At 38.2% G+C, this 141,940-nt stretch overlaps 13 protein-coding genes and 1 long non-coding RNA gene across 16 annotated transcripts; 9 read left to right on the top strand and 5 right to left on the bottom strand.

Annotated features, from left to right (window-relative positions):
• Positions 1-712: 712 nt before the first annotated feature.
• Positions 713-6,963, top strand: LOC144657533 (uncharacterized). Of its 2 annotated transcripts, none has more exons than XM_078517897.1 (5): positions 713-872; positions 4,706-4,733; positions 4,892-5,035; positions 5,683-5,922; positions 6,713-6,963. In XM_078517897.1, the coding sequence occupies exons 1-5, from the start codon at positions 840-842 to the stop codon at positions 6,739-6,741; spliced, it is 474 nt and encodes a 157-aa protein (XP_078374023.1). In that variant the 5' UTR covers positions 713-839; the 3' UTR covers positions 6,742-6,963. The 2 variants fall into 2 exon arrangements, with proteins under 2 accessions (XP_078374023.1, XP_078374024.1); XM_078517898.1 differs by lacking the exon at positions 713-872 and adding an exon at positions 2,833-2,988.
• Positions 6,964-8,412: 1,449 nt separating this feature from the next.
• LOC144657535 (calmodulin-like) lies at positions 8,413-14,571 on the top strand. The gene is made up of 6 exons (XM_078517900.1): positions 8,413-8,537; positions 10,640-10,670; positions 11,256-11,399; positions 12,138-12,283; positions 13,183-13,279; positions 14,448-14,571. The coding sequence occupies exons 1-6, from the start codon at positions 8,535-8,537 to the stop codon at positions 14,480-14,482; spliced, it is 456 nt and encodes a 151-aa protein (XP_078374026.1). The 5' UTR covers positions 8,413-8,534; the 3' UTR covers positions 14,483-14,571.
• Positions 14,572-16,217: 1,646 nt separating this feature from the next.
• Positions 16,218-26,574, bottom strand: LOC144657908 (uncharacterized). Its single transcript, XM_078518252.1, has 10 exons — positions 26,449-26,574; positions 24,421-24,451; positions 23,867-24,010; positions 22,540-22,782; positions 22,016-22,040; positions 20,964-21,045; positions 19,065-19,095; positions 18,732-18,875; positions 18,047-18,289; positions 16,218-17,252 (listed from the first exon to the last, which is right to left on the bottom strand). Exons 1-10 carry the CDS (start codon positions 26,449-26,451, stop codon positions 17,224-17,226), a joined length of 975 nt encoding a protein of 324 aa, XP_078374378.1. The 5' UTR covers positions 26,452-26,574; the 3' UTR covers positions 16,218-17,223.
• A 1,003-nt stretch (positions 26,575-27,577) lies between these two features.
• On the top strand, positions 27,578-32,451 carry LOC144657537 (calmodulin-like). Its single transcript, XM_078517902.1, has 5 exons — positions 27,578-27,703; positions 28,828-28,858; positions 29,152-29,295; positions 30,664-30,906; positions 32,260-32,451. Exons 1-5 carry the CDS (start codon positions 27,701-27,703, stop codon positions 32,286-32,288), a joined length of 450 nt encoding a protein of 149 aa, XP_078374028.1. The 5' UTR covers positions 27,578-27,700; the 3' UTR covers positions 32,289-32,451.
• A 1,704-nt stretch (positions 32,452-34,155) lies between these two features.
• Positions 34,156-38,229, top strand: LOC144657536 (calmodulin). The gene is made up of 5 exons (XM_078517901.1): positions 34,156-34,285; positions 36,007-36,037; positions 36,178-36,321; positions 36,774-37,016; positions 37,907-38,229. Exons 1-5 carry the CDS (start codon positions 34,283-34,285, stop codon positions 37,933-37,935), a joined length of 450 nt encoding a protein of 149 aa, XP_078374027.1. The 5' UTR covers positions 34,156-34,282; the 3' UTR covers positions 37,936-38,229.
• A 1,582-nt stretch (positions 38,230-39,811) lies between these two features.
• Positions 39,812-53,540, top strand: LOC144657513 (peroxisome biogenesis factor 10-like). The gene is made up of 9 exons (XM_078517876.1): positions 39,812-40,056; positions 42,559-42,639; positions 46,088-46,164; positions 48,248-48,353; positions 49,147-49,212; positions 49,872-49,954; positions 51,643-51,753; positions 52,317-52,499; positions 53,032-53,540. Exons 1-9 carry the CDS (start codon positions 39,948-39,950, stop codon positions 53,104-53,106), a joined length of 891 nt encoding a protein of 296 aa, XP_078374002.1. The 5' UTR covers positions 39,812-39,947; the 3' UTR covers positions 53,107-53,540.
• A 131-nt stretch (positions 53,541-53,671) lies between these two features.
• LOC144657509 (uncharacterized) lies at positions 53,672-61,127 on the bottom strand. The gene is made up of 5 exons (XM_078517870.1): positions 59,387-61,127; positions 58,279-58,538; positions 57,748-57,862; positions 57,343-57,656; positions 53,672-54,352 (listed from the first exon to the last, which is right to left on the bottom strand). Exons 1-5 carry the CDS (start codon positions 59,487-59,489, stop codon positions 54,179-54,181), a joined length of 966 nt encoding a protein of 321 aa, XP_078373996.1. The 5' UTR covers positions 59,490-61,127; the 3' UTR covers positions 53,672-54,178.
• A 59-nt stretch (positions 61,128-61,186) lies between these two features.
• LOC144657510 (uncharacterized) lies at positions 61,187-65,477 on the bottom strand. The gene is made up of 5 exons (XM_078517871.1): positions 65,297-65,477; positions 63,908-64,164; positions 63,383-63,494; positions 62,513-62,829; positions 61,187-62,043 (listed from the first exon to the last, which is right to left on the bottom strand). Exons 1-5 carry the CDS (start codon positions 65,388-65,390, stop codon positions 61,870-61,872), a joined length of 954 nt encoding a protein of 317 aa, XP_078373997.1. The 5' UTR covers positions 65,391-65,477; the 3' UTR covers positions 61,187-61,869.
• Positions 65,478-87,428: 21,951 nt separating this feature from the next.
• On the top strand, positions 87,429-89,990 carry LOC144657479 (uncharacterized). Its single transcript, XM_078517821.1, has one exon. The coding sequence runs from the start codon at positions 87,475-87,477 to the stop codon at positions 89,209-89,211; it is 1,737 nt and encodes a 578-aa protein (XP_078373947.1). The 5' UTR covers positions 87,429-87,474; the 3' UTR covers positions 89,212-89,990.
• A 179-nt stretch (positions 89,991-90,169) lies between these two features.
• Positions 90,170-100,699, bottom strand: LOC144657511 (uncharacterized). Its single transcript, XM_078517872.1, has 5 exons — positions 100,506-100,699; positions 93,887-94,137; positions 93,270-93,384; positions 92,078-92,391; positions 90,170-91,046 (listed from the first exon to the last, which is right to left on the bottom strand). Exons 1-5 carry the CDS (start codon positions 100,588-100,590, stop codon positions 90,873-90,875), a joined length of 939 nt encoding a protein of 312 aa, XP_078373998.1. The 5' UTR covers positions 100,591-100,699; the 3' UTR covers positions 90,170-90,872.
• A 2,133-nt stretch (positions 100,700-102,832) lies between these two features.
• Positions 102,833-104,865, top strand: LOC144657545 (uncharacterized). The gene is made up of 2 exons (XR_013571546.1): positions 102,833-104,706; positions 104,752-104,865. It is a non-coding gene; the product is annotated as an uncharacterized LOC144657545 (long non-coding RNA).
• LOC144657516 (COP9 signalosome complex subunit 7b-like) lies at positions 104,773-116,312 on the bottom strand. The gene is made up of 11 exons (XM_078517879.1): positions 116,160-116,312; positions 115,643-115,850; positions 114,205-114,394; positions 112,652-112,727; positions 111,711-111,799; positions 111,496-111,555; positions 110,754-110,819; positions 109,291-109,367; positions 108,278-108,383; positions 106,503-106,636; positions 104,773-105,786 (listed from the first exon to the last, which is right to left on the bottom strand). Exons 3-11 carry the CDS (start codon positions 114,373-114,375, stop codon positions 105,741-105,743), a joined length of 825 nt encoding a protein of 274 aa, XP_078374005.1. The 5' UTR covers positions 114,376-114,394; positions 115,643-115,850; positions 116,160-116,312; the 3' UTR covers positions 104,773-105,740.
• A 130-nt stretch (positions 116,313-116,442) lies between these two features.
• On the top strand, positions 116,443-128,598 carry LOC144657524 (ubiquitin-conjugating enzyme E2 J2-like). Of its 2 annotated transcripts, XR_013571541.1 has the most exons (8): positions 116,443-116,668; positions 116,791-116,831; positions 118,350-118,452; positions 121,095-121,185; positions 123,515-123,562; positions 124,804-124,884; positions 126,756-127,920; positions 128,184-128,598. XR_013571541.1 is itself a non-coding variant. In XM_078517886.1 (7 exons), exons 1-7 carry the CDS (start codon positions 116,544-116,546, stop codon positions 126,972-126,974), a joined length of 708 nt encoding a protein of 235 aa, XP_078374012.1. In that variant the 5' UTR covers positions 116,443-116,543; the 3' UTR covers positions 126,975-128,598. The 2 variants fall into 2 exon arrangements, 1 of the variants encoding a protein (XP_078374012.1); XM_078517886.1 differs by having other exon boundaries at positions 126,756-128,598.
• A 5,677-nt stretch (positions 128,599-134,275) lies between these two features.
• LOC144657655 (steroid 17-alpha-hydroxylase/17,20 lyase-like) lies at positions 134,276-139,058 on the top strand. The gene is made up of 3 exons (XM_078518009.1): positions 134,276-134,487; positions 136,710-136,867; positions 137,717-139,058. The coding sequence occupies exons 1-3, from the start codon at positions 134,279-134,281 to the stop codon at positions 138,919-138,921; spliced, it is 1,572 nt and encodes a 523-aa protein (XP_078374135.1). The 5' UTR covers positions 134,276-134,278; the 3' UTR covers positions 138,922-139,058.
• Positions 139,059-141,940: the final 2,882 nt, after the last annotated feature.

A 141,940-nucleotide genomic window follows, 5' to 3' on the forward strand; every position in this document is an offset into this window, starting at 1 on the left:
TTTAATTTGCCAAAATTAAATTTCCTTTGTGAAAGCCAATGAAATCAAATGTCCAAAGAGCCACTTGTTTCTCGTGTGGGGCTTCCCACAAGTTGCTCGGCAGTTTTTTGGCACCATTTTATATTTCGTTAAATTAACTTTTTCCCATTAAAGCAGCTTTTTTTTTTTTTCGAACAACTTGTTGCATTTGAACAATTTCTAGACCGAAGATTTCCAAAGGTTGTCCTAGTGTTGTCCGAAGGCCATAAAGAACGTTTCCAAAAATTTACGAGGTTTGGCGAGGATTTCGTGGAACATCCGAGGACGTTTCGACTTTCGAATCATTCCCCATTAAAACATTACAAAATTAGTTAGCAAACTTGACGTCATCGATATCTTCACGATTTTTCTAAGTGAAAGAAATCCTTGTAATTCAACAAATTTTTGCCTTAAATAAAATGTCGGAGAAATTTTCTTGATAAAAGCAGCGTTGTGGTATTTGGGGGGCACCTTTAGAGAAACTTTTTTTAACGAAAGCGACTTTTTTGGATTTCTGGATCAAATTTCGAGCACCTTTAATTTTTCATAAATTTCGAGCAACTTTTTGAATAATTTTGAGCAGCTTGTGCCCCAGCAGGCGCTAGGCACTGCCGGCTAAGAGCGACAAGTGGCTCTGGGGACGAGAATGGGTAACGTCACGCAAACTTTTTTCAGTCTGTCCCTAGGCCCCTCTCTTCCGCGCCGCCCTTATTGTTTGTAGTTTTGCGTTGTGTTGTCGAGTCATGTCACAGGCTCTACACACCGAGTGATTCCCCAGCAGTAAGTTTGCGATCACAGCAAGGAAACTTGTCCGGAGAAACATGGCAGCCCTTTCGGTTCAAGACGACTTACTGGTAAGCATAAAATCCAATTGCTTTCTTTTATATTTGTACAAATACCTGTGTCGCAAAATCTTGCTGTAATATAAACACTCCTTAAAACGGTTCAGTTTCACTTAGCAGCTTGAAGTTGCAATAGACGGAACCGTTTAATTTTTAATGCACTTTTAACGGTTTCTACTGCACTGTAAAGATGTCTCACCGAAGCATCAACCGGTTAAACATGTTGAATAATATTTTGAAAATGTTGTAAAATGGCTCATTCGAAGTTGCCGTGACAGTTATTATAGCGAATATTCGAAAATATATTTTTAAGGCGCAGCTGTGACGTAATAAACTGGATTGCTGCTTTACGGTTTCAGAGGCCATCGCACGTACTTTCTTAGTTTCACGTTTAAGACTGCTTACGGCTACTGTATTTCCTCGAATAGTTGCAGATTGTGGTAAATCTTTATTTCCCAATATAGCGAGACATTTGAGGGCTACTACAGTAGTTGAATTGATTGATACGCGAATTCCGTGAATGCATAGGAGACGGTCTAAGTTTAAAATGCCTCACTTTGGTAGCTACTATTTAGTTGCTAAGGACGGTTTATGTGTCTTCTTATTCGTGCTATAGTTATCTTGTATTGCATTTTATACCCTTACATTTTTTTGTCCAGTTATTTAGATGAGTCTATTTTGATCGATAGAGTAAAATTTTGATCATAAACCTTGTACTGGGTTTATTTGTTGATAGGCTTATTGACAAGTAGGGCTTATTTTCTTCGGAAGAAATTTTTGATTTTCAAAGAGAATGGACCAGAATGGTCGGGCTTTTATTGGAAGGCATTCTGTGTCTGAGAATGATTCGTGCACACGTAAATACTGTTAGGGAAAACTCTCTGAAACGCCATGAAACAAGCTGTACAGAGGAATATATAACCATCAAGTCTTCGACCCCGAGTGCGTGACTGGGTCAATATCATCCTCACGTCTCAAAACTATCTTTTGACGGATAACTGAGCTACATGGAGTCAGTCACACACCGAAACGTGAACTGAACAGTTTATCATTCCGTCATAACACAGCTATTCAGAGGACATTTAAGGAAAGACAATTTATCCGGGGAGGTTCATCGCTGGTTAAATTAAAAAGCGAGAAAATTTCTTTGTTATTAGTTTCTTAGCCTACGTGTAGCACGTGGGCTAAAATCCCTGTGGTTAACTGATTTAGTGTCACATCGCCTGAATAGCAGAAAAGACAGGGTAACCAACAAGAGCATTTCAGGAAAAACTCGAAAAGTCATTTTTTTTTTCTCGGTATCGTTTTGGGTGTTTTGATGAAATATTTTAAACTGCCTCGTTCTTTAGCTGAATATTGACTATTATTTTTTGGCAGAACGGAACCCATTAATACCCGCATATTATTTTAGCTGCTGGATATGCATTTTTATCTCTTCGAAAACATCAGACGACATCTAGATGACATTTCGCGAGCTCGAGCCACCTTAAATTTATGTAAAAAATACATAGCTCTGAACCCTGCCAACAATTTTTTTCAAAATTTCCAAAAAAGTTTCTCATCCTGATAAGACAAAATGGTCAATATACGGTACCTTTGGCGTTGCCGTGACAACGAATTTAGATGTCAAAGCAACCTTATTTCGATTTATTTTTGGTGCTAAACGTTATTTCTAAACATTACTGGTGTAGTTGCAATAGAATGCCGAAGATTTACGAGCCACCTTAAATGATGTATCACACTAAAAAGCGGTGTATGTTTGATGATTTTCAATTTTGCCTTGTAAAATTACTGTTTGTTCTACTGTGCAGTTATATCTCGCCCCAAGCCTTGATACCATGTTCGCCTTTAGCTAAAACAATATTCTTAAATCAAACACTACCGGGCGTTGTTCACATTTCTCGGTGCTGCACTTTCTTGATCTGATTTAAATACGAAAGATTACGTCACAATTGTGACCCAATTGTCACGAAAGTGTAAGGTAGCTATTCTGCATTGCAAATATATTTTCGAGTGGCGTTAAAATTATTATTCGCGGACTGACGCTTTAGTTGCAAGCTTGCGATCACAGAGAGTAAACCACTTGTTACAAGAAACGACAGCCCTTGTCATTCCTGAAGGCGAAATGGTGAGCATAGATTCATCGAAATCATTTCTTTTATGTGTTAAAAAGTGGTGTTTAGTGACATTTTGCTGTTAGAAATACATGTAGCATTTATACCTAAAAGATCCGACATCGACTGAGTACGAACAAATTGAAATTTTCCGTCAAATGTTTGCTGTCGTTTTAGCGTGTTAGATTATTGAGCTATTCATCTGAAATAACGATCAAAAATATTATTTTTGAAAGCGTTTTTCGACGTTCTTCGCGTCTTTCGTCGCAGAAATGTTGCCTTCTTGCAACGCTCCAGTGATGCTAAAATTTTAACAAATATGGAAGCTACATGCAAGCATATCATAAGGCGACAGTTTTTTCTTCGTCCACGAATTTTGTTCCATGAGATATCTGTTAGAGTGTGGAAATATGAAATATTGGAATTTTCTCGTGATATTTGTACGTTTCCATTTCTACCGCAAGCGAAATGTTTCGTTCGAAAATTCGAGAGAAAAGGGCGTACTGATGCAAAGCCACCGAAAACAACATTCTAAAATTATTACTGCACTGGCATTTCTGATACTTCGTTTGCTCGTCTTTTGGATCAGTTCTAACCGTTTATTAGCTTTGCAGAGTAAGCAAAAATAAATATGAGAATTAATATTTAACAAACTAATAGTTTATTTTGCGGAAAGTTAGTTCGTGTAATAAACACTTAGCGATGAATATTTATGCTAACTCGTTGGCGTCTGTCACGCAACAGCGCTTTTCAATGACTTTTTAAAACCAAGCCAAGCTCATTGAGGCTTTGTTTTTCTAGAACAATGCTAGCAAAAACTACGCTCCGTTAAATCTGTTTTTGTGTTTGTTGAATACTGGGCAGCAAGGTCCTCTGCATACCTTATCTCAAAATTTTTCTTTTTTAATATGTCTCAAGTTCTGAAAATTTGGTGGTTCATAAAAACATAGCGCTACTTGATCGTTTCCTTGGTTCTTTTCGCCCATTTGCTTGTAGCTTGCTTGTCACTGATTTATAATTTGACTTTTAAAAGAGAAATTAGTTGTTGATCTGTGCGGATGGGAACAAAAAATGTAGAGAAAAGTTCCCAAACAAAGGCACGCAAAGTGTACAAAATCAGATAAAGAGACAACTGTTTAGCTATGCAATCACATGAAGAAACAAGTGTTTAGCTCGTTAATTTCTATTTATCCAAACCACATATTTTTTTTCTGAATAACTTCCAAACGAGATTCGAATTCAAAGAATTCTGCTGTGATATGTGAAAGTTTTCTAAAATTGAAATCATTACAATTTAAAGCTTATATATATAGCATTGTGACCTGCATTAGATGAAAGCTGATTAGGGAGGAAAAATACAACTGCATTTTACTGTCAGCATTTTCAGCTGAATAGAACAAAACATTTTTCACCCTTACAATATTTAAATTAATAAATTTTATTGTTGTAAAGATTATTTAGTACACCTTTTAATTTAATTTAAAACGTTGCTTGATTTAATTTCCTAAAACAGAAAATGTGTTTGTAGTGACAAAATAGATACGATTTGCAACGTTTCGCCTCATCAAAAGTTTGTTTAGGCAAGATATATTTCAAGCTAGCAAAAAGGGACTCCTCCTAGCCTACAGGCGAAGAATTTACGAGAGTTTTCCTTATTCTATAGCTGTTACTCTTGCTACAAAAATCTTGATGCAGAAAAGACTGACTTATTATATTTTGTCTATGTTTTAGTCACACTTCTCAGAGAGGGAAAAGAAACGTGAGTATAAATTGAATACAAGAGAAAAACTTCAATAATAGATATATTATTTCTTATCTTAGCTGGTCATACAGCAATTTACTTTTTTAACTATTCTGAACCAGATTACATGCTGATTTAACGTTCTTACTTTTTGTCATATTCAACTTTCAAACCAGATTTTCGCGAGGCTTTCGAACTCTTTGATCATGACGGAAGCGGTTTCATCACCACTGACGAGATCGGAGTCGTTATGAGGAGACTGGGGCAGAATCCGTCCCCTTCAGAGCTGGAGGGCATGATCAGAGATGTTGACGCTGATGGTGAGTAATCTAACTAATGCACTCCAACCTTTTGCAGTCAAACGTACGAAAGTTCGAGTCAGTAATATAAACCTCGGTAACCAACGATTATATGCGCAAGATATTTTTGTACCTTGGATGATTACACAGTTTTTGACAATGTTTGTTGTGCTGTGAACAATTTTAAACCATATTTGACTGTTAGACAAGTATAAATTTATATAAAAACGTGCTACTTGTATGAAACAAAGAGAAGTTGAAAATTCTATAAGTATTCTTAGCTTTACAAGTAGATTAACTTCGAGACGTCTTCGTCTTCGAACAATTTTAACACCCTATTACATAACTGTAATACGGAATTTTCAAAACGTAGAAAAGCTTTTTAAACCTATAGTAGCTGATAGTGATGAAGCGGCTGGAAATATTGCTGCTCCCCTAGATGGGATGCTAGTCTATTGCAGGTTACTTCCCAGCATTCTCTCAGGTTGTAGGGACAATTCTCTAATGCCCATTTATACTCCTGGATGGAGAAAGCACTATGGATATAAGGTGTCAGAGCTAGCTCGAACCCGATCGCTCGATCCGGAGTCCGACGCACTCCGCTTTAGGGCACTGAGCCTCACGAAATTTGTTAAAAGTGATTTAATTTTCATTTCATTTCATGTTAGGGAGTGGTCACATTGACTTCAATGAGTTCCTGGTTATGATGTCCAATACAAAGGAGAAGGGTCAACAGGCAGAGATGCGCCAGGCATTCAGGCTGTTTGATTCAGATGGTGATGGCTTTGTAACATTTGAGGATTTGAAGAGGGTAATGCGAAACAGTGGAGAGAACCTGTCTGAAGGCGAGCTGAAGAACATGTTCACCAAGGCAGATATGAACAGGGATAATCTTGTTGACCTGAAAGGTAAACAAAGTAAAACAGTATTATAACACGAGCTCCACTCGCGAGGAACGCGCACGGGAAACATGAGCAATAACGCCACGCGCGCTAGTGTTTCTCGCGCACCCGCCTTGAATTGCGACTCTCGCGTTCAGTTGAGCAAGAGTCACGTGCACAATGCAATCGATCAGGACCAATGCCCGGACTCTGGCCAAGGTGTGGGCAAATGCAGACTGCAGCCGACTTGCGAACGTCCATACAAGTACCGGTTAGCCTGAATTATAACACTCCGGTTAGCCAAAATAGCACTCAGGTTAGCTCACCGTCCTGTTGGCCTAAAACACTTCGGATAGCCTTTTTACGGTTAGTTCTCAATAATAGTCATGGTAACACGATATATACTTTAAGAAAAATTCTACAAGTCTGCAGTCTGAATTTGTCACACACCGCTCTGGCCTATGACGATTTGAAAGTCCGTGATTCACGTTCGGACTTGCGATCGTTCTGCCCAGACTCAGAGTTTATTCCGCTCAAATTTCTCAATTCCGTTATTTTACTTGTCACATGAAAATGATGTCAGGATGACTTCGAAACGTTGTGTATTCCTGTCGCTTATTTTTATTGTCAAATGTTTATCAAAGCTGATTGGCTGGGAATCTATAATGAGCGCTCTGCTCATGCTCAAAAAGTCGAACTCAGCCAGAGCCCGCGTTCTTGGTGCTGACCAGAACTCTGGGAACGAGATTGGAGTTATGTGGAGTATAGAATATAAACTCACTGCTAATATTTTATATTTCTTTCTTTTTTCCCACAGAGTTTACAAGGATTGTGAGCAGCGAGTAGATGGACGTCCATCCTATACAATTTCGAATGAGCGTGTATAAATTTGTCGCAGTTTTTCTTAACAACCTGCAGCGCTCAAATTGATGTATATCATTGAATTAAATGCATGCATACTTTTTTTCCTGTAATATTAGAATTTGTAATTAGACATTAAGGGTTACCTCTTTGCAATGACTTTGCACAAGAGTTTTGTCAAATAATAATAAAATATTTAGTTTGTGAGTTTTTCAGTAGCTTTCTCACTTTCAAGGTGATTCTAACTTTTAACTCCGTGCGTTTTTAATACTTTTTCCCCCTTTTTTTCAATGATCATATCGTATATCAAATCCGGCTGCAAATTGTGCGGTGATCTTTTATTTTCACACTCTACTATTTTTTTTAGTGCTCTGTTCATGCAATCGCCTCCAGTTGATTATCAAAGCTTGAACACTGTTTGCTCTCTTTTGTGTTTAGAATGCTTTCAAAACATGTTTCCAAAACGTTTAGTACTCGTTTCTTAATTTGATTCGCAAACAGTCTTTTTTAGCCTGTGAGCAGGCTCTCTATTCGCGGGGCAACGTGAATCTCTCTTCGAGCCTCGCGGGCTCATCGTTCGCCAAAACTCGCACCTTGATCGCGCCTTCCGCGGCGCTCGAAGAAAAATTCACGTTGCTTCCGAATAGAGAGCCTGCTTGCTGGCTAGCCTGTATTAAAATTGCAGAATAATTATTTGCCCTTCTGAGCAGGTGGGCGAATAAGACTATGCTATACGATCAGCAAAATTTACTTCCATTTGAGAACTGTTCTCTTCCCTCGACAAAAAAGGGGGAATGTATATTTAACAAAAAGATGGACACCTAAAACGGACTGGACATTATGTCCTAAAAAAGCTTTCTTATAATTTCGATGTTATGCTGTCCTTTAATTAGGTGGTTTGCATTACCTTGTCGCTCTGTGTTTATTCTGATTTTATCTCGTTTAAAAAAAAATTAATATATTTAAAAAATCCGCCTTCAACTTCCCCTTTATGTGGCTCAGATTTAACTTGGAGCCTGAATTGTATGGCCAGGAAAAGAGATATGTACGGCTGCAAACACTTTTGGGGACTGGATCGAGCCCTAAGTATACGTCCTTTACACAGGGTCCTCTCATTATATTTTCTCTTGCACACAGTTTGTGACATCGCAAAGAGCAAGAGGATCTGTTTGCGGTTTAGTAAAATTTCGAGTTGAAAGATAACAAACCTAAAGAGCGTTGCTTTAATTTCCTGATGCCGTTTACGTTCGTTCACGCTTGCCTTGGCCCGTTGCCTGTTATGCCAACGATACCAGCAAATTTGGCAAATAAATTCAATTAACAAAATGTTAACATCCTCATTTGAAAATATAATACTCTCTTAGTTCCTTGCCCCCTGGTGGGGGATAGGGCCGGGAAAATATAATACATTTCCACGCAAACTTCAAAAAGGTTTTCTTTATTATTTTGTCATTTTTTGTGTGCTGGCTGTTATTGTCCCAGTTAATAACTTTTACAAATGGCACAAATTTGCTTTAGATTGGTTAATTTCATTTCCTTGAATTATAGCAGGGTTACCACCCCCAGAAAAACACGGAGGTTTTAATTTTGTCGTGTCGCTTATCATTAAAACAGACATTTGTCATTTATTTATTAATTTATTTATAATGCCACTCTTTTGTGACAATCATTAAGGAAGGATCTCGGCTCAATTTCCATTTCGGCATCTACGCCCAAACGGTGCTAGTGCGATCTGCTTCACAGAAGCTCGCTTTTCTGATAACTTAACCGGAACGAACATGGTAAGTCAGTTCATCTACTTTCCGGATTTGATTTATCACTTAGATATAATACCCTGAAATTCAAGCAAGAAAAACAGGGATGTTTGCGTGTTCATTCTGTCGCTTCTATTTCCCCTTCTTGTGTTTTTGTTGACATCGCTAGCGGCTACAGAATTTAATCAGTGTGCTTTCAAAACTTGAAGCGTTGCATATGTTGGCTTAATAGGGTATGTTTGTTTTCCGCACTGCGAAACAACGATTGCATCCTTTTTGCTTTTATATTTGTACTTTGTTTCACCAAAACAACGTCTACATGTAATAAATAAAGGTATTTTTTTCAGCGATGTATCCCGCGTTGACAGAGAAAACAGAAGGACTGTTATCAGACACGTTACAAAAAACTTACCCGAATTAAAATATTGTTATAAACAATGAAATGTCTGTGACTAGTTCCAAGTTATGTCAGGTGCCTTGAACGCTTAAAACTTGCTGTAACCATTGAATATTTTTCACTTTGTTTGTGCCAAAGTTCTATTTCAGGATTACTGCTGGCAGAAAAAAGCTTCTAAGTGTTTAAGTGGATACTCGTAGGTTAAATTGCCCTTACCCTAACATTGCACTACAATTAAAAAACACACGACCTTTAAAACTGAGACGTGCCTGTTTTCGCATAATTTTGCGCTGCTACAGACTTCAGTAAAGAAGGTGCTTCTTGTTTGCAAAATATCCATATTTTATATTTCTGACAACTGCTCAAGCTTTTCAAATAATTTTTTTTTCTGGAAAATGTCCATATTACCAAGTGTTTTACCTAAAATATGCAATGTTTATCTTTTGCAATCAATCGTGTTTTTATAGTCTGTACTCGGCGTGATGTCGAGAAAATTCTTTGCTCTTTTTCTGGTTGCGAGTAAGGCATAAAAACTCGTCAGGAGAAAATTTCAAAAGGACCTAAATGAATTAGTTTGTCGCTGAGAGTACGTAGCTCACATTTTGCAATCCTTCAAATGCCTTGCAGGCACTCACTAAAAGTTGAAATAATCCGTCACAAAATCAGGCGCTCTTTTTGCAGATTGTGCGTCAAATTTCAGTCCGGTTCTGTGCACGTCGACAGTTGATGTTTCAGATTACATGCAATACTTCGATCGGCTCCATTTTAGGGGCTGTGTGTAAAAATAACATTTAAAGTTTAAAATTCTAATTAGTATGCATGTAATTAGACAGTTCAGTGAAGAAAAGATTTCTTAGGGCCCAAAGGCGGCTAAAAGTTGTTTTGTGTTAATGACATCACCAGTTAGAGCACAGGGAGCAAAGAAGCCAAATTCGACCTTTGTAAATATTAAAATGTTCGATCTGTTTCGTAGCGCTTGTCATACGTTATCCGATCTTTTTGTTTACGCGACGGTTAAGCCAGCGAAAAACTCGTTCAATAGTCTGTTGTGTAATAGATCGAACATTTTAATATTTACAAAGGTCGAATTTGGTTCCTCTGCTCCCTGTGGTTAGAGTAGTTGGAAGGGAGGTGGTGGGGGAGGAGGGGGGGGGGGGTTGATAGGGATTTCGCGCTGTTAGCTTTCTCGATCAGAGATGTTCAAGAATCTTTGGAGATCGCGCAACGACATCTCAGAGTTGTGGAAAAGGCTCTAGTTCTGGGAGGTCATATATAAAGATAATGGAGGAATCTTCACGATAGAGGTTGACAAAGTTTGTAAGACGTTTTGGGTAATTTCCTTCATAGTCTGTCGCCTTTTTATTTTTCTGGTCTGAACACTAACTTATTCTATGGCTTAACAAATTATTTTTGAAAAATTGTCAGTCAATTCAACTAAACTAAAAAACGGCATCGATAGAATGGAACTAGGAAAAGGCTCGGTTTTCTGGCACAAGCAGTTTCTAGAATGGAAATCATAGTTACTGAGGGGTTCCGCTAGTTACTCTAAACAGGTCTTTTCTGTACCAAGTGGTTGAAAAATCAAGAAAAAAAAGAAGCAAAAGAGAAATATGGCGTCTGCCACATGTACTTTTCTTTACCTAACTATATTTTTCCTTTCCGCTCTGTTCTTTCTGTTCTTCATTTATTTTTTTTATCTTTTATTTTTTTTGTTATCGCTTGTTGTCAACAGGCCGACAAATTCACAGATGAAGAAGTTCAAGGTGAATGGTTATTTTTTTCGTATTAAAATTCTGGTACCGATTAAGTTTGCAGCGTTCTCTTCTTGTCTACCACGAATGACATAAACCAAAGCCCTACCTTCACTTTATACCCTTTTTAAGCAAGAAAACTGGCATCTTCACTTTAGCTATAAAGTATTCAATAACACGTACACATCATCATTATTATCATCATTTATAATAATAATAAAATAATAATAAAACTTTATTTAAACTCGAATTTAGAGTAGCTTGACAAGCTAATATTTCCGAGAACGAAAAATAAATAACAAAAAATAAAAATAAAAATTACTATTTACATATTTAAAATTGACTTATATTGACTAATTATAAAAATTGTCATTTATATGCTTCATGAATTGGCTTTGCAGATGTGCCTTTTAAAGTCAGATAAGTTACATAGCCTTATAAAATTAGGTAGAGAATTCCATATCCTAATCATAAATCGGTCTTTCTAAGAGTCGTGCCAAATTACAATCCGTACTTCGCAGCTTGTCAAATCCATCTTCTACGCACACCTCTTTATGAACTTAACCGACTCCGTTTTCTCTCTCTCGCTCTAATTAGAATACAGGGAAGCCTTTCAGCTGTTTGACAAAGATGGCGGAGGTACCATCAGCACTAAGGAGCTAAAGCAAGTGTTTGAGGCGCTGGGTCAGCATCCCACTGAAGAGGAGGTATACAGCATGATATCTGAGGTCGACCAAGACGGTAGGTATATTTCAATACCCAGTGCGAGGAAATTATTCTGTGGGGATGACCGTGCAAGTGTCTTCGGAAAGCGCATCTCTTCTTCGAGAATTGAAGCGCTCCCTTTTTTATCGGAAAATGTTACGCACTGTAAAATCTATGATGTAAGACTCTGGGCTTATCCAACTTTGTAAGAGGTTTGGGTGGAGTTAACATGGGTATTATAAGTAAAAAATTCGGAATGAGCACATTAGAAACAAGCTGAGGCTAAATTTAAATGCAGAATTATTATACAGTTCATTAGAATACCCCGAACACAAAGCTGTGCATATTTTCATGTACTGACACAATATCATAAATAAGTCTAAAGTGATGTAAACTGTGAATAACCATTGTTTATTAGGTAAAAAGATAAAGCCTCGAGCCTGGTGGCCCATTCTTTCCGGAGCTTATCCCAGTTTCTGTATTAAGCGGCTAGGAGTACAGTGTATTTCTACTCCCCCCTGGATGGGATGCTAGCCCATCGCAAGGTTACCCCCAGCATTAAATTCGACGGTACCCATTTATACACCTGGGTGGAGAGAGACATGATGAGAGTTTAGTATCTTGCCCAAGAGCACAACACAGTGACCCCGGCCAGGGCTCAAAATCGGACCGTTCGATCCAGAGTCCAGCGCGCTAAACACCTCCCATTGTTTTATAGACCGGGGATGACCGGGGATCAAATAATTAACACACCATTTCTTTCCGAGGACACAGGAAGTGGTGAAATTGACTTCGACGAGTTCCTTCAGTTGATGGCAGCCAAGCAAGCCAATATGACAATGGAAGACGAGCTTAGAGGTGCTTTTAATGTCTTTGATAAGGATGGCAGTGGCTACATATCCTCACAGGAGCTCAAACAGGTTAGAGCACATGCACAGCTGCTAGGGCCTCATTTTGCCGTTTATATAGTCACTCTTGGACCCTCTTGTGCTCTTAATAAATCAAATTTGATTTCAGTTGAGCTATAGGTACAAGAATCCGAATCCGAGAGTATGGCGCATAATGGGACACGGTCACATTAAAGAGGGTTTCAATGGGGTTAACCGTTAGCCGTAAAACGGCCAAAAAGTTAGCCGTTAGGCGTAAAAAATGGAAAAATTTAACTGTTAGCCGTAAAATATGTTAACCGTAAAAAATCGGTCAGTAATTATTAATAAGCCAAGCTAGTTCACTTCATCGTCCCAGAATGGCCCTGAGACCTAAAATATGTTTTTCATTAATGGAAATTAATTTTTAACTTGTTAAAACAATGAAAATTAACTTTTTACTTCTGTTAACCGTTATGGAAATAAATTAACCGTTAGCCGTAAAAAAGCCAAAATTTTAACCGTTAACCGTAAAAGCCACCACCCCATTGAGACCCTCATTAAAAATTTTGGTCTTTGGCAAGCTGGTGAAGTAATGTAGGGAAAAGCGATACCAGAATTAAACAGTCTAATCAGTTGAACCTTTCACTTATAATTACGTTTTGACTGAAAATAAGAGGCCCATCGTTTAAGGCGTGTTTTTTTTTTATTTTTCATGATTTTCACGTTACCAACGTACAGGGGCCTAACGGGGAATCAGTCCATTTCTTTTGAACAAAGCCCTACCTTCACTTTATACCCTTTTTAAGCTAGAAAACTGGCATCTTCACTTTGCGTTCGCTACGCACCCCTAGCCCTCCTTCAGCATTTATGTGACTATTGTCTACCGCAGTTATTGATTCGCTTTCGATTTGCAAGTAGCGTTCAATTATAACTCGCACCATCGATTTTAGGTGTTGGAAAATCTGGGTGAATCGCTGACTGACGAAGAAGTTGATGAAATGATGAAGGAAGCCGATCTTGACTCCGACGGCCAAGTCAGTTTTGACGGTAAGCTATGATAGTTGACCAGAAAGAGCCCGTAGCCATATTCCAAATTACAGTTGAATCTCGAACCCTCAATAACTCGACCCTCCCGCTAACTCAAACCTTTCCGGTTCCCCTTGAAGGTTCGAGCATATGGTTCGAGTTATCGCGATCGGGATTTAACTGTAAAAGGTTGTCAAAAAAGTGTAAGATCTGCATGTATCACAGCAGTGAAGTCCGTTAGATATCCAGCGAACACATTTGCCATATTTCCAATTGTCGATCGCTGCTTTAATAAATTGTTTTACATTTGAGGGCATGCATTTGTTAACTCTTGTAATTACAGTTGAATCTCGATAACTCGAACCTTCAAGGGAATCGCAAAAACTTCGAGATATCGGGAGTTCGAGTTATCGAGAGTAAAATAAGTAAGAAAATGACCTGGAGGAGAATCGGAAAAGGTTCGAGTTATTGAGATTCCACTGTATACTATTAAGTGCAGCTACAAACCCAATTAAATCCAGATGGGGTGCAACAATTTGTGAGAGCTACATGTACCATCTCAATTCACACAAGGAAGTGTCATAGCCTAATAATTAGTGTGCTGGAGTTTTGATCGAGCGCGCTGGGTTCGAGCTTTGGGTGGCCGGGTTCGTTGTGCATGTGGACAGGTCAACTGGTCGTGCATGTGGTGTTCGGGGCGCGCGGGAAGGAATTGGATTTTTCACGTGCCCTAGCTGTCCGTGGACACCAGCAAACTGTTGGACAGCATATCTGCGGGTCCTGGGATGGACTAGCATCTCATCCAGGGAGGGTACCCGTACTCCTTATAACTTCACTGTACGGAATTAAAAGTGGAAAAAGTGATAGTGGGTCTTCTTGGCTTGAGGGCAAGCTTCAGTTTACCGTTATACCGTCCGAAATAGGGAGGCGCGGTGGCCTATGGCAAGACACTTTAATCTCATAGTGCCTTTCTCCACCCAGATGTATAAATGTGTACCGGCGAATTAATGCTGGGGTTACCCCTGTAATGGACTAGCATCCCGTCTGGGTCAGGAGGGTCGGATCACTTCTAGTCGCTCCATGCAACGGAAAACGGGATAAGCTCCGGTCTGATGGGCCACTAGGCTCGAACGCAAAAAATCACGCACTTCTATACGTCATTAACCATTTCTGTACAATTCTATTTCAGAGTTTGTCAAGATGATGACCAACATCAACAAATAAAACGAACGATTATCTCTTAGCTTAGATTTGTATTCTCTTTTGTTTTACTTTAGCTATGGTTTGAAACATTAAAATTTAACTTATAATCAGTCAGTAGTAGTCTTATGATATGGTGATGTGGCAGGTACAAGCTAATACCGGCGCAAATTAACGACCAACTTTTTTGGAGAAAGTCTTCACTTCTTTTTTTTTTTGCAACTTTAAAACTTCGGCCTTTAGCTGCTGCTAAAGACACTGCTAAAGACACAGTCTCCCCGGGGGAAGGGGGACTCCCATATGATAGGGACACAGTCTCCCCGGGGGAAGGGGGACTCCCATATGATAGGGACAGCGATGCTCTATGGGAAATTTGAATTCAACCGCTAAGGGAGTCCAGCCTGGCCGTGGCTTGAGCTGTTTTGGACCCCTAAAAGATACCATTTTTCATGGCTTATCGGCCTTGACCGCCAACGATGTATTAAGACGGCGATTGTTCAATGTCTTCACGTGCAACCATAAACGAGACCTCGAAGGCTTAAAATATTGCCATTCTGTCTTGAATACACAACAGATCCGTTATTTGGGTCGTTACACATATGGATAGGAAAGGGAGTGTGTAGTCAAGTATAGGGTAAGGGTTTCAAAATCGTCATAGCTGCATAGCCACTTCAAAGGTGTTTTGGTGTACTGCAGCTAATAAGTCTTTTCGAATCGAAGTCCTAAGAAAACGCGCTACCACCATGCCAGAAAAGGTCCAATTCAAGCTCTCTATACATGCTCCTTCTATTCGGGGTAACTGGTCATTAGAATGCTTCACGTTAGCTAGACTGTCACCGATTCAAGCAGAAGCGAAGGCCTTATGAAGAAGGTTTTATACAACCGGCTTTACCTCAAATTTCGAGGCCATATTTTGTTGACTCAGTTTTTGTGTTACTGGCGAAATTTTCAGTCTCTGGTTACGGGGAAACTGCCTCTCGCTCTTGTTGGGGCGGTTACTGGGAAACTGGCAACTAGAATTTTCGCTTGTATACTTCGGGGGTACTTATACAACGGAAACGTGTACCCGCGCAAAATTTCCTCGCAGCCTGGGAACAAATATGCCAAATAGAAAAGTTTGAAGTTCATCAAGCGACATCCACTAATGATAGATGGCTCTTTTCTTTGAGTAAGATGTAGTCCAACGAATCTTAATGAGGTAGATGATTAATGATTACACTACATGGCGGGCGGTTTACAAACAAGTCAGTTTTGTTATTCTAATTTGACATCCAGTGTTAATCTGTTAACCTCCATTTTTTTCGCATTTTGGGGGGTGTGGGGGCCCCCACCCCCCCCCCCGCCAATTTTATTGTTCTGAGCCTGCAGGTTTGATTAAATCAAAGATAATATCTTTGCTTATAATTTATGGCACTTTTAAACAGAAGTCTCCCAGACCATAAAAATTGACCAGAATTAACTCAAGCTCCCTTGTGGTTTCTGACTTCAAAGTTTGCAATGATGTCGTTACTGTGGTTGATTTGTAGATTTGCACATTCATGACTGCATAAGCAAACATCTCAACCTTGTACCTTTAAAAGCCTTTATAATTGTCAATGTTAGCTTAATAACTACAATTTCTCTTCTGATTAGGAACTGTCTTCAGTGTTACAGGTTACGTCACATTCCTGGTCTTCCCTCGCATCAACCACTTGACTAACGAGTGTGTGACAAACCCCCAGTTACCACCGAAGACAAACAAACAACACTTCAAGCAAGATTTCATGATTACAATTCAATGTGCTTGTTTTATTTGCTCCAACATCCTTACAGCTTTTGCCAATGAAATAAGCTTAAGCTTAACTACAGTCAAATCCCGACAACCCAAGCCTTCAAGGGAAATAAAAAAAAAAAGGTTTGAGATATTGTAGCCTGTGTACAGCCGTCTCGCTCCACTGAGTGGGACAGTTGTACAATAGACTAAAGATATTGGGGTTTCAAGTTATTGAAGATAAAATTACTGAAAAAATGACCTGGAAGGGAATCAAGAAAGGTTGGGGTTATTGAGGATTTGAGTTACCGAGATTCAACTGTCTGTATTGCTGCATGTGCTTTGTATTAAACATCTACCACAACTCTGACGTTTACAATTTTCGTGGTTAACTAGCAAACAGCAACATTATAACCTCAAACCACATCGAATATGTACCTATTCCGATTAATGCTGAAGAGAAGTTATTGGTATTTATATCCGCCAATGTTTGTTCTGAGTCAAGAGAACAAGATTTTAATACTTGGGTTGTTAGGACTTTGAAGTAATCCAAAGACAAACCTTAAGATTTTCTGAGAAGCAAAGATTTCCAAAGATGGAAAATCTTCCAGGATAGCTTCTTAGCTAAATGAGAGATAATTTGAAAAACTGAAAAGTTGAGAGCTACAGTCATGCAAAAGATTGTGTTAGAAAATTGTCAGGTATAGATGTCAGGCCAAATGGGTTAAAAATAAAACTAAATTGTGATGTTGTATATATTATATTTAATTTATAATTTACCAACAAAAATTTTAGCAAAAACAAAACAAAAGCTAAGAACAACAGTTTCATAGCTTACTAGATCCTAACTATAAGTGGGATAATCAAAATTTTCAATTAAATTACACATAAATATCTCCCTTACATTTTGGGGGAATAATTTAAAACTATGGAAATGTGAGCAAATTGCAGTTATAAACTGCCGTCAGACCATCAACTCTCATCAACATGGATTAGGAGGTCGCAGATCATGCAGTTACTTGCTGGTCATCATCTTGACAAACTCTGTTGAAAATAACCAAAGAAAAGACACATTTTAAAAATTAACTTGTATGTAATCATAAATTCTTAGAAATCTGATACTACCAGCTTTTATTGAACCAAATTATCATCTTGTCAGGATTGAACCTTAATTATTTATAAGCACTCACTATTCAGATGAATATTTTGTTTTTGCCTCAGTCCATTTACCTTAGAGGTGGTGGCGTGGTGGTGCCAAAAATGAATGCCAGGGCCAACTTAAATTGGTCCTGTTTCCAGAGGTTTTCTCTATTCTATATTATTTTCTCAATTAATTTTGGACTAAAGCGGTGAAAATGAGTCCTCTCACTCGCTTTGACCATCAGCAAAAGGAAAGGGGAAAGAAAACCTCTGACATTTTGTTATACCGTAAAGCATTAAGTAATTCCGTATTTATTCGATTATTAAGCGCCCTGGGCGCTTATTAAATTTTTGGATCTTGAGAATGGGCCCTATTCGAGGCTGGGCGCTTATTAAATTTCGCCATTCTCGCAAGTGGTAAGTTTATTTTACAACAAAAAATGAATAATAATAAAACGTAAAGATGTACGCAAATTTTACTGTTCATTGAAATTTTGTTAAATACTAAGAAAACTCGGTCTTCGGGGAAGCCCAGTAGTACTTAGTCAATTTCAATCCACAATAATAATCAAAGTATGGTACTCCCCTTGTGCACTTCAGTATTTTTTGAAGGGGGTAGGCACTTAATCGAATAAATACGGTAATAATGCTTTGCAAAAGAGGAATAATAAGAGAACAATGAAACCACATTTAATTACCTTCATAGTTAACTTGCCCATCACCATCAATGTCTGCTTCTCGAATCATTTCATCAACTTCTTCATCTGTAAGTTTCTCTCCCAGGTTTGTCATTACATGTCGCAGTTCAGCCGCACTGATGAAACCATTGCCGTCCTTGTCAAACACTCGGAACGCCTCCCTGATTTCTTCCTCACTGTCAGTGTCTTTCATTTTTCTAGCCATCATGGTCAGAAATTCAGGGAAGTCAATTGTCCCATTACCTGTTTACAAATTGAAGTATGAGCTGATGCAGATATAATATACTTTCAACTGGATTCTCGAACAGAAGGCAATTTTCAAAGCAAATAAATTTACGAGAAAGAATGCTATAGTTCTCGTGACTGAGGCTATATAATTAAAAAAAAAACATGCATTCCAACCACTTCTAGATCTTAAGGGGTGTCGAATGGTAAATGCGAGACTTTGCAACACAGCGAGACTGATATCTTTTCTGAGAGCCCGAGACCTTTTTAGCCTTGCAAAAGAAATTGAGACTCCGAGAAGGCGTCAAAGAAAAAATTTGAGACGACGGGACCCCTGAAATTTCTCTAAAATTTTGTGAGACACAAAATTTTGAAGGACCATTCACCATCCCTAACATATCATTACAACCTGAAACAATGTTTTTTTTTTACGGGACTAGATATTTTGTACTTGTCTTACCGTCCGCATCCACTTCATTGATCATGTCCTGAAGTTCTGCTTCTGTTGGGTTTTGTCCAAGGGATCTCATCACTGTTCCCAGTTCCTTTGTGGTGATTGTGCCATCTCCGTCCTTGTCAAACAGCGAGAAGGCTTCTTTGAATTCTGTTTGAACACAGAAATAAAATGAGTTTTGAAGATCCAATGTGAATATTTTAGTGAAATCTGGGCATTGCTTGTAATTCATGCCTTTTTCAATTCAGTAGTTATTTCTTTTTGTTTCTCAGTTAAAATCTTACTTTTTGTTGTTTGTTACTAGCTGTATCAATTGATAGTTTTTAATGAGAACCGTACCTGCAATTTGTTCTTCTGTGAGTTGGTCAGCCTTGAAAAAAAGGGGAAAAAAGATTTGTGTAAGATGAGTATGTTAACACCTGTGACCAGTTGCCAGATACAGATATGTAATTTTTTACATTATTTAATGATGTAAAAAAATATATCAAGTGCTTTAATTGCACTGCAACTTTATATTTAGTCTTAGCTTCCTTTTCCAATTTATAAGCCCCTATAAGAGAGCTTGTTTTGTAATTTACATTGTTAAGCGGCCTTCACACGACAAACTATTGGCCAACTTGTGTTGGCAAACTCAAGTTGGTGTGTGTGAATGATGCAACAACGGCAAACAAGTTAATTGGCCAGTTGTTGGCGACAAAATAGAACTTGTCTCTATTTTCACCAACAGTTTGCCAACTGTTTTGTGTTGTTCACACACACCAACTTGAGTTTGCCATTAACTTTTATTTAGTTTGTCGTGTGAACGCAACTTTAGAGAGACCTGTAACTTTCTTAATAACATCTGACTGTTTTCACACAAGAAATTTTTTTTTAATTTCTCTGCTTGACAAGTGCATCAAGGACACATTTGATCACTGTTGCAAATCAAAGAATAAAAATTACTTTCAACTGAACCATTTGAATAGCCATGAGTGGCCGATAGACCCACAGGTGTCAAAAGTGTTACAAACATAATCATCTACATAGAGTACTGATGAAATACTTAATTCTCAGAACATTTATTAAAAGAAAAGTATGGTTATATGTCAGGAGAATTTGAAATTTTATCTTTGAATTAATATTTCATAACTGTGAGACTGAGGGATTGCACCAGCTCTGTGACAATTGCGAATACTTCATAATGACCCAAGTCCAGTATTGGCTACTGAATATTGTCAATAAATATTTCATATTTTAGATTTTCCCGTCACCTTTTGTCTCTAACTTGTTTTTGTTTGTGGCACAAATTGGTGGAAAGGTTGATATTCTTACGTACTCCATCAAAAAAAAAAAAAATAAAAAAACGAAAAATTTAGAATGCCGTTTTCTATTATAAAATTCGATAGTATTTATGCCTGCGGCAAAGATTGAAAAGCTATCATAATTATCCAAAAAGTAAAGCACTTTAATTGATGTTGACCACGAGTCTGCGTGTGTTCGATGTTGAAGCATTCTGCTAAACGAAAACTTTAAGGATATTTTGATCAAAATTAATGCACGTTTTAGATAATCCGGTATCTGAGACGCCATATTAAATGGGACCTTTTGCGAAAGAAATTCCGCTTCGCCGAAATAAACCGGACGAAACAACACTCCTTTTTAATGCAAGAAGTGAAAGATAGCTTGCAAAACACATTCATGAATATTTACAAGTTACTAAATAATACATTACTTTAACAACAATTGTAGTTTATCCAAGGTTTTCAGTATTTTTTTCATGCTCAACTATCTTCGCCAACAGAACGATTTTTCGTCGAACAAAGCTAAGATTAGATATCTAGATATAGCCTTTAATGACTTTTTAACGCCCGCAAAAAACGCATGAAGGTGTCTGTTCCGACGCCAAATGACAATAAAACCCCGTAACGTGCGAAAAAGTTTTAGCTGTGGGCGTTTTTCTGTCGTGGTTGCAATTAGCTTACTTTAGTTCTCTACCAACACTCAAAACCTACCAAAGCTCTCTAGAAAAAATAATCGAACAGTATTCTAGCTTAGAGCGGCGAAAGATGTAAAATCGAATCATAAATCGGAAAGAAACTTACCATGTCTGAGCGTAGTTTTCTAGCTGTCAAATGATTAACTACAAAGACGAATGGGTTTCGAAATTAGAAAACAGTAATTTCTAGCGCCAATTAGTCAAATTTGTCACCCTATTCGTCTTTTGCAAACAATAGACTTCCATATTAGGACGAACATTACAAAAAGTGCGTCGCCTTGCGGCTGATGCGGCAAGTTAATTGTTTGTTTTTCTTTTCCTGAGACTGAAATTTTTCCATTTCCCCTTAGATTAGGAACCGAAATGTATGCAACATTAATTGTTGAGTCGTTCTTTAATTGGCTGCTTCATAAAGCAAAGAAATATGTGTTTCTATTCAAAGTATTTATAGCTCAAGCATTGTTACATCGCGTGTCAAAGATATAAATGGAAACAATGACAACAGCCTGTGCACACAAAGCTCGCGTGACTTAAGTTAGTGCACGTGCGCGCGAATCAGTCCGTCACGCAACCGTTTGGGGGTCGGAAGATAAGCCGTCGTATCTTATCTTGCCTATCTTTAATAGGCGCCACAGGTAAGGGTATGGGTGGCGATTGGGCAAAAGAGAAGCGATGCCGGCGCGCCAAAGCGATCGATCGAACGTTGAAGGTCATTGAAAGGATAAAACCTACCCTGGGTACCAGAGGATTTTTCTTGCGCGCGGCGGATTACTCTTCGGCGGCCGAAGAACGGCGAAGCCGCAAGAAAAAACAGGTTTTTCTTCGCGCGGGTCACAATAGAGACATGGCCGATACCGGAAGCCGAGCAAGAAAATCCTCTGGCACCCAGGGTAATAAAAACCTGACTAGTCGCATACAATCAAAGAAAGTACAGGAACCCTATTTGCAACATTTGCATGGTTATTTACTGCATGTCTTCTGTTTGAATTGTGTATTTTTTTAAACGGTTTTTTACCGTTTGCACCTGCAGGAAATTCAAGTTGGGGATCCAAAGTTTATGCCCCGCCTCCCTCTCCTACCAATTCTGGATGCCCAACACAACTAACTATAACAAGGCATCCAGATAGTTATTATTCTTTATTTAATGCTCTAACAGATAAAAGTAAATACAAATCATAAATAAAAGTCTTGTAAACATTATTGTGTCCAAACTGTTTTGTAAAATCATTCCTGGTGGTGCACTTCCGGTTGAATGCACTGCATGAAATATAATACACCTTAGTGGGTGAGTTGTGCAGGCGAAGTAATCATTCACTTTGAGGTCATCATCTTCACAAATTCTACAAGGAACAAGATGAGACAAAATTCATTGTTATAAGGAACATTCTTTGCTGTCATCACAATCTGCCCCAGGTAATGACCATAGACATGCATGCTAAGTTGAGCTGAGTTCAACTTTAAAAGCATGCCAGTGGTTGTCGGTGTTAAGTAAATATCATTGCAGCATTATTGGTGGTAGCCAGCAATTCAGTAAAATACAACGTATATGATGCTCAGTAACACTTTTTTAACCCAATTCCTTGCAACCTAACTAGATTTTTGCCACAATTCGCACCTATTGAAGTACATGTTGACAAGGCATCGTAGATATGCCAGTCTTTGATCGGAATAGATTGTCATATGCTAGTGGCAACTAATGTCTCAGATAAATATACCAATGCCATTTAGCAGAATTGCAAATCAGCCTTTTAAGAGGTGCAAAAGTGCTGTTAAAACCAGTGGCATATTTTGGCTGTTAAAAACAGTACTCTATCGATGCACCAATACACATCCCCTTACCATCATAATTAACTTGCCCATCACCATCAATGTCTGCTTCTCGAATCATTTCATCAACTTCTTCATCTGTAAGTTTCTCTCCTAGGTTTGTCATTACATGTCGCAGTTCAGCCGCACTGATGAAACCATTGCCGTCCTTGTCAAACACTCGAAAGGCTTCCCTGATTTCTTCTTCAGTATCACTCTCTTTCATTTTCTTTGCCATCATGGTGAGAAATTCAGGAAAATCGATTGTTCCATTACCTGATTACAAAAAATAGAAGGTAAGCGAGAACAATATGTTAAAAACCACCTGGTTTTTGAGGTTATATTAATATAGGAAAGATGGGGGAACAAGGGTGCCCAAACCTCCCACTTCCGATACTCTTACTCCTGCTTCCTGAGCATTTTCCTCCCACTTCTCAACACTTTTCATAGTGGTTTCCCCCTCTTTTGTCCCATTTTGTTTGCAAAAATATAACAAAATATTGTAACTGAATTTTTCAATATCTCCCGGTTTCAGCCAGCTTAGGAATCCTGCTTCCTGCCTTCTCTTCTTCTGCCTCTCGCCCTTTTTCTCCCAAGCTCCAGCCCTCCTGCCCCCCTTCACACTAAAGCCCACACTCTGACACTGAATGGATAGTTTTTTGTGTTTAATAATATTGTTTTCGATGATGGAGAATGCTGTGAAAACAAGACTTGTTACAATATCAGATTGACATGCAGTGCTTTTAATTGCTCCAGCAGCAGATTAAAGGCATTGGCTACTTTACTTTACTCAACTCAGAGAAGCCAGCTACTTTGTTCCCCTAAAAAATTAATTGAAATACAGTCGAAGCTCTCGTAAGCGGACCCCTCGGGCGGAAAATGGGGGGGGAAGGGGGGGGAGGGGAAAAAAAAAAAAAAAAAAGGGGGGGGGGGGGAAAAAAAAAAAAAAAAGGGAAAAAAAAAAGGGGGGAGAAAAAAAAAAAAAAAAAATATTTAAGAAAAGATTCTTTCAAACAGTCTGTTACCCTTTTCAAACCAGCTGCCTACTTCACCCCCCCCCCTCCCCCCGACCTTGTTCAGTAAATCACATACAGCATTGCCTAATCAGTCACAGTTAAGCTGTGACTATTGACTAGCCGAGTAGAGGTCTTGGCTAAAATATTAGCGACCTTCAGATTGGACTACGAGTACGAGTTGGGGGGTTTATTGTGTCCCTCTTTTTTTTTTGGGGGGGTTGGGGGGGGCCCTATTAACAACGACAATTATACATGAAACAGCCAGGATGCAGAACAGGATCCAAACCTGCCCACTTCACCCACCGGCCTAAATAATTATACTGTTATTAGAGAACTTCACTTACCATCAGCATCCACTTCATTGATCATATCCTGAAGTTCTGCTTCTGTTGGGTTTTGTCCAAGAGATCTCATCACTGTTCCCAGTTCCTTTGTGGTGATTGTGCCATCTCCATCTTTATCGAACAGCGAGAACGCTTCTTTGAATTCTACAAGTGAGAACATTGGCAAAATGAAATACTGTCAGTATCTGGTTATATTGTGTCATACACTTAACAACAAGGTCTAGCCGGGTAAATTAAAATAGATCAATCTACATCAAAACCATAATTAAAAGGTAAAATGTCGATTAAGGTTATTTTTGGCAAATAATTTTCAGACTTATAAAATTCTCATAATTTCCAACAGAATTTTCAGATGTGTAAAAGATGGTACACTTGTACACAATAAATTATTTCAGACAGGTTTATTCCTCACCAGATGCTGTTTGAAATTGTATTGTATTAAAGGATTTTTATGTTACTATTTTTAATTTAATTATTATAATTATTATTACCGTATATATTATTAATTATTATTTTTAATTATTATAAGGCTGTGATATTTAAGTCCTTCTCACCTGCAATCTGTTCCTCTGTTAGTGAATCAGCCTGCAAAAAATGTCGCAAACAAAACAGGTAAGGAAAAAAAAATCTGTGTTTGGGCCAAAGTTGACCATCAGACATGCTACAGCAAGCTTATCCCAGTTTCTGTGATGTGAAGTGACTAGAGATAGTGTGTGGTTCCAGAAAATATCAATATCCACCCCACAGTTCAAAATTCCAAAGGGCCTGGAGGGAGGGAGAAGGAAGGAGGGGGGAGGGGATCTCAAAAACCAAATATGAAGCTAAACTGTAACTTCTGGAGGGGTGTGGGTGGGTGTTTCAAACCTGGATATAATTAGCATAGATGTATCTGGTAAATTAAAAAAAAAAGGAAAATTGTTCCAGCTGCTAGCCAGGGTGACAAGACCTAACTGCGATTATTTATCTATCACCAATATTTAATCACGTAATTAGCTGAGAGCATACAGCCTTATGCGCCTACTGGCGCGACGAGACATGATAATAAGATGATGATACAGCTGATTCTTGAAGTCAGTATGACTGTGCAATAACTCATAACTTAGGCCATAGCAACAGATAGTAGGCAAATTATAGACCTCAGGGTGTTTGTATCATGCAAAATTTTGTAGTCAAATTCCTAACCTTTTTAAACGTTCATGCCAGCTTATTGATTAATTTTTCTTTGCACAACGTTATTGCACAGGCATGAAAATGTCATATGCATATTTTGCATTGGGGAAAAAAGAGAAAAACCACAAAGAATATTTGGATAACTTTTCATTTGTTAAATTTATGTGATTAAAATTAATGATTTATAGTTAAAAAAAAATTTGACCTTTACGCTTGAGTGAACATGTAGGAAACCTTAGTTGCATGGTTGAGTTGTCAAATTCAGTGCAACTTTGTGAGATTATTCAGTGAAGTTGAAAAGTTTTCAAGTGGTGACAAGTGAGAGTGAAGGCCTTTAATTATTAATGAACAGATGATTATTTGGCTTGGTAGGAGAAAATGAACTAAAAAAATGTAATCAATCCATAAAGTTCACCAAGTCAACGAAGGAAAAAAATGAGCAAAAATCAATATCTTGAGATTTTCGTGATCAAATCATGATGTTTTTTGGTCATAAATGTATGCCAGCAACTTTGTGCTTTATATTACAAAATTATGCATAATATAATAAAACAACAATTTTAGATTTGCACACTATTCTAACATCCCGAATAATCAACTGAAGGTAGAGGTTAAGTGACCTTGATTATTCTGGATATCAGAAAAAACCTCAACCAATAAATATTGACTATTGTAATGCCAGAAATTGATTGTGTAATAAGCTTAGTTACTGCTAAACATTTACTGAGTTTCATCCCACCTGGGGCATTTGGCACTTGCCCCTTCCAAAAATTAATATTTTCTTATTTCAAATTAAATTATCAAGGCATCTTATGACCGAGAGAAGATTTTATTCAATTGATTTTAAGGTTCGGAACCCTTAAAGAAACGGCACAAAAAAGGAAAATAGAAAAAAGAAACCCTTCCGTGACTTTTCAATATATTAAACCCCTTTGGGAACAAGTGACATTTTAAACCCCCTTGAATGCGAGAATATTTGCAAGGTCTCAAAACACTGAACGGTGCAGCCGATGAATACTTTTTATAGAAACGGTATGTTGTTTTTGTTAACAATTTTCAGCCTCCAAAGAATCAGCACTTTTTTTCTTAATCGAAGACCTTTCGATGAAATCAGTGGAAATGTTATTAGAAACGGTGTAAACTGCTCCAATGTGCCTTTATAAAATTTCATTGAATCGAGAGATCTAAAAAAAGGCTATAAGCAGCGGAAATATAGCAACGGAAAAAAATAATCAGGCCAAAAATATAGGCTTAATTATTTTTCCGATTTGTTGCTTGGGTGATATAAACCTAAGCTTACGTTTTCCGCAAATATTCAGAGTGATGTTGGAAAATTTAAAACATAAACTGCTTAAACTTGCCTACATTGCGCCAATTAACGTAATAAGATTAGATATTTAATGTAATCTTACCATTTTTTGTTTCTTGTGAGATAAAATTCTGGATGTCGAAAATATCAATTTTTTTTCCACTAAAAACACGAACTGTTCTCGAAGCGGCTTCCAAAATGTTTTGAAGAGCGCGTGAAATAGAAGGCGGTTTGTGATTGGCCAATGCAATATTCCAAATTTGGATTGCCACCCAGGGGAGTGCGTCGCCTGCGGTTGTATCTAGCCAGGTAGTTGGCGTTCTGCCTCGGGGGGGCGAATGCGCGCGGGAGGGGGGGGGGGGGAAAGAAAAAATAATTGGGGGGGGTTCCCCCCCCCCCCGCCCGCCCCCCTTGTATGCAAAATACTTGAATCAATTTTTGACATTTTTATCAAAAGAGAAAAAGCTAAAAACCAATCAGTATCATAGCGAAATCCTTTTATTTCTTCCCCTTTCCAAACCGTGACGAGCGAAATTTTGGGGGCGAGAGGAAAAGAGAAAAGTGTTGTTGAACTTGAAAGGTCAAGGGGAAGGCGGGAAGGTCTCTGTCACCCCGTCACGCAACATTTGATCGCAGTCCGGATAGAAAAATCAGTGGAAATAGATATTTTTCTATGGTCTCCAGGTTTTATGGGTTTCCATACTCCTGTTTGAAACAAAAAATGAGAAATATATCAAGGGTATATGCGAATAATGGTCAATAATTAAGTCGTATATCAGACATGTACGTAGCTACATGTACGTCATAGCCGTTTACGGAATCGACTCCCCCGCATCCAAAATAGAGCAGAAACACAAAAAGAAATCAATGAGCACAGGATGCGAAGGGGGTTTGGCCGCCGTATCCGTAAAACGGCCCATGTCAGACATCGACAAACTCAAAAATATTTTGGGGCGGCACTGATGTACACACCCTGACCCTCCCCCAGAGGTTCAGTTTGTCATGGGTATGGATGGGACCACCTTGGCTATTCGGACGGCGATTCGAAAGCGTGGGAAACAATTTTACACTCTGAGTTGACTTTGTTTTAACAGAAATTGCTCAAGAAAAATCGAAAAAAAATTTGAGAAAATTTCTATTGACTTGAATTATTAAAATAACCCCAGAGCCGCGCCGCAGACGACGCATTTCTCTGGAGCACGATCCAAATTTGGAATGATCCGTTAGCCAATCACAAACCGTCCTGAAATTTTACGCGCCCCTCCAAAATTAAAACATCCTGAAGCTGCTTCGAAGAAAGTTTTAAAGAAGAAAAGTTTTCTACTCCTCGGATTTCACCGGACAGTATTCAAAAAATGGTAAGGTTTTCTTTGTGGAGTGATCTGGATACGTCAATCGGCACAATAAGCAGTCGGGTTTGATCGAATTATTTCTCTCTTTCGGTTTCGGAACATATTAGCTTTCACGTTCTTGGATGTTCGATTTCTCGTTATTGAATTTGGAGGGCAAGATGCTCTTTTGAAAATTGTAGATTTCTGTTGTCGTTGTAAAAGTTGATCATGCCTTCGAACGATATAATGGATTTGATTTGTTGAAAAATAAGCTTATAAACTGTACCGGTACAGTTCTTTAGTCGCGCAGTAGTCGCTCAGCATGCCGTTATAGTGGCTGTGATTTGATCATGCGTGACTGATCATGACTTCGAATATTCTAAACGTGATCACAATATTCCATTTCATGCTGTATGTAGCTTCAATATTCAAGCAAAATATCCATTTATAGCGAAACCTCAGCGGTATCAATGCAGCTTTTCCTGAATTGAGTTTTCTTTTTCTGTCCAAAAACGTCTCCATCATCCTAAATGGTCACGCTTGAAATCTTTGCGTGCCGGTTTGTTGCTATCGCGACGCACTCAACTGGTTTCCCAAAAACAGATCTGTTTTACAACATCTAGTCTTTGAAGGATTCTGGAAAGATTTCTGAAAAGCCCCATACTTAATTATGCATACAAATTCTTCCGTTTAATCCTTCAAATATTAATGGCAGTCATGAATAGAACAAGAGATTTAAAATTGGATGCATAATTAATTAAATATGGGGTCAGGTAGAAATCTTGCCAGGTCTTGGTTAATTTTAAGGCTAAGCTTCAAATTGAAATTATGTTTTAATGCTAACATCATTCGCTTGTCAGTGCTGTACCTAGAACTTAGTTCCTGTGTATTTTATTGTTTTATTGATGAAGACTAAATTTGATTTCATAAAGACTGTGTGTGCTATTAAACACCTGCGGCTTTACTGTTGATTCATGTTGTTTGTCAAAATATCAGTCAACAATCAACAGACGTATTCAATCAAACTGAAAACCTTTAGCTGTCCTTCAAAAATTTACCTATACCTTTTTGAGATCTTGCAAAGTGAGTATTTCTTGAAAAAAAAAATAGTTGCAGCACACTGATATGATTTTTTTTTGCTTGTTTTTTAGGCTGATCAACTGACAGAAGAACAGATTGCTGGTGAGTACTGAAATCCCCCCCCCCCCTAAAAAAAACTTCATAAATTCTGTACTTTTGATATTATGCCATGCTGTAGTTTTGCACCATTAGCCACATATGTAAGTATAGGTAAACCAGTAATTAAATCCAACAACTCATCAGGGAAGGAATGAATGAGGAGAAAGAAGTGACCGAGAATGAAAGACTGACAAAAAAGACAGGCCTGAAATAGCGGAGAATCACGAGAGAAGGAGAACCCGATCTCCGATGCCTAATGAACACCCTGCTCTATCGGCCAATGTTCTCACTTGCAGAATTTAAAGAAGCGTTCTCGCTGTTCGATAAAGATGGAGATGGTACAATCACCACAAAGGAACTGGGAACAGTGATGAGATCTCTTGGACAAAACCCAACAGAAGCAGAACTTCAGGACATGATCAATGAAGTGGATGCTGATGGTAAGTTAAGTCATTAATTCCCAAGAATTGTTGCATTCTAATTTCTCCTTTCATTGCAAGACACCCGGGGGGCCCCCCGTATATTTTTTGGGGGGGGCCCCAACACCCCCCCCCCCCCCCCCCCCCCCCCCCCCCCCCCCCCCCCCCCCCCCCCCCCCCCCCCCCCCCCCCCCCCCCCCCCCCCCTGCCCCCCCCCCCCCCCCCCCCCGTCAAGACAATGCCATGCAGACAGGCAGGGCTGCAAATAATTTTTTTCACTTGAAAGGACAATCATCTTGGTGGAAAAAAACAAAATTGTGGTCCGACAGATTTTTATTCACTGTTGCCGTAAAATGATTTATGATAAAAAAAACACAGCACACTTGGGATTTCATCGGACATTAGCAAATTTTGGTTGGCAAATGTCCAATGACCAACTGTTATTTGCAGCCCTGGACAGGTGAAAAGTGAAGTCTAGTTTCAGGGTCTACAGGCCCATCAGGCCAGAGCTTGTGCTAGTTTCTGTAGCATTTAACAGTAAGGACGGAATGCTATTTCAGGGCACCGGCGAGCGGGACGAGGCGGGAGACAGGGCGCCGAGAGCCCACGGAGAGAGGCACGGGCAGAGAGAGGAGGGGTATGCTAATCCCTCATAAGGTTACCCCCACAGGGTTCAAAATAAAATTACAACTTTTAGCCTGAATTTGTTGGCTTTTTTTTTTCAAGGCCCAATTTTTCCTGGCTGTTAACAATCCTAGGCATACATGCCACATTAATTGGCAACTCCAAAAGTTTTAGAAAGAAATTTGGTCATGTAGCGACCAGTGAAATGCACTTTTAAGCTCTGTGGCTGCTTTATTGCCTGATACGAAATGTTTACTTTAAAATTACAGCAACTTTGATTTCAGTTGGCCAGTCAAGGCATGATATTTTCTCTTTTTCTTCAGTGAAAAGTGGATAGCAAGTGTTATCAAAGTGCCAGCTACTGCCAGCAGCGAGCTGCTATTTGAACCCTGCCCCAACATTAAATTTGCTCACATTCATTGATATATTTTGATTGAGAAGAGCACTGTGAGAGTTAAGTGTCTTGTCTAAAAACACAATGCAGTGACCCTGGCTATTGGTTGAACCTGGGCCACTCTTTTCGGTGTCCAGCATGCTAACCGTTATATACTCTAGCCATAATAGACTGGTGATATTAGAATAGAGAAAGATTAGAAAAAATGGAGAATAAAAAGGAGATACATTTATACTGTACCATGTGGACCTGCAAGTGAATGTGTCTTGATGTACCACCAAGTTTATTTCATTATTTTTAAAGAAGAATTATTTCAAGCTTAAAAAAAGGGTTAGCCCTTTTGCTAACTTGTCTTCTATTATTGTAAACAGGTAATGGAACCATCGACTTTCCCGAGTTTCTCACCATGATGGCAAGAAAAATGAAAGATACTGACAGTGAAGAGGAGATCAAGGAGGCTTTCCGAGTGTTTGACAAGGACGGCAATGGTTTCATCAGTGCAGCTGAACTGCGACATGTAATGACAAACCTGGGAGAGAAACTTACAGATGAAGAAGTTGATGAGATGATCCGGGAAGCTGATACCGATGGTGACGGACAAGTCAATTACGAGGGTAAGGACAAAAGTTGTACGTTGTAAAATATGGGTACCAGCACGCGATGATCCCATGGTGAATTCCCACGCACTCACGAAACGAGAGGCGGATCACCGAATACGCCGCCCACAGCACTCACGAGAGAGGGGACATGATGATGTCGACCGTGGGACGCGAGCCAGTGCGACGGAGAGGCGACGGCAAGGGCGCGGAGGCGAGCGGGACAGGGGGGGGCGGCGGGAGCGATGAGACGAGAGCGAGAGAGAAGAGCGGGGGGGAAGACAAGAGAGAGGAGGGACCGAGGAGACGGACCCCAGCGAGCCGAGGAACAGAGCGGGACCTGTGACGCCGGAGGAACGAGGGGGAGGGCGCACGCCCCGCGAGAGCGAACAACGAGCCGACGGGAGGAAACAAAAGACGGGAACTATTCGAACGTCGTCTGGGGTAAAACAGTTAGTTGGCTTTGGCAAAAATTAAATGGGTTCCAGTATAATTATGGGAGCTAAGTTTAGATTCCCTAAATTTCCAGAAAGGAATATGTTAAGTGGGTTTCAGCAGTTGTTAGCGAGAAAAGTCTTTCTGCAGTCTATTGAAACAGTCTTCCTCCCTGTAGAATCATTCTCTTGTTTTCATACAGTATGTACATTTGTAAAGCAAACTTTCAAGATTTTTTTTGGTATTTTTAAACAATTTTTTTTGTCTTAAGTTTTATAGCTGGTGTGATGCTGTTTTATTTTACAAGCTTATTAAAGTGTAGATGTTGCGTAGCAACCCATAAAAGCACTGTAAATGACCTATCACATTTAGGTTAATTTAATAGTTACATGTTTTACTGGTATATATATACTATATTATGTCAACAAGAAAAAAATGTACAATCCATTTTTTTTCCCTTAGCCTATTTACTCAATTAAGCGCCGCCCCCGAGCGCCACCCTCGAATAAGTGCCGCATTTAGGACAAAAAAAGTTAATAAGCGCCGCCCCCAAAGAATTCCGTTACACTAAAAACATCGTCCATAAGTTTTTCTATCCAACATTCTTACAATATGTACCGGTAGTTCTGTAAATGTTGTGAAGGCCACACACTTTTCCAGGACAGCTAGCGCTACTTCTCTCTCCAGCAAGAGACGAAGACTGAAAATCAAAAGACGCTATTTTCAATTACTGTAAAAGATAAGATTCTTTGTGACATCCAAATTTTAAATAAGCGCCGCCCTAATAAGTGCCGCACTTGAGGTGCGGAAAATTTAATTAGCGCCACGGCGCTTATTTGAGTAAATACGGTAATTCCTTTCTTTGTGCAGAGGAATGTGTTGTGCCTTTTTTGCTAAGACCATGATGTAATTTTTATTTTATTTTTTGTCTTGTAGAATTTGTGAAGATGATGACCTCAAAGTAAATTATTACATCCTGAGTCACCTGGAACATCTCACCCTGCCATACCCACTCTTGTGTAATATACTTCATGTAACATACAACCAAGAGTACAACACCTGCTTTTAATGACAGTGTCTATAGATGGCAAATAACTGTGAAAAAAAAAAAAAAAAACTAGAGAAAAATTTTAGTAAACAAACATCTGCTACACCTAAATTATCTTTTTGCACGCATTGTGATGTATTTTTCAATACATTTTAAGACTTGTGTATTTTTTGTTGATATTGTTGGATCATTAAAAAGCTGTTGAGAATTACAGACTGTGTTATGGCAAAGTTATAGAACACCCGGTAGTCTAACCTCTACTTTAATACTGACCAGTGGTGAATCCAGACCTTTAGGTAAGTGGGGGACCCGATCATCCAGACACTGAAATATAAAGAAGGGGGGCCCACTCTTAAAAATGATTTTTCTTGGCCCCTTGGGCCTTAGATTGGCCTTATAATAAGGTGGGGCCCTGGGCCCCTCCCCTAGATACTTCCTGTAGATGTGTACCAATATAATGTCTTCAAGCAGACTCTCAGGTCTGTTTCCAGCAACACAAGTGCTGCATTATTCTCCCATAAGTGAATATTTTTCCTAAAAAGAGAGACACTTCATTGTCATTGTCACTTCAGTGTCATTGTCAGTGACACAAGTGTGTCACTGATGCAAAAGTTTGACTGTTTTAAAAATTTTGATCTGGGCAGTTTCACTTTTTTTTTTACCATCTCAAAAGAGAGGCAAACATAACACAGAATACAGTGCTTGTTTGATAATGTAGTGTTGACCAATTTCAGCAAGCTGAATCATAAAACGCTGCAACTTCCTTTAAGGAAGCGAAAGGCTTATCTGCTCAAACAGCTTTTTGGCCTACTTAACTTTTAATTTTAGGCCCACTAAACTTTCATTTAGAAAGGAGGAAAGTTTGCTTTTGATGGAAAACAAATGGACTAGTGGTTGGGGTAACTTTAGTCTCCCTTGCAGCTATTTTTATTCACGTCACGCGACGCTCCTCCTTGTTTGGAGGAGCGTTGTGTGACGACACTAAAAACGGCTGCGAGGGAGACTAGGGTAACTTGTGATCCACAAAGTCATCTAGTCCTCTGTACGCTTTACGGACCTATGATGGGAGAAAATTGTTTGTCTCTCCGCACGTATTTCGGGCCAATGATCCATGGAGCGCGTGTTGGAGAGGGGGAAGGAGGAGCCAGAACAACAGGCCCCCACCCCCCCCCGAAAAACGCGAACGCCCCCCCCCCCCCAAAAAAACAGTGGAAGGGCACCCCCAGGAAAAGGATCCAAGCAACAAGTTAAGTGCGAGTAGAGTATTGTTATTAAAAACTCCCTGGGCTGAAATTTTGAAGCAGGAAAGGACCCATTCCGCCTAGCCTGCGTAAAAAGGCGGAGGGAAAGAAGGGGGAGTGCCTTCTCCTTCCCTATTTTTTTCTTCCCCCTCACAGTCCCCCTCCCCTTACGCCTGCTACGCAGAAAAGGAGCAGAAAAGTTGATTGACGCAGTACAGTTGACGCAGTCAGACGCAGTCGACGCAGTGGACGCAGTGGACTCGCTTGACTGATATCATGTGACGTCACTCAATGCGGCAAGTTGCTGCAGCGTTGAATTTGTCGCCGGCGACAGCTGCTTTTTTTTTGCTCATAAACTGCAAAAATACACTATCGGGGAGCTAAGTGATATTTATCCAACAAACTGCCATGTACTCAAATAAAATCGATGTGGTAATTGTGTCATCAGACAACAAATGGGAGGATTTTTTTATCGCGAAACCACAGCAAGCTGCAGGCGACGCATTATGTTCGACATCAATCCATATTTGGAATGACAATTTTATTTGAATGCGCCAATGAGATGCCTTGTATTTCCATGCGTCCCGGGATGTGCTTCGAACGTTTTTACATGTGATAAATTCATAAACTTCACGAAAGTAGGATTTCTATATCGGACAACAGGCGAAAAATGGTAAGATTTCATGTGACATTCGATATCTTAAATGATAACTGAAGTACAGCGACGTCGATGATGGGTAGCGAATATAAATATCTTTCGTTTTGGTCAATTATAACCTTTCGCCTTGTTGTTCTGAAATTTTTAATTTGTCTCGGGTTTAGACGATTTGATCGCTCTCTTCGGCATGATTGTTCGATGTGTCTGACAGTTAGACATCCTCATTAAGTCCGGCAACGATAATGACAATAGCGAATATCATAAATTTACAAAGGGTCGCCATGTATTATCATTGCATGTCAGTTATTCAATAAGCTTGTTGTCGATTTCTTTGACAGTAAGCTTATTATTTGTCGTAGAGCTTAGGGTATGGCATATTGGTCACCATTTTGATACAAATTAAATTAAACTATTTAGCTTGCAGTGTTATATATTTATTTCTTTTTTTAACAAACTAAGTTTCTGTGATATTATTAAAAATAAGAATTTTTTCTGGTCTGTTTTGAAATAACACATAATGGCATAAAACATCTTGATTTCATTTAGAGCTATGAATATTAATTTTATTATGGTTGAATAATCCAATACACTCTGTAACTAGGAGTGATAAGCATAATCAGACAGAATAACCAGGTGAAGCCCTGTCAGTGCCGATTTAGGTGGTACGACTAAGTTATGTGCGACTTTTATAGTGAGCCTTGCTAGCAGCATGCAAAAAAGCATACAACTTTTAAGGCTGGTTTTCACTTGCGAGTCTCAAATCAGAGTCGTAAGAGCGCTTGTGACCAAGTATTAAATTGAAAAGCGGAGTCATAAGCTCGACGGAATCGATGCAGAAGAATTAGAATGTTTCCATTTTCTTCTGATTCTGCTTACGATTCCGTCATTTATAATCCAGCAGGGTTGAAACAAGTCAGGAAATGGCCAGGGAAAAACAAAATTCTTGAAGGTCGGAAAAGTCAAAGAAATTTATTTTAAGAAAATTGATATTTTTGAAGAAAAGTCAGGGAAAATTGAAATTATAATGCCTCTGATTTAGTACAACTGATGGTTAGAAGAAATGTTTTAGGTCGGTGTGATCTCAGCAATGCTTTTCTTTTGGAAGCAGAGGCTATACCAACATATTGCATTTATTTGGTCAGGGAAATTTTTATTTTTAGCGAGGGGAAAACGGGGAACTTTGAAAACTTTACACGCATATAGATCTGTGGCAACCATGCATGCTTGTATAAATTGAAATGGACACATCATAAAGCATGTACAGTTAAATCCTGATAACTCGAACCCTCAATAACTCGAACCTCCCGCTAACTCGAACCTGTTGCGATTCCCCCTCCATGTTGTTTTCTTACTAATTTTACCCTCGATAACTCGAACTCCGGATATCTCAAACCTTTTTAGATTTCCCTTGAAGGTTCGAGTTATCGAGATTCAACTGTATGTCAGGTATCACCAAACACTGGTCATTTGAGAACACAAGCAAATGTACAAAACACTCACCTTTGGCTTGTGTTCTCATATTAAATGCCTTAGTAACATATACGTAGACCTGGAATAAAATGAAAAAAAAAAAAATTGGTTGGAATCACACCACGACACTGTTATAAATTGGTTCATTTTGGTTGGTGGATTTTAAACAGTTATGTTTGCCGCTGTTTTCCAGCCGAGGTCTCTTTAACTTAGATTGTTACTGGCTGGCATAAAAATCTTATCTTAATTTTTGTCATTTTCTTTAGGCTGACCAACTTACAGAGGAACAGATTGCTGGTGAGGACTAAAATACTGTAACCCTCTTTTTATCCCTGCATGGGCTTAATAATTTTTTTAAAAGGTTTAAATCTAGCATAATATGTGGTAATGTATTCTTTGATCACGTTGTAACTTTCTCAATCAACTATGGCTTGCAGAATTCAAAGAAGCGTTCTCGCTGTTCGATAAAGATGGAGATGGCACAATCACCACAAAGGAACTGGGAACAGTGATGAGATCTCTTGGACAAAACCCAACAGAAGCAGAACTTCAGGACATGATCAATGAAGTGGATGCAGATGGTAAAATAAATAGACCTCATCACGGTTTTCAACGCCATCTTGAGGAGTAGGCAAAACGGGTAGAAATTACAGTGTTTGTATGGGAATACGACTGAATGTGTCTGTATTTTTTCCGCATGATTGACGCCCTTTGTGAGAAAAATTACAAACAAATGTCTGGGAAATTAAAAACGTAACTGAACGCTTCCTAGCCCAGCTACATCCTTCAAACTCGAGGAATAAAAACTTTTGCCTAGTATCTTAACTTAACAATTCATAAAAGGTCCAGAATTCGATTTTTGTAAAAGACATTTGCCGTCAGATTCCCATACAAACACGGTAATTTCTACCCGCTTTGCCTACTCGTCAAGATGGCGTCGAAAACTGTGATAAGGCCTATTATAATGGTGCGAACTTCTTTATAATCTGTCTACCCCCTTGTTACTTTATTTACCTTCTGTTTTTATAAACAGGTAATGGAACAATTGACTTTCCAGAGTTTCTCACCATGATGGCAAGAAAAATGAAAGATACTGATAGTGAAGAGGAGATCAAGGAGGCTTTTCGAGTGTTTGACAAGGACGGCAATGGTTTCATCAGTGCAGCTGAACTGCGACATGTAATGACAAACCTAGGCGAGAAACTCACAGATGAAGAAGTTGATGAGATGATCCGCGAGGCAGACATTGATGGCGATGGACAAGTTAATTATGAGGGTAAAGGATTTCGTTGCTGTTGTTTTGAGAAAACATTTTTATGGACAGGGCCAGGTTGCTTGAAAGCCATTTAAAACTAACCCAGGATTAAAAGCTCATCATGGGTTCAATTTCTCTTTTATAAAAGTGTTTTTATGAGTAATGTTTTGTGGAATTTGAGAGAAATTGACGTCAAAGCTGGAGGACAGAAGATATAAACTGTGAACCTCACTGAAAAGTAAAAAAAAAAAAAAATGAATATTGCTTAAAGAAGCAAAGGAAAAGAGTGCCAGGATATCTTTAAGAAGGGGATGGGAAGCAGAAAATGTAGACTTCTTGTCCCTCCTCACCATGTAGTGCCTCTAAATGGTCTTACTCTGTTGGTGATAATTTGTTGATCATGAGTAACAATCTGCCACAGACCCTGAACAGATTATGCAGGGCTGCAAATAACAGTTGCATCAGACATGGCGACAAAAATGGGCTGACGAAACCGGAGCGATGTCAGACGACCACGAGAGCGCACCCGCCCAGCGCGGGGGCAGGGGAGGGGGACGGAAACACGAGACCGCGGCCCACTGGGCAGGCCACAACGGAACGAGGAGACCGAGACGAGATGGCAGCCCGACGGGGACACACCCCGGGACCAGATGGCCCCACCCCAGCGAAACCGAACGCCCCCGCCCGCGCCCCGGCGGCGCGGGCGGGAGGCGAGGGAGCGGAGACCGGGGGGGGCCCAGACACGGACCCAGAGGGGGGGGGCGGACGAGGGGAGGGACGGGGACAGAGGAGGACAGGCCAAGGAAAAATTGCAGCCCGTTATGCTTTACCATACATTCAGTTTAGTGTTTTTTGCTTGAATCTCAGACTTGCCATTCTGACATACAATTTGCTTTGTCTTCTTCTTTCAGAATTTGTGAAAATGATGACATCAAAGTAAATATTTAAACTTCGATCAGATTAGTTAACCTCTAGAACCTACAGTACTTTGGTGTATTTATACGTCATGTAACATTCAACCAAGGGTGCCAGTCACCACCTCTGTACTATAATGACTACATGTATATGTACATGTGTATATAGCACAGAACAACTTCAAAAGTGAAGAATTAAATATTTGTGGGAGACTCTCCTCTTGTGTTGTACTATATTGCCAGTCATTTAAAAACATTTTGTGTTTATAATTTATTATGTCAGACTTATTTTGTTGGAGCATTAAAGGCCAGTATAAAAATATTGATGCGGGTTGTGTATCATATTTAACAAATAAAGAAGTTTAAACCATCCTACAAAATAGAATATGGTTAATGTGAAAACATAATGATGATGAGGAGTATCTCCCTGCATTCGTTTTTAGTGTCATCACGCAACGCTCCTGAGGACACTAAAAATGGCTGCGAGGGAGACTAGAGGTCTAGAAAAGCTGCTAGTGGATGCCTGAGCTGTTAGGAGAGAACATTCAGCTGAATTTCTAGACCTCAGAAGTCGGGCATTATTATAGGACAGGAAAACCATCTTCCATTTGGCTCTATAGCAATAAACAAATCAACCACACTTTTACATGGTTTATAAAAAAAATAATGCCAGCTCAAATTCCATCGTGCATACAACAGTGGCTATACATTAGAACCCTGGTAACTCGAACTCGGATAATTCAACACCCTGCTACTGAACTAACTTCCATTTCCCTTGGATTTGACCCCACTTTTAAGTCACTTTTACTTGGTTTACTTGAACTCCGATAACTCAAAAACCCTGCTAACTCGAACTAAATTTCTCAAATTTACCCCGATAACTTCGAATTCTGGTTCTTGCAACTCGCCATGGTTGCCAGTTGAATAGAGCAACAAACAACATATTATTTGACAGCCATTTACCACTCTTACCTTTAATAGAGCTTAATGTATGGTCGTCAGTAAGAGTGCAGCGAGTGTATATTGAAGTACTGAGAAATCAGTTAACTGTCAGTTATTAAATTGGCATATTGAATATTCAATCGACCCCGATAACTTTTCGAAACCTAACATTGTTAACTCAAACTGTTTTTCGTTTCCCCTCAGAGTTCGCGTTACCGGGGTCCTACTGTATTCTAAACTGTCATAATAAACAACAGGCATTTGAAAAGATGAGGAGATGGAGCCACAGGAGGTCATCAGCCCCCCTGACCAAAGAGGAGAGAGGAAGGAATGGGGGGAAGGGCCGGGAAAACGATGGAAGACCACCCTCGGGGGAGAAGAACTGGGACCACGAGAGGAGGGAGAGGAAAGGAAAGCAACAGAACGAGACAGGGAGTGGAGAGGAGGGAGAGGAGGCCACGGGGGAGGAGGAGGGGAACCCGGCCAACAGGGACGGCGCGAAGGGAGGACCCGGCCCGAAAGCGCCCCACAACAGGGGAGGGAAGGAAGGAGAGACTGCGCCATGAAGTCGCCGCAGCTGGGGAGGTGCGCCAAGCGACACGCGACGGGACGCCACAGCGAAAGGAGCCCGCAAGGGCAAAGGGGGGCCACCAGGGGGAGCAGCAAACAGGGCAGGGCAAACCCCAGCGGCACCCACCAAAGTACCCACCCCGGGTCACCACGAGGAACCGAAATTCATTTCATTTTACGCGCAAATTATGTTGAAACAGGCAAAACGATGACATTTTTGGTGCTAAAATTTTTGGCTACAGTTCAACGTTGTGTTTATATTTCAGAGTAAAAAAAAATCAGCCTTAAAAAGAAACAAAAAACTTTCAACTAGCAAGCCCGGCCCAACTTCCAGACTTAGCCTCGACTTGAGTTCAATTCTCGCGAGAGCCTGAGAATGAGTGGTTTTAATAAGCGCCAGTCTTCCTCGACATAATCACAAAATGGCGGAAATTTGTTGTCAGTCCAAGATGTGACAATAACTTCTATCTAAGAGATCCCACACGATGATTTTTCGCGAATAACAACTACCAACAAGCGCCTACAAATGTTTTCCCGTGCAGGCCAGCCAGAACTTGTTCGATCGAACCAAAAGGATGTGTACTATCTTGGTTTCCTGAGGGAGGGAGTTGGGCAAATTTACAGGAATTTCCGAGGTTTGTGCGATCAATTTCTTAAACTAAGTACTGTAAGCAAGCTTATGCTCTTGAAAATGCCCTTGGTTCATTGAAAGTTGTAATAAGATTGCTTAGGAACACTTTGCGTTCGTTAGTACTTCACTTTTTGCGCTTTTCAACAGTTATCTGGTAAGAAATGTTGAGTTGTATGCGGAGGGATTTTGGGATCACTTCTTGGGGAGGCTGATTTGGTAGCGAGCCTCCCCACAATGTAACCTGTACAGACAACAGCGATCACAGAAATCCCCTGAAACCTGAGAGAAGATGTGGAAAGTAGCGAAATGGCAGACGAAAATCGAACCGAACAATCGCATGCTGACACAACACCCCACGACACAAAGAAGAGAAATCCCCACCCACAGATGACGAACTGTGGGCCCGGGGAGAGCCCAGGAAGGACAGTGGGGGATGGGGGACCGGGGGGAGGGGGAGAAGATGAAGCGACGCGAAGACGCGAACAGAATGGGAGAAGAGAACATCCGTGGAGGCTGAATGCCACTGGGCGAGCAGTGGAGAAAGCGAAGGACGAGGGAAGACAAAAGGAACGCGACACACTCTGAACCAGAAGAGGGAAAGAAAGACAGGAGGAGAGGCGGCACAAATAAGCCGGTTCCAAGCTCCCAAGAAAGTGATCCCAAAAAAATTTTTGCTTGCGGAGGAGAGGGGAATGGGATATAGTGTACATGTATTTAGATTTTTGATAGTGGATCCATCAAATATCTTTGATCTTTCCAATATTTCTGAAGGGGTTAGGGAAAAAGTTGGCTTTTTTCTAATGGGTTAAGAAAACTCAGGTTATTTCTGAGAGGGCATATGTTGCACTTTGATTTTTTTCCTTACTAGATGGAAATTTTGACTTACCTTGCCAGCGGGGTGGGGCGGGGAGGGGGGGATATAAAATAGAAATGGCCCTAAATCAATATACTGGTATTATAATTTTTAAGAAGGGAAATTGAATGCATGTGTTTTCATAGTTGAACTGCATCCAAGTGGCCGCAAACTTGGCACAAGGCTTTCTACTCGGGTCTGAAGGCAGCTGAACCATGTTCATACATCCTGCAATTTTTTGCCTCCATTTTGGTGGCTGTTTTAAACTGATGCCATTCTTTGGTTTCGAGTATCACTGGATAAATGTTTTGACATTTTGACAGACACTGAATGCGTTGGGTCATTCAGATTGGGTTCACTTACATGCACTCCTCGATTCTTTGCAGGATTGCAAGTTCTCAACACTTTACTCCACTTTTCAAGTGTATGCACTTAGAGTGAACAAATATACGGCCTTGTAAAGTGTAAAGAATCTGATCATAGAGAAAGGAGTTCTTCATTAAAAAACTTAGATTCACTACAACCTCAAACAAGTTGCCTGTCTTCATGTTTTTAAAATGCTTAGCGTAAAATAATTAATGTTTTGATCTGTCACTGCAAAACCTTGCTGAAGTTAATTTGCATAAATTATTTCTGGTAATCCTCAATAACAGCCAATCAGAGTTAACTCTTATAATGTTATCTGTCAAGCAACCAATTAGTCGAGTGCAATTCCCCAGCAGGATACTTGAGCATGATTAGAAACAGCATTAAGCAGACATGATTTTTCTGTGTGAGGTAAAAGGGAATAGCTGCACGTGGCGGGCTATGATAAAAAAGTTTCAACTTGGATTTTACAGATTGAGTTAAGTATATATTGAGATTGGATTCCCATACTACATAGTTACATATTTTTCTAATCTGTGCTTACACTTTTGACAGCCAAAACTATGTTATATTCTTTTTTACAGAAAAAGAAAAAAAAACTAGTCTATTCCTTCTAATTTTAAATAATTTATATAGTAAAATTAAATTTTATTATTTTTTATAATTTGTACATCGTAAGTTTTAATTCATTGTAATATATACGAGTGTCTATAATTAGCTGTAATAAACAAAATACCTCCCCTGACACTTTAATAAAGACGTTAGTTATCATTATAATCGTATCTATAACTAAATTCTCGATTTTGATTGGTTCTGCACGCGCCTATTTGTCGCGTAATCAGCACGCGATCACGTGGGTGTCCAATTACAGGTATCCAATTTGAGCAACTTCAAATTGGATACCTGTAATTGGACACCTACGCCATTTGCGGGTCAATCATGCACATGTAAATGGGTTCTTTCTTGCTGTTTTCCTGCTTTTCGCACAACCAATTGAGTTTATCTTTGACTTTTTCACACAAAAAAAGGTTCTCCAAGACATCCTAACCTCGAATTTTGTTATTGATACGATTAATTAGTAATTGGACCTCGTGTCGTACAATCCAGAGAGTAATCGTGATCGTAATTTTAAATCGGCCTCGCGCTGCGCGCTCTGCTGATTTTGAAATTACTCGCCCGATTACTCCCTGAATTGTACTCCACTAAGTCCAATTACCATTACTTATCATCATAATCATCATCATCATTACATAAAAATAATTTGCTGACGGAAGTTTAAATCTTTAGGTCCTTTCTCTTGGATCAAATGGAAGGCTGAGCTGGAGCTACTGGCTGACATCTGTTATTTTGGTCTCACTACAATAAGTGGTAAGTTTGTAGAATGGCTCTCATCACTGATCAGTGCTGAATTTGCATAATTAGCCTTAACAGAGGATATTAAAATGGTGGTGAGAAGATATGAATTTTATGTTTGGGTGGCAAAACAATTTCCCACGGGTAAGCGCAGCGAGTGAGTGAGATATTGTTTTTGCCATAAGAACATAAAACTCATATCTTTAAGCCAATGTGTAATGTTCTTTTTATTATGTAGACAAAAATTATAGAAGTGTTGAAAGCACAAACCTTTAATGCATAAACTCTTGCACTTTGGTGACTGAAATTTCTAAAAAATCTCTCCTTTGGTCTAGTCTGCAAGAAACTCCTTGAATTGTTTTGAGGCATGTGAAGTTCCCTTCTTTATGTTTGTATTTTCCTGCTCCTTAGTGAATGACTTTAAGTCCCTCCAGGGAACTAAACTTCTCTATCTACTACTTCTCTATTCTCTATCACTCGCGGTATCTTTCCACCGGCGTTGGCAAAGTTTGGCAGCCATGCAATGTTACGAAATTATGGCATCTTGTATGAGTTTTATCAGTAATGTTGTCTATTTTCCAGTAAAACACTTGTCTATATAATTTAAATAGTGGATAATACATGGTGGGGCGGAGATACGAAATTTATTTTTGAGTGTGAAAATCAATATTTCTTGAGTGAGCGCACCGAACGAGTGATATACCGACCATTTTCCAAAGATTTCCAAGGTTTTCAAAATGTTGTCCAAAGGTCGTATGAATGTTTCCGACCATTTTCCAAACTTTCCCGAAAATTTCGGAAGAATTTCAAAGTTTACCAAAGATTCCCGAAAAAGATCTGAAGATGTTTCTTAATATGTGCGTAGAGTTGATTGGTCAAAAATGATATCACACGTGTGGATATCATTTTTATCCACACATGTGTGATACCATTTTTATCGCTTTCCTTCCACTCGCTATACCACTGCAGTTCATATAATAAATAAATATGGTATATCATGGATCATCACTGCCGGCATTTATGGTTCTGTAGAACAAAGCTCTTAGGAACATTGTATTGAAAGCAGCCATGGAAGGGATGATTATTTTTGTATGGAAAAATTTACTGGAGAGCAAGAACTTCTCTCAGCAAATGTCACAACAGTCAAATCCACAAAATTCAGACGCACCACCAAAATATATGCGAGGGGCCAAACGATGTGGCCAACAAAATGAAGAGGGGAGAAAGAGCCACGGACTATTGGCTAATTCGAACATTATCGAAACAGCTCCAAATTGCGCATGCAGGTTTGTTTACATGTACGTGTGCTTAACACTGCCCTCTGTTTCATTTGGCTGGTCTTTCGGTCGTTTTTGAAAAATTACACATGCAAAAAAAGGCATTTTGCAAGCTTACATTCTCCCAGTCAGCTAGCAGTCTGAGTTTTCCAACGCATCGTGTGTACATCTTTCCCTGCAGGGTTTTCTAAGCGTCTACGGAAGGCGTGAAACCATTTTACAAGCATGTGCTCGACTCGCTGCCGCCATGTTTCTTGTTGATTTGAGTAGATAATATAATAATAATAATAATAATAATAATAATAATAATAATAATTTCTATAGCGCTATTTAGCTAGTCTTTCATAGCGCTTTACAATCACTATGCTAAAATATAAAAATAAAATATAAAAATACCTAACTAAATTAATCTGGACCTAAAGAAAGACAAAACCACACCACCACACAAGGACACAACACGCCTGAGTCGAGGAATGACTGCGACGCACACGCACAGAGGGGAGGGAAGAAGCGAGCACGACGAAGACACGAAGACCAAGGAGACGAGGAGGAAAGGAGAACAGAAGGAAAGGAGAAGGAGAAGAGAAGGGAAACCAGAAGGGCCCAGGGAGAAGGGGGACGAACACGAGAGAGCGACAGGCCGGAAGGAAGGGGAGAAGAGGAGCGCGCAGGGGGACCGAGGGAGGCCCAGACGCCCAAAGATGACGACCGACAACAAAATGAAAAGGAGCCCCGGAAGCAAATAGGGCAAATGTAAATTAATCTATTGAGCTAAAATAGTAGAGTAGGACTGGGTACTGCATTGTGACGTAAGGTCACATGTTAGAGGCGGAAGGGATTGAATTGAGCGAAATGGCGCATTTGAAAGTAAAATGAAGAAGTTTATAGTTTTAGCTCAAGTGCGGCTGCCAGGTGGTTGAAGGACATCATTAAGTCTGAATACCGCATCGCTCGAAGAACTGAGTGATGTTTCTGCCTTTGTTTTGTACAACAGCGCTGTTTAGCGCTTCGGAAAAAACGTTGCACAAACCAAAGTAGTTTTGAGCCCTGCCGCATAAAAAGCCTAAAACAAGAGGTTTCTTGCTGGGAACTTCGTCAACGCGAGTTTTGCAGGATCCGCTTGGGTGCTGCCGCGACAAAGTTGCCGAGAAGTGACCTGGTTTTAGACTTTAAAAAATTCTTTATAGGTTTGGCAGGGGACCTTCCCTCGCAAAATTTTTTTCTGTGCCTCATTAAATACTCATCAATCAATAAATCAATCAGTCGATTCGTGCCTTAGTTTATCTTGTTTTCGCGGGATTTTGTAGATGTGTGACGATGTAAGGAGTGGAGATAGAAGTGAGAGCAAGCCGGCGGCACTTAACTGAAAGCAAAACTAGTATAATGTAACAACACGAGCAAACGTATTCAATCAACAATCAGTCTTTATTTCACTTTCACCTCAAAATTACAGCTAAGGATAACAGATTACAATAGTCTTGCCCGAAACAACAAAAAGCAGCTAACCGCAAGCAGACTGCAGTGAAAGCTAGCCGCTTGAAACACTAATGCTAACCCAAACCCTTAAACTCGGGTTTAGCTTTTTAATCCTAAAATTAATTTGAAATGAAACCCTAGCGTCAGACCCTAACCCTAACCCTTGGGGTTTAGGGTTAAGCTTTTTCGCTAGGGTTAAGCTTAGGGGTTAGGGCTAGGCCTGTAATCCCAAAACTTTAGCTGGTTTCATTGTTTTGCGGAACAAAAGGTTTCCTTTGTTTATCGTTTGTAAAAGAAAAGTCAAAAAGACGCCGCGCCTGCAAAAACCTTGTCTTTTTGCATGTGTAATTTTTCAAAAACGAGCGAAAGACCAGCCAAATGAAACAAAGAGCATTGTTAAGCACACGTAAACAAACCTGCATGCGCAATTTGGAGCTGTTTCGATAATGTTCGAATTAGCCAAAAAGCCCAGTGGCCGTTCTTTCTCCCACATCTTCATTTTTTATGCACATTGAACTCCATGATCTCCTTCTCCTAATGATGATAGTTCATGTGTACTGATGCAATTACATGTAAATGTTTAAAACAAAATAATGTACATGTGCAGCACTGTTTCATCAAATTTAAAATCATGGTGGGAAGCCAAGTGATTTAAGACCATGAGGTCCAGGGAAACATTGATCAACACATTAAAATATTATTTTTTATAGGTTTTCAAACTCTTGGTGAAGAGTACTGCAATATTGTGCAAGTTGACAGAAGTAAAACAAGGGTTCCTTCAAAGCTGGTATGTTAATGATATTAATAATGGAGGATTTTATTAATTAACGAATACCGTATTTACTCGAATAAGTGCCGCGGTGCTTATTAAATTTCTCGCGCTTTAACTGTGGCTAGTGCGGCGCTTAATTAAAATTTGGCCGCCCAATAGAATCTCATATTTTACAGTAATTGAAAATAGCATCTTTTGGTTGTCAGTATTCGTCTCTTGTTTGCTTGCTGAAGAGAGAAGTGGTGCTAAGTGTCCTGGCAAAGTTTGCGGCCTTCACAGCATTTACGGAACTACGTATTGTAAGAATGTTGGAAAGAAAAACTAATGGGTTGAGTGGTAAAACAATCACTTTGAACTGCAAAAAACCGCTTTTGCTGGAAAGACATGTCAAAGTATATTTTAGAGTTGCTTTGTAGGACTTTTAAGGTAAACGGAATTTATCAAATAAGCACTGCATCGGGACTGTGCGCAGCGCTTATTTAGGGGCGGCGCTTATTAACTTTTTTGGCCCAAATGTGGCGCTTACTGTATTCGAGGTTGGCGCTTATTTGGGGGCGGCACTTATTTGAATAAATACGGTACATATTTATAAATCTTATTAACAGACATTTTATTGTGTAAGTATTGCTTTATTTTTTTTTTTACAAGTCTTGCAGTATTTTGACAAGCTCAAAGGGCAAGTCAAAATAAAAACGATAAGTCAAATTGTACAGTGATACTACACACTAAAATGTCTAATAAGAGATCAATTGTCAAGTGTTTTCTTTTCTTAAAATTGCTGATTTTCTAGCTTTTGAATTTTTCATTTAGTCAGAAGGAATAAGAGGACTACAGTACCGCTCAGAAATAAGCGTCCATCGTATACGCACCTTATACGCACATACGCACATACGCAGACGCATATGTTGGTGATCTGAATACGAGCCGACAGAATAATGTGGAGGAGGGAAAAAAATAGTGGACCCACGCACGGGAGTGGAAAGGGGAGAAGAGGGGGAGAAGGGGAGAAAGAAAAATGATAGAGGGGAGGGGGAAAGAGGAAGAGGGGAGGAGAAGGATGGGGGGGGGGGAAGAACAAGGGAGGGGAGCACCAAAAAACAGAAAAAAAAAAACAGAGAAAAAAACAACAGAAAAAAAAAAAAGAGATCAAAAATTAACTGCAACACATATACGCACATACGCAGACGCGCGTATGCAATGAAGCGTAAGCACATACGCAGTTCTTTGTTATTCATTGCTCTTGGTTCTCATTGTGTTGTATTGTTAGAGAAAACAAATGAAATATCTTTGCGAGAAAATTATAAAACAGCGTTGGTCGATCGAGTAATGCGAAAGTTATCGTATTTCAAATCTAACTTCCATTGGCGATTTCTATACTTTGAGAAGCAACTAAAACGTTCAAACTATCGACTGTCTTACTAAACTTGAACGTTTGATCAAAACATTCACCTTGTGAACTCATTCTAAAGGATGAAAATCTTTGCCAAGTAAGCTTAAAAACAGAACCTGTTAAACCAGTCTTGTGTAGTACAAATATCATAAAAGATATTTGTACTTGTTTTACCTGTTATTTGTACTCCATGAAGCAGAGTTGAAAAATAAAATACCAGTTCTCCAAACCTACATACATGTACATGTACACGTTTACATAAAATATTCTGACTTACATGTATACTCTTAATATTAATACTAATAAGATTGATAAGGATTCTGATAATTTGGTGGCAATAAACAGTCACGGCAAAGTATACTCTTTATATTAATTACTAATAAGATTGATATATAAGGATTCTGATAATTTGGTGCAATAAACAGTCACGGCAAAGTCTGAACAAGATTACCACATTGTATTGATTGCTACTGACAATGGTTTTCACACCTTATTATGGCTTGTCATCCCTTATTTCAATGGATTATTTTCAAACATATGCCAAATCTTTAAACACAAAAAGCCTTGAAAAAGATTTTACTAAGCAAAATTGGAATAATTACATAGATTTGCTGGATAGAGAGCAAATCACATGTTCTGTTTTGTTTAACTGTAAATTAATCCCTAAATTGAAACGGGTGTCGCTCATGGAATGATTATTTTTGACAGCGAAGAGGGAGTCTGGTTTTACTTTATGCAGTTGGTCCTTATGTGATTGACAAAGCTTTGGCAAAGCTTGAACTTTGGCTACAAACTCAAGAAAATTGGCCTAATGGTGAGAATGAACATTCTATAAGTTCTTTAATTTAGTTAGTCAGTATTGAACTTATAGTCACTATCATGTTACCTTATTGCCACGTAATAGTTAGTGCACTGGACTTCAGGTCAAGCAGATTTGAGCACTGACCTCGGCTATAGTCTGCTTTGTACCCAAGCCTAAAGCGCCATTTTTTCTTTCAATGGAACCTCAACTCTTATGTCAAGTTGTTGAATTGTTTGAAATAATGCATAAATTCCAAATTTACAGGACAAGGGAGAAACAACATTTAAACACTATATTAAATTGAAAAGATTATGGCTTTTAAATTTCCCGCACCCTGCCATTTTGGACTTTATGACACGTAATGTTTGCCCAATTGTTTCACACAAAAGATCCTCTGCTGGGCAACCATTATACGCCATAAATCCAAAATGGCAGCTCAAAAAAGCAGTGCTTATTACCATGTAAACAACCAGGTCTTTGGGCGATCCTTTGTTCCGCACTTTTTGGCAAATCATAATTCTTTGGAACGTTTTGGCATTTTGTGCTCATTTTTATTCATGATGTCCTAAAAATTTTCAGGCAGATCTAGAGGCAGGCCTAATTTAATTATCTCTAGTGAAACCTTTCTCAATTAAAGTTTATGTATTTGTTTTAAACTGAAACAAGTCATAAAGTTTTAACTTGACTAGGTGCTGAAAACAGTTTATACCTTAAGTCTGGATTCCAGAACTTTGAGAATGATTTTAGTAGCTGGTTTAATACAACAATTACTAATAATTATATAATTTATTTTAATTTATCGCAGGACTTAATACAAGAATAAGAGAACTGCTGTTCACTTTCATTCCCCTCCTTAGAACCGTGGTTCTATGTAAGTATCTAGTGTCAGTTTTTGTGTTGCCACTCAACAGCAAAAAAGTGAGAAAAAACTGGTGTGGTCAGTGAATACCTTGCTTAAAATATAAATAACCACCTGAAAAAAATAGCAACAACAATGACGACAGTGAAACTCATCGATAAAACCAGTGTAAATATTTCCACCTAATTATTTTTAAATACACGGCTTAAAATACTGCCTTAGGGTGGGGTGGGTGGGTGAGCGAGGGGAGCAGGGGGGTGGGGTTCTATTGTTAATAGCCAGCTCCAGGCATTCGGTGTGTTATAACTGGCTTACACTAACATAGAAATCAACAGAATCCAAGTCGAAGCCAGAGTCGGAATAGGATGGTAGTCATGATCTAGTAAAAATCTACACACAACGTAAGCTGTGGCGGAAGCGAAAGCCTCGCTTTCATTAACTTAAAAACTTGGTAAAGGAGTGTTATTGTGTTTTTTGATTAACTAATACCGTTCACCTTGTGAAGAACGGCGAGTGAAAAAAATGAAGGTTTCAAACGCCTAGAAAAAGCTAAAATGAAATAGGCGATTTGTAATTACACTGTACTAAGACATTTACATCTAGGCAACCTATGACTTCACAAAATGAAAGTGGCAAGACCCCTTTATTAACGATGTACTTTTATTTTTCAGATGTCCACAGAGCACACCTTGCACTGTTTTATTTGACTGGCATTTTCTATCACATCGCGAAAAGGCTTACTGGAGTCCAATATGTAAGTAATGATGCACAATGCTCTGTCTGGGAAGAAAAGTACCGATTGAGGGCGAAATATGTACCCTTGCTAAGAAACTGACTTTATAACCCATGGGAGGTGCTTTGGCCTAATGGTTTGTGCTTTGGACTTAAGTAGTTCGAACGGTCCAGGTTTTAGCCCTGGCTGGGTTCAATGCTTCAAGTTCTTAGACAGGACACTTTTACTGTCACAGTGTCTTTCTCTGCCCAGTAGTAAAAAAGGTGCCGGCATATTGTTGGGGCTCAACCTGACACAAAGTGGTCACCTGAGATTGATTAGCATCTCATTCAGGGAGTAAAATATACACACTATGACTGTGCGCAACAGCGCACCGGCATGAGCAAACACACATGGCGCGCGCCCAAGAGCGAACCACCGCACAGACGCAGGCGAAGACCCACCAGAACGAACCGCCCGGAAAGCCGCCCGCCCGGTGGGAGCCCCCAGAGGAAAATGCGAACGAACAAAATGGGCGCGCGCGCCGGCGAGAAGAGAGGACAGAGGGCAAGAGAGACACCGCGGCCCCCAGCGACAGACCGGAGCGCCCGAACACGCGCACCAGCAGACCCAGAGGGAACCCCACCACGCGAGACCAAGCCACAGGTGGACCCGCCACTGCCCCAGGAACCAGCACACGAGGAGAGGGAGGACGGGACAAGCAGAGACGCCCGACCCGAGAGAACAGAGACCCCCCCCCCCGAAAGAATAATTGTAGTTGCATAATGCTACTTTTAAATCATTCTCTCCCCGGCCACTCCCGCCAGCAGAGTCTGGCGAGAAAAAGTGGCGAGAAAAGGAAGCGAAAGGAACAGAAAAATGAACACCGCCGAGAGAAACGGAGAGACAGACCCAGATGAGAAACAAGCCCCCGACGCCCGCGAGGGAGCGGCGGGGAGAGAAAGGAAAGGAAGACAGACCCTGACTGGGGAACAGAACTGAACTGAAGCACAGGACCCGCGCAAAAGGAGGAAAAGGCCAGGGAAGGTTTTAATGTAGTCTTGTTTTTCTAGGATTCTTTAGAATCTTCGCTTTGGGGAAGAAAAGGCCTTTGATTAGTCAAGTAACTTGTAAGCACCAACGCGTGAAATTTTCCTGGCCGCGTCATAAGTCAGGAACACTTTCAAAAACACGTTACGCAGCAAAGTGATTTGATCGACTCCCTGGAAGCCATATTATGTACGAGCGCAGCTTTATCATTACCCTTGGTTACCAGAGGTTTGACTTTCCGAGTTTCCGGCCTCCGAAGTCAGCTCTATTTGTGACCCGTAGGGTCTTGCCCCTACGACCAGACAAAGCTCGGCCTCAGGGCGTTTCCTGAAGTATTCCGTCGCGCGTGAGAATATAGCGACCTTCAGATCGGGGTACGAGTACGAGATTGAGTATGAGTACGACTTTTCAAACCTAGTGCTTATGCTTTCGATTATCACAATCTTTACACTAATCCTGTACCTTTAGCCTCCTATTCAAGTGGTCGGTAAGTGCCGGTCAGCAACAGGGAGGAGTAAGGGCTCTGGGAACGCAACTGGATTGAAATTTAAAAGTTGTACCCGTATTAGATCTTGCACTCGTATTCGGATCTCTGTTGCCAAGGGTACCACATCAACTGATCTTCTAATTAGGTGTATGATTGTACTCATTACATTGGCTTGTTCTTGATTGGTTTACAGCTCTTGGTTAGAAACAGTCTCAAAAATGACGGTTCCAGACCTACTTACCGCCTGCTTGGTTATCTGTCCATTATTCAACTGGGTATCACTCTGGTACTTGCTGTGTATCAGGTGAGCTACACCTCAGCTCAGTTGTAAATGCAACTGACTCTTATCACGCTTTGCCAATGTCAATGTTTGTGGTGGCGCTGCGCGATAAGATACATCCGGGTGGGGGGGGGGTACTCCCTATAATGGCCTACATGGGGGGGCTCCGCCCGAAAGGGGTACCTTTTTCAGCCTTGAGGTATATAAAAGGGTAGAGATTTCACAAGTTTAGGTATATGAAAGGGCAGGGAAATCTGTCATTAAGATATTAAAAAAGGGTCTTTAAATGAAATATTTCGAACAGACGCAACTTATGGCTGTATCGTCTTAATTTATTAAGCGCTACATAAAAATGACAAGAAAACTTCCTGTTTTAAGTATATGTCATGTCCTGTAGGTATTTGAAAGGGGTACCTTTTTTCCAATAAAAGGTATACGAATGGGGTACCTTTTCTGTCAAAATGGTATATAAAAGGGTAAGGGGCGCGGGCAGCCTCGTGTTCGAGAATAGTTTTGATTAACGGCGAAAGGACTGCATTATTCGTTTCAAACTTTACAATTAAATTTGAATATTGTAACATCAACAGCATTTGAAATCTGGCAAGTCACTAGAACGCCTTGTCGCGCCAGACAAGCAAACACCAACAAGTACTGCATCTACACCTGGTTTAAAGTGTGCACTTTGCTTGGAAAGACTCCGGGACAAGACTGCGACTCCTTGTGGCCATTTGTTCTGTTGGAGTTGTATCACTGAGTGGTGTAGCAGTAAGGTGGGTCAGCGGCTTTAGCGTGTTCATAGAGGCATTTTATTAATTTTCTATCAACTCTATTCGACTTTTGTCGTAGTTTGATTAGGCCCTTAGCTGGGGGTGCTTTAAAATGAGCGTTAAGCTAACAATTTTATCACATTGAATTAATTACAGCAGCGTTTAATTACTTAAAGCGTGTGCTAATCAGAGCCTGTTACAACTACTTGTGCCCAGGATTGTCATTGATGCAAGTTTTGTTCAATAAGTACTTCATATTTGAGAGAATTATTTTCGCCTCAAGTGCTTATAACCCAAAATCGAGTCCGGTGTCCCCCATTTTTATTAGTGAAAAATGATGAACTAGAAAGTGCTGGAAACTTTTGTAAGTATTCAAAGTCCTGACAAACAAAGTGACGCAAACAAACTAACATAAAATGAAAACTCGCGTCTACATGTAGCTCCACTTGGCCTGGTCTTTGCTTTTTAAACAATTGTCATTCGCCTGACTTCTTGTCATGTTCTAATTGAAGTTTGTTTTTCATGTTTATTTCAGCCTGAATGCCCACTCTGTCGTGAACCTGTTCAGCTCTCCAGACTAGTGTATCTGCATCACTACGAACCCACCTAAACTGTGACTTATATTTCAGAGATTATAGTGTTAAACGGATTTTATAGGACAAAAACATCAACAGCAATACAGTGAAAGGATAAAAAACGTGCACACGAAAGGCCTTTTGGTATAAAGAAGTTTAATTAGAAGATTGTAAACAAAAAAGAACAACTACGTTCGATCAAAAGGTATTTTTTTTTTGTTCATCTAAAAAAACATATCCTTGTGTCTTTCGTTTGCCTTCAGAAGAGATGTTATATGTCTGGTCTGCATATGATCGCCGGAGTAACTGAGTAATATTTCGCTGGCGAACATTTATCAAATGAATACTGTGAATTACAAGTTATCTGAAGACCACTTATTCATTCTGACAGCGCAAGCGTGCCAAAACGGTTCAAAGTCGGGATTTAGAAAGAGAAAAACGTTGCATAATAAATATCTTATGAGACATGTGTCTAGCTAGTATTATTGTTTATACCCTATGAGACAGGGATACCCTTCTTTCCCAAAGAACCCGCCATTTCAGTTGAACCGCTAAATTTGCCAGTCGGTACGCCTGCACGGAACTGGTCCAAAAGATGCAAAACGGTAAATGGAATTCCGAACGGAATTTCCATTCGAAACGTCCCAACCGGAAAAACGGGACTATGTTTTCAGAGGCTTCGTCAATGAACTAAAAAGCCGTGTTCATTTATATCCCAATCAAAGTTTCTAGGAATTTTTTTAATGATAAACGACCACATTAACACTTCATTTGCATTTGATTTTTTCCTACGGCCGCGCCTTCACAAAAATCAACACTTCTAAATTCCAATTCGATCAGGAATCCGAGGGCCACAGGTTTGTCAGTCGCAAGACTGTTACGTGCTACCCTCGTAAAATAAGTACGATTTATTTTTATTTATTTTTATATATGCATACAGCAGTACTAATACGATATGTATATTTTGACGAGTTGTGCTTTATTTGAATATTCCTTGTGCAAGCCCATTCGTAAATATTTTGCCCATGATTAATTTTAGGCCTCGTAATAAACGGTTTTCCTCAACTACATGTAGTGTTCTAATAGAACCTTGAACTGATATTTGTCTCAGTCTTGTGAACAAACAATGTTGCCTTTGAGGTCATCAAAGTTGATGTGGCCCCACCCACCAGAGCTGTCATCAACGAGCCTGACACAAGCGTGTTGACCAATGTATTCTTGGACGTCCCAGCTCTTACGATACATCGTCTCCCAGCAGTTACCAGTCTCATTTCTGACAACCTTAAAGCAAACAGATAAATTCTGTCAAGGGATAAGAGGAAGTAGTCTTAAAACTTGGGAGCGCCTCCTATTCTTATAAAGGGGTAGGTGCCGTGGCCTAATTGCTAGTGCGCTAGACTTTTGATCGAGCAGTATGGGTTTGAGCCCTGGCCGGGCACTGCGTTGTGTTCTTGGGAAAGACGCTTTACTCCCATAATGCCCTCTCCACTTAGGTGCATAAATGGGTACCGGCGAAATTACTGCTGGGGGTGACCCTGCGATGGACTAGCATGCTATCCTGGGTTAGTAGTAATACTCCTTGCCGCTTAATGCTAGGGAAACCGGGATAAGCTCCGGCCTGATGGGCCACTAGGCTCGAACGTCCACTTTACCTTTTTTTGTTGTTATAAAGGCCCCATATACCAATGAGTGCTCGGATTACGTAAGGGCCCTTATTCTGATAACCGCTTAAGAGCGTTTTCACTCACGTGATCAGCAACCGTGTTGGCTTATAGAGCGGTTTTCACTTGAGTGTCGAAAGTAAATTGCGTTTGCTTTGGTTTTGCATTACTACGCTTAGTGATTGGCTTAAAAATCTCGCGCCACTTTCTCAGCCAATCAGAACTAAAACCAAAACCAATCGTGATTCGCTCGCGCACGTTTTCCCGTGCTTCGTGCCAGCAACATGTACTTGCTTCGAGTTTTGATTGGTTCACTGGATTGTCTGTGTTCTTTGTGATTGGCCAGAGTAATTACTTTGGTTTTGGTTTTACGACACTCAATTGAAAACTGCTCTACTGAAACAAAAGACGATGTTTGCAAAAAAAATAGAGTTCAATTCCTAGAGGATTTATTTGGTACACCAATGTGGTAGCCGATTCTTTGTTTTGGAACACAAATATGGCTGCCGTAACGTCATATGAGAAAGCTCTATTCTGTTTAAGACGGATTCCGCTAAAAGTTCGAGCAATGAGAACAAAAATTAAGTACCAAAAATCTTTTCATAGCAAGGCAACATTTTATATACTATTTAGAACATCTTATTGAAATTCATTTGCCTTGGTGACCCCGTCAAACCCCGTAAAAATGCTTAAAACGCGCGCCATTTTTTTGGAACTGGCGCAAAACGTCCATTTTAACTGAAATATAGATAATTTCAAATCCATTTTTCTCTCGCGGGGACAGCTTGAGTGCTAAAGTTTGGCAGGTTTTTGTTAGCTGTACTTATTTTAAATATGTTACCATGCTATGAGGTCTCTGGTAACTTTATTTTTGCCTGTATTGCTCGAATGTTGGGCAGAAACTATCTTAAATTACATCTCATCAGAGTACATAATGATGAAAACCCGATAATCGTTAGTGTATTTTTTATGTAATATACCAAACACAAGAGACTGTCTTTCATCGGGATATCCAAACACCAAGAAGAGGGTTGAAAATTCGACGCGCAGCGGAGTATTTTTGAGATTGGAGGTGTTTGGATAGCCGATGAAACACTGTCTCTAGTGTTAAATATATCTTCTCAATCAAAACAAAAACTAAGGAGTAAACGGAGAAGTAAAATCGTAAATATCTATATGCTCATTAAGACCGGGTATCCAAACCTTCACGGTTTGGTTATGATTTTCTTTGTTCCTCATAAACGCTCTTGTTTCTTGGCCATTTCAATTTCACCAGAAATAAAATACAAACAGCGGCAACAAACATAACACATGGACTACACATGATCTGAAAAAAGAATCTAAAATTTACTCACCCTCAATGACAACATTGGCAGTGAAAAGCTGTGGCTTTATTTATTGGCTCTCACCTATTTTTATCACTGTTGTTAATTATTGTTTAGCTCGTTACCAGTACCTCGCTTTGTATTTTTAAGTTTTAAAATCTTTCGCTTTTTGTAACCGTCACTTCTGAAGATGTGTGCTGTAGCATGCGAAACGTCAAGTAAACTTTCGATTCTTTTTTCAAGCCATGCGTAGTCCATGTATTATGTTTGTTGTCGCTGTTTGTATTTTATTTCTTTGTTCCTGCTTTATAAATTATTAATGAGTTTGAGAAGTACAAAATAACATTTCAATCGGCGGAAGCCTAATCTCTTTTGCCAGACCTTGTTTGGTCGAGAAGGAGTTCCCCTTCCAAACTGCACGAAAATTTGGGTTGACTACCTTTGATTCACATCAAAGTGGAGAAAAAATCTACACCACTAACTTTGACGCACGACAGGTATGGAGCATCCGTGGCCTTTGACAAACACTTGACGCGCGGTAAAGTGACTACAACTTTGACATGAATTGAAGGTAGCTTTGAAATTGTTCAGTCACACTGATTTTGTAGCAACCTTTCACTAACCTTTGATAAACGTCAAAGGCGTGTTTGACCAAAATCAAAGACGGCTCTATTACCTTTAACACACAGTCAGGAGCACAGTAAAATGTATGGCAAAGACGGCCTTTGGCGAGCTAAGCTACACTCTTTTTATTTTATAGGAATCTAGTTTATAAGAATATCGAGGCTGAAATTTGCGAATTTTTAAGAATATTTTAAGAATAAACCCGAGGCTGAGATTTTGAAAAGAATATAGTTTTGAGTTGAAAATTTGTAAATACAATACAATTAAATATGTTTTTAGTTGAAACAAAATCAGGTATTTTCATTTCCGTCACTGTATCTCTGTGAGGAATGCTTTGTTTAAAGCCAAACCGGCCAAGTGTCGTCTGTCGCGACATCTTGATCTTGCTGGCGGCAACGAAAAGCAATGGTACATGTGTACAATGTAACACGATATAGATCTGGACACCAAACACCCAATACATGAAGGCTAAAACAGAAATGTCAAGCAGTATTATCTAAGAATCTTCATAAGAATATTTCCAGCCTAAAATCGGAAGAAAAATAAGAATATTCAGCCTGGGTCGGAAAAACAATATTCTTATAAAAAAAGAGTGTAAAGTGATTGTCATAGACAATGCTTGGTTAACTCAAAGAGAGAAACTGGCAAAAATAATCTGCACCTGGTTATTCACGATAAGCTCTGCCCGAACCACGTTCACATCGCAGCCTCCACCAATAAGAAACGAGATGTTGTTGCCAAAGATACGAAAGCATGGAGAAGTGAGTGTTCCTTGGGGACCGTCTCCTTGACCGTTTCCAGCCTCTGCTTCTTCGGATGGTCGGTTTTCGGCTCCTCCTATCCACCAGTCCCCCTGTTGATTGGCGGGCTTTCGGTTGCGTGCTGTAGGATTGTCACCAAACGTCGGCTGGTTATTAAATGCTGTACCAGTCTTTTGCCAGCCGCCGATCCCTTTTTCGAAATCGAAACTGCAGGCTGCATGAAATCAAAGAAAGAAATGTGTTAATACCTGATTCCTCTCCATTTTATCGACACTTGATCTGCAACTTAATGATTTCACATTTACCTTGACCGCAGTGGGGTCCAGTCAATCCTGGGGCACATTTACAACGAAATCCTTTAGCAGTGTATCCTACTTGACAAATGCCATTGTTTATACATGGGCTGCTGCTGCAAGGATTCTATTTAAAGAGAGAATCGAATAGTAATAAAAGAGACATACAGATGTGAACACGAGAAGAGGAGGAGGAGGAGGAGGAGGAGGAGGAGGAGGAGGAGGAGATGGTGGTGGTCATGGTGGTGGTAATGATGCTAGCCGAAGTGGTGGTAGAGAAGAAGGATGTAGCGGGAAAGGAGTTTGTACAAGAGACATCTCTGCACCTCAGGAAGGGGAAGGAAGGGTGCAAACTGTTGCAACTTTAAACGTACAAAACAAACTTTTACAATAGGAGGGGCTTATTAGTGAACAGAATTGTTTAAAAATTCCTGCAACTACCATTTATGTCTTTGTACTTGGTGGGTAACGGACGGGACAGGATGGAAGGATTTTGTGCGGAAGAATTTTATTTCCGAGTCCCTCTACAATCAAACACTTTACCTCAATACCGAGGTAGGTGTAATCCTTTCTGGTCTGTAGGATAGAGGAAGCTTGGTTTTTAGCCGTAGCGTTATTCAATTCACATTTGTGACTTCCTTCCTGTAAAGGTCCGACATTTATGGACACACAGTTGGGCTCACTATAACACTTTACTTGACAGCTCCCCCGATCGGGTGACAATACAGTCCTGATCAGGTGCCCCATAATTGCTTTGTCTGGTAATACTTCATTGAACCAGATTTTGCGGCATTTATCTGCCACTGTGAAAAGACATAACGGCATTTTACAACGTTAGTTGAAATTATACAGGACCGACCCTTGTGGTATTATTGTTGCAAGACTTTTCAAGTAACGTGCGTTCTATATTGAATAAAAGTTAGTCTCGTTTAAAATTCATTAAAGTTGCTACTTAAATTTCTAGCGACAACGCCACTAAGGGAATATATGCTTACTTACACCGGATCTTAATTTTAAAATCGCATAGAAGTTTTGGTTGAGAACAAAAAAATCTTTACAATTCTAAGACATCATAAAGCTAAATAATTTTCTTGCTCAATCTAGGGAAAATTATAAAATCGCCTTTAAATTTAGTTTGAATTTAGTGTGAGTAAATTAATTTTTGTGGGTATTTAGGAGAATTAAAAAAACTCTACTATCAGTTCAATTTAACAGCCAGAACAAAAGATGGGGGACACGGAAAACAACTGTAGCCAATTATAACTTGTGAAAACAATGTTTCAACACATTCAGTCTGACTTGTAAATAAATTTTGTTCAACTTCCATTGTGCTTTATACCCTTGCATAACAGGCCCAAATTTCCCTCTTTGTCCCTTTCGTAATCAATCCTTGAAAAATGTTTAATTTCAAAAAGGTTCACGCTTTCTTTCTGCACTGTAATGAAACTTTTGGAGACATTAGCAGTTTGTGAAAAGGCAACCTGGGAGAGACAATATGAAGCAGTTTGTGAAAAGGTAACCTGGGAGAGACAATATGAAAATTTTAAACGAGTGATTCGAACGGCTTGCATGCAAAAAAGTGGTTAAATGAGTTAAAACTTCAAACTAAGATAAAGAATCAGATAGTAAAATGGTGCAAAATCATTCTTACCACAGCAACTGGCCCGACAAAATGGAAACATGATTCCAAATGACATACTGGCGATGGTGATAACGACTAAAAATGGGCGCTTGAAATCTGAAAAACAAGCCATTTCTCTGGATAGCGCTGTTTTACCAAGTATACATTATCAATTATATTTTTCATGCGGCATGATAAACACGTAAAGGGAGTCTTGCATAAGGTCGATACCTCGTTTTAATTATCAATAATTAAGGAGTGAATATTATGTTTTCTTTCTCAATGCACCGTTATGAGCTATGAGTAGCTATGAGTAAACGATAAATAATAGATGAATGTCTGAGTAGCATTTATAAACAAGAAAAAATGCGCTAAAATTAACCAAGATTTTGTGAACATATTTGTCCCCAGTAATGTTAGATCTTTGTGTGTGTGATTTATTTTGTTGAGAGATAATTTAAGAAGCAAAACCGCGTTCATTAAGGAATACCGTAAAATTCCGGTTATAAGCCCCCCCAGTTATAGGCCCATCAACCTGGAAACAAAAATATACATCCGGTTATAAGCCCCCTCGGATATAAGCCCCCTCTACCGGATGACAGTACTGAACAGGGCTAAATGTTGCTTTTTTGTGCGTTTTTAACTTAACTAACGTATTTCGATCAACACTCCCGATGCTCGTTTCGAAATGTTTTTTTCCTTCCGCTTATAAGCCCTCCCGAATATAAGCCCCTCCGCTTATAAGCCCACCCGAAAACCCTTACGAAGTCGTATAAGCCAAGGGCTTATAACCGGAATTCTACGGTAGGTTGTTTATCATTTACCAAAGTCTAGAAATCTCGGTTGGAGAGCAAACGGATCAAGCTATGCCAGTAAATAATTAACTAACGAGTATTTGTGTTTTTCTTTCCCAATGCACCGTAATGAACTATGACACCAAGGAGTAATCGATAAATAATACATGAATATCTAAGCAGTATACGTTTTGAATAAAAACTTCCACAATTTATGGACAAAAAAATTCGCTTAAACCCACCAAGATTTTGTGATAATATTTGTCTCCAGTAATGTTGGCTCTTTGTGTCATCATTTATCGAAAGATAATTTAAAAAGACGTTCATTCAGGAATAAGTTGTTTACCATTTACCAATAATCTAGAAATCTCGGTTGGAGAGTAAACAGAACATGCTGTATCAGTACTTCTAAATGGAAAATTTCCGATATGAGTTTAACTTAATTAATTCTGTAAAAGATCGTCCCGTTTCCCTGGTTGGGATGTTTTAAATAGATGTGTCTCATCCATCACACCCAGTTTCATCTGACTTGCAATCTGAAAACTGGTATGTCATCGTACAAATGTGGAGCGCTTTATTCCCGAAAGTTCTCAAGTTGTTTTGTAAACGGTACACGGGAAAATCCATTATTTGTTAACCTCCAGGAGGGCTGTGTCTATTATATTGTTTTTCACCTGGTTAATTGTCTCATGCAGTATTTGTCTCGAAGTATCGAAGAGTCATGCCTGGGGGGAGGGCTGGGGTCAGATAAGACGAACGTCATATACAAACTGCCAAGAATGTTCAGGAGGAAACCAGTTTTTGTTCGGTTTTATGTTTTGTTCCTAATAGTAAAAATTTGATAAGAGAGAAGTAGACTAAGGAAACGACAACGATACCAAAAATGGAACCACACCACACAACGCGGACTCACGTCATTTCACTTGCTAACAAGCGTCGAGAAGAATTGAAAAACACAAAAGGTTGACAAAATTTACAAAATAATAATTACACTCAGTGTGGGACAGGGATTTAAAAAAGAGACAAAAAAGACAAACTGAGGGATTTAAAAGAAACAGACAACATGTATCATAAAGACCCTTGGTTTCAGGTCAACGTAACTTGATTAAAAATTTGAAACAAACAGCGGTAATAAACATTATAAAAAATCGCATTTTACTAGCGTTTCGTTTGCTAAGATACAAACTTTTTCATTTTCTTTCCAATTGTACCAAGGTGGCGGTCATCCTCGGAGACCCAGGGGCAGTTAGTGGGGCAAGGGAAACGCGAAAAAGCAGGTAAAAAATAGTGCGAAACTGGACCGAAGTCAAGCTGGTCGTCGATTGGGCAGAATAATACAAAGGGAAAACAATAGATTTTTCTGCCCAATCACGAGGCAGTATTCAAAGAGCTTTTTGAACTGGCCTGGTAAGACTCTTTCCCCAGGGGCACTTTCAGTCAATAGAACTTTTTTATGCTGATTTATGTAACTGGTAGTTTCACGCTATTTTTACCCGCTTTTTCGCGTTTCTCTGGCCCCCATAACTGCCCCTGGGTCTCCGAGGATGGGTGGCGGTATAAATTTGCTTTTACGTTGCACGTTTCCTGTTAATAATCTATTTACATTGTCAAACAGAACTATCCTACAGTTGATTTCAAAGCTAATATACAACAAGCACAAGAGTTTAACGAATCAACTAGTTTTCCATTAATCTTTCACAGCACAACAGAACGTTTTTCTTAATCATCTTCACAGCTTATATCGCCTCTAAGGTCATCAAAGTTTATGTGGCCCCACTCGGCAGAGCTTTCATCAACAAGTCTGACGCGAGCGTGTTGACCAATCAAGTTTTGTACGTCCCAGCTCTTACGATCCATCGTCTCGGTGCAGTCACCAGTCTCCTTTCTGACAACCTAAAATACAAGCGGACAGAAATCCCACAGTTAACTACGAAAGAAACAAAGCAATGTCACCACCTCACGCGTAAAGTCAGTCAAGTCAGGTCAAATTTATTTAGGGTGGTCCAATCAGCATTTGCGGCTGGTATCGACAAGGGTCCTTCTTAAATCTCTCTGAAATCCGATTCAGATCAGAACCAGTTAAAATGAGTAAAGCTTGAATATACTCTACTCTTCCCAGCAACTTGGAAGTTGCCTTGTGATAAATATTAACAAGAGAGCGGGAGCTTGGTCGTTATTTTGATGACAATTAACAACTCTAGATCTTCTGGACCGTTCTTTACATGCATTGTTACTCTACCGTAACAAATTAAACCAATTTCCTTTCCAGAATTCTTCGTTTTCTCTCGGAAGAGATCAAAAGGTTCTCTTGACGTTTTTAAGGCTTTTGATAGTTACTCGAAATGATCAATTCGCTCTTCACCTGATCATTGACAATTAGCTCAGCGCGAACCTCATTCACACTGCAGCCTCCTCCAATGAGAAACGTGATCTTTTTGCCAACAATACGAAAGCGTGGGGAGGTGAGAGTCCCTTGGGGACTGTCTCCTTGAACATCCCCTGCCTTTGCCTCTTCGGATGGTCGGTCCTCATATCCTCCTATCCACCAGTCCCCCTGTTGATTGGCAGGCTGCCCCCTATTGCGTGCTGTAGGATTGTCGCCAAAGGTCGGCTGGTTGTTAAACACCGTACCAGTCTTCTCCCAATCATCTATCCCGTTCTCGAAGTCAAAGATACAAGCTGTTTGCAAATAAATATCAAATAAAAGCAAACGTCGTCGTAGCACCACCGTGCGGCGTTTCAACTGAATGCCGCAGAAGTAGAGGAGCTAAGGGGATTGGTTTTGTTGGGTGAACGTGACACCCCTGTGAACAAACTTCTACTCCGGGTCCCCCATTTTAAGTATCCCTGTATACATCCAAGAAGTTCCACTTACAAAAGTTGCAAACTTTTTAATTGTTGTGTTAACGCTTTCAAGGTAACCCTTCCTTGAGGTGTTTGTTACACAAATTTTTCGGTAATGGTAATTTGTATGACCAGTGGAATCAATGAAAGGGTGATGTCATTGACAAATCATAAAATCCAAGATGGCGGATTTTTTTTGGACGTCTTACGTCATTGTTGCACCATTTGATACTAAGAAAAGCACAAATCGTGCCTTCCAGAGAAAAAAAAATTCATGGGATGTGAAAATTTCCACATGAGAGTGTGGCCGTGTAGAACTGAAATGTTTGCTTTTAATTAGCTGAAAAGTAGCTAAATTACCTTTGCTTTTGTTCACTTTAAATTTTACCTGCACAGTGTTCCCCAGCGAATGGTGGACGACATTTACAACGAAATCCTTTAGCAGTGTATCCTACTTGACAAACGCCATTGTTCATACACGGGCTGCTGCTGCAGGGATTCTATAAAGAGAGAATAGAAAAGAAATTGCATCATCATAGTTCAGTAGTCGTTTCCATGACAATAAGTTAACATTGTAGAGTACTGTGAATTTTATCAGCGTAAAATAGATTTACATCAAAGGTTTAGGGGAGAACTAATTACACTGTAATGAGCGGGAGTATGGTAATTGTTCAGAGCCGGGAATTGAGTTTGGAATCTGTTTCTGCCTTTGACATTGAACTGACTTAACTAAGTCACTAACGTGGTGGATTCTCTCAAACAAGGAATTTTTGTTGGCAAATTTAATTTCTTTTTAAAAAAAATTACTGAAATATGCCCTATTCCAGACTAAACAGGCATAATCCAGAATGCATTTACCCACACTGCATACGTAATTGATATATAGCAAAAATTTGTAGACTATGCATTTTACCTCAATGCCAAGAAAGATGAAATTCCTCTTTGTATGCAGCACATTTTCAACTTGGTTTTCTTCCGTAGCATTATTTAACTCGCATTTGTATTTTCCTCCCTGAATAGGTCCAACATTAATGGACACGCAGTTGGGTTCCATAAAACACAACACTCTGCAACTCCCCTGATTTGGCACCTCTTCCTTTCTGATCACGTGACCCCTCATTTCTTTGTCTGGTATGGGTTCTTTAAATATGATCATGCGGCATTCATCATCTGTAAGGGACGAAGACGAAGCTAAATACTCTGAGACATCACAATTATCAAACTCATTTGCATGCATAGTGGGCCTGTTTTGACTCGCCTTTCACTAAACAAATAAATTATGATCATTCAGTATTAGAATGTTGGGAGTAAACATTTACATAGTTTTGTGTACACAGAACTGCTAATAACCACTTTTGACAAAAATAGAAACAGCGGAGAGAAAAAGGCAGATAAGAGGTGTGACAAAATGGAACAGGGCGAGAAAGGACATTCATGTATTTTTACGACTTATCGGGCAGCGTCATGCACGTCTGTACGGAGTAAATTTGTCTCCCAGTGAGCGCAGTGGTCCGGGGATCTTAACTGTTTCATCATCTGAGCCAATGCCAAGAATTGATGATAGCTTTTTCCCAACTCGGCTGAGCCAAAATAATTTACAAATGTATAGGTGGCTATGTTTTGCTGGCATCCATTACCATAAAGCAGGTGGCCGTTATAATTACCAGCAATTATGAATCGTAATTCAACTGAAGTAGAGTGCTCAGAAGCAGTGTGGATATATCTCAAAATTAACTAACAGAAATTTCCTATTTCGCCGAGAAATGCAATAGAAATTGATTATCTGCCGAAAAATGCGAACTACTTGAATACTTTTAATGGTGTAGTTGGAGTATTTCTTTTGTGTATTGGAGAAATTTGCAGTGTTAGGGTTGGCCCACTTTGCTTCTAAGCTCTTGTTTTCCGCGATGGTTTTAGAATTGTGGCCAGTTGGGAAAGTCGCTCATGATCAATGTATAGCATAGGTATGGATGATAAAGAAAATTGATTGACACGCACAACTGCATATATACAAACCGACTTGAAGCAAAAACCAAACACTGTCAAACGTGCTAGAATCCTCAAACGATCGTTCACCTCTTTGTTTCAAATAATAAACAGTCTTTTTCTAATTAATTAACAAAGCAGCCTGAAATAAGCAATGTAAAAGTTTTAAATAGGCAAGAGTGGTTTTAAATTGCTAAGAGGCAAAAATAAGTTAATAGAGCTATGAAGGGATTTTTTTTTAAACTGGGAAGAAGGTAGAAAAGAGAGAGAAAACGAGACAATAAAAGAAAATTAAGTAAAACGAAACTATTCTTACCGGAGCATCCATAACATAATGGAAAGAAGATTCCAAAACAAAGAACATACGAAATGGTTGCAATTTTTCGTGCAAAATACTCCGCACAAGCCATTTATACTTTCATCGGATAACAGCTATCCAGACATTCGATATCGCATGATAAACTTTCGAGAGATTATTCAAAGTTTTCGAAAACACTCATGGAATATTCGTGGCCATACGGGTACAGCCATGCAAAATTTAGGATCCATTGCATAGATAACTGGTGCTTAATTTTATATTTATTATTATTATATTTTTTTGTAATCGTGCCAAGTGGGACAGCGAATTACCAATATAACGTACTGACAAGGCTTTTTGGCAGCTAGACCATAAAGCAGGTAACCGTCACGATTGGCGCAATTAGGGCAAGCGTGTTTCTACTATCTACAATGTTTAAGGGTTCTGCTAAATGTAGTCGGCAATTCTATTCCTGTTTATTGAACAAAATGGAAACTTGAACAAATTCAGTTATGTAGGAAATTTACAAAAATTAGCGTCCAGAGCCTAGCCTTTTCATTTTCCCATCTAATATTGTACACAAATTGTTGCTAATTTCTGTACTGGACACGTTTAAATCGATCAAAGGTATCTTAAGCGCTTGGCAGGAAACTCGCCCAGCACATAGAAAATAGAGACGTGCGCATACGCTTGGACGATAAAAGCAACTAACTGAATACCAACCAATGCCTGAGGCTAAAACCACACACCCATTACATGGCTCACGGAGATATATACTTGGAGGAAGAATGGGGAATGAAGACAACTGAAAGCAGATGTTGATAGGGCCAGAAGACGGCTTGAAATATGGGATGCATGCAACAGCATGGAATGGGGTGGGGGCTATGTCGAAGAGACAGGAGGACCTATATCAACCAGGTAGCCACAGATGCTGAAGAAGCTGCAAGTAATGGGCATCTCAACAAGCTGTATCGAACAACAAGAATTCGTAATAGAAGAAGAACTTACCAACGTATGCCGATCCGCAGCAAGGAAGGTGACATCCTTGCTAAAGCTATGAACAACCCGCACGCTGAAAGGAATACTTTGGAGAGGTGCTTCGACCCCCATCTCTTTACCAACTTGTTCTGCAGCCTGAAAAAGAGCTTCCGATAAAGACAGTTATTAATAGCATCTCCAGGGCTGAAGTTAAATCAGCCATGAAAAGCCTCAAAATCGGAAAGGCAACTGGGATAGAGAATATCCCCCCAGAAGCTATTCACGCAGGTGGTGTTTGAGGGACCTGTATAGACTCCTCAATATAATCTGCAGGGAAGAGAAAATCCCAGATGAATGGAAGAAGGGTATCCTCATAAAATTGCCGAACAAAGGTGATATCACCCATTGTAAGAATTGGAGGGGAGTGACACTTTTAGTCACGCAGATGCAGCTCCAGGGACTAAAATTGTCGCCATATATAATTCATCTACCAAAATCAGCAGGATGAGTTAAGATCTGCTGAATTAGCATATGACGCCACGAAGGAAACAATATAGCCTGCGTTGCAGACGAACAAAACCCCGGTATACTATACCGGGATTTTGTACGTCTGCAACGCAGGCTAGAAACAATACGACTAAAAAAAGCAAACAACTAGGCTATTATGACGCCGCAACGAAAGCAACACGACAAAACCAAACAATCTGACGAAACGAAGTCCGGAAACGGTCGGAAACGACGAAGGAAAACAACGACACGATCACGAAGGACTCCAACGTCACGGAATCTGGATTTCGACATAGCCGGAAATTTGATGACCTTAAAGGTCGAATGATAAAAAGATGATCTTTGTCATTTCTTGGAATTTAATTTATTTGAATACTCGACAAATGATCGAAAAGCTAATGCTCGATAGCAAAATATTATTCCCATTTCTTTGACTTCCATATAGACAACAGAAAAAGTGGTTGTGGAGTTAATCAGAGTAGAAACAGTACTAAGACTAGTGGTAACCACAGGTTAGAAAGTGCGGGCCTAGATACACTTAAAGAGCCTTCACCGTCACCTTCACCTTCCATGTGACAGAAGCCTCGATCTCAGTTGACAAACTTGGGCGATTGACATTTTCTTCGCATTATAATCGTTAATTGTGGAGGGAAAAAATCTTAACTTCCTCTCAGAAATGACACATTTTCTGGTCCTTTTGCATTGTAACCGTTCATGGTGGAAGAACAAATAACTTAAGTCACCTCATTTCGCGAAAATTTCTCAGACGGTGTCGATAAATCACTGAACAAAAGACAATTATTCCGAGTAACGCGTCACGCAAGGAATGCATGATTCAATCGAACACGCGGTGTAATTGAGATGTGATTTTCCTCGGTCGGTGAACTTGCTATGTTGTCAGTGTTGTAAGGGATTTTTCGAGATCAACCGTTTTTGGAATCATTCGTTTTGCCGTGGTTTATCTGTGATACAATCACAGTAAATCGTCTCAAAACCGACGCCTATTTAAACAATGTCTAAAATGTTATGTTTCGAATGTTCCATAATACAGTAGCCGCGATCTTATGTGACAAACTGTTGAGACTGACACATTTTTCGCATTCTAATCGTTTTTGAAGAACAGATTTTCAACTTCCGGTGTTTCGACAAACTGTTGTGATTGACACATTTTTCGCATTCTGATCGTTCTTGGTGGAAGGACAAAATTTTCAACTTCCGGTTTGCAGATAGCCTTTATAAACGTGGCGCGCACGCGTAATACGCAATCCGCTGGTCACTGTCAAGATTAGGGTTGCGGGCCTCTCTTGGGCCCGCAATAAAAGGGTAAGTTAGATTGAGCGTGACTGTTTGGTCTTTGTAATATGAACCAGCAACAGTCCGCATTGTTATAAACAGCCAATTCTGAGAAACAGAGAGTGTGGGCTGTTTTGCCTTTCCCCCGGGTGTTTTGCCAGACGCAAAGCTGAAGAGAAATTGTGTGTACATGAAGAGTTGTAAAAAATAAGGAGAAATCGACGATCTTTTGAGTTAAAGTGGAAGAATTAGTATAGTTTTCGGAGGCCGACTGTCTTGATGACATCAACGGTGAATCAAAGTTGTAGAGCCTTCCGAAATTAACGTCGACGTAAGATCAGCTTGCTGCGTTCATCTCATTGGAAACTCATTTCCGCCTTCGGTGTACTGTGAAGAGGTAAGCTTACATTTTTAACAGTTCTTTTCACGTAAACTGTAAAAACGCCATTATCCTTACGATATTCATGAAACAATTACTAATCCGACACGTTAAGTTACCTGCTGTCTTCGGAAATGGTGATCGAATTTTGATCGGGCTTTCATTACGTTTTTCATTCTCTTGTCGGTGTGCCTCTTCGTTATGAAATTTCATTGGGAATGCGTACCGTGTATGTTGATGCCGTATTTGTATCGAAATATAAGCTCTTATATTCAGAGCTAGAACCAAAATGAACGCATAAGTGGCGTCATAACAAACCTGAAGTGTCGCGGCTTTGGTAAACATTCACAGCAACGAAAGACCGAAAGTAATGCGACTGATCGAACTTTCTACGATGTTTTTTACTACATAGAAGGATTTAAACATTCTGAATTTTGTCATTTTTCCTTGTAAACTTCAGTATAATACAAGTAAGCAAAGACAGGAAGCAAATTTATTTGTGTGAATGTTTTTATGGCTAGTGCAAACTGAAGGACGTTGTCTGCATGTATTAAATGTTGCTCGATTGGAAACTACACCTCACAGGTTTTCCAATGTTTTTTGACAGGTAAACCACCTTGAAATAATGTTTAAATCGTCGTAGAACGTCTATATGGTCAAGATTGAATGTGACTAATTAATATTCATGAAACCAGACCAGAGAAGGACAGAGAAGGAAGTCCGGATAATCGAGGTCCGGATAATCGAGGTTCGACTGTACACTCAACTGCCCATCACACTAGGCGACTTTGCGGAGATGCATCTTTCAGTATTGCGATATATGTTTTCACTAAAGCTGTTTTGTTTTGATAGTTATGGCTGAAGCAACATCAGATGGTAGTCCCTTTGAAATAGATTACCCAGAAGGCGTCCCGTACAGTCCTTGGAATTTTAACATCTACACGATGTTAACAATAATCAAGAAGACTTGACTACATGTGCTGTCCCGCGTTTTTTTCACATACCCCTATAAAAAAAATTTAAATCAAATCTTGAATCAAAATCTTGAAACAAAATCTGAACACAAATCTTGATTCAAAATCTTATACCAAAACTTTTTACAAACCTTGAATCCAAGCGTAGCGTTTTATAGTATTTTATTTTTTAAATGCATGAAACTTTTGATCAAATATAATATTTTATTATATTTGCTCCTTGTCTTTACAACTGATCTGGAAATTAAATCTTTTTTACAGTGCTTACTCCAAAACTGTATTCAACACTTTATCCCAATATAAAATTCTCTTATACTCTTTTTCAAAATTTTGGATACAGTGCGTTTAAACAAGCCTTGATATCATAACTGAAATATCAATCTGGAAAACCAAGCGAAGCCGAGTTTTATGATTTTTTGAAATTTATTTCAAAATCTCTTATACTCTTTTTTAAAAATCTTGCATCTTAGTGCGTTTAATTATTCCTTTTATCAAGTTGGATTCTAGTGCGTTTAAAATGAACGTCTTATATTACATTTCATTATAGCGATGAACAGATGAGGACTGAAAACGAGACAGTACATGACATCATTTGATGCCCACATTGTAGAAAAGTGATGTCATGCAATGCTGAATCATCACTCAACGAACTGATGTATTGAGTATAATATTTATTATACATTATTTTTTATATCATTTATACAGTGCGTTTAATCTGATTTTTTGTTGTAAATAATGCTGTTATTAATATGCTTTTGTGTCAAAAGATGTCTCCATTTACCGGATAATTTATAGTTATAATTATTGCAAATGACACAAAACCATTCCTTTTTAGATGCATATAAAGTCTTGGACCTTCTTTTTGCATCCATCTTGTCTTTTTCAGTAAAATATCTTCGAACTTCAACCATTTATATATATACTTTAGAAATTTTTATATATTTTTAACCGACAGTTATGGTAAATTTTTAATGTTATATATTTCTTGTGATTCGTTATTTTTTATATATATTTATGACTTTTTTAAAATTATGGTGATTAATATTTTATAGTTCAAGGTTAAACATCTGCATTATTGTCATGGTTTCATAATATTTGGTTCAATACAATAGATTCGAATGTTCTATTGTTTATATTAACTAACCAATCATATTACAATAAACTTTTATACAAACTTTTATATAAACGTTTGTCATAAAATAAACTTTTATTCTCAGAATTGATTCAAGATGCCTAAGTCAATAAGCACGAATTTTATATATGTTGTAGATCCTTCATTGGTATCCAACTATTAAAATCATCATTATATCCTTTCCACTTCACTAAAGCTTGTTTCTTCTTATAATCCCTCCGAATGACTTTATCAATTCTGAATACGTCCTGTTTTGCTTTTAACAGTTCAGGTTCATAAAAACTTCCTTGTATGTCTTCATTATTGAGATCTTTCAATTTGTAAGTAATAGGATTAGTGTATTGTATCTTATCGATGGTAAAAATTTCTTCTGTCCAGTTTGGCGTGTACCCTTTATCGAAAATATTTCTTTTATACTTCGATATTCGAACCTTATCACCTATTTTGAATTTCGGTTTCTGTTTTGATGTTTTCATATCACCGTATAAATTGAAATATACTAAGCCTTCATTCTTTTTCCTCGATGCTTCTACGGGTGTCATTTTAATGCTTGAGTGTTTGGTATTATTATACTGCTTCACCAGCTTGGGCAGCATATCGACGTACGTAGTATTGCCTTGTACGGTGAACTGTTTCCACATTCGGGTTTTAATTGTCCTATTCCATCGTTCACAAACACTACTCTTCTCTTCGTTCTCGGTTGAGTATAGTGTTATACCATTCTTTTCCAAAAGCTCCTTCATATTTTTATTGTAATACTCTTTCCCTTTATCAGTCCAAAGATATTGTGGTTTACGCCCCTCTTTGAATATTGTTTTGAATGCTTGAGTTACAGTTTCACCTTTTTTGTCTTTTAGAGGCACTATCCAACCATATTTACTGAAAACATCCAGTACCATGAGAAGATATCTATATCCCTTGTTCCATTTACTAAACTGTTGCATTTCGACCAAATCCGAACACCATATTTCGTCAATATGATTCACAATAACACGCCGTCGAGTAAAGTTCCTCTTTATTTGCGTGTGTAATTCATCAGCTAATTTTTCTTGCCAGTTTTCTTCACCCGACGGCTTTTTACGTTTTTTGACTTTTTTTTTTATACCCAATCCTACTTTTCTTTTACTAGCTATTATAGTTTGTGCCCATGCATGTCCCCATTGCCTGTCTTTCCATGGTATTGCGTCTAAGGATTCTCTTAACCATATTTCCTGTCTGCTTCATTTATGACTTTACTTCAGCTTTTAGTGATTTATTTGAATTACGCTGTAATCTACATCATGTTGCATGTTGACGGCATCTGTTTATCCTGTTTGTTTTTATATATCTCCAGTATATTTACCGGATCTTTTGATCCCACTTTACCTCTTTCTTCTAATTGAGTACCAGGTCCTGTATAACGTTGACTTTTTTCCTGTAGGTATTCTCATAACCCTTTAATTCTGCTACTTTTAATAAGGTTTTTGGATATCGAGACCCTTTCCCTTTTTGTAGTAATCAACATTGTCTTTTACACCTTTGAGAGCTTGCCCTGCTAAAAGTCTTGCCATTGAAGCAAAGCTAGGTGATGGAGTTACGAAATTTGATGCTACATAGGCTATTTTATCAACAGTAGAAGGGTCTTTTCATCTAGCAAGAGCTCCGCCACTTTGACTTTTTACAAATTTACTTTTCGTAATACCACAAGATATGCAATTTGATTTTACCATTAAACGGCCATTCTTTGCTTTGACATATTTTTTAGAATCCAGGAACTAGACTCAGTTTTCTTTTTTCATGAAACACAGTACGATTTACCACATATATATATTGATTAGATATTTAATCGCAATAATGATTACGCCATTTACCGTTTTTATTTCTTATCCCAACTAGTAGCAGTGCATTTTGGATCGGATCTTCGTTAGCATGCTCACCTGCGGGCTGTCCAGAAACTCTTTGTTTGAAAATAATCCGTTTTTAGGGTTAAAAGCCCCTTTAGCGATATCTCCAGTCCAATATTTTTTAAACAAATTTTTATCACCTCCAGTAACACCCATGATGAAGGATGCTACGTCTTGAGCTCTGCTTAAACCCTGGAATTTTATTCCCGATTTTATTGTTAATCGATTCTCCAACTCCTTTCCCAGTTTTGTTACTTACAAATCGGGTTTTAGAGCTTTTACATTCAGCGCATATGCATTTCATCATAGTTCGGCCATTTTTGGTTTTTACATATCTCTCACTTTCTGGTACGCATTCTGTCTTTTTTTTCTGCTTTACGCAATACGATTTAACCATTATATATATTGATTATACAATTTCATCAAAATTGTTTTTACAGCTTTTCTTTTCTTTATCAATGAACAAAAATTCGAAGGGCATCAGTTTGTCAAATAAATTGGGATCTATTCTATTTTCTTTGCCGATCAGATTGGAATGGTTTTTTGTGGCTGGTGGATATAATAACATATGTGAACTGTTCAGTCTTATTTTCTGAGGCACATCATAGTAACTTTGACTCAAATAAATAGGAGTTATATTATGATGTCTTCCGTCAGTGAAATGATTCGCTATTTTGGATTGAATTTTGTCACAGCAATTTATCAAATCATCGAACACCACTATTTTTCTGTTATTGTTGGGATATTCTTGAGTATCCATTATTTTATCAGCAGTCTTAATCTCTAACACATCATAACCAACCTTTTTTGATATGTCATCCATCAATGATTCGAGATCTTTTATTTTGTCTTGATGTCTATTCGGAGTATAAAATATTATCTTGTCATAAAACACGAGCGGTTTTCTCAATATGTGCATCAGAAGGTTTGTTTTACCACAATTGCTTTGACCACAAATGAGCATTCTGAATTCTTCATTCAAGAAGTTATTTAAGCTTCGTTTTTGGGCTTCTTTTTTGATGTTGTCATAGTTTGGAATCTTCATCAATATATATATTGTGTACATTAAAATATCTGTCTTCCAGCATTTATGTCAATTGATATATTAATTTTGTCATTTATCTAAACTATTATATATGGATATCGAAAAATTCAGAGAGAATCAGAAGAAGCATTATGAGAATAATCTTTTGAAAAGACAAATCAGAAAACAAATAAAAGACACACTGGATGAAAAACAATCAAGACAATTTGAAAGCAAGGAATTATTTAAACCCGTTATAACATCTCAGAAAGAGGTGAAAGAAACCATCGATAAAAAACAAGACAAATTAATTGAAAACTTGAATGAAAAACAAGAAAAATTAATTACAGCTGTTGATATGTTGAATGAAACAATGTCATCATCTGGTTCAAAAAGTGGGGTTCAAAGTTGGTTAAGTGATTTACCATCAAAATTTGAACCTTTAGACATATTACCTGAAGAAGATGAAGAAGAAGATGAAGATGAAGAAGTCCCAAAAAAAGAAGTCGTTGAAGAACATATCTTTAACCAAGGTGAAAAAACCATCATAAGAAAATATGGATTTGATCCTGATTTGAATGATATTCCAGATGAAAAAGAAGTTAGATCAGCAATATCTCATCTTACTGGAAAAAGACGATCTTCAAATCGGATTATTAAAAATAACGCAAGGAAAGATCAAGAGATATTGAGTAAATATCGCACTGTTATAAAAGGAATCAATTTCAGGGAAAAAACAGGCGATGGTATCAGGTCTTACAAACAGCCAAAGCGAAATGCTTACAAGATAAACAATGGACAGTATGGTGGTTTACTCATAAATATGCCAAGATTAATCAATGAAATGGTCATCGAAGCCGTGAAAGATGGCAAAATGGTTTATGAAGACATTGCTGACAAATCACTCGTTGATCTCATTACAAAGAGGTTTGATCCGAAGAAAAAGTATTCATCAAAAGCAATCAAAATATTCAATAATCTCAATTTGTTATCAAACATCCCAAAACATAGATCATCAGGGAAATCAAAACTGATTGGAGGTGCAATGATATACTCAGACCCAAACGATTTGATGAAAAGATTGACTTTGTTGACTGGAAGCAAAAGGGCTGGTAATACAAGTATTGTTCTCAGAAATGAAATGTGGCAGATCATTGATTATTTACTCAAACAAGGTGTGATAGCTAAAACACAATACGATAAATTTGTCAGGACTCAATTAATGTAATCTAATGATATAATGGAAATCCCGATGTTTTTGGATAGCAATGATGGAATAAGAGATTCAATGTCTCATGATTTCACCATCAATCATGTGCCTGAAATAGTCTTAGACAGGAATAAAACATATTATTTGGCTCTTTACAGTGCTGAAATGACTTATAGCTGGTTCAATGTGTCTTCAAAGTATGGAAATAACAAAATAAAATACAGCAAGGATTCTGGAGCGAATTGGGTTGAAATTGTTTTCCGTGATGGTAATTATTCTTATTCAGACATCAATGAGTATATTTCACAAATACTCGAAGTGAATGGCGATTTAAACGATAAGGGGAAAGGTATCTCACTTGAATTTTCATCATCATTATTGAAGGTGTATATTGAATTGGAAGAAAAATATCAATTGGATCTCAGAGAAGGTGATTTCTCAAAACTGATTGGTTTCAATAAAGAAATCATCACATCAACAAAATACGGATCCAATGCTCCAAACATAACTAGAAATGTTGATAACATTTTCATTCATTGCAATCTTCTGAGCGACTCACTTGTTTCTGGGACGCAAGGTGATGTACTTTATCGTTTTAGTGTTGCCAATTTGCAGATATCTTATCCATTTGAAATAAAAGAAACAATACCTCGACCCCTTTTCAACAAAATCAATACCAACATCATCAAAGAATTGAGGATATATATCACTGATGGATTGAACAACCCTATCCATCTCAATAATATACCAATTAACTTGACTTTGCTGTTGAAAGAAGTGTGATATTATATATCGTATTCGTATATGAGCAGAATCAGAAAAGTGAGAGATATGAATACCGGTATGTCATACTACATCGACATTGAAACCGGTGACCCAGTTGATGATCACCAAAAAGGAGGTGGTATTATGAACAGTTTGATTTCCACTGCAAAAAAATCATTGACAAGTAAAACCACCAAAGATTTGGCAAAAAAAGCTGGTAAAAAAGGAGTACAACATGTTGCACATAAAACTGGCAACATCATCAAAAATAGACTGAATAAAGCAACCAAGAAAGAAACAGAAAAACTGAAAAAATACACTGAATCAGAAAATAAGGGAGACATGATCGTCAGCTTATTACAATCACATCCTGAAAACAAAAAATTCCAACCAGAAAGAACGAAAAATACGGAAGAACAATTGAGGAATGATATCCTCAGTCTGGAATTCGACAAATTAACCAACATGTAAAATAATGTAAACCATTATTATATAATGTCTTTCAGAAGTTCGAAATATTGCAAACGATACGAATATGTCTCATTTGAATTACAAAATCCAATAACATTACCTGCAAACAACCAGTCTCAAAAAAAGAGTGGATACAGGTTCGTTATTGATAGCAGTAGTGAGACTCACCCTTTTGACTTGTATAATTCATACCTTTCTGTTGATTTTAAAATCACAAAGATGGATAACACTGGTTATGCTATAGCTGATCGGGTTGCAACCGTCAATTCCGGTTATTCACTTATCAATCAGTTGAAGGTTGAATTAAGCGGAGTTAATGCTCTCGATGCACCAGGGGTTAATCATGCTATCAATGTGAAAAATCTGACTGAATTATCATCAAGTTACACTGAAACAGTCGGACCAAGCATGTTTAATTACCCTGATACAGCCGTCGGAGCCGTTATTCAAAAATACACAACATTAGTACTGGATGGAAATGCTCAGAATATTGCACCAACAGATATGGCAACATATAATGAAGGTTTTGCAAAAAGAAAAGCATTACTCACGCAAGCTGTTGAAAATAACATCATACTACCATTGAACAGATATGGTTTCTTCAACTCTTTTGAGACAGAAATAGCACCGAATGGTAAAGTCACCATTGATGTCAGTCTTGAAACTGATAACAATGTGATATTTCGTGCTGGGGGTGACCCAGGAAGGTTTATTGTCACTAGGCTTGTTTTATGGGTACCGAAAATGATATTCAATGCTGAGGGTGAGCAGATTTTTCTTCAAACATATTTAAAGCCACATACATGGTCATATCTCAAAGAGAGAATTGAGATTTCTCCATCAACAACAGCACGTCAAGGTACATTCAGGATTACTTCTTCAATTCGAAAACCGAGGCATGTTTTTATATGGGCTCTTAATGATGCAAAAATGAATGATCAAACACAGAATCCGTTTCTATTTAATACATATAACATCGCGAATAACCGAACATTTTCAAATGCAAGGCTTGAACTAAGCAACGGTATTTTTTATCCAAACGAAGAACTGAAACCAGATACAGAGATCGTACAAGCATACAGGACATTGATGGAATATCAAAAAGATTTTAATGCTTATTACAGTTCTCCAACAATAACACTGAAATCATTTCAAGAGTTATATGGGCTCATCTATTTTGATCTGAGAAACCAGGAAGAAGAAATCAAAAGTGGATCGACCAAAATCCAGTTCAGTTATAAACTATCTGGGATTCCAAATGCAAATTACAGTCTTTATGCTCTCATTCTCCATGAAGAAGAGCTTGGTGTTGATATCGTCAATGGTAAAGTTCTCCTCAAAGCTTGATTCGTTAATCAAATGTATTTTATGTAACGTTAATATATATGACTGAATACAAACCATACACTATATCACTCAGCGGAAACCAGAAATTGAAGCTTACAAAAGCCATCATGAACAAATCTCCAATAACACTGAGATTGTCATCTGCTGATTTATCTGGAAGTGACAGAATCTTCCTGACTAAAACGCAGATAAATAAGATCAAAAAATCCAAAAGCCTCAATAAGGGTGTTGACATTAACATTTCAAAAACGCTAATATCCAAAATGAGATCGATGACAGGCCTGGGTCTTCAAAACAGACCACCGACTCCAATCAAAAAAATAGGCCAAGGGCTACGAAATAGACCTTTTAATATACATGATTATGCACAGTACAGGCCACCTCCTTTCATCGGAAGTTGGCAAGATCAGAAAGGCTTGGGAATTAAAAAAAAAAAGAAAAGTGAAAAGAAAAGTAAAAGAACCAAGAATTCCCATAATCGGTATGAAACTATGAAATTCCTCAATGAACCTTTGAACAGCATTGATTTGATGAGATGGTGTGAATTACTTGGCATAAACATAATTGGAATTTTCAGCAGAGATGAACATATGCCGAAGAAACATAGTCCTTGTATCATCAATCTTGATGATTTGGAAGGTGCTGGTACTCATTGGGTTGCGTGTGTAAATGGTCATAAGAAAGGAACGCTATGGTACTTTGATTCTTTTGGGATGAGTTACCCCCAGGAGTTTAAAATGAGAGCAAAAAGAGATGGTATCACCAATATTCTTTTCAATAATTCTCAATATCAAGACCTCAAGTCTGTTTTATGTGGTTATTATTGTCTTTATTTTTTACACCAAGCACTTGTATTCAAAAAAGGATATTTTGACATCTTGAAACCATTATCAATGACAAACACCAATCACAATGAAAAATTCATCAAGAACTATTTTGAAAATATATAACATAATTACATATGGGATTTTTTGACGGCAATCATACTGCGAATGCAATAACTGGAAGTGTTGGAAAAGAAGGACCAGCTGGGGTTGGGTTCAAACTAACAGAATCAGGTGATTATGACATGGATAAAAAGAAAATATTTGGGTTAAAGACTCAAGATGACGTAGCATTTGATGCTGATCTTGATACATATGCAAAAGACTTGAGTAGTGCTGTTAACAAGAGATATGTCAACCAATTTTTAATGAAAAAAAACAGTGATGAAACCCATTTTGATTGTGTTGGACTTTCACTTCAGAACACTGAAGCTTACTATGATGGGTTGTATAACGACTTATCAATACCGAATGTTGAATATGTAAAATTAGAAGACAATAAAGTCAAAACAGAACTAAACAACAAACTCACTGATAAAGCCGATCTTAGTACCAATAACGAACAAACTTTTAACAGCATAATAAACGTCCCGAAATTCGATTCAGGATATAGTAATATGTCAAATGTGATGAATAAAGAATATATTGACTCCAGAGACGCGCTTAAAGCTGATAAAACATATGCCGACAATACTTTTCTAACGAAGAAAACAGGTGCTATTTTAACTAATACCCTTCAGAGCAAGGCTTCTAAAATATATGCCGACAGTACTTTTTTAACAAGAACTCAAGGAAATGTCTTGGCGAATAGTCTTCATACAAAGCTTGATATTAACGGTAAAAATCATATGAATGCAAATCTTAACATGGCCAATAACAAAATAATTAATATAAAGGAACCATCTAGTTTAAATGATGTTGTTACTCTCAAATACATGCAAGATCACGTAAGCCAAAGCCATGTTCAATCTGTTAATAGTGAAAACAAATTCAAATATATAATGGAAAAACCCAGTGAACAAGTAAGTCAAGAAAACGATATCGAATTAGGAGATGAAGTATACCTTGACAAATCACCGCATCAGATTAACAAAAAGGTGATTGACATGAAATTACTACTTGATGCTTCAAAAGGGTATTATAGTTCAAGAGTTGGATTAAACCTCTATCTTCTTTCCAATGATCAATATACCTTATGTTTTGAGTTGATATGGACAAATAATGATATTGATCCTAGTTCTATACATATCGATGGTATATCTTCAATTGAAACAATTCATAACATAAGCACAAAGGTATTCGGAACGCAACTATATGCTCGATTAATATGCCAATTCACCAAATCTCAGCAAATCGGTAACAATTATATCTATATTGATATCGTTATGAAGATGAAACCTGATCAAAATTATGATCAAAAACTACAAACTTACTTCACAGTGTATGGAATATCTTCACATCAATCCAATATCTCACCAAGCATATATGACCAACTATATCGCGTGGAGAATGATCAAATATATATCGAGGGAGCTGTAAATATGTCTAATTATTCCATCACTGGCTTAAAAGAAGCTTTAAATAACAACGATGCAATCAATCTAGGCCAGTTGACAAGCTTGAATAATGCTCTCAAACTAACTCTTGAAAACCAGATCAAAACATTGCAACCCAAAAGCTATTATTATGAATTGTTTGGGAAATATTATTTCGATTTAATGGATCCATATAAATTCATCATGTCAGATAGCAACGGCGCTGTTGTTTTAGGATTAGATAATCTTGTCTTTAATCCAACAAAATTGTTAGCAGATTTTGATATAACAAAGGGTTTTAAAAATAGTTTCATAATTAATTTAAATGAAAACATCACTGGATCTGACGACTTTACCTTTTATCTGACATTTAAATATGAGGCAGGGCCTAATAAAAGAATTCTTATAAAATTGGGCGATGATAGTAGTTTTCATTACCCTTGGATTAAAATTGAAAATAAAAAAATTAAAATTGAATATGATTTAGATGAATATATAGAGCAGATTAGAACTGCTTATATAGGGAAATATCTGAATCTATGGTATACTAAAATAGGGTCCCTATTTAGAATCGCTGTATGCAATAATGGTATGAGTATTGATCGAGCATTTTCTGGTTTTAATATCAATGCATCCAACATTAAAATCAGTTCAGATTACTTTGTACAAAGAATCGGTTTTTGTAAAAATGCGTACCCGATAAATGGAAAAGAGTATCATAAAATTCAATTTTTAGATAAAACAAAAAATGTTTTCTTCGAATAAATTATCTAACTACAACGATTTTATCTAATTAAATTATATGAAAACAGTGAAATTGGTTAGCAATATTATTGATTCTATTGAGAGATTAATTCAAAACATAAGGAAGCTGTATTACACAATAAAGAACAAGCGCAATGCTAAAATGACAAAATGATAAAACAAAAAAAATCATATATAACTAATATATATGACTAAACATCGAAAATGCATATTTACATGGAACCATATATCAAGCGAACTGACTGAAGAACAAATTATAGAATTGAAAGCTTATTATCAAACATATCATCGAAAATGTTGGGCTTATAAGCAGGCTGTTAAACGTTTCAAAAAATGGAAATTATTAGGGAATTCATTGTCTATTCTCTTTGCATCCGGCTCCATTTCATCAAGTATTGCTACAGGAGGTGTTAGTTTGGTTGCAATTAGTACAATAGCGCTTTTAATACAAGGCTGGATGCATCATCAAAATCTCGATTTAAAAATTCAAAATAGTACATATGCATATCAGAGCTACCAGCATTTACTCAACTCAATTAAAAACACGATGAGATGCGGTGATTACAATCCGTCTAGCGTCATAATTTCAATGAAGAACATTGACGATTATGTGACGGATACCGGTCCGATAATCGACAAGTACCTACGAAAATATGATAAGAAATTTATTGGATGATCCGATTTATTTCGCCAAAATTTAATGACAAAATCTCATTCCAATACAATCGATAATAGGCTAACGTTTTCTTGCTTTTGCTAATTTTGATAAATTCACAAGGTAGATTCATCATCAAAAAAAGCTGTTTAATTATGAATTTGGTTGATATAAGTCTTTTTCTACCTTTGTTTACAACAGGAATAGCGCCGGATTCGATAATATCAAACACTTTATAAATTCGATTCCTTTGATCACTAGTCAATTGTACCCTATTTTTAATACATAAATCGTTTAAAACATTCTCAACGTGATACTTCCGATGATATACCGATTTTCGGCGTATTTTATCCATATTTTCATAAAAATCAATGAACTCACTGAAATAATTAGAACCATGAACCAAACCGCAATTAATACAAACATTTATACCGTTTTGATTTGCCATATCCTGCTTACTACAGCATGGCTCAGCATCCTTGATACCTTCTATCAATAGTTGATCACAGAAAGGGCATATAGGTTCTTTTAAATTTTTTAATTCATCGTGGATTTCAGAATTACAAACCATTATATATATATAACACATAACTTCACGGCACAGCTGTGTTTGGCAGTAAATTTCAGAATAAACTTTTTGAGTAAACTTTTGAGTAAACTTTTGTGTAAACTTTTGTGTAAACTTTTGTGTAAACTTTTTGAGTAAAATTTGTTGAAATATGATTGGTCAATAGAAATCACACCAGATTAAAATACCTGCTGACGCGTCAGCAGGTTTTTTCGGTCAATGGTTTAGTCATTAATCATTTATAACTTATGGCTAAAACCGTAAACTGAATAATTATTTATTTAATGTTGATCTTTACGAGGTCTTCCACGTCGTCTTTTCTGGTCTTCAGGTATACACTTTAAACGTACATGATTTTTGTCTTCATTTGATATTTCAGATCTGCTATTCAGGTCTGAAGATAGCATTTTAATAATACAAATATTTGTTTTAAGGATGCTCTGAATACAATACATTTTATTAATGAAGGCTATATCATTCGAGCTTTGATCAGATTCTAAAAGGTGTTTGATATTTAATGTTATATCAGTCATTCTATATATATATTAAAGAAAATAATTATCTGTTTATATCTAAACGCACTATAACAGTCACATATATAAAGACAAGTTATGTAACATATATTGAAGAAGGCTATAAGGCTGGTTACACAGTATTGATATGATACTGTTATTGTTGTTGATGACAACCAATAATATTTTATTACTAGTTATTTTTAAACGCACAATATATTTATAGTAAAAGATATAAAGAAATATCATTTATAGTATAATAAGAGAAAATGGGAAGAAATTTAAAGTATGATAACGACGCTGATAGAATAAACGCTATCAAAAATTCAAAGACTAAGTATATGTTAAATAAACGATGGAAATGCGATATATGTAATTACGATAGTTCATTAGCAGCTAAATGGACACATTTGAAGTCAAAAAAACATATCAAAAATGCTGTTATCAAAGCAATAGAAGATGATGATAGATTTGAAATAATTGATAATAACAATACACAATAAAACACTTTCATGCACTTTAACAATGACTAAATATATAAATATATCTAGTTATTCAAAAACATGAAATTAAAAAAAATAAAAAAAATAATTTTACTATAAACACTTAAAGAAATACTAATTTCATATAGTATAAAAAAAATGAAAACAAAAAAATTATCAAAACCCGCTCTCAAAAAACGCTCTCAAAACCCGCTAAAAAATAATACGATCTCACCAGAACTCGTATTATTTAAAAATATATTCTCTAATAATATTAATATGAATAAAACAAATCAAAGCTATTTGAAAAAATTATCATCTCAATATTTAAAAGATGCCAAAGCTTTAGGCCATAAATGGAAAGATTTATTAAATAAAAAAACACGTCAGAATGTAATAAATGATATCAAATATCACAGAAAGATAAAACAAATCATTACAACAGAACTAAAATTAAGTAAAATACATGAAACACGAGACAAACTATTCAAATCAAAATACGATAAAATACAAAATATCGAAAAACAACACAGAGATAAAAAGACAGATCAAATTATAGAATCTGAAATGGAGCAATATTCTTTATTTCTTGCAAGAAAAAGTGAACAGAATATATCAAATGCAAAAGACAAATACAGACAATCGTTTATTTCTTTATTTGAAGAAAGACTGAACAAAATGGATAAAAACACCAACATATCATTAACTATCGATGTAAAAATAATAAATGATATACTAAATTCCGAAATTCAAAAATCGTATGGTCCATTTGAAACAATAATACCAAAAGATATATCTCATGAAGACATGTTAAAATTCAGTTTATATACCATTTTACAATCAAATATAAATATGCTATCGGGAGAGCATATTACACACATAAAATACAGTTATATTGTATTGAAAAAGAAACAATTTATTAAACACAAAATGGGCAATCTTAAGCTTGTAAACTACTTGTTAAAAGACCAAAGACCAATTAAAAAGCATGGAAATAATACATGTGTTATAGATTATATATGGGATCAAGTTAAAAACAAACAAGGATTTAAAAAGTATGATTATAGCAGATTAAGAGATGAAATAAACGAGTACGTCCTCGATGGTCCAAGAATAAGCACATATGAAATTATTAAATGGAGTTCAGCTTGTCATCCAAAGTTATCTATTCATGCTTTTGACAGTCAATATAAAAAATTTGTATCTCATATTGCAAATGATTGTATTTGTAGCCTTGTATATATAGTAAAAGACCATCATTTGTGGCCTATAACAGATGAAAATTTAAAAATAACCGCATCAAAAGCTAATCAAGGCAGATGCAAAAACCTATTAAAACATATGGCAGAATTCAAATGGAGTTCATATCACGAAAATATACTAAAATTAACTAATATAGATGAAATAAAGTCAATTACATGTGAAAATCAAATTATTATATTACCAAAAGATACAAAAATGGCCATCGCAATAGACCTATACACAAAAAAATCTAATTACTATGTCGAGTACATGCATTGGGACAATAATGGTGTTTTGGATGGCTTTATTGATCACAATCGTAATATGTATGTACTTAACAATCAATATGACGAAAGAAAGAGTATATGTGACAAGTTGTTTGATATATACAAATCGGATGATTTTAGATGGTATAATCAAAGTTTTACAAGCATATCTTCAGCTCTTTATAAACAATTAAATGGTTATATACCGGAGTCATCTTACAATATCAAAACACGTCAAATTCTCGACGAATATTACCCAAGGGCTCTTTTATTTGCTACTACAGACGAAATAACAGACGAAGATATATCGAAGTTAGTATCTATTGATATATCTAAGTGCTATCCAAGCATATTATTAAACAATTCATCACCAATTCCCATATATACGATTCACGACGATATCGAAGAGTTTGACTATGAAGACGATTTAAATGATAATGGAGAATATTATATCGATGAGTATATGTTAAAATGTTTTAATGCTCCAATTAAAATTGAGGCAGGTTTTTATAACAAGGATCTCATAAAATATCTCATCGATATGTTAAATATGCCGAAGAGCCAGATAAAATACAAAATCGTATCAAAAAAAGCATTAAAACCAGACACTTTCAAAGGGTATATCGAGTATATGTTCAATAATTTTGATGAAAAGGAAGCAAAAATGATGGTAAATGCTTTTATAGGTAATTTAGGACGCAAATATAACAAAACAAACAATGGTTTTATTTCATCAGATATTGATACTATTTTATGCACTTGGACTAGTGCTTTAAACGAAAGTAGAAATATTACAATATCAAATTACGATGATATATTTCTTATCAAAGAGACTAAGATTGAACGATTAATATCGGACTATACAAATATCAATCGATTCGTGATATCAGGGGCTATATTAAAATGTCTAAAGCTATTAAACCAATGCTATGATGATGAGAGTAAAATTATTTCAATAAATACTGATGGATTTCTCATACAAAATCCCCGAGTTTTATTCAAGCACAAAAAAGATATCAAATTTGATATAAAATGCATAGGAAAAGCATATGTGACTGATAGTAGTTTTTCTTACTTTGAAAAGAGGTATCGAGATAATATTGATTTGACACAATATAAGGATTTTTTAGGAGAGGGAGCCATATACAATGGAAAAGCTGGAACAGGAAAAACACAAAAACTTTGCGATTTAGTCATTAAAGAGGACAAGCCATTGGTACTCAGCTATACAAATAAAGCTATCGAAAACGTCAAATCTAGATTAATCAAAAATAATGTCGATATCAATAAAACAAATCAATATTGCCATACTTTCGATTCATATTTTTGCGAATGGAAAAGAAGAGATATGAGCTCTCTTGAAGGAAAAACCCTTTTTATTGATGAATTTTCTATGGTACCTAACCAATATATGACCTTGTTATATCAAGCATTTTTAAAACATAATATCAAAGTATTTTTGTTCGGAGACTCTTTCCAATGCTCACCAGTGGAAAACGGATCTCAGATATCATATGACTATGTAAAATCATCTGCTATCAATCAAATGTGCCCAAATATTGAAACATTAAAATATATCAAGGGCTGTTCTCGATATGATGTACCTGCTTACAAAATGCTAAACAAATTTTTAAAAAAAGGTAAAATATCACACAAGTTTGAACAAATAGATACTACATTAATGAAAAACATTTGTTATCTAAATAAAACACGAATAGATGTGAATAAACGTTGTTGTGAAAATTTTTGTAAGGACAAACAATATTACAAGGTAAATTTCAATTATAATAGCAAGAAAGAATCTTATGTAGTTTGTAAAAATATGCCTCTAATAGCAACATCAAATATCAAGGACAAAGATATATATAATACAATGCAATTCAAAATTGAAGATATCAAGGAAGAAAGAGAAACCACTTTATATTACATAAATGATTTTTGGTTTAACCAAAAAGAACTTGAGGATAACTTTATTCCTAGCTTTTGTATTACTGTATACAAATATCAGGGCGCTAATATCAACGAACCGTATAACATATTTGATACTAATAGGATGTGTAAAAAACAGCTTTATACTGCTTTATCGCGGACTACTAAATTAGAATATATTAGACTAAATAACAACGATCTGAATAGTGTTTATAAAATAAGAAAACAACCCGATATTGAGCTAATTAATTCACGAATAAATAGCTTGTATAGAGATGGCAAAATATATATAGTTTCATTTAACAATGATAAAAAATACATTGGCAGTACATGTCAGGATATAAAAACACGTTTAAAATGGCATTTAACTAATAAAAACAGCCAAGTATATAAATTGAAAGACCATGATCCGATTATAGAATTATTGGTAAACTGTCCATGTCAGGATAAAAAATCTCTTGAAAAAGTAGAAAGTAAATATATCGAAGAATATGCTACCAAATACGGAAATAATTTAATAAATATAAGAATGAATCCAATAAAGAAAAAAGTTAAAAAGATTGAATATAAAGTACAAATAGAAACTGAAAAAGAATTGCGATCAAGAATAGCTCAATTAGATGGTAAAATAAAGATAAAAGACAACACCAAAGATAATTATTTGTATTATGACTGTAATATAAACAAAAAACGATACAGAACAATAGCCAAATACAATGAAAAATCAAGGGATGAAGCACATAACACAATAAGCGAGAAAAAGCATGAATTAATAAAGAGTTTAACAATAGAATTTTAAAAGTATTGATAAAGCAATGTATCCAAAATTTAGAAAAATATCAAAATACAAAAAGAGGAACTGTAAATTATATAATGTATATATATAAGTATGGATTCAAATAAATCAACACAATATTCAAAAACAGAAATAGAATTGTTTTTTAAAGAAAGAGAATCGTTTTTTAAAGAATTAAAAGAGCTAAAAAACATTTTAAGAAAGGATGAAAAAAGATATGAAAAAAATGTTGAATCAAATGAAATCAAAGCAAGTTTAAACGCACAATAGAATTTGTGTGAAAAAGAGTATAAGAGAATTTTATATTGGGATAAAGTGTTGAATACAGTTTTGGAGTAAGCACTGTAAAAAAGATTTAATTTCCAGATCAGTTGTAAAGACAAGGAGCAAATATAATAAAATATTATATTTGATCAAAAGTTTCATGCATTTAAAAAATAAAATACTATAAAACGCTACGCTTGGATTCAAGGTTTGTAAAAAGTTTTGGTATAAGATTTTGAATCAAGATTTGTGTTCAGATTTTGTTTCAAGATTTTGATTCAAGATTTGATTTAAATTTTTTTTATAGGGGTATGTGAAAAAAACGCGGGACAGCACATGTAGTGACTTGCTTTGGCCAAGTCAAAACCAACTTGTACAACGTACTGAATCAACTTATGCCAGGAACGACGCAAAAGCTTCTTGAACACAGTGCATCTCTTGATCTAGATAACTGCTTCATAGCGAGTCAAAAATTTGACGCCGAAAGAGTGGGGAGCATGCCAGAAGATGTTCCAATTATTCAACCTATTAGACAGCCTGTAAACTCTGAAGATAACATCATGAGAGACGTAGGTCTCTCTTTTGAATGTGACTACAACCTTTGTTTTAAGGATATCTCAGCCAGCGAAAATCTCCAGTCAAACACTGATTTAAAATCTCTAGACAAACCACTGCAGCTCCATGTCATTCCTTCGCTACCACCTGGCCATGTCGAGTTGGAGGTTCCTCCAAATGTGGACTGGGTACCCGGTCTGCAGAATCTGTGTGTTAAAGATCGAGGACTCGTGCTTCTCTCCTCAGAGCTTCTCATTGAGCAAATGTATAACGTCCTTACAATCATAACAGCTATTTTAAACGTCCACAGAATTCACAAACATCACAAAGACGATGCGCCATTCAACGAAGAAGACTGCATATCCCTGGTAAATTACCTCCAGTACGTAGGACAAGCGGGTCCAGCAGTTCATGTTGTTATGTGCATTGGTAATTTAAGTCCCCAAAAAGGGAGGCACCTTTTTTTGACCGAGGATGTCAGCATGTCAGTCCCTTGCAAAGAATGGCCAAGTTGTGCAAAAGAATGGCCTACAAGAGATAGAACATCAGGATGGCCATCAAAACAACTCATTGAAAAGGTAACGCAAAACGGGTGCCATGTTGTGCCAAAGTTTGACGCATCAGAGAAAAGCTCTGCAGCATCAAGCTCTGGTGAAATGTCAGAAGGTGCAGCGAGCAGTGTTGTCACTCCTAAGACCCAGTGGCGGTACTCCTTTTCACTGGCGGAAAGGACACTAATGACCTCAATCACAGATGAGCAAAAGATGTGCTATCTTATTTTCAAGTACCTGTTCTCACGTTATATCAAGTTGGAGTCAGTGATCACTACCTATACCCCGAAAACACTTTTTCTGTGGGCGCTTGAAACCGTGCCTGCCGATCAGTGGACCATAGCAACGGTGGGAGATCGCGTAAAAGACCTGATGGAAGATTTGAGAGCCTGTGTTAAAAAAAAGTACTGCCCGCATTACTTCATCGGTGATTCCAACACTCTCCAGCAGATGGATGACAAAAGCTGCAAAGTGACACTGGAGGTTGGCTTTTCTATGTTTGACGAAGACATGGCCGATGCACCGGTTCTGGGTTCAGACACATTTGAAACGACCTCGGACTTTCCTGTGAACTTCATGTTTACATACAAGTCATTCTACCCAATTAACGCTTGGCTAGAATCACTCAATGCGCAGATGATGGCGAAACTTGATGCACCAAAAAAAGTCCCAAGTGAGCAGAACTTGGCGGACCTGTTGGACAGCTCGAAAACACATCCAATCCTGATGACAGAGATTCTGAAATATCTTGTTTTGTCAGATGAGATTTATGGTCAGCCTCTACCAGTTCCTAAGTCCCTTTTGCAGCACGAGAAGATCACACAGCTCCTTAAATTCCTGGAGAAATCCTGCACAACACCAGAGAAGTACAAAGAGTGCTTGGAAGAGCTTGAGGTTGAGTTGAAGTTTCTTCATTTGCAGTTCAAAATAATCGATGAAATCCAACAGTTTTTTACGGAAAATCCAAATTTTGCTTACAGGTTTGACTCCAGCTCCGACGAGAGCGGATCTGAAGGAGATCAGTAAAAGCAAACGAACTATTTTGTAAAACCTTTACGTCTACAAATAGGCAAGCTTCTGGGAGTTCCTGCTGACTTCTTGCTTTATGCAAATTTGTCGTGTGATAAGGTGCTTTTTTTTTGATCAGATGAACTAGCCTGACCAACCTTCCTCAGATCAAATAGGGCCAATCAAATGACCTGTTTTCCTTTTCATTCTCGCATTCAACTCCTCGCATCTGTGAAAATCATCTGAAAAGAAGAAGAGCAACGAGCTCGTTTGTCAAAATGGAACGGTAAATTCCAGACCAACCAATTCCACTAGTTCAACCAATCAAAGTGGGACGCTGCTATGTGAACCACCTTCAAAGGCGCTCCTTATATTCTGACAGTGATGTAGTCGAGCCGAACCGTTTCACGTAATTTCCAACCGACCGACATGTCCGAAACTTAGGGCTAAATGAAAAGCACCCATTCACTCACACCACTACCGCTATACCAACTGCCGTCTGGTAGTTTTGATGGTGATCACAGCCATGGCTCGTTACGTGACCGGTTGTTCTTTTACTTTCCTTTACGTGGCCGGGACACTCATTTTTTTCGTCTTTCTTCGAGCCCCATCTAACATTTATTGCAATCAATGCAACTTTAACTTCAGCTTTTCAACTGAAACTCCGACTGTTGTTTCGGTCCAGAGTCAAGCCTGGGATCTGCTGCTATGCAGACTGAGCACCGTGATGAACCAAAAAAGTATCCATGTTTATTCTTTTCTAAATATACTTTTACAAAAAAGCATTTTTAACCTGAAATTACGTGATTGATTACCTGTGACGCACGCGCAAAAATTTTTAATTTGGTTTGGTTAAATTTGTTGTGGGATTCGCGCCAAAAAATCGTGAAGGGGGAAAAGATATATAATTCTAAAGTGGCCACGATTCCCGTTTGGTGGGGGCGGGGGGCACCAGGGGGGGGGGGGGGGGATTAGAAAATTAAATTACAGAAGAGCGATTTTCACTTGAGTGTCGAAAGCAACTCGCATTAATTTTGCTTTGGATTTGCATTACTACATCCAGCGGTTCGTTTAAAAAAACTTCTGTCGTCAGTTCTTAACCAACCAGAACAAGTAAAACCAAACCCAATCTTGACTCACTCATATACGTTTTCTGCGTTTTGCGCCGGCTACGTGTTTTTGCTTCGAGGTTTGATTGGCTTGCTGAAGTTTCTTTGTTCTTCGGTGATTGGCCAGACTGTCACATTCGCAAATAGATCTAAATTTGATAAGTAAGTGCCAACGCCTAAAGCTTGGACCGTCTTGTAATTAATAGTGTGACTTAGATGGTCTAGTGACTATCACACTGGACTTTTAACCTACAGATACGTGATTGATGTATGGATCATGCATGTACAGGACCAAACATGTAGATATGTACGCCTTGCGGCCTAATTTGTGTTTATGTTTCAGGCTTCAGACAAAATCTTGCAAATATTAAATCGAAATCGTTATTTACTCCACGTGTCTATGTACTCATTGTATGTAGGAAAGTAAAACAAGCCGTATTGATTTTTTACTTAAGCTTTTTAAACTACAGCGATTTCAAACAACTGTATGTACGCGCGTCGTTTTTCAGTTTACAACAATTAATCCAGCAATAACTTGTCCAAGAAATGCAAAAGAACTGGAAGCTTGCTTCAGTCTTGTGGACAAATAATATCCCCTTTGAGGTCATCAAAGTTGATGTGGCCCCACCCACCAGAGCTGTCATCAACGAGCCTTACACGAGCATGTTGACCAATGTATTCTTGGACGTCCCAGCTCTTACGATACATCGTCTCCCAGCAGTTACCAGTCTCACTTCTGATAACCTTAAAGCAAACAGATATATTTTGTCAGGGGATAAAAAGAAGTTAAAAAGAAGTAGTCTTAAAACTTAGGAGCGAAACGCGAAAGCCTTGAACGTAAAAGGACAGGGATGTAAATTTGCTTTGGCAAACAGAAACTTAAAGTGCACCTAGCCCCCGAAACAATACTTTCAAAATTGATTGTACATGAGTTAGAATAGTTAAATATTTCTTCATCTCAATGTTGCGTTTTTAAGTTATGAAGGTTTATTTTTCCAATATGTTAATGAATATGACGTCTACCCAGTCTTCATTCAATATACAGATTTTGACTGGTTTACACAAGCAGTATTTAAAAAGCATTATCACAATTTCCACTTTTTATTGTAAGTTTGGTGTCTGGTAATGGCGAGTAAATAATGATATAAGCAAAACAAGTATGCTTAAAAGCCTGGGTAGACGTCAACTCAATAACATATTGGAAAAATAAACCTTCATAACTTAAAAACGCAACATTGAGATGAAGAAATATTAACCATTCACCTCTCTAACTCATGTACAATCAATTTTGAAAGTATTGTTTCGGGGGTTAGGTGCACTTTAAATAAACTTTCCCTCGAGACAAACGTGCAATGTAATTTGCCACTTTGGTTTTGTATACACATGTTGGACAAATACTCAGCCACGGTAGTTGATAGGGCAGTTTCGTGCAGTTTATTAGATTATATACCATAGTTTTGAGAAAATATAGCAAATTAACTGGCGGCGAACTTTCAAAAAAAGATAGATAAAATCGTATGGAAATAAATAAGTCTGACCGATCTCTTATTCGTGTGACGATAATTCGCGGGGCTTAACTACGGCACTTCAAATTATTGTTCTTGAAGTAAATGCGACGATAACATAAAGTTAAAGGTTTTACAAATCTATCCCATTTCCAGACCTCGACTGTTGTTGTTTTTGTTTCCCTAGAGGGGTGAAAATAAGAGGAAATCGAATGGAAAAGTGATATAGTCAAAAAGACGCCTTGGAATAAAATACCATCCAACCCTTACCTGGTCTTTAACAATTAGCTCTGCGCGAACCAAATTCTTGTCGCAGCCTCCACCAATAAGAAACGTGATTTTTTTGCCAACGATACGGAAGCACGGGGAAGTCAAAGTTCCTTGGGCGTTGTCCCCTTGATTTCTTCCTGGTGGGTCTGCTTCAGAGGGTCGGACCTCGGCTCCTCCTATCCACCAGTCCCCCTGTTGATTGGCGGACTCTCTTTTGCGAGCTGCAGGATTGTCACCAAAGGTCGGCTGTTTATCAAATGCTGTACCCGTCTTTTGCCAGCCTCCTATCCCTTGTTCGAAGTTGAAGCTGCAAGCTGTGCGAAAACCAAGAACCTCAGTCTATGAGACTGAATATACCTCTGCAAATGCGATTGACCTGTTTTCCAAGGCACGTTAATCAGATCTTAACAAACTTGTCAGCGGCTTAGCAAGCTTGGAGAATAATACTTAAGCGATAGCTAGCGCAAATAGCTAATGTGTCGGACTTCAAATCCACAGATCCGACTTTTATGCTGGTAACTGCTATACACACTTCCTACTGCATTAGTCTTAAACGTTTTAGGTTATTTCGAAAGAAGAGACTTCACAGAATATCGTGGATTGGCAAGTTTCCTCTACCATTTTTCACCGCTTACAAGTCACGACATTTCTTTTTTAAGAGCAACAATTCTAGACAAAACTGTTGTGACACCTGGCCAAATGTCCACTAATTAGGGTACCATAGTTTATTTTTTTTTTTCAATCTCTTCTCCCCCATTTCAATGTTGTCAATGTTGTCGTGTTGTGAAAACAAAGCCGGGTGAATTGCAGACCCCATGAAACAACATTGAGCAGGGGAAGGGGGAGATAAAAATATTTTACGCGCTTATAAGAAAAGACGTTCGCGAAAAGTGTGATATGTCGTTTGTCTTAACTGGTTTTGTCCAGGATTGTTGAATTGTCGAATAATTGTTTGTCTCTTGTTGACGGAAATGGGAGGCTTGATATCAGCAATAGTTACCATCGAAAACCCTTGTTGAAAACCCTGTTATTAGATAAAATGTTCATCCAGAACAACTAATACCAAATTTTTTTTTAAAGATTGCGAGAATGTAATCTGCCCAGCTCTCTTTATGCTCCGCATCGATAGATAGAAAGATAACAACTTTAAGTTATTTTCTTTATTGTTTTTTTTTTTTTTATAAATACTTACCTTCCCTGCAGAATGGTCCGGTGAATCCTTGGGCACATTTACAACGAAATCCTTTAGCAGTGTACCCTACTTGACAGGTGCCATTGTTCATACATGGGCGTCTGCTGCAGGGATTCTGGTTAGAAAGAAAATGGAACGGATACAGATTACTAAATTGGAAAAGTCCGTGGTTTGTTTAATTAAATACACATCGTAAGGTTCTGTGTTACAATAGCAAATGTGAACACCTAAAAATTTCTTTTTTTTTGTACTCCCTATCCCATGGACCAATTCGTCAACCATTATTTCAGCTCATGGCCCTCTGGAGGAATTTAAGGGATGGGGACTGTTTACAGTGGCCTCGAGGTTGGCATGGACAAGATACTCTGGTCAAGACTAGCTAAGTAGCGACGTGGCAGAATTGCGCATGACATATTGCCTTGAAGACATGACTGACCAGAATTTTCTCTTTTATTGACTGCTAAATTGGAAACAAATCGATTATCTCGAAAGCCTCTGCGAGATAAAAGCAAATTACATTGTAAATTTAATTTTGCCGTTTAGGCACCATATGCCATGCTGACAGTCAAGTTTTGTAAAAATCCAAAAGAATCTATGTATCTATGGGTCTCTCTTACCTCGATTCCGAGATAGATGTAATTCTTCTTGCTTTGTAGGGCAACTTTGTTTTCCTCCGTAGCATCATTCAACTCACATTTGTGTTTGCCTCCTTTGAAAGGTCCTACATTAATGGAGAAACAGTTGGGTTCCATATAGCACATCAATCGACAGCTCCCCTCATTGGGTACATTTTCCTTTCTAACTACGTGGCCCTTCATTGCTTTGTCTGATATCGGTTCCTTAAAAATGATCATGCGACACTCATCATCTGTAAAGGGAACAGTTGAAATTAGAATTTTAAATGGTTGGGCATAAATATGGATTTTTGGGGGCAGTTATAAAACTTATTTACTTGTGGACTGATCTTTGTACTGAGTTTAAGGGACACTGTCAGCAGTTTTACTTTAAAACCTCAAGAGCCTAAAGACATATGGAAACTACAAATAGTGGTCCAATTAGTATACGTAATTGGACTACATGCTGTCCAATTTGGAAATAATTTGATGAAAAAAATTTCGAGGGCAGCCAAAATTGGACGAGGCCGTAGGCCGAGTCCAATTTGGCTGTCAGAGGAATTTTTTGAATGGTCGAGACAGCAGCAAAATTGTAGAAATTTTCAAAAATAATACGACTTTTTTAATTTACACAAACATGTTTCGACAGTACATCCGTCATCGTCAGTGTGACGGTTATGAAAGTTTACAGTGATTTAAAACGTGCCTGTTACAAATCATACGTTACATTGCGTTGAAAAGCAATACACTAGATAAATTTCGAAGTTAACGGAATTAAAAAGAAGCGCGCGCGCGTGCAGCTATAGGGAAAGCGTCAAATTGATGTGTTTGACCTGTTGATTAAGGTCCGGCTTTTCCCACTTGATGTACGGGGGATAGACTCCTTAAGCTTAACCTGGTACTTAGTAAGCGCAGAGTCTAAGATCTTGAAGCAGTCTAAGTTACAAGAGGTACGGCATGACTCTGAAGCCTGCAAATGCACTTGTCATCGGACAGAACCTCTCACGTTTATAAGCATATGCAGGCTTCAGAGTCATGCCGTACCTCTTGTAACTTAGACTGCTTCAAGATCTTAGACTCTGCGCCTACTAAGTACCAGATTAAGCTTAAGGAGTCTATGTACATCAAGTGGGAAAAGCCGGACCTTAATCAACAGGTCAAACACATTAATTTGACGCTTTCCCTATAGCTGCACGCGCGCGCTTCTTTCTAATTCCGTTAACTTCGAAATTTATCTAGTGTATTGCTTTTCAACGCAATGTAACGTATGATTTGTAACAGGCACGTTTTAAATCACTGTAAACTTTCATAACCGTCACACTGACGATGACGGATGTACCGTCGAAACATGTTTGTGTAAATTAAAAAAGTCGTATTATTTTTGAAAATTTTTTGAATCTAATTATTTTCAAATTGGACAAGCATGTAGTCCGGTTACATATTAATTATATAGCTTGTAGTCAGTCAATCCAGCGTAAACAATAAGCGTATGTCCAGAACGAGAAAAGCATTCAGCAATAGTAGGCATAACACAGCACATGCAACTCACTCAAAGCATTGTCTACACAAATAAAAGTTAAACAAAACAGTGCAATTTTATTCATCTGAGTTTGCGAAGCTTGCTACAAAGTGAGTGAAAACACTGCATCAATCAATGAAAGTCGTAAACAAAGTATCCGAAGAGCTTTACAACTTCTTAATTAAGGTTTTTTTCAATTAGCTTTAATGTCGTTTTAAATATTATCCTTATTGTAATGTAATAATGTAGTTTTCATTCTTATAGGGCCTCTATTGATAGCAGTAATTTTGTAATTTATAATCACTGAAAGAGCAACCCTGTTTAAATAAAGGCACTCTTCTTTTCTCTTCTTGACATACTCCTTTCCACTATCTCGTTCGTACTTCATCGCCGTCTTTTCTTTTCGAATTTCAGCAAAAAACGACAAAGGGTCGCATCTAGCTCATGGCGATGAATATCTGACAGATTTCTTGCTTCGCTTCGCTGCACTTACGTTCACCCAAGTTGGAGGTGTTTTGCTCTTGGTTTTTTTCTTGTTTTTTTTTTTCTCCTTTTCTGACAACGTAGAAAATTTCTCTTTGTTGTTACTATTGCTGAAAAGCTTAAAAGGAATGGGAAAACGTAGCAAACTTGCCTTATAAAATTCCGCCATTGTCGACTAACAATGCGACAAGTTTACAAGGCTGACGCTATGCTTTGTGCTAATTGGCTTATATCCGTCACATGTTGTTTTTTCTTCGATTTGATTCCAAGGCTCAGACAAAACTGTCCAATTTTTCTTTAATTGGACAGTTTGTGAATCTACCTAGAAGTCCTAATTCTCTCTCCTCCGCAGAGGTCTCTTTCGTGTTTCGTACGGGCTGGGAAATGGGGAGAGGAACGGGGAGAGGTGAAAAGTACGCGTAGCCTGGAGAGAATCGAAACCAAAGCGCGCGGGGAACACTGGGAAGGGGAAAGGAAAGAAGCTCCTTCGCCCTTCCCGTTGCCCCCCCGCGCTCCCCCTATTTTTCATTTTTCGTGTTTTCGCCTTCTTCCCCCGTGTTTTTTCGCCTTCCCCCACGAAAGAGGCCTCTGCGGAGGAGAGAGGTCCTAATTGGAACTATCCAAATTTAATCCCAAATTGGACGGTTCTCAGAAATTAAGGAAAAATAGCTGCGCTGACAATATAGGATTTACTGACAACTACATAATTACGTATACAAATCACCATGCAAGTGTACTGAAGCGATAATCAAGTGATATTATTGTGATGCCATCAGGAACTTTCGATCTCATCTTGAAATCAGTCTCTTCGAGATACCGACTTTTTTGTATGAAGTATGAGTCGAAGGTTTATCCTGTGCATTGTACTTCGAACTTATCATTACAGTTGCTTTGTAGTTTAGTTTAACAATTTCCTATCTTCGCGGAGGAAATGCAGCCATATAATTTTGTCAAAAATGGCTCGTCCGCGCCGGGTATTTATACACAAATTCCTCAACATTACACAAATAAACAGTGCAAATTTCACCGAGATCTGACAATTGTATACTTTAAAATTGCAAGGACCTTTCGAGGCAGTCGATTACCGCAGCGAAATTAGCAAATGAAACAGCAAAATATGCGTTCGACGCTTTGTTTTTGCGACGCCATATTTGAATTGTTATAGGTAGACCGCTGTTCAATGTGTTCAAGGCCGTATCGTTACGATTGCTCCACGAAAAAGTACGAAAAACTACGGATATTTCCGACTACTGTCGGAGAAAACATTGCGCATATAATTGCAGCGTAAACAAATCGATACACTCATGCTGCGTTTTGTCTGGGCTCTGCGAGGATCTGATATCAAGACAGCTTCTTCGTGGGCTTAAGAAGGATTAAACAAAAGCTATATATACAGTGAATGCTTTCGAATTATATTTGAAGATGAAATACGAAAGAATTTTGCTGTCTTTGACTGAAATTCCACTCGAACTGCGTAGATACGATCGCACGTTGTAAAGCCGATTCATGCAACATTGCTGTCAACGCGAGGTCACGTCCCTAGCGACCTAGGCTGATGACGAAATAGAATGGCGCAAGTAGCAACCAAATTTGGCCTAATTTTTAACCGCTTCTAAGCTAAAAGAAGCCCCCATCTCTTGCATTTGGTTTAACTTCAATAATATCTTTGAAAAGAGCGAGTTTTTTTGGTATGGCTTATTTTTGACGTTTGTAATTTTTAAACGATGTAAGTGCTAGTGATTATTTATTCGTGTTTCAGCGTTAGTTACGCAATCCATTGTTTGTGCGACGCTTTTTATAGATCGCCTTTCAGACACACGTGCGTTGAGATAAGAAAGCTGACAAGTCACTTTTAAAATTGTTATAAAACGTTTGTAAATGTGACAAGTCACGTTTTTTTCTGCGAGATCGCAAGTGATCACCCACAGCGGAAATACTCCCTTGAGAAATTAAAACAGTCCCTTGAGAGTTAACAAGAATGTGGTTCCACATTTACCCCCACTTAACTGCTATTGTCCTTCATTTTGCTTGTAAACAAGCAAAAAATAGAAAAAATCAGGCTGATTTTTTCAAGTTTTGTCCCTGTGGACTGGAAAACACCTAAAAATTATTATGGCTCCCCTCTTTCTTCAACAACAATTCATTTTCCATCTTCATCTTGATGTACTAGGTGCATTTCGTGTACGAGAAGACCTATTTGCAAATTTTAGTACTTTTTACCGAAAAGCATTAAAATCCCCGTGACAGTGTCCCTTTAAGGAGGTAATCTTTAAAGGAACTTCTTCGTCACGAACAACGCATCTTAAAAATTGGCAAGTTTTTTCAAGTTTCTCGATCGTAATCCATCTTAATCTTGGTCAGTCGAAACCATCCTTGTTTATTTTCGGCTTTTTATTTCTCCGTTGCTGTTTTTCTACGTTGTAAAACTATTATTTTAATGTTTTCTTCAATTGGAAAGTAATCAGATAAACAACTTAAATACCGTGACATAGCTACTAGACTTGTTTCCCGAGGGACACCAGTTTAAAAGCTATTATTAAATTTTCAGCCACGGATATTGCATTTCTAGCATTCTGATTGGTTCACTCAATCCCGGTTGTCAGCTCGTATACCTTAGTTTGACCTTATTTGGAAAATGATTGCGTTACTTTTGCCAAGCTAAAATTTTTCTACGGGAAGCGACAGTTCCATCGGAAAAATGGTTGAAAAACAGCAAATTTGGCGAACTTTATGAACAAGAAATAATCAGCGGTGCCTACCACAACCACAGAAATGCCATAGTAAAATTAACTACGCAAAACAAAAGGATTGATGCGAAAAGTTTAATTAATAATACTTGTAAACACACAACAAGAGCGAGTCAATAAAGTAGAAAAGCAGCAAATAATTTACGAAAGAACGGCAAACTGACACAGTTTCATTCAGTGTACGTCATAAAACTAGGCTCAGCACTTCCGTAAAGTTTGTTACCTTTCAATCTTGGTTTTGTCCTTTTATACTTCAACAAACCTGTTCCACTTTAAGCTGAATTTCGCTTCAAATAATATAGCAGTCTTGATGACAGCCGTGGAGCCGTAAAGAAGTACAATGTAAACACTTGCTTCGTTCGACTTGCACAAGACTTGTAGTTTCCAGAAAAGGTTTTGCTTCGGATCTTCTCGTAAATCTTAACTGTTGTCACAATTTCCAGGATATTTAGACGACTTTAGAGGGGATTGTTCGAGGAAAATCTTGGAAAGAAAACTCTCTGGCTCGCTTTCCTCGTATGTTTCATTCAACTCAAGAAGTGAACACCGCGCCAGAAATTTTCGCGCCTCCTCATACTATCACTTCGTTTACATCAAAATGAAATGTCCAGTCGATTTAAACTTGAGAAGAATTTAATAAAACAATTATTCCATTCGCCCTTGTTGGATACGAGTCGTTATAGCCAACTCGGCGCTTCGCGCCTCGTTGGCTATTTACCACCTCGTATCCAACGCGGGCTCATGGAATAATTGTTAATTATTTATGCGCGGGGAGAAATGTTAGATTTGCACACTTGACAATATCGATTCGTCAATGTGCATGCGTAACTAGTGTCAGTCTAAAACCGCGCAGATCAGTGCTTTTGAATAATAATGATGATAATGATAATGATAATGATAATGATAATGATAATGATCGTGATCATGATCATGATCATGATAATGATAATGATAATGATAATGATAATGATAATGATAATGATAATGATAATGACAATACACGGAAAGATATGCAACTATTTTTTCAAAGGATTCTAATCGACTAAATCGTCCTGTTTTCGTATGGGGTTAACCTTTCAAACGAAACAATGGAACGTAATTGAAGTGATACTGCAAAACAGCCCGCACTCAGACGATAGTTTTTCGATACTCATAGAAATTTCAACAAATCAATATGTCGCATGGCCGTTAATTTGTGTTACTTTTAATTACTGGTTTTGAATGCGTTCCGCCTTGAGTTTAGGTGTTTTTCTGTTATGAGAACGACTTACTAAAATTGGAAAACATTATGACATTTAGTGGAACATTCGCCAAACCAGTTCCACTGGATGACACCTAAATGTCGTAACTATTCCATTTTAAATTAACACGAGTAAACACCACTTATTGTCTAGTTTCATTCGTGTTATAATAGAGGATGAAAAATAAAACCCAATCGTTATTCAGTACACAGATGAAAAATCACATGCGATTTTAGGAAAGACAACGGTAATAAGGTGAAATTTTGTACAAATGTTGTACTCATCTCTGTGCTTCATGGACACATGTATTGTCTACTTAACTATTTCAGTGCGTTTAGTTTTAACAAATTTATATGAATGTATGTTTTGCGATTCAAGAAATGACTATCCAAGAGAGCGCAAAAAGTAAAGCTAATCTGTAATTTCCAAAGGTTGGCATTTGACCACATTTCGAGAAAATAAAACGAACGAAGATAAAACGAAGATCTGCTTTAAAAAACGAAGATTTGCAAAAACATTGCGAAAAAAACGAAGACCGTAGGTACCCATAGAGAGCCTCAGGCTTTCCAAACCGAAAAATAAGCAATGAAAACAAAAATAAAATAAAGTTGGACGAAACAATAAATTCTTACCAGAACACCCACAACATGACCGGAAGACGGCGACAATGGAAAATAGTACGAAAACCATAGGTGTGACTTTTCGCTTAACAGCCATCGCCGAAATTATTATGTTTTGTGTTCCGTTTCGGCAGTGTACCGTTCACTGCATGCTTAACGCCTCAAAGGTATATGTTGATATTAATTTTGACGGTCACGTCCGCATGTCCTTCGGCACATATTGTCGGTTAGAGCAGGTGTTGCTTTGCAAACTGTTTATGGAATATTTATAAACCTTAACTCCCAGTGTTATTGAGTTAATATTTGTGTTGGTAGCATTTCAACTGACTGCTGTCAACCCGTGGTACCTTTTAAAATTGATAATACTTTTCTTCTTAAGTTCAAAAATTTTAAGTTATCCGTATTTACTGGCAGGAAAACAACGAGTGTGTTCGTTTCTTTTATGCGCTTATGCTTGTGCCCAGTTACGTCGACACGAGCAATTTTTATGTGCCAATTTTTATGTAAAAAATTTTTATTTGTTCGTGTAGACGAGGATAATTGGCCAATTTTTATGTGACAAATATATTTGGGGAGAAGCTGTCGTGTTAGCTTTTTATAACAAATTAAAGTTGTCGCATACGAAATATTGCTCGTGTAGACGACTCGTCACATTGTGTGGCAAATATTGCAACATCATTGCGTATTGCGTATATGCGTTATTCTGCTGTCCAAAGTCATTACTGGCGCACTAAACTTTGAACTGTTGACAAATAATTGTTGTGTCATCTACACGATCAAATATATTTGTCACAAAAAAAAAATTGGCACAGAAAACTTGCTCGTGTAGACGACGCTTCAACCGTTAACGCTGGCAAACCGCATGACGAATTAGAGGAAGAGAACAATTGAGACTTATTTAAACTTCCCAGTCAATTTCAATTTTCTCAAAAACGCTCTTATATATTGACGGACGTGCATATGTAGCGTGCAAGAGACATTAAGTCATTTTAAAAGTTGGCGAAATTTGTTGTATAAAATATGCGATGTCACCACTACGAGGTTATCACTTGCTATGGTAATACTGATGTCAATCAAACCTTCTTTTTAATTTGGGGGGAAGTTCATTCAATCTCAATTAGTAGATTGGGTGAGGTAGCTATAGCTCTGACAGTGAATTATCAGTCGTTCATATTCGCTTTTTTCACGATCCCATAATACATCTTGTTTTATTTAAATAACCCCCCAAAATTTTTGCATAAGCATTGTTTTCAATTTCTCTGGGGACGATTGCACGTCACTGTAAATCCCAAGAGAAATTGAAAACAATGCTTATGCAAAAATTTTGGGGGGTAAACAAGATGTATTATGGGAACGGTGAAAACAGCGAATTCGGAATTACAGGCGAGCTCAGTGTTTTGTGACCAGCTGAATCTTCCGTTCCATTGAAAAACCAGGCCGAATCCCAAAAAAATAACCTTGAATGCGGTCATTGCATTCTTCCAATACCATTTTGGTTACAGCCTCGTACCTGTACCACGCCGAGACGTATACTGAAGGGGACTGGGCCTTTTGAACTCTGCCTTCAAAAACGGCGACTGATTTGCATTTTTCCCATTCGCATGAATGATTTAATATGTCTTACAAAAGTTGAAAATCTTAAAAGTTTATTCCTCGCTATTGAGCTAACAGCTAATAGTTGATAAATCAAGTTTTTTAAACCGAACTTTGTACGTAAAGGTAACTAGAAAAGTTCGTAACTTCAATTAAATGGTTTACTGATTTCCTTTGTTTCTTAACTATATGGTGAGAATTGTGCTCTAGCAAACGTCGAAGGGGGGTTTGAAGCTTTTGTAAGCATCAGGGCCGATAGAGTCATTTAAACTATATATTGTGTCATTTGCTAAAGAACTTAGTGTTCCTCGGGGAGGTCTTTTAATATATCGTTAGTTAGCAAGGCTTTCACACGCTGATAGAACTATTCATTTACACATTGTGTAATCCATTTATTGAATTCCGTTGTTCTCGCTAACATAATTAGAATTGTTGGGCTTTGGTCGTAGACTTTTAGAGCAATTTAATGCCCAACAAGCAAGAAGTTTTGCCTACACCGCATTAAATGGATCATTTTTATTCGCAACTTATAAATAGCTACATGCATGGGAAAAAGCCTTCAGAGATTATCTACGATTAATTAATTGACATAGATGCCTACTGTTCGCGTTATCTTTTGAATTTTGTACAAAAGTTTATGTAGACTTCCTTTGTTTGAAGTCGAGTTGTTTTGAATGAGATTGACGTGATTCTTACTTGAATTGACGGGTCTGAATTGACATAGCGTGTTTAATTAGGAATGGGTCTCATGTTAATGAACTGAATTGTAAATCACCGTGTTTAATTGTATTGGGCAACAGATATGAACAAGGCATTGCTTAACATTTCTGCACTATTCGACAACTTTTTCTAAGCATTTTAAGGAAATGATGGCCTAGAAACAAGGCGGCACAATCGAAACAGCTCAGAGCTCAAAGAACTGAACATTTCTCGGCGTTGGCGGTCTTTACTTGTTGGACGTCATAGAAACTTGCATATTGTAATCAATAACAATGATACACAGTCAAGATTCATTCCACGAATTAGAAGAAATATTGCGAAGCTTACAAGAGTATTCTGGTGACAGAGCGACCACTTCGGACGATAGCGCTAAAGAAGTGGAAAAGTACTGTGTTGAGAGCGCGATCTCACAGGACCCGGTTTCGACAGCGGAGAGCAGCGATCAGCTTAGCCTTGTGGACATATTGATGGAAATATTACTTCGACAGAAACTGCACACGGCTAAAGAATATACACTGGACGGTCTGAGATTTAAGGTTTATGTGTTGGATGATACAGAACTTTGAGTATTACGTGGAGTAAGCCAATAAGACGAACAAACAGTCAAGACGGGGGGAAAGAAGGACGAATTTAAACATCGATAGACAAGTAGATAGATAGATGATGCCAGGTCGATGAAATGCATTTTGTTTTGCCTTGATTTTTCAGCATAAACGCAAAAAAAGTCTGAATGTTCTTCGTGCGAGGTAATCCATGCTTATTGTATATTGCAGCGTTCCTTAAAAAGAATCGGTAATGCAACCTTTATAAGGGCCATTTTCGAATATTTGTAAATGACGCAAAGTAGAAAGCGGAATTTAGTTGAGCGTATTTTGTAACTTGTTTGGTAATTGCTTATAATTACGGCCTGTTTTTATGGATTTCTTTAAGCAACCTTAAAAGCTAAAGTTTAATAGTGTATTTTAAACACTTAGTAAATTGTTCCGTGCGGAGCTGGGGCTAGCTAGTGTTACTGAGGTCTTTTTTAAAGTTTTTCGTTTTCTCTCTAAAGTGACAATCTGTTTAATTTAGCAAAGCTTAGGCAGCGAGGTAGCGGTACAGGGTTCTTCACCTGCTGTGAGTCATTCGACCCGATTCTTGAACTTTTTTGCGCGAGGAAAATAAATGTGCGCAAGTTCTGCACACCCTATCTATAGCTCGGATTTGTGACTGACACGTTGTCAACTAGACAGTAGGATACTTTGTAGTTTTTACCCATCCTCGCAGTTTCGCGCTATTTTTTACCGGCATTTTCGCGTTTCCCTCGCCCCACTAACTGCCCCTGGGTCTCCGAGGATGTTTTTTACCCAGCCTACATGTTCAGCATCTACCTTATTATAGGAAATTAACGCTGTGAAAAGGTATTGAAATTAACGCGACTTAAATTGAATGAAAAATTACTTCCCAATAAAGGAAATTAACGCGAAAGAGGGGGGAACATTTTAAAATGAAGGAAATTAACGCGAAGAACACAGAGAAAAACACTTGTTGAGACAACAGGAACAAGTTTATTTTACCACTAGGCGTCTGACCACCTCGATCGTTCTTCGTAGTTTCAGTGATACCGGCAGACTTCCACCCTGATGAAATAATGTCTTTTCCTAGAAGTCAAGAACGGCTGGACTGTATCGAGAAATTTGGGCCAAAATAATGGAAATTTAGGTTATGGAAATTAACGCTCCACTTAATTAACGGCGCGGAAATTAACGTTAACAAACTGTATCGCGACTTAAATTAACGCGAATTTTTGAAATTCGCGTTAATTTCCTATAATAAGGTAGTCCTAATAGGGTAGCGTCCAGACTCCCCTGAACTGAGAACGCCCGAGGACTAGTCTGGTGACAACCTAACGTCACTGGCTGTATCGGCTGTGGCACAACTTTGCCACAAGAAAACCGTTGATTAGCGATCAAAGGCGATGCTAATAGAAAGTGTGTACTCAACTTTTATTTACAAGACTTCAAACAGCTATCTGAAAACGTGCCTACCTTTTCTTTTATTCAAGAAACTGAGGTTTTTTTCTTATTCATTACGGTAATACATAAGCTCCACGCAAGCTGAAATACGTTCATCATTTCCTCAATCATTCGTTGCTCATGAACAAAATATTGCTAATGTATCTGAAGACGAGTATGCTTTCTTGCAGGGCCTAGCTAAAGGTTATACTATTTGTAGGTGATTCTGTTGTGTGTAAACTGATTTTAAACCGTTTGTATATGCAGTTTTATGCAAGTGAAAGAGGCAAAAAAAGAAAGGAACGTTTTGAGATCGGCGAGATTATAACAACTTGCATTGAGCTACCAAAGTACACTTTCCCGACAGGAAACACGTTTAGGCTTGTTTGTAAGAAAGTGGCATTAATTGTTTTATAAAAAAGAGATTTGATCAGTAAATGAAGTTCTCGTTATCATTTTAAGTTTGCCCCATAAATGTAATTATAAAAAGGACGGGCGGGGGGTTTCCAAAATCGAATAAAATCAGCTAATCCATTTAATGAAACAGCACAACGTTTTTCATTTACTAGTCTTCCATGCCACAACAAGAACACGTTACTTTGTCTTTTAACTAAACGATTTTTTTTTGGAATGAGTCAGTCTTTTGCTGTTTAGTATTTAAGACCTCACTTGAGAAAGAGCGAAATAACAGACTAAAGGCCTCATTCAACGAACTATCTACCACGTCACCATCAAGCTTTAGTTCGGAAATCTTCGTCGTGCTTCGGAATTGTTCGGCTAAGTACGGTCCCCGTAGTTCCTTTCTTTACGATTGAGGTAAAGCTGACAGTGTTCTCCAGGGTTCCATTAAAGGCCAATTAATCATGCAGGCTTGAATTATGAGGAAATACAAAAAATGTGAACAAGTCTATCTATAACGGCTGCTTCGTTTCAATTTCAGTCATCTGCGAACTTGAGTACCAAACACTTTTCCACTTCCACGCAAACTGCAAAGAAAAAATGCTTAGAGTTAGCATTTTTAGTTCAATAATTATTAAAAATGGATAGAGGTAGAAACGCTTTGTCCAAATTATAGCTCAGAAGGGTTTTCATAACCGAGCTGCTGCCAAAGTAATTTTCAGAAATTTCTGTAGGTTGGTATGCACCTGACTTATTGGGACTTATTGGCGGAAAGCCGGCCCATTGTCATTATTTGGGGAATCAATAATTATGGCGGCCACAAAATTGGACAAGAAATAAAGCAGTTTCTACCATCAGCATCTTATCAGTTGTCAATTGGAAATCATTGTCATGAATAATTGTTGAGATTAAACGAATCGAAGAAGCAACACATGGATGCAGGTCATTAGAATTAAATGGCCACCATCAGCTATAGTGTATTACAGAAATTATGGATCTTTGCAGAAGAGGAAACTTTCATCAGATTTCATGTTGTGTTTTTTACGCCCACTTATAATCTCCAGAATTAGAAAATAGTTTAAATAAGTCATTGACGTGCTTTTGACTGATATGTTTATGGTACAACAACAACAACAACAATAACAGAGGCTAGGTGACGGTGTCCCTAGGACCGATAATCAGGGTTGATGGTCTTGATGCATCATCAACTTCTAAATTCTCCCAGCAAAATACTACAAGAAATGTATGAAAACCTTTGAGGAGAACGTGCATGTTGTAACATAAGAGAACTGGATTATCTTACCCTTTAGATTTCGAGGCAGCAGGTGCTTTCTGTTGATACTGTTGACTGTGGTAAGCTGCCGCCATTCCTGATACTGCTCCATTATCTAGGTCTGACTGTGACGATGCCTTTATTGCCTTTTTCAGGTTTTCAACCTTGGGATAAAAAATGCACAACTGCGTTATACTTCACTCTTGGCACATGCGTTAGAACTTTGAATAAAATGATATTTTTGCAACTTTACACGGGAAAATGTAAACTAACGCTTATCTGTTAAACGGTAAGCGTTTGATGGATAGTAAACGCTTTTGAAAGCGTTAAAATGCTTCTAACAACGTGTAAACGGGTAACGAATTTCGGCAAACGGATTGCTTGCGTTTAGGGACCGGTCATTATTTATGTAGAGGGGGGGGGAGGGAAAAAAAGAAGGGGGGGTCAAGGCTATTTCAGAGTGGCAAGAGGGGGGGGGCTAAAATTTTTTATAAAGAAGTTTAGGGGGGATCAGCAGTTTGAGGTGGGTAAAACAGTTAAATAGAAGAGTGCAAACACTATAAGTGAAACAGTGACGCTAAATTGTACAATTTTATGTTATTTCTATTGTTTTCTTTTGTTTAAACTCCACTATTATGTACAACTTTAGTGATTTGTATTTTACAGAAATACTGTTTGACTCTAAACTCCATTGTTATCTCAAATTTTAGTTAAATAAAGAATCCAGACCTGTCTGCTTTAACATCTGGTTTGACTGAAATTATTTCTTTTTACAAAATGATTATCACTGCAATAGCCCAAGAAGTAATAAAACATGATATAACAACAAGAAAGAAGTTCTTTTACAACTTTAGGAAAATCATTGGAAAAGAATTATATTTTGCATGGTTATTACATATGTGTTCACCACGAGAGCATAATTTGTAAAAACTATCACTTTTCCAAAGTTAAGGAGTTAATAATTAGGTATGTTTACTATACACATAACTCATCCAAAATTTGCCCTATTGCTGGAAGAGTATCCATAGCAAAGAAGCCTTGGCTGACTAAGTGTTGATCCAGCCTTTGTGCATCAGAACAAGTGTGCAATTAAGCCGGATTGTATGTAACATGCATTTAATAATTACTTAAGGCATATAAAGGGAGATATGAGGTGAGGGGGGGGGGGGGGGGGGTCATCACGTAAATATTGAATAAAGAAGGGGGGTCACTTGCTACTTACACGGCCTGGAGGGGGGCCTTACAGAAATTTTGATCCTTCCAACATATTTTTCCCTCCCCCCCCTCTCATAAATAATGACCGGTCCCTTAAACGGTTGGCTAAAATTTTCGAACGGATGACTTGTGCAGTAGCATTTCAACGGCTAGCAAAAGTTTTCAAACGGATGACATGAAACGGTTAGTTTTATTTTCAAACGAACGACTTGAAATGTTTTAAAAGGTAAGCAAAATTGAAAAGGACTACATAAACCTTTTTTCAAATGATCAGAAAAGGCGAAGGCAAAGCTACAAACCTTCCCAAGAATAGGAACACTTAAACTGAAAGATTTAAATGAGATAACAAGTGTTTTGGTACAGAGGGGCAATGTATTTGGACGGATGTTCCATATTGTGAAGAACAGCTCCCTCCGCTCGGCCTCGCCCCCCTTCCTTCCGACAATTGTTCGTATGGGGTGGGGTTGGGGAAAAGGAACACTATAAAAAAAGGAAAAAAAAAAAAATATCACGACACTGTCTACTGACTCAAACAAACACACACTCGCCATAAATCCTACATTTTGGTCAAAGTTGCATCACATATTTACCTCTGCTTCCACTTGACTTTTCTGTTTTTGCTTCTTTTCTTTGTGTGAATTTGCTCGTTGTATTTGTTTCTCTATGCTACGAAGAACCGATTCACAGCCATCACACCTGCAATAAAGAAAGTCAAAGGAACTCTTGTAAAGCCTCCAAATCTACATCTTGCCCAGTTCCATCAACATCTTACTAGAGCTGTAAAGCTACTAAGGTTCTAAGCTCCTAACTGCTTATTCGAATATCCACTGCCATCAGTCATATAAAATAGCAAGTTATATTGTAAATGCTTTCAAACAAGTTTGATTTCATTTTCCTTTATTACCATAATTTTCAAACAAAGAAAAATACAAATCAAACTAGTTTGAAATTATCTTGACCTTAAATTCATTTTGAAACCCCAACATGAAAAAAATTGTTTTTCAGCAGGAGAGGGGGTGGGCAGGACTATACGTAAGGCGAAGTCAAAGGTTCTTGCACATAGACTACTACTATTAATAATAACACAATATTGCAGTTCAACACTGGCTAGTACCTTACAATAAGACCAAATTCTGACAAACAAGACCACATAATTAGTGAACATACATTAACACCTAATTCTCAACTCAAGTGATCATAGTTAGTAGAGGGCGACTAACTATGACTTGATAATTAATCAAGTTAAAACAAAGGAAATTATAATCGTGTCTGACAGTGGTTTGGAAATCTGATCTTAATTAGCATTTACGATTTTTTTTCTCTGTTTACCCCTTAGCTTTAGTTTTTATTGAGAGGATTAAGAAATATCAAAAATTTGAGATAGCGTTTCATCAAAATTAATTTCCAAACACCTCAAAGTTCATAAAATATACCCCGCTGCATGATGAAACGCTCTCTCACTTGTGTTTGATATATTTCATGCATTCTCTTAAAACTAATACTATAAGAAATGTATGCAGAGCTTGGGTTGCCATCTCTAGGATCAAAGAGATCAGCTTATCCCAAACTGTCTGTGATAAAGTGTTAGCTGATAAGTACTTACCAATCTTGTAATACCTCTGTGACTCTGTTTACTGTCTCTGGAGTAATGTCCCTACCAATAGCAAAATCTACCTCTAGCTATAAATTAAATTCAAATGAAGGAAAACTTTCGTTAAAAAAATGAACTTTATTCTCAAAAAAAATTGTCCTTTAATTGTTCAGAGGATATCAGTCAACCGAGAATGCCATACCATAAAGTTCCGTGTATAAGCCGCACCCGTAGATAAGCCGCCCCCCACAATTTGGAAGCTCAAATTTTTGAAAAAAAAAAAAATATACAGACAATAAAGTTTGAAGTTCAAGTGAAGTTCTATTGGTAAACAAACAAGGGCAAACAGGCACGGTTTTAAAACACTGACACGGCGGTTGTTGCAATGTTTACTATAAATTTTAAAAGTCTTACAAAAGCGCAATTTCACTTGTCGTACCTCCTTTTTAGTTTGAGTTCACAATATCTTAAACTTGGATGCTCTCTTGATATCATTTTTTCGAGATTATCACTTCTGAACACTCCTGAAACACTTGTATTCGTACGAATCACACGCAAATGATGAATGCTTAGTAGACAAGCTTTGAAATGTTAGAGAGGAATCTGGGCATTAAAATCAAACATGGCGGCACTTTCTTCGAAACCACCTTTTCAAGATTCTTGGAAACTGCTACCCGCTACAGGATAAAAACTTCATGCAGCAGATGCATTTGCTGTGAAGGTCAATCAAAAAGTGAAGCGGTAAGCCATTTGCCTTGTGATTACTTGCGTTTATCTTTGTGTTTCTCGCACGCGTTGGAAAGACATGCTTCGAAGTTACCGGCAGGCTTCACTGCAAACAGCTTTGCAGAGGACCAAAAATACAGTGAACAACAACAAAGTTTTCAGGTTGTTATATGTTTATTCAGTGACGTCTTGAGAAGTTTTTTAATGAATATTAATTAGGCCTTTTAGAACTCCAATCAGAGATGTTTCCGTAGGTAAGCCGCACCCCCGATTTTTTACTTGGATTTAGAGGGAAAAGGTGCGGCTTATACATGGATCTTTACGGTAATATTGTGAAAGTTCAGAGATATAAGGAATGAAGTGGCAGTGGTTGCACGTGACCTAGTGGCATGACGAAGATGAATTTCTGGCCCATTTCCCTTTTTGGGGTAAAGGCACAAAGTCAAGTCAAGTCATGTCATGTCATGTCATGTCAAGTCAAGTCAGAGAAGTCAGCAATTCTTCCAATAAAGTCAATAAATAACAGGGCTGTCATCAAGGGCTGCAACCCGTAACAGCCGTTGTGGCTGAGTTCACTCAATTTTGCGGGTGAAAATGTTGATTGGTATTACATTACACTTGCACTAAATGCTACAGGTGATAACTTCAATGGTGCTGCTGCTTAAAAACTTAATGACAGCCCTGAATAATTCTCTCTGTTTTTACTCTTGACATTCCAAGAAATACAGTAAGCACATTTGAAGACATACCTGTTTATTTTTTTGATCTAGTTTTCCATGGATAATATCAGCGTAAATAGCATCAATGATTAAATCCTGAAAACAATTATGGCAATAGCAATTGGAATAATAATGGCTCCACACTAATTTTGGGGGCAGGGATGGCGTTGTGGTGAGAGCACTTGCCTCCCACCAATGTGGCCTGGGTTTGATTACCGGACCCCTCGTCATATGACTTTTGTGGGTTGAGTTTGTTGGTGGTTCTTGTCCTTGCTCTAAGTGTTTTTCTCCAGGTTATCCAATTTTTTTTCTCATGCTCCACAAAAACCAACACCTAAAATCCAATTTGATCTGGAATCCGAGGAACACAGGTTTGTTAGTCCCAAGACTAGCTATTAAGTGAAACCTTCAAAAAATAATGTCAATTTATTTATTTTGACCTTGATAGCTTAGTGGATTGTATTATTACGTCTTCTTTTGTTTATTAGTCATTTTTTTTCCATATTTACCTTGTTTAGTTGAGAGTTAATACTCTAGGCATTTAGCTGGGCCACTGATCTTCAGCAGAATTATTATTAAAATGTGACTCAGACTCTAAAAACTGATTTTTGGCTCTGCAAAATCAAATTTGCCAGATTGCAAATCCCATTAAATGCTACCTGGGTTTTGGGGTTCTTCAACATCTCATAAAGACGGGATTGGCCAGATTGCAAATCCCATTAAACGTAAAAAATTAATTGCTACCATACATAGTACATTGTATTATGTGTACCTCTAGTTCTCTGAGATTCTTGATATCCAGTTCTTGTAATAACAAGCTGTAGGGTATGAACTGTTGAAACAAACATAGAATGATACCATCAGTTATACCCCAATAACCACTAGATTCCAAGCTTGGTAAAGGCTTTCCTTACATGTAAAATGAGCCATAGAAATGATCACATAGTATTTTTGGTTAAAATAATTACAAATAAAATGCTACAGTACCTTTGATTTGGCTGCTAATGAGACTATTGTTAGATGCCGTAGTTTCTTTAGTTGTGCTGGAGTAAGAGCTGGTAATGAACTGGCATTGGCTGCAGAAGATAAGCAATTTAAATTATGTCACGTACATGTAGGAATGTACTTTATAGCTACCTTATTGTTACTTATTTTCGCGGGCACTTGATTTCGCGAAAATGGAACAGGAATATTTCGCGAGTCTTAATTTTCGCGATTTGGCCAAAAATACGTAATTAGCATAAAAAATACAATAGAAATCGGTTGGAATTAATTTTCGCGGGTCTTTAATTTCGCGATTTTTTGAAAATCGCGAAAATCGCGAAAATTAAGTCCCGCGAAAATAAGTAACAATAAGGTAGTCAGTCGTACCCTTGATGATCTAGATGCACTACTGTACCTCTGATTGACTATACATGTAATTCCCACCAGATATGCACTGGAGGTCAAAGAATTGATTATGTTTTTTCACAATAGTCCATTTTACAGTTGCCTACCAAGTGACCTGGCCTTTGAATGGTAGTGAGGCTGGAGGTGACCTTGCATTGATACAAACCTCTCTGCTTTATTATGTAAATGCAAACTAGTTTGCATCAAAACAACATGATTAACACAACAAAAGCAGTGAGGTCTGTATCAAAACAAGGTCACCTCCAGCCTCACTTCCATTCAAAGGCTAGGTCACTGAGCAGACAACTGTAAAATGGTCAATTGGTTAAGTGCAGACACTCTATACAAAATGATGTAATTATCAAAAAGTACAGGGAACCATTGACACATTTGAAGCAGTCAAATGGCACATTTACAATGCACAATATTAGTATTATCCATTTGAATGGGGGACTTATGAAGGTATAACCTTTGCTGCTTCACCTTTATCAGTGGTATCAACAAGGCAGGTTTTTTCCCTCCTGCTACAGTGTACTAACCTTTATAGTCACCATATGTTCCAAATGCAAATATGTTCAAAAGATTCCAATGTGATGCATTTTCTGATTTTTCTAACTGCAAACAGAAGATATTTGTAAAAATTAGGATACTGTGAGTTTGGAAAAGATCACAAGTGTTGCACTGTCTGTTGGGACCCCGGGGGGGGGGGGGGGGCACTCCCATAAATGAGCTATATAGGTATGTGCCACTGTGAAGGGTATGGTTTTCAAGCAGTTTAGTCTGGGATAGGGTATAGAAATCAGAAAGTTTTGGTCTAGAAAAGGGTAGCATTTGCCGGAAAACTGCTCTGTGTTATGACGAATTTAGTCCAGAATAGGAATAGAAACTCAGGAGAGAAAGAGACTTTCCTAAACGCAAATAAAATCATCGCAGCATCGTTGTTGACAGATGGTTTTCCATTAAAACACTGATAGTGATACAGTTCTAAAAAATGCAAGTCTGGGATAGGGTAGGGACTTACGGTGTCTAGTCTAGTATAGGCAGGGTTCAAAATAAAATTTCGTTTTTAGCCTGAATTTGTCAGCTCTTTTTGTCAAGGCTCATTTTTTCCCGGCTGTTAGAGAGCTATGCATTTTCAAGGGACACAATCCATCTGCATACATGATGTACCCAGATGCATTCTGGGGCGATTTCAAACACAGTCGGCCATTTGTAAGTTTTCCGAAGTGATACAATATTTTACGGCAAAGCAAAAGAATGGATTGGAGCAATGTGACTTCTTTTCTTATTTTGAATGTTTGAGAAGCAAATAAGATCTTCAATATAATTTTCTGGAGGGACACAACCAACCCTAGTAATACCTGAGAAGGTGGGGCGGCCCGTTATTCATCTGAACACAGAAATAAAGTCGCCACATTGGCGACTAAACCGTAAAACCAGAAGTTTTAGTCGCCAAATATAAAATTTTGGTCGCTTTAGCGATCAGTGAGTCATACTTTCTAGCCCTGTAGTTGCTTTATTGTCTGATATGAAATGTTTACTTCAACATTACAGCAACTTTGATTTCAGTTGGTCGATCAAGGCATGATATTTTTTATTTCTTTGGTGAAAAGTAGCCAGCAAGTGTCATGAAAGTGTCGGCTACAGCCGACAGCCGGCTGCTATTTTGAACCCTGATAGGGTTGCAAAAATCAGCTGAACATGGTCTGGTATAGGGCAAGGGCTTCAAATACCCAGCGGCACACCCCCACCCAAAAATATACAGAGTGCCCCCCCCCCCCCCCCCCGAGGGAATTTTGCAGTACTCAACAAGAAAAATATTCATGAGCAATTATATTATTTTGACAAGGGCTAAGGCATAGAGGCCTGGTCTGGGTCATTATATTGTGTTCTTAGGCAACACACGTTGCTCTCATACTGCCTCTCTCAACACATAGGTGAGCAAATTAAATGCTGGGGCTAACTCTGCGATGGACTGGCATCCTATCCAGGGAGAAGTAAAACTACTCCTAGTCGCAGCAGTGAGCAGCAGTCTGATGTGCCACTAGGCTCGAACACAAACTTTAAAAAAACAAACACGTAAGTTACTTACTGCCTTAACAGATGGCATCTCCATAAGTTCCCCAAACACATACACTCCTGGTGCCTCTAATGTCTGGTTTATAAGTGCTACTAATCCAGCTCCTCGTGCAGACTTGGCCAGTAAAACATACTGCTCTAGGTTATGGCTGTGACTGAATGTTTTCACTTCTTTTTCTGCCATGGTACCCTTGAAAGGTGTACTGCAAAGAGTAATGAAATCATAAATTAATGTTTATAGTCAAACACTATTTTTAAGAAGGGATCTTTTTAAAAAAATGATAACCTTACCATTCTACAGGCTAGTAAATACAAGTTAGAGTAGGGAGGTACGTCTCCTCATTAGTAACCAGTTGTTTCGCCTGATAGCCTTTTTGCTTGGAACAGTTTCTCCCAGACTAAAAGTCGCTTTGCCCAAGAAAAAATTCAGTTTGCTCAGACTAAGTTATGTTGGTCCAGATAATTCATAACTGGATTCAGGAAGCAACTGGTGGCATAATTTGAAAAACAAACAATATTAAATATCTCCTTTGCAAGTTGATCGCTGAATACAATTTATCACTCATTTCTAATGTCCAGCGTTGTCTATAGAAAGAATTTGGTTTTTCTTTTTTTCTTTTTGGGTTCACTGCTCACATATTTAAGAAAACTTTATTTTTCCATTAAAAATTAAATATAAATTTGTGAATCATTTCAGGCTATGTTAATAAAAACACAACTGAACCAGAACATTTTGAATCGTGTTAGAAAAATTATATGGAGGAACCAACTTTTATTCCCACTTGACTTGTCAAAATGGCTTTTAGTCCAGGCGAAATGATTTCGGGCAAACAGGCTTTCAGGCGAACATACAGCAATTCTCCTCATTAGACTTGCATCGCATACAAGTACAGTCAACTCTCACTATAACGGACACCTTTGGGACCACAATTTGGTGTCCGCAATAGAGAAAGTCCATAGTAGCGGGAGTTATTTCCAGTAATTCTTATTCGCTGGGACTTCAGCTCCTGTCCATAATAACGGGGTGTCCGTAATAGCGAGATGTCCGCAAGGTGAGAGTGGACTGTATATGCGTAGTAACGTAATACCCCCAACTGCAACACAGACTGAACATGGTTAACCATTTTCCTCTGACTGCAAATGAGTATTGTTTGCCAAGAAAACTAAGTGTGCAGTTTTTGTCCACCTTTATGTAGAGGGAGCAATAGCGATTCCCCAGGCGCCTGAGGGAATCACGGTATGTATCACAAACCATGCGAGACCAGCAACGTGCATCGTTGCTGAGTCGCGGAGATGAATACAACTACCGTGATCCCTGCAGGCGGCGTAGAGGGAATCGGGTATTGGTACAAAGTGCCACTAATTAACTTGTGTAAACTAGTATCATCAATTAAATTAAAGAAAAGTAATAAAATTAAATTATTATTTTTTAATTAGTTAGCAATATATACCTTTATTAAGCCTTGGTTTATGGCTCAGATCAAAGATGCTTGCCTCTTTTACGAGACAGCCGAAGATACTTGACCCGGATATTCAACAAAGCCCGATGAACTCTAATCAGAGGTTGTAAAGTTCCGCTTGTAAGCTAAATATTGTTCTTCAGCCTTGGAATATTAACAGCACAGGAAGTTCTAAGCCAAACTGGATATTCTTCTATTTCTAAGACAAAAGAAAACGAAATATGAGTAATTTCAAGTAAAAATCTTTCATTTGTCCGTATCAAAGCAGAAAAGTTAGTTTCCTGGAGCAAACAAGATGTTATTCAATATCTGTAGATCATAATTTCTTGCAGATCAGCTTCCTCAAAACTGATAAAACGCTATTTGAGGTTCTACAATCGAAAACCAAATTAACACTACTGCATGTTGCGCTTATAACTAGAGAAAATAGCAATAAAGCTTTTCAGTTAAACTGTTCATAAACTATGTTCAACCTTGAAAACGGAAAAAGCAACTTCATGAATTTTACCTTATCGCAAATCGCAATCCACCATGGCTGATTTCTTCTTGGTACCAGACTCCTCGCTGTAATTTGAATGACTGGGCAAATTTCGACGGAGGCAATTAATGTTGCGGTATTTTAATATTCAAACAATTTTGAGGACTGCAAATAAGGATTCTTAACCTTAAATCGACTGAATAAAATATGAACTTTTGTAAACTGGCTTAAAAATGGACGAAATATCATGAAATATGCATTCCTGGCCAACAGAGCACGCTCGCCCCAGTGCCTTTCGACGTGGTCCCGCGATCGATCAGCTGTCACTCACATCAGTGCAGATACGTAAGAAAGAAGGCTTTCACTTCGTCAACAAAATTTCGTCGCTTTCTTTTGGCGTTTCCTTGCGATTGTATGGCATCCCATAAGCGTGTTCATACAACAGCAGCCTCGAGATTACGACAAGATTATCTGCGTATTGTAAAAGACCCTGTTCCGTACATAACAGCGCTTCCGTTGCCTTCAAATATACTAGAATGGTTTGTATGATTTGTTTTGCAAGCTTGGGCTATTTCATCATTTGGCAGCTCATTCACTTCGTTATTTTTCTTTTTTGTCATATTATTTAATGTTATTTTCTTCAATTGTTGTCCTGTGACAGGCATTATGTCGTTCGAGGTCCAGAGAATACGCCTTACACAGGTATAGACTCTTAAAATTGAAAACGTTTAAATTGCAATTTAGAAAGATATAAATAGATCTTGCCAAGCTTAATAAGACTCAAGTATATGTACATGTAAGCTTTCATGTAAATTATAGACGTACGGACGTCTAACGTTTTTCGGAATATTGAATATCTCCAAGATCTTTAGTTTATAACAACACATGAATGATGTACATGTTTGTAGTTCAGATGATCATAATAGAATACGTATAATTATCTGTAGTTTTCATTGGTTATACATGTACTGTATGTAGCAATAGGACTGATCGAGTAGCGTACAATTGTCAATAAGGTTCATTAGCATAACCCAGCTGCCGTCTATTGGCAAAACGCGAGATCTGATTGGCTACACAGGTGCCTTCTATCAATCCTTAGATGGCTCTTGCTGCGCGCGCTCAGTTTTTGGCTGTTGACTCGGGGGCTTTGTCCCTCGCCAACTATCAGCGGATAGAAACCTTGACCTTCCCTTGCTGTCTAATTGTAAATTAAAAATTACAGGTTTAGTTACTGACAAATTGCATTACAAAGGCACCTTTGCTCTTTTATCATAGCCGATAACAAAAATTAACTTTATGTCAGACTTGTTGGCTGTCACTCAGTTAGCTCCTTAAACCCATTCAAGTGCACTGCCCAATTTCAGCTGTTAAACTAGTGACAAAATGATATAGACATGTGACATATTAAAGAAAAGATCAGTTTTTCCCGGCGCATCCAATCGAATGTTACGTAATCGAACCCAATCAAACACTAATTGTCGAACTCGCAATAAAATTTGGTCAATCGAACAAAATCAAACATTATTTTGATTACCCAACAGCCGACAATCAAACAAAATCAAATGTTTTGATTGCTAAACAGTGGACAATTGTACTCAATGGAATGTTTGATTACCGAACTTTCGTACAGTGCACGAATTTTTCATGGTGCACAGTCCTCCTGATTAGTTCGAAAATCAAACTCACAGGAAAATAGATGTTCAATTTTGTTTGATTACCGAACCCAATCAAGTGATTGGTGTTTCTATGTGTTGTTGCAGAAAATATCCATACCCCTCCCACGGAAGGTTTTTTGATTTGCATCCCCCCACCCTCTGGAAATTCCACTTAAGCTCCATACTTTCCTTTAAAAATTTTGGCTTTTGAGACCCCCCACCCCTCGGAATTTCCAGTGACCTTCCATGGGGTGGGTATGATTTTTCTGGAACTGCACAATTGGGTTTGATTGATTTTTGGTTCGATTTTGTTGGATTGGATACGCCAGGTTTTTTGTCTCATGTTCCTTCTACTAAAGGTCAACTGGTAATATAGAACATTGACATGAAAGTTTTTTCCCCTTATATTGGCATCATATTGTCATCTTGTCACTAGTGTGGACCTGTCTTTACTAGGAGTTGTAACTGGAAAGGTGCATCACTTGTATGTAAATTAAAAATCCAGTTGGGGACAAGAAAGATAATGTGATAACTTTCACTGACATTGTTTGCTTTTTTTATTTAGGTGGATACTATCACGGCAAACTAGTATTTCCCAAAGACTTTCCTTTTAAACCGCCAAGAATATTTATGATCACACCTAATGGAAGGTTTAAAGTTAATACAAGGTAAGCAGTATGGGACACCAGCTATTAAAACACACAAAGGTACTTGGTTTTCCTCTTTATCTTTGATGAAGCATAAGGCCAGTAGGAACATGTATAATTATATGTAACACAATAGTCTACTAATTATTATTGTAGGCAAAGTGACCCACACCAGGGTTTTCAATAAGATTTGAATAAGCTGGCTGCTCTTGTGTAGCATCTGCCTAGGAGCAATAAGTTAGAAGCAGAAAATGCAATGTACATGCAGGGATCCATATTCCCAGTCGTCCGGTCGTCCGAGACGACTAAAAAATCATATGGACGACCAAACGATTACATAAACTCGTCCGCTGGACGGCTTAAGTTTGACTTAATGAAAAAAAAAAAACAATTATTAAGTTTTCTTATGAGTTACTTGCGTTCTGACCACTTGTCATCCATTCATAACTTTTCGAAAACAGAAAATAATTTGCAACTTTCTGTTGCGATAAAATCATAATTTTGGCCGCCATCTTGGCTGATGCGGTATTTGCCACCAATGAAATCATTGCAGGCTCAATTTTCAAGCTGTCAACCGCTGATATTTTGTACTGCAGCTGCATCCGCGAAAACACGAGGCGATCGCATCAGCTGATGTTTTGATCAAAATTTGCCGATATCTTGGTGTGGCACCGCCAGCAAAGAAGAAAAAGCAATGTTAACACTTCAGAAAAACAAACCAAATATGAATAAGAAGAGCAAAAGCGTTCTTTTCTTCCATTGTGGCAGTCGAAGAGGCCCTGGCTTTCATTTGTGCCCCCATCATACGCTTCCGTCAACATCACAAGCCGCTTGGGGGCGTGATGTTTTGTGAAATTTGTAAGCCGGCAGCCAAGGTAGACAAGTAAAGAGTCTCATTAACAAATACCGTAAAGTTCCGTGTATAAGCCGCACTTTTTTCCTCTAAATTCAAGTCAAAAATCGGGGGTGCGGCTTATCTACGGAAACATCTCTGGTTGGAGTTCTCAAAGGCCTAATAAATATTCATAAAAAACTTCTCAAGACGTCATTGAATAAACATATAACAACCTGAAAACTTTGTTGTTGTTAACTACCTTTTAGTTCCTCTGCAAAGCTGTTTGCAGTGAAGCGTGCCAGTCACTTCGAATCATGTCTTTCCGCCTCGTGCGAGAAGGCACCAAGATAAACGCAAATACTCACAAGGCAAATGGCCGACCGCTTCGGTTTTTTTATTGACCTTCACAGCAAATACATCTGCTGGATTAACAAACTCTTATTCTGCATGAAGTTTTTATCCTGTTGCGGGTAGCAGTTTCCAAGAATCTTGAAATAAAAACATGTTTTTTTCCGAAGAAAATGCCGCCATGTTTGTTTTTAATGCCCATACTCCTCTCTGCAATTCAGAGCTTGGCTACTAAGCATTCATCATTCGCGAACGATTTGAACGAATTACAAGTGTTTCAGGAGTGTTTAGAAGTGCAAATATCGAAAAAATGATATCAAGAGAGCATCCAAGTTTAAGATATTGTGAACTAAAACTAAAAAGGAGGTATGACCAGTGAAATTTAGCTTTTGTAAGACTTAATTTATATTAAACATTGCAACAACTACCGTGTCAGTGTTTCGAAACCGTGCTTGTTTGCTCTTGATTGTTTACCAATAGAACTTCACTTGAACTTCAAACTTTATGGTCTGTATATTTTTTTTTTCCAAAATTTGAGCTTCCAAATCGGGGGTGCGGCTTATCTACGGGTGCGGCTTATACACGGAACTTTACGGTACTTGTGAATCAAACTTTATTTGTTGTCTTGTAGATTTCATGTATACACAGTGTTACATACATGTGATAATAACAAAAAAGTCAACTTTTCATTTACTTGTTGTACGGTCGCCATTCTTCACTTTTGAACGGGCAAGTAAAATTTTGCCAGGGCAAGTATGTCATCTTGCATATACTTGCCCGGCTGACGACTTGGAGAAAAAACGAATATGGATCCCTGTACATGTACCACCCCTTTACAGGGTTCTACATGAATCTTAGCTGGCAATTCATGACAGAATATCCACAATAGACTACAAGCAGTCCCTATTTTTTCGCAGAATAGGGGCTGCTCATAGTCTATACCCACCAGATCCCAGTGGGTGCAATGTCTTATTGAAAGCCCTGTACTTACCCGGGTTTCATGTACATGTACATGTATAATTTATATACATTAACATTTTACAAGTGCTACTGTTAACTGCATTGGACTGAAACTAAAATCTCATGATTGAACTTAACAAGTCAGTTTTATTTATTTTGATCCCAAAAATAAACTCTCATTTTGGAGAGAGTCGCTGTTACAATAATATAGTATAATTGTTGATTTATCACTACAATGACAGACACAGTAACAGTAAGCAAGTTGAGTTGTAAATCTAAATCACTCAATAATGACTTGAACAGATTTTGTAAGAAGATGTCTATCCAGGGATAATCCCCTAACCATACAGTATGTGTAGTTTTGAACCAGAATGTCACACAGTATCACGTTAAAAGAATGCCTATAATATTTAATTTCAGATTTTCATAGCTTTTTAGCAATACTCTTTTGTGAAATAATGTGTGTTCAGTGTACAATTTGTACTTAAGCACCTACATATATATGAACATTGTTTTGTAGGTTGTGTTTATCAATAAGTGATTTTCATCCCGACACCTGGAATCCAGCATGGTCAGTCTCGACCATTCTTACAGGCCTATTAAGTTTCATGGTATGTTTAAAGTTTGTACTTTGCATTTGCTAGTATGTATGTTACAGGTCAAAATTGTCTGCATACTTTGCATTTGCTAGTATGTATGTTACAGGTCAAAATTGTAGAGCGTAACCATCGTACCATTAAAGAAAATATGACCAATATCATCAAAGAGAAAAAAAAAAGAAAGAAAAAGGGGTGTAAAATACTAAATGAGGCAGCGTACAAGAAAAATGTAGTTACACCAGGGTGTTCATTAGGCATCAGAGATCGGAGAATTCTCCGGCTACTACATAGAATTCTCCGGCTAAATTTCAAAGTCCTGTACCTATTTTTAGTGCAGAATGCACTTTTGTGATGGTTTGGTGGGCAGTCGTGTGATAAACCCCTAAACCCCTAACGCGCTAATGTGTAAACTTTTAATCACCAATTAATTAATTAATATCAATTAATTAATTATTCCTTGTGGAGGGGGTGGGGGTGGGGAGCACCTGACCGTACCCCTAGGTAAAACCTGGAGCACATCTACGTTACTTCCATATGAAGATCTCAAACGTATATATTTGTTTCAGAAAACCCTTTGCTCTCCTTGTGGTACTACTCAACGTAATTTACACCAAACGCATGCGCAGATTAGTCTACGTTGTTTTCTGGAACTATCATGAACATCGCTTGTATTGCGTGTTTGCGGTAGGCTTCCTGCAGACTTCTTGGCGCCAAGTAAAAACCGCAAATTAATTAAATTAGATTTTGAGACTTTCACAGCGCTTTCGTAATTAGGTATGCAAAAACTTGCACCGGGATTTTTGGCGTGAACACCTGATAACCAGGAAACAAATATCCTAGCTGTATTGCGTTTTAAAAAACCTGTCGAAAAATATGTTTTTTGATTAGATTTGTTTCTACAGTTTTTGAGAATCGTCTTTCATGCAGTCGTCGATGCCGCCGTAAAACAAACAAAAAACAAAAGTTTCATGTTATCGCATTTTCAAGGAAGACAAAAGTATTTTGTTACAAACGAACAAAAGTGTCGTGTTACGTTTGCAAAGATTAGCGTAAGGAACACCTGGGAAAGAATACAAGTAGCCTGTGAACAGTTTTTCCGAAAGTAAAATAAAGCAAATAAACACGAACATATATAAAACATCATACTTTCAATTTTTCCATAAATTGCATTCTGCACTTACCAAATCATCGAGATTTTTTTATTAAGATGCGGAACCTTTAAAAATCATCCTCCGGTTACTTTACACTATTCTCCTCCTATTACAATTCTTAATGAAAACCCTGTACACACAGTGCCACAGGAAAGACACCGTATGAAGCGGTATTTGGCCTTCTTGCAAGAAAAGAAGTTCACAATGTTGAAGCAGCAGAAGATTCTCCTGTTCAAAGGAAAAGGAAACATGAGGAAGAAGACATGCAAAGGAAAAAACTGAAAACAGATATAAATGAAAAACAGTCTAGTTATAATAGCAGAATGAAAGAGAATAGAAAGAAAGCTCCAACATTTCACAAAGATGACTTTGTTTCTATTAAAATAGATAAAGTCGACAAAACTTCCCCACTTCATCCGAATGTTTTGTTGGGAAAAATCACTGAAGTCGAAAATGATTATGCCAAAATAATTGTCACTAAGTTTGGAAAAGTTAAAACATTGATTTCAACAAACAGGTTGAATAAGTGCACAGCAACGAGCATAATATTTGACTATTCAAAAGACATAACATTTTCCGCTGCATGCAAAATGGCTACAGAACAGTGATGTAATATTACAACTATGAATGAGACAGTGAATAAAACTACATTGAAAATAATGGATTGCAGTTGTGAGAATTTTGAGTGTAATACAAAATACTAATCCAAACAGTAACCATTATGATAACCCTTACATGAATTTATCCTGTCACAAATGGAAAAACTAACTCTTAAACTACAGCGCCGTTTTTTTTACAGGTCACAGGATAAGGCTGCCCCAACCAACAAATAATAGCTAACCGCAAGCAAACCAAAATGAAGGCTAACCGCAAGCAAACCAAAATGAAGGCTAACCGCAAGCAAACCAGAGTAAAAGCTAACCGCAAGCAAACTTGTGACCTGTAATAAAACCTACCCCTTACACTGATCCCAACTTGTTCATGTTGGGAGTTATTAAACTACTTTTAAAAAAATACCTAGGTTAAAAATTTTTAAACTAGTTTGAAAAAAATCACCTAGATCAAAAAAAATTTAACCTGAATTTTAATTTGACCTGTAACATGTACATTAATTTTTTATGATTTCATTGTTTGTAAGATTATATTAACAGTATACGATGAAAGTATTGTGTGTGTTGTGGATTTCTCAGGTGGAAACGTCTCCTACCCTTGGCAGCATAGATACATCAGAATTCCAGGTACTGTCACTGTTCAGTAACTAATTACTACAATTACATGTATAATAAATTAAGATCCTCTGGTTTGGCACAGCTTCAAAAATGAAACAATTTCCTACAGTATTCACTGCTAGTAAGGGATGTCGCTAAGGGCCGTCTGCCAGCTATTTTCACCAGCTAGACAAAAACTAAAATCCGGCTGAAATTTCACATGAAAACAAAGACCTGGGTAAACTTTTAAGCAGCCAAGACCAGAAAGGCCAGCTGGATGTGCTAATGAGCCCGCTTAGTGCTTTCTTAGCTACAGTACATCCCTGGTTTCCTCAGTTACAGTTTTTTTTTTTGGTTTTCTTATTACCATGCTATGAGGTACTGACAGCAATCAATCTTCATGCAAACTATACAAATCATGTACATTTAAGGTGATTTCTTGTTGGAACCATGCAATCTCCACTTGCAATGTTTAAGGTAACCTTACACAAATGAATCTTCACTAGCCAAAATAAAAAAAATCTGGAACATACTCACATTTTACTTCATTATTTAATATAAGTACCAGATATCTTTGCAAAACCAATGCAATAATAATGAGTAGAAGAGGTAAGGTAAAGTCTGTCTCCAAGCCATGAGGCCCATACAGCCGAAACTTATCCCGGTTTCCGTAGCATTAAGCAACTAGGAGTATTGCTACTCGCCCCTGGATGGGATGCTAGTCCATTGCAGGGTTACCCCCCAGCAGTAAATTCGCCGGTACCCATTTATACACCTGGGTGGAGAGAGGCACTGTGAGAGTAAAGTGTCTTGCCCAAGAACACAACGCAGCGCCCCGGCCAGGCCTCGAACCCGGGCCGTTCGACTCGGAGTCGAGCATGCTAACCATTAGGCTACCGCGCCTCCAATGAGTAGAAGAACCATGACATTATTCCAAAAGTTCTAACCTTTCATCTCATCCAGCATTCTTGAATGAAAGGACTTGTAAAAAATGACAGACTCAAAAACTTTATGTTTGCTATTATCAAAGTATAACAAATCGATGAATTTAAAACAAAAATGAAAACATACCCTGAGACTGTGCAATCAGCTTTAATCCTTTGGCCTATGGCCTCTAACTTCTTGGTTATATTTTGCATTGATTACCATTCAAATACACACACTTTCTTGTGAACTGGCAAACAGATTCTTTTTGAAGTATATTGACCACCTATGCCCACTGGAAAAGGACAAACAAACCTAATCCTGATAATGTTTTCTGATACTTCTAGAAAAGGCAGCTTGCACTTAGAAGTGGGCCATTTAACTTAAAAGATAAAATCTTCTGCGAACTTTTCCCCGATATTGTAGAGGTGAGTTTAAATATTAATAGAAGAAACTCAGCTGTGTTCTATTGGAAATCCACGAATCTGATTGGTTCTCCCACTGTTTTCTATTCGCCGATAGAAAACAGTCGCGCGCGTGAGTAGCTCTTTAAGCGGTAACCTTTCTTGATTTTTGTCTTCAAAATGCACAATATTGTAGGTTTTGGACTGCAATCCTTTAAAGTTTCTAGTAAAACAATTAGACTACTTGCCCTCGTTTTCTATGAGCGATAGTCAACTCGGCTGCGCCTCGTTGACTACTTGCTCATAGAAAACTTGGGCTCATACATGTAGTCTAATTGTTAAATAGAAGAAAGACTGGACCACATTTACCAGGTTAACTTACATGACCTGTGCATTGATACAACACTCTTGCTGAGAAGCTTTCTAATCAAGATAATTTATTGCTGCGGGAATTATGTTTTTTGCATGTTTGATACAAAACCTTGACAAAAGGCAAATAAGTTCAAAGCAAACAAAAACATATCTGTATACATGTACAGTGTACATGTATGTATAATAAGTCACATGGTTTTAATTTTTGCAGAATTTATTCAGTTCCAATTTCATATTTTTAGTCATACCCCACATCCTATAAAATTATGCAAATTGTTGCATCAAAATAATAAGTGGAAAAAATGAGGCTTGGGATATGAGAGCGGCAAGAGTAGAAATTATACTCTTTAGAACATTGTAAGACAAGTGCCTCAATAGTCGCAGTAGTTCTTTAGTCTTGTCAGCCAAAGAGAAGGAAGTGTAAAAAGTACACTCCCCCCTCCCCTCCCCAAAAAAGAGCAGCTTGCTGTAAGAAGCTATCCATTTAATGTAAGAGTAACCTGCGATCAGGCTTTCTTTTTTTTTTTCGCGGCGGAGGGAAGGCGAAAAAAGGAAAGCCTGATACAATTACTTGTGAAGTCGTCTGCCGCCCCCTAATTAAAGTATCTGTCAACGTCGTCGAGAATGTCGGCGATGCCATCAGATAAGCGTGATTAGCGCTTTCAAATTATATTTTTACTCTCACAAACGTGTGTTTGAATAACCCTTTTGAACGAGCTGATCGGATGGTTTTTAAAATTTGTTTTCTGCAAAGGCTGATTTTGCGTAAGGCTCAGGTTAGACATTTCAAGGTTGTAGTTTTCGTCACTGGCACGATCGTCTGGCGTCTTTGGTGGTGTGATGTAATAATCTTCGACACCATTGGTGATAGATCACCCTCTTGCCGAATTCCGTCGGAAGCACCGCCAAAACATCTTTTCTTTCACAAACTATTCGTCGAATACACTCCCTTTGTTCGTCTTTAAATGTTTTGTGAACAAAACTCTTGAGAGATTTTCTAAAAGCTAGAAGAACTCGCTCTCTACTTCATTCCGCTCAACACCCGCCATGATAACAATCATCTACGCGTGATATTTTTGGACCGGAAATTAGACTTGAACTCAATTAGCCAATCAGGATAGAGTTTTAATGTTGCCTTTTGTTTTCTGACCAATCAGAAAAAAGTCCAGATTCTGGACTTTTTACAGACGACTCGACAAGTAATTGTATCAGGCGTTCATTTTTCCGTTGACCCCTCCGCCGCGAGAAAAATAACGCCTGATCGCAGGTTAATGTAAGAGATAAAATCTTTTGTTACATGTATGTAACTTTACCCAAAACCGAAGAAGTGAGTTTAAGTAAAGAAAGCTGGGCACATCGTGTTTGCCATAACTTTGGCAAAGTGTTTCTCCATATGGACCTCCTGTCAGCAAATAACATTATAATTGCAGTATACTTTGAGTCAGTTTTTTCTTTCTTACTACAATTTCAACAATGAACAACAGTTTCATGTATATGTGTTTGACATCTGTTTGACTATACAGGAAATCCATGAAAAAATGAAGGAAAGAGGAGAGACCAGAGACGGAGAACAGACCACAACACAGAACAATGTCAACAGTCAGGGTGGGGTGGCTGGTGGAACAAGAGATGGACAACATGGACTCATCAGTAGTACCCTGGTGAACATTTGTGTTATCATTGGCTTTGCTGCCTTTGCATACACAGTCAAGTGTGTATTAAAAGCGGTTGACAATAGCTAGGACGTTCAAATCTTCGGCTGAATTAATTTAGTACACTGTAGATAAGAATGGAACATGCAAGGTTATATTGCCATTTATTAGGGAAGTTCTCAGTATTTCTTGAAGGAAGATAATATATTTTAAGTATATTTGTCCCACAGCAACAAAAAAGATAGTGCTTGTTTTACTAGCTATAAAAAGTTGTAAACAAGTTGTTTTGTTGTTTGTTTGTTTGTTTTTTTTTTAAGGTGCACAGTGCACTGTCAGTGGGCTCATAGACCTTCAATAATTGCAGGTCCATTTAGTGAACTCAAAAAATTAGTTTTATCTTCCAACAAGGTATTTAAGGGTATCCATGGCAACCATGAAAATGTAAGCCTTGTATTTTTTCATGGTTTTATTATCATAATCCGTTACCATTCGTCATCATCATTAGTCAGCATCACTTCTTTATCGCATACTGTTCTGCAAAGCCGAATCATTTTTGTTGGGTTTCCTATGGTCTAGCTCTATAATTATTAATTAACTAATTATTGGAATCATCTCATCAATTCCATGGCAGTGTCCCAAAAATTTCCAGTTAATTCCAGTTTATTTAATTACAGTAGTTTATGTATCACTCTATTTTTTTTTTTAATTTCCCACTGACGTTTTCTTGCACATTATTGTTTGATCAAATAAAACAAAACAAAGAACTTTACCCGGGGATAATAGATCAGACAACATAATTATATGGATAGATATTACCTGCAGTTAACGATGCCTGGATCTTTGCCAATAAGGCAATTAGAGATATGAAGAAAGGCTTAAATTAGAGTATGAATTTTGAAAACAAAGAAAAATTAATTGAAGTGTACAGTACATGTACAGTATAGTTGACTGCATTGTTGTTTACAAACAACGTTTTACTCTGACAAAATTCGGATGTCACGCAATGCCTTTTGGTGCAAGTACAGTAAAAACCCGCGTGTAAGAACCTGCTTTTTTAGAGTTTGGCAAAACAGGTTCTTATATTTTGGGGTACTTACTGGCATTTTTTAGCTTCCCTGTGCAATTCTTGATCTCTAAAGACATCCTTTTTGATAAAATACAGTTATTGTATTATAAATAAAATAGTTTAACCCCACATATAAGAACCTTTTGGGGTATTAAGGAAGCAAATTTCTGCCAGGAGGTTCTTAATTTCTAGGTTCTTACACGCGGGTTTTTACTGTATCACAAGTAGGGGAGAAACGTTGAGTGACAATCCAAGTAATGGATGAGAAGTAGTCTGCCGACATCTCGGCGTTTGTCTGTTGTGGTTACCGTGTTTAGCTTAACAGTACGAGAGACTCATTGCGTTGAAATGCGTTTCCACACTGGTGTTTTTGACATGTTTCTGCTGGTTTTCCAAACTTCTCAGACAGTCAAAAGAGAACTGCACGTGCATGCTATCTGCACGTGCATGCAATCGGCACGTGTCTAGTAACTTGGTTTCTGATTGGTCAAGCATAAAGAGAAAACCAATGTAAAGACGTGGTAAATTAATTAGAGCCTTCATCGAGTGGTAGCGGCGTTTTTCAACGTAAGGCACTAAAAAGAAATTAGCTTTGGAATGATGTGTACATATTATAGATCTGAATAAATTTAACTACAAGAAGAGAGATATTATGATCCACTTTGATTATCAAGGAGTCATGCAGTGACGCGGGCGCTCGCGTCCCACCAGTGTGATCCGAGTTCCATTCTCGCAACCCGCTTGTGTGGGTCGAGTTTGTTGTTGGTTCTCGTCCTTGCTCCGAGGGTTTTCTCCTGGTTCTCCGATTCTCTCCCCCCCCCCCCCCCCCCTCCACAAAAACCAACCGTTCCAGGGCTCGAGACTAACGGTAGCCAACTAGCCAAAGGCTACTAAAATTTAGGTTTTGGTTACCAGGTTTAGCATTCCTACTAGCCATTTGGCTAGTGAAAAACTCAGAAAAGTCAACTGTTCTTGATAGAAATAAATATACCTGACTAGTGAAAAATTACTTTTGGTTAGTAAAATCTGACATGTCACTAGCCAGTAAACCAGTGAGTTAAAAAGTTAGTCTCAAGCCCTGCCTTCCAAATTCCGATTCGATCGGGAAGAATGGATGGGACAGGAAACTGAAAATTTTTGAAGTACGCATTTCAAACATGATACTCTGTTTCCGCAGTTGTCTTTCTCTCAAAAAGTTCAGGGTCCCAAAAGAGGACCAGCGGAAAGGAGTGATACCGATGCTGGGAGCTTTTAAGATTTTTCTTTGGAGTCTGGATCGGAATTCGAGGCTTTTGTTTCCTAGGAGCCTGAACGACAACAAAACATGTAAATTTGCGATAAGTTAGCGTTGCCCACATTACACCCACTAATTTTTTTCTGAAGACATAACGCTGAAATTTTGGGTCAACGTTTTACAACAATGTAAAAACGTTGTAAAACACCCCCAACATTTGTTGCAGTAATCCCCTGCTAAACGTTTTAACGCGTTGTATATCGTTTGCTGATTCAACAATGTTCGAACGTTTAGCACCCCATGTAAGATGACGCTTGTACATGGCTTAAATATGGGTGTAACATTGTTGGAAAGCCGGCAAACCGCTTCATTAAACATTTTGAAGGGAAAAAGAAAAAAATCAGCCCAATTTTTTTCAAATCTGTCGTTTGTCCTTCTCATTCTCCCTAAGATATTGCTCTTTCAAAAGAACTATAATATGGAAGAGACCATTTAAAATAGATTTGTGAACCTTTGAGCAACTTTGTGAACTTGCATAATTATATTGAAATATGAAAACTACAGGGTGAAACTCTGACTAGGCATTTCCCGATTATGCAAGCATTTTTTTTTGGCATAATTTAATTTGGCTTAACGAGCATTTTTTGCCCTTTTTCTCAAAACAAGGATTGCTAGCATAACCTAGCATTTTTGCCAATTTTATCTTCATTTTTGTCGTCAAAAGCAAACATTTGCTTGTTTTTGGTGTTTAAACACTTCCAAAGACCTTTAGGAAACTCTAATTCTTTAAGCTCTCCACAAAAATTGTGTGGTAGTTGTGACTTGGAAGAAGGTTGTACCCAGTCCTAGTTCAAAATAAAAAAATGGCTTCAGCCACGCCATTGTCACGAATTATCTTGCAGGAAAAAGAAGAAAGTCGCGAAGCAGGAAATAGGCCAGCTCCAGCAGAAAAAGCTGGAGAGCAGTCTGCTAAATACAAGCGAAGAAAGCACAGGAAAGGACAACTGAGCAAAGAGCTAACGTTGTGTTGCGACATAAACACAAACGAGTGTTATATAGGTGTAGAAAGAATTGGAAAGATGTTTTTTTAATTAACGTTAAGAATTGGAAAGATGTTTTTTTCAGTTAACGTTAAACGAACGTGTGTCTTTTTTGTATGCATTTCTTTAAAATAAAGCAAAGCATTTTTCAAACCAAAAGGGCATAATTTTGAAAAAATGAGCATAATTTGAGCATTTTTTTCAAAATGCGAGCATTGCTAGGAGCATAAAATGCCAGTGTTTAATACTAGCATAATCAGGAAAGCCAGAAGCACCACCTGATCTGGATATTGACATAGACCCACCCAACAGAGAAGAGATTATTAGCGCCATCAAATCCTTAAATCAAAGTCTCTTCGAGATATCGACGTTTTTGCATGAAGTATAAGTCGAAGGTTTATCCTGTGCATTGTTATTCGAACTTTATATCATTACAGTTTCTTTGTAGTTTAGTTTAACAATTTCCTATCTTCGCGGAGGAAATGCAGCCATATAATTTTGTCAAAAATGGCTCGTCCGCGCCGGGTATTTATACACATATTCCTTAACACTAGTAATAGTTCTCACTATAAAGCTGCCCCCGCCTTTTTAAAATTTGTTTTTTGTCGCCTTTAATTATTAATGCCGATGGACTGCACAATTACTTTTTTTTACTTGTCATGCGGATTTCTTGTTGTGTGACACCGTTACGTCCTAAAAATATTCACAAGTTCAAGTCGAATTATATTACCTAGCGCGCGTAAATAACACCTAGCGGAAATAACACATAACACATTATTCGTGATGACAACACACAAGCTTATTCCTGGGCTTATAACATTCAAAATAAACTTACAATAATTTCCAGGCCAAAAAGCCTAAAAAAATTCCACGAGTAACAAAATATGGCACAAGATTCGAGAAAACAACCCACTCTTTGGATCAAATAATCTGACAGTTTGTTAGCGAAACGAGTTACATGACAAAGTTCACGCTTTTGTTTATTACTCGTTGTAACTTGTAAGATGTATACGATACAACAAACCTCCGAAAGCAAACCTTACAAATGTAACGCTTGGAACATAGGTAGCCGGCACGTAGCCAAGAACACAAAACCAATTGCTCGAAATCTTTCGACGTATTACTAACATTTGCTTCAAATATCACTTAACACAACCAAAGCAGAGAAACCGCTCGAACAAATCTGTGAACACGCGTAGGCCAAAACCGGAAAACAAAACGCTGCTAGCAGATGGTGAAGCTCGAAACGCGAAGGTGACCAAACGCGACCTCGTGGTTGCAAGTACCCGACACCACCGTGCGCGCTTGCAAAAATATTACCCGTCACGACCGTGTGCGCCTAGTTTCGTCAAATCGAGAATGCTTCGCCCACTACAGACACATTTCCTACTTTTTCAACAAATATTCATTGTCCTTTATGTATACACCCGGATACTCCTAGTGTGCCTCCTCGGGTTTTGGCCTCTGAGCCAAAACCCTGCGGGGGCAATTACACAAATAAACAGTGCAATAAAAATATAATTGCGGCGTAAACAAATCGTTAGACTCAAGCTGCGTTTTGTCTAGGCTGTGCGAGGGTCGGATATCAAGACTCAGGATTAAACAAAAGCCATATATACAGTGAATGCTTTCGAATTATATTTGAAGATGAAATACGAAAGAATTTTGCTGTCTTCGACTGAAATTCCACTCGAACTGCGTAGATACGATCGCATGTTGTAAAGCCGATTCATGCAACATTTCTGTCAACGCGAGGTCTCGTCCCTAACGACCTAGGTTGATGTAGCGACCAAATTTGGCCTAATTTTTAACCGCTCCTAAGCTAAAAGAAGCCCCCATCTCTTGCATTTGTTTTAACTTCAATAATATTTTTGAAAAGAGCGAGTTTTTTGGTATGGTTTATTTTTGACGTTTGTAATTTTTAAACGATGTAAGTGCTAGTGATTATTTATTCGTGTTTTAGTTACGCAATCCATTGTTTGTGCGACGCTTTTTATAGATCGCCTTTCAGACACACGTGCGTTGAGATAAGAAAGCTGACATGTCACTTTTAAAATTGTTATATAACGTTTGTAAATGTGACAAGTCACGTTTTTTCCATGAGATCGCAAGTGATCACCCACAGCGGAAAGTAATCCCTTGAGAAATTAAAAAAGTCCCTTGAGAGTTTACAAATATGTGGTCCAAATTTTGTCCACATAACCCCTATTCTACGTTTTTAGCTTGTAAACAAGCAAAAACGTCGAAAAAATGGCAAAAAATGGCAAAAATGGCAAGGCTCCCGGTCCAGATAATTTGAATGCTGAACTCTTTAAGGTAGATTCAGAGTTAGCAGCTACAGTATTAACACCACTGTTTACTGACATAAATTATGGGAAGGTGCGGTGATTCCTGACGACTGGTCAAAAGGAATAATAGTTAAAATCCCCCCAAAAGGTGCAACAGCCGACTGTAACAACTGGCGGGGGATAACTTTGCTCTCAGTGCCAAGTAAAATCTTAGGCAAGATAATAATCCAACGTATTGCAGAATCTGTCGACAAATTGCTAAGAGAAGAACAAGCTGGCTTTCGCAGGGGAAGGGGCTGCATAGATCAAATCTTTACACTCAGGAACATACAGTGGAACCTCGATTTAACGACGTGCCAAGGGACTGGGAAAATTTGTTCGTTATATCGAGGATTCGTTATATCGAAAACCTCGATATAACGAATTCGCGGAAGGGTTATTTAACAATTATCCTGCGAAATCGCGCGGAATATCGCCTGATACTTAGCCGACGAGGCCGTAGGCCGAGTTGGCTAAAATCAGACGATATTCCGCAAGATTGAGCAGGATAATTGTTTTATTATTCAACAAATGGTCAACGAAACACATTTTGCAGATAGAAAAACTGTAATTATGCAGCGCTTTACACGATTTCGCACGAATCTTCGCAACCTACATATATCGCAGGATATCTGTTATGTACGGATGACAGATAACGTTCACATTTTGACCATATATGGGCAGCGCGCGCATGTGTTGAATAATAACAAGGGTTATCTCCAACAAAGATCTGCTTGCCCAATGTCACCAAGAGAACATGAGGAATATCATAAGAAGGAGACGTTGGAGCTGGGTAGGACATGTGCTTAGGATGAAAGGGAAAGCTAGATTCCTAAAACAGCAGTTCATTGGACACCAGAAGGGAAAAGACAGAGAGGACGACCAAGAACAACTTGGAGGCGGACGATAAAAAGCGAACTTAAAACCCTTAATTACACCTGGGGAGACATCGAAAAGAAAGCTTGTGACAGGCATGTGTGGAGAAACTTTGTCGCTGCCCTTAGCGCCAACGGCGTATAGGGCAGTAAGTAAGTATAATCAGGAAATGCCTAACTCTGACAACAATAACAAATTTTGTCAGTCAGACTGTCACAGATTGTTATAATATATTTGAGCCCTCAAAAAATCCTAGTTCTTATTCTCTTGATATTTTACAAAAAATAATTAATTTTTATGGTTAAATATTTACAAAAAATTCAAACTTATGACGTCACAATTCCATAAGGGTTCACCTGTCAATCAATAGCTCATCAACTATGGAAACTACTTAATATGTATATGCTTTTAGAAACGATCTATAGTTTACTATGCTCTCAATTGTTTGTTATGCTGTTAACATCCAATGACAAAAAATTTCTGCTCTCTGTACTTGAACTGCTCACGTCGTTTTTAATCGGTTGAGAAATTATTAAAACAGTTTCAAGTGTGCTATTAAAATGACGCCTTGTAATTGCCTGCTCTGTGTACTTATTAACATAAAAATAAGTTTATACTTGAGTCGTTTTTAGTCGGTCGAGAATTCGAAGTTTTCACGTCCAAAAAACGTCTTACCGTTTGTGAAATTTTCATCGGTCTCCAGAATTTGATCACTTGTCACCTTTTTTTATATCAGTACATGATCGCGTGACACAATACTTCGAGCAAGGCACTGCATGACGCGGTCTAATATTAGACCGTCACGCTTTAGTGAGTCGCCTTGACAACAAAGTGCCAACCACCAACCCGCCATGCCGCCGGTTTTTGCCACGATTTACGATTCTTTTAGCATTGGAAATGTTCTTCTGCTGTTTCTTCTGCTGTTGATGTTACATTACCTGATGGTGCTCTACGAGTTCAGGTACATGCCGCCTGGTCCGCGTTTAACGACTCTCCCTGTTTTAGGAAACGTGTTTTCCCTCGACTCTAAGGCGGAGAAACTTACCGATGCTTTCGAAAGGTCAGTGAATGGTATAGTAAGGTACATCTTGAATCAAGCGATGACGATCGTTAAAACCATTTTATCTTCGGTCTATGGGTAGGAATAATTTTATCAAGGGTACAATAAATTCTGTTGTTGGAAAAATCTCTACCTTTTGCTGCTTATTATAAAATCATTATGCAATCATAGATCAATCAGTTATAACTAGAATAGATGGATGGCCCACTCGACTTGTCAAAGTGTCTAAATTGGTAATAATTTTTGTGTCAGGTAGTTAAAAATACTAGCATTAGAGATATAGCAGAACTCATGAGCCGGAGCAGTCGACACTGCATGTACGGGTTTCAGAAGGCGCAGGTGGCTGGAGCTTCTTAGCGTTTCCCTGGGGACATTACAGTTAAAAAAGAACTAAAAGAAAGAATTATTGGAATGCACTAAAGACATTCTAGGAGCTTAAAAAATGATGATTTATGAGTAAAAATGTTCCTTTTTGTGTTTCTGTGATGAATATAACATTGCTCTGTTTATCTGATCAAGTTGATTAAAAGCAGTTTCCGCTCAGTTGATCGAGTTTTGGAGAAAACTTAGAGCCGATTCTAAAATAATAAAGGAAAAAGAAACGCTCTGAAACGAGATCGCCTCAAGAAGTGCTCATACCCATGAAATCGGGATGACTCAGGGTACCAGACGCTAATGAGAACATTGTTCAAACCATTCTTTTGTAAGTCATTGTTTTTGGGTCAGTATTGTCCGTTTTCTTTTTTTTGTCCGGTACACGAAGGAGTCTTTTTGTTTCTAAACCGGTTGCTATTTTTAGTCTACATTCCCATATAAACCGTTCACTTTCACAATTACAAATCTGCGCCAGTGCCGGAAATAACTCGGCTTCACAGCATGAAATTCAGGGTATTTGTGGTTTTTGTGGTTTGCGGGGGCCGGTAATTCTGAAAATTGGCTTTTAAATTGATGGCATTTAATCTGCATTTAGTCTGAATTAGTTATCATTAATTTTCCCGTGTGGCGACTGTTTGAAATAAGGATTAGCCTTCTTGATTTCCATATAAACTGCAATCGAAAGTCAATGTGTGTTGGCAACTATAAAAGAAAGAATGCTTTGACATATGTTTGGACCATGGGAACATTCATTCGCTAAATAGACAGGAATTGTAACCATTGTTAACCATTGTAAAGATATAGCTTGTTGCCAAAACAAACGCTAAGTTAAAAACAATGCTTTTAGACAACAAAAGAATAACCATAGGAAGTATTAGCGGCATTTTATAAACGAACGCAGATTAAAATAACATTAAGAACCTGAGCTTAACAATCCTCAGACAGGAATTTCAAAAGTAAATGATATTTTATATAAAGGTTTATACTTTGCTAACCTGCGATCAGGCGTTCCTTTTTTCATAAATAGGGAGGGAGGGCATGATCTCAGGTTAATACTGTGCTGACCGCTGTAGCCAAGCGAGCATTTCATAACAAAGTTGAAGTCCCATACAAACTCTGTACTCTTCGGAGAATCTAATTGTAAAATTAAATCGTTCCGTCTATTTGTATCATGCATAAATAAGGATCCCGTCTTCACCATTTTTAAAAATGTTCTGATTGGTTACTAATCTCACGTGACCATGCCCCTCGTTTTAATTTTCTGCGGTATGTAACGCTTATTAATGCCAAATTCGAAGTAAGCTCCTCAAAGCCAGAAATTTTAAAAGAAACCATGCTGTACACGTTTAAAAAGCGGGCGCTTTAGCATCAAAGAGAGAGAGGCACGTACAAATCGGACATGAAAGCTTTTAATAATAGAGAAGTTCTTTTCTTGATGATGACGTTGTTTTCAGTGTCTCAGTTGTTGCCGAGTCCAACTATTAAACTACGAAATCATTGGAACTACAAAGTCAAGACTAGAATGTCCAAGTTAACAACGAAATGTCCAAATTGTTCGTAAAAACAGTTGTTTCAAAAGTCCCGTTTTTAGGTGACCAGGCCTCAGGACCTGGCTTAACCGGCCCAGTCATCGCAGCAACTCCGCGACATCTGTCGTGGTATTCAAAATGCTCCCTAAAATGTATAGCGTGTTGCCCCATCACTTCAGTCACCTTACAACAACGCGAAGACTGGGATATGAGGACTTCAAGTTTCTAAAATACCAAAGGATCTCCTGAGATCTTAATTGACCTAAAACGGATTATGCATGTACTGTTGTTTATTATATGCTTGTTTTTACCTTACAGTCTTGGAGAAAAGTACGGCCGTGTTTTCTCTCTAAAACTTGGAAGTTACAAGTTCGTTATGGCGTCAAGTCCAGAGGCTGTTAAAGAAATGCTTGTAAAGAAATCGGTTGAGTACGCCGGAAGACCACAGACTTACTCCGTAAATACCCGTACTTTAGGTATGCTAGTTCACCTCTTATTGATCTCCCATACAACTAGCTAGTCGGTTACATGTATTTAGAAAGGACTAACGTGAAAAGTGGGTGGAGCTAGGAAGGCTTGTCTGGCGGGCTTCACACAATCAAAGCAAGCCTCGGTTAGGCAATTATTGAATGACGAACTTAATTTAATCACGGTAAAATCTTGAAACATTTCAGTTCTGTGTAGAGCCTTGAACTAGATAAATATTGAAAGGTTTGTTTGTCGACGCTATATTGTCCGCGTCAAAATAACATACCGACGTTTTGACATAGCCATGCACTTACTTGATTATTAAGGGGTGGCGCAGTGGTGAGAGCGCAGCAAAGTTGAGCACAAGTATAGGTTATGGCTGCTTACACTTAGCTCGAATAAAGCTTAACGGAAGAAAGGTAGTTTCGCGGTGACTAAGGATGTCATATGATTAGGCAAGGGACGGCTGTTTTCTACCGTCCTAAAGTTAAACGCTGTCATAGCAGGTAGTCTTGTGGGGGAGTTTAACGTCTATAGAGTGTTCGGGTGCGTTCAGTTATTGGAGGGTCGACTGCATTAATTTATATTTGTTTATCGAAATTACAGCCCTGTTTATAGGTGATATTTGAGTGAGTTCACACTTCGATGATATGTCCGTAACAGGACAGGGTGCGCGAGGTTCACTGGGTGCCATTATAGCTTTAGTATTCTCGTTACTTGCATGCATGAGGACCCTACGTAAGCATTCTGAGGGATAGATGAATATTGAACACTGTGTCAGCTAAAAGGGTGTAATTAAAACCGCTTCTCGTCTATTTCTTCAGTTTCTAACGGCAACGCTGCGGTTTTGATTGCAGGAGGTAAAGATATCGCGTTTGGTAACTATGGCCCAGCCTGGAAGTTTCATCGCAAGCTCTTCACGACAGTCTTGCGCCAGTACCTCTCGGACATTCCTCTCATAGAAAGTCGGCTCTTGACCCAAACCGAGAAGCTGGTACAGTTCATGGAAGACCAAGATGGAAAGCCTTTCGATCCATCAGATTGCTTGATGCGTGGCGTTGCTGATGTTATTTGCGGGATCACGTTTGGAGAAGGCTACGACACAACGCACCCAGAGTTAAACAAACTTTTGAAACTTTGCGCTTATGTTGTGGAAAATGACGATGTAGCTCGGTTAGTTACTGTTCTAGATTTCTTTCCATTCACACAGTACCTTCCAATTAAGGCTTACGATCGCTTTATCCAGCCCTTCTTTAAAATGTTTGATATTATTCGCAAATTCTTGAAAGATCGAGAAGACAACTTCGACCCAGCACAACCCGTTCAAGATTTCATAGCGGGACTTCTTTGCGCCAGAAATGAATCCAAGTTTGAAAGCGACGAGGAAAGATCTGCATTTCTCTCGGATGACTACTTTGTTAACGATATCGAGGTCATGTTTGCTGCCGGTTACGAAACCACAAGCACCACATTGAAATGGATCATCGCTTATATGGTCAATTACCCAAAGTACCAAGAAGCTATTCAGCGTCAGTTAGATGAGGTAGTTGGTGGACGGAACCCTTCCTTGGACGATCGCCCCAAACTGCCACTCATCCAAGCAATTATCATAGAAACGCTGCGGCTCGGTAACGTGGGACCTCTGTTATTGCCTCACGTCACACTGACCGATACCACGCTGTGTGGCTACCGTGTGCCTAAAGGTACGATCGTCTTTGCTAACACAGAGTCTGTCCATTTGGATCCTAAATGCTGGGAAAACCCCACCGAGTTCAACCCGTACCGTCATATTGACAAGGATGGCAAGCTGATCACCAACCAAGGCAATTTTTATCCTTTCGGAGCCGGACGACGGGTCTGCGCGGGCGAAGCACTTGCTAAAGTTAAGCTCTTCTTGTTTGTCTCGTGGTTGTTTCACAAGTTTACATTCGTCCCTGAAGAAGATGGTCGCCCACCAAATTTAAAGGGAGTTTTCAGTATCACCCAATTTCCTGCTCCTTACAAGATACGAGCTGTTAAACGAAAGCGAGCCGGCATTGGCAATAGTAATTCAGTATTGTAATTTTTTCACTAACTAAGGTAGATGTGCCTAAATATGTGGTACATCAGTTAGTTTACACTAGTTAACAAAGTCCGCAGTGACGTACGGCACAAATCTAACGTTGGTACGCCATGTATTGCGCAAAGATGATTACGATGAATAAGATGATTATGATTCTCCCCGGGAGAGGAGAGAAGGGCGAGGGAGGGGGGGAGTGAAGCGAGGAGAACCCAGCGGAGACAAGAGAACACACCGGCCCCGAAGCAGCGGCGAGCCGGCGCCGCCGGAAGCGCCGGGACCGGAGACCGCGAGGCCACGAGAGGGACGAGGGAGGGGGAGCAGACAGCGAGGGGACACAGAGAGAGGGGAGACGCCACCGGACCCGCCGGCCCGCACACGGCGGGAGGCCCCGCGACAGGGGGCAGGAGAGCACCGAGGGGCCAAGGCGCACCGGCGCAGGAAGCACAGGAAGGACAGACACAAAACCCAAGGACAGAGAAAGGAGACAAAGGACTGACGGCTATATAATTAAGATGATTAATCATTTCAATTAAATGATTACATGGTAACACTGGGGTGGCAGCCTGAAGAACACAGTCGGATGACTGTGTTGTGCAAACTTAAACTTTTAATTCTTTTAATTTTTAATATTTTATTAATATTAGGATTAGTTAGTTTCATATTTTAATTCTACATTTATCATAGCATCTCTTTTTAGATTATATTTTTTAATGATTTTAATGTATGTAATAGTAATGTAAGTAACTTTATTGTAAATAGTCGTGCGTTTTTAGCATGAGCCCCTGGCTCGGGAGATTGGGCAACCACTCCCAACGTTACCAACTTTAAATAAAATACCTTTACTTATACCTATATACGAACTATCCGAAGAGATCCAGTTGATTCGGCCTATAGAAATGACGAAAATGGTGGAATGGCATCCAGATATCAAGAAGAACATTATTTAGTGCCTTATTCTTACTAATTTTTGCGCGTATTAAACAGGCGAAATTTATAAAATACATAAATTTGAATTGTAAGTCACAAGCATGCTAGGAACTGTCACTTTCTAGCGTCGAAAATATATCTTTCTGGTCTTGTTTTTGACTAGCTCTCTTCCTCTGACCCACTTTTATCTTCAGCTCGTAATTTAGCCAAATTGTCTCTAGGACAGACGTCGAATCTTCCATTTGTAGGCTTTTGTAGTTGGATTATTTTACCTGGCTTTTTTATTTCTTACCAAAACAAAGAAAAGTATGGGGAGAAGTAGAGATCGAAATCCGTCGCGAATGATGACGCCCGGAATCCTGGCAACCAGATTGGCCGATGGTCGAACAACACAATCAGGACGAAACCGAAACCGCACGATCCCCGAGCTCTCACAGCACGCCGCCGGACATGCCAGACACATCACCCGACGCCACGCAGGACAAACCAGAGACAGGGAGTCGCAACCGCGCCACCGACGAGAACAGATAAAACTACCAATCCCCATACTGGCGCAGCCCACTCGCCCGCTCTTACTCGACCCACTCTTCCGCGGGTCCGCCGAGGATATTTACTTGTTCTTTGATATATGATCATTCAGCAAAACGAGGGGAAATGGGCAGACGACAGTCAAAAGAGCTGAAACAAGTAAAAAGACAGGTGACACATAACTGATGCGACACCAGGGCACGGGAGGGGCGTTGACCTGCTCCCGTGAGGCGTCCAGTGGGACGTGGTCATAGTTATTCTGAGTTTTTATCGAGATGATGACAAAGGATCGGCATTCGAACGAAACAGAGGTCGCGTACCGTTTGACGTGGCGAAGCACAATTCAATGGAGATAGCTTGTAAACATTTGATCGTTTTTATGGAAATCAAACGATAAGTGGAAAAGTTTGGACTCGGTGCATTTGACTTAAAGTTGTTACCTACAAATACACGGAAGCACTAAAATGGCGGTCGCATTATACGAATCAGTGCTTGATATACGCACCCATTACTAGCCCACTGAAACATTGTGTCACCCACCAGGAGTAAAGAAAGGTTTTATCAAAGGGGAGGCCTTAAGACTGCTTAGAACAAATTTCTCTAAAACAAAATTTGAGGAAAAGTCAAGCACTTGCAATCACATCTTATCGACGGAGGGTAACCCAGAAAGCGTAGCCCAAAGAACTCTCACGGAAGTTAATTTTGAAACAGGAAGCAGGCCCTCCAACCAACTTACGAAAAAATTTTGCCTTTTGCAACGCAGAACTAACCAACAGTACCAAACACAGTCAAAACTTGAAGCAAATACTCATGAAAAACTGGCATTTAATAGAACGACCATTGCTCAAGAAAATATTCAAAGAACCATCCCTAATATTGTACGAAAAGGGTAGGTCTCCCGAAGATATCATTGTGACATCGAAGCCATGAAAATAGCTAATACACGTGCGTGTGAGGCGTGCATGCCTGTCAATTTATTTTTTATCATTGACATGCTGAAGTAATGTAAGAAAGTGAAAATTAATAGATAACTAAAATTAGAAGTTAACTGACATTTGGCGAAAAAATAGTAGTTAACTGACAATTGGCCTAAAAATTAGTAGTTTATTGATAATTGGGTGCCCCCATTAGCACCCTCTAACTCTGATTAGAGTTTGGAAAAGAGTCAAAAATCGTAGAATTAATTACACCATTGCTCACTTTTTATTCTTAAGTGGAACAAGTTAATTTTCGCGAAATACGCGAAAGTTTGCGCGAAAATTAATAGTAGATTAAGATACATGCTAGTTTGACTACATCGATAGCGCTAGCTTACAGTACAGGCATATTTTAAACGAGCCAGCAAAAACATATAGACTGAGGCAAGTCTAAACATGCTAAAAGCGGAGCTCCCCATTTATTTATCCTTTGCCGGAGTCTACAATAGAAATGTTTCCATTATGGCGAATTAGCCCGAAGAAAACTATAGACGGGGCCACTTTTGATGAGATTATGCGAAGATTATTTCGAAAGAAAATCCTGCCTCGCTCGCTCTTCCTCGTGTTTCATTCAACTCCCCCAGTGA

The sequence above is a fragment of the Oculina patagonica genome, chromosome 6 (genome assembly GCF_052425735.1).
Source record: "Oculina patagonica isolate OP01 chromosome 6, crgOcupat, whole genome shotgun sequence".
Classification (NCBI taxonomy): domain Eukaryota; kingdom Metazoa; phylum Cnidaria; class Anthozoa; order Scleractinia; family Oculinidae; genus Oculina; species Oculina patagonica.

Excerpts from the sequence above, each read along its gene's own strand:
- LOC144657533 (XM_078517897.1), top strand. The coding sequence starts at position 840 with ATGGCAGCCCTTTCGGTTCAAGACGACTTACTG. Across the intron at positions 4,734-4,891 it reads CTCAGAGAGGGAAAAGAAAC|ATTTTCGCGAGGCTTTCGAA; the intron begins GTGAGTATAAAT and ends CTTTCAAACCAG. Across the intron at positions 5,036-5,682 it reads CAGAGATGTTGACGCTGATG|GGAGTGGTCACATTGACTTC; the intron begins GTGAGTAATCTA and ends ATTTCATGTTAG.
- LOC144657535 (XM_078517900.1), top strand. Across the intron at positions 10,671-11,255 it reads CACAGATGAAGAAGTTCAAG|AATACAGGGAAGCCTTTCAG; the intron begins GTGAATGGTTAT and ends CGCTCTAATTAG. Across the intron at positions 11,400-12,137 it reads ATCTGAGGTCGACCAAGACG|GAAGTGGTGAAATTGACTTC; the intron begins GTAGGTATATTT and ends CCGAGGACACAG.
- LOC144657908 (XM_078518252.1), bottom strand. Across the intron at positions 19,096-20,963 it reads CGCAAGGCGACGCACTTTTT|GCTGACCAACTCACAGAAGA; the intron begins GTAATGTTCGTC and ends CTTTTTTTCAAG. Across the intron at positions 18,290-18,731 it reads CAATGAAGTGGATGCGGACG|GTAATGGGACAATTGACTTC; the intron begins GTAAGACAAGTA and ends ATTTGTAAACAG.
- LOC144657537 (XM_078517902.1), top strand. Across the intron at positions 28,859-29,151 it reads GACAGAAGAACAGATTGCTG|AATTTAAAGAAGCGTTCTCG; the intron begins GTGAGTACTGAA and ends TCTCACTTGCAG. Across the intron at positions 29,296-30,663 it reads CAATGAAGTGGATGCTGATG|GTAATGGAACCATCGACTTT; the intron begins GTAAGTTAAGTC and ends TATTGTAAACAG.
- LOC144657536 (XM_078517901.1), top strand. Across the intron at positions 36,322-36,773 it reads CAATGAAGTGGATGCAGATG|GTAATGGAACAATTGACTTT; the intron begins GTAAAATAAATA and ends TTTTATAAACAG. Across the intron at positions 37,017-37,906 it reads TGGACAAGTTAATTATGAGG|AATTTGTGAAAATGATGACA; the intron begins GTAAAGGATTTC and ends TTCTTCTTTCAG.
- LOC144657513 (XM_078517876.1), top strand. The coding sequence starts at position 39,948 with ATGTTTTCCCGTGCAGGCCAGCCAGAACTTGTTCGATCGAACCAAAAG. Across the intron at positions 49,213-49,871 it reads CCTTAGAACCGTGGTTCTAT|ATGTCCACAGAGCACACCTT; the intron begins GTAAGTATCTAG and ends TTTATTTTTCAG. Across the intron at positions 51,754-52,316 it reads TGGTACTTGCTGTGTATCAG|CATTTGAAATCTGGCAAGTC; the intron begins GTGAGCTACACC and ends TAACATCAACAG.
- LOC144657509 (XM_078517870.1), bottom strand. The coding sequence starts at position 59,489 with ATGGCTTGTTTTTCAGATTTCAAGCGCCCATTTTTAGTCGTTATCACC. Across the intron at positions 57,863-58,278 it reads ACACCTACCTCGGTATTGAG|AATCCTTGCAGCAGCAGCCC; the intron begins GTAAAGTGTTTG and ends CTCTTTAAATAG. Across the intron at positions 54,353-57,342 it reads AGCTTATCGTGAATAACCAG|GTTGTCAGAAATGAGACTGG; the intron begins GTGCAGATTATT and ends GTTTGCTTTAAG.
- LOC144657510 (XM_078517871.1), bottom strand. The coding sequence starts at position 65,390 with ATGGCTTGTGCGGAGTATTTTGCACGAAAAATTGCAACCATTTCGTAT. Across the intron at positions 64,165-65,296 it reads ATTATGTTATGGATGCTCCG|ATGATGAATGCCGCATGATC; the intron begins GTAAGAATAGTT and ends CGTCCCTTACAG. Across the intron at positions 63,495-63,907 it reads TCATCTTTCTTGGCATTGAG|AATCCCTGCAGCAGCAGCCC; the intron begins GTAAAATGCATA and ends CTCTCTTTATAG.
- LOC144657479 (XM_078517821.1), top strand. The coding sequence starts at position 87,475 with ATGCCAGGAACGACGCAAAAGCTTCTTGAACACAGTGCATCTCTTGAT.
- LOC144657511 (XM_078517872.1), bottom strand. The coding sequence starts at position 100,590 with ATGGCTGTTAAGCGAAAAGTCACACCTATGGTTTTCGTACTATTTTCC. Across the intron at positions 94,138-100,505 it reads GTCATGTTGTGGGTGTTCTG|ATGATGAGTGTCGCATGATC; the intron begins GTAAGAATTTAT and ends TTCCCTTTACAG. Across the intron at positions 92,392-93,269 it reads CGGACCATTCTGCAGGGAAG|CTTGCAGCTTCAACTTCGAA; the intron begins GTAAGTATTTAT and ends GTTTTCGCACAG.
- LOC144657516 (XM_078517879.1), bottom strand. The coding sequence starts at position 114,375 with ATGGCAGAAAAAGAAGTGAAAACATTCAGTCACAGCCATAACCTAGAG. Across the intron at positions 111,556-111,710 it reads CATTAGCAGCCAAATCAAAG|TTCATACCCTACAGCTTGTT; the intron begins GTACTGTAGCAT and ends TTGTTTCAACAG. Across the intron at positions 110,820-111,495 it reads AGAATCTCAGAGAACTAGAG|GATTTAATCATTGATGCTAT; the intron begins GTACACATAATA and ends AATTGTTTTCAG.
- LOC144657524 (XM_078517886.1), top strand. The coding sequence starts at position 116,544 with ATGGCATCCCATAAGCGTGTTCATACAACAGCAGCCTCGAGATTACGA. Across the intron at positions 121,186-123,514 it reads CAGGCCTATTAAGTTTCATG|GTGGAAACGTCTCCTACCCT; the intron begins GTATGTTTAAAG and ends TGGATTTCTCAG. Across the intron at positions 124,885-126,755 it reads TTTTCCCCGATATTGTAGAG|GAAATCCATGAAAAAATGAA; the intron begins GTGAGTTTAAAT and ends TTGACTATACAG.
- LOC144657655 (XM_078518009.1), top strand. The coding sequence starts at position 134,279 with ATGCCGCCGGTTTTTGCCACGATTTACGATTCTTTTAGCATTGGAAAT. Across the intron at positions 134,488-136,709 it reads CTTACCGATGCTTTCGAAAG|TCTTGGAGAAAAGTACGGCC; the intron begins GTCAGTGAATGG and ends TTTACCTTACAG. Across the intron at positions 136,868-137,716 it reads CGTAAATACCCGTACTTTAG|GAGGTAAAGATATCGCGTTT; the intron begins GTATGCTAGTTC and ends TTTTGATTGCAG.